Source organism: Corvus moneduloides, chromosome 5 (assembly GCF_009650955.1).
Source record: "Corvus moneduloides isolate bCorMon1 chromosome 5, bCorMon1.pri, whole genome shotgun sequence".
Lineage (NCBI taxonomy): Eukaryota > Metazoa > Chordata > Aves > Passeriformes > Corvidae > Corvus > Corvus moneduloides.
In genome coordinates this window covers 13,797,426-13,941,604 of record NC_045480.1, presented here as the reverse complement: position 1 = coordinate 13,941,604, position 144,179 = coordinate 13,797,426, and the positions used below count along the sequence as shown (strand labels likewise).

Here is a 144,179-nt window from a genome sequence, read left to right as displayed (position 1 = left end):
AGACTGAACTTAAGTGAAATAGAATGTAGAAATATGTTAATATGCTACTGTTGTATCAAGAAGTACAAAAAAAAGTGTATGAATAGGTGTGGTTGGAGAAGTAGATAAATGGAAATTGGAAGAAGATACCAAGAGAGCACATACAAAAAAGGAAAAGAACAGATGCTGGAACAAAATATTTTTTAAATTTTACTATTTGACAAATAATAAGGAGCAGGTAATTTAGCTGTTTATATCTGCCTATCTGTTTAATAGGGCTGTGTGAATAATTAATTCTGTAGTTCAACGGCCTAAATCAGTCTAGATGAAAACGCTTTTAAAACATGTTGACTTGCTTTACACCACAGCAAGAAAAGTCATGGAGCTCAACATGGCAGAACTGCTCCTTCTTCAGAATGTAGAGTCAAATAAAATGATGGGACAAGTGAAAAAAAACCAAGAGATGTTTCCCTGCTATCTTAGTGCTGAACCATGAGAACACTCACTCAAGAAAACTAGAATCTGTTATTTTGTTCCCTCCCTTCCCTGAGGGGTACTCCCTGCCAAGAGAGAAGACAGTCATATGCTTTTTCCAAGCTAAATATCCTGGAATTGAGGCAGATACTGCCGGTGCAACTGTCCCATTAAGCAAGAAGTAGTTATGTATTTGTTACCAGAAGCATCTTGACACTGTGTCACTGCAAGTCAGGCTGTTCAGCAAAGGCAGCCAGGCAGGAAGTTCTTATCCACCTTTGGTGACTCTTCCAACCACAAAGCTCTTCAACCTCACTTCTTTACTGACAATGTTTTATGCTTTATGCAAAGTGGAGCAAAGATGTCCAAATGTTTTAAAGGATCCCAAATGCTCTACAGCATGAAGTTCAGGCACATGACTGGAAAATGAATGTTGAAATGCTGGGCATTCAGGATACAGAACTGGGCACACATTTTTCATCTCCTCAGGAAACTCTACACCTGAGTATCTATAAGCGCTTCCAACAGTGATATCTGCATTTGAGATCAGAGAATAGCCTCTTGTTTGAATTCAGAGTTTCTCCCCCACCTGGCCCTACAAAACAATATATTATGAAGATTTCAGGCCATTTGAAACAAAACTAAAATTCAGGAAATTTATTGTTTTGCAAGAAAAAGACTATCATACAGATTTGTTAGTTACCTTCATCTTTCATCATCAGAAACACATCATGAACTGATTTTGCAAAAGAAGAAATCTGATGGGTAGAGGAGCACTCCATTTGAGATCACTTCAAAACTCAGCCTTTGGAATAGGTTGCTCTCATGGAAAGAAAGAAAAATTAGATTTTCTTATTATGTTGGCAGAGAAGAATCCGTCCTTACAAAACAGTGTTAGATGGATGCACCTTGCTGTTAAGGACAGGGAAATGCAGAGAAAAGAACAAGAATGTTAAAATGAAATGGATTTTCTGGAATAGTGTGTTTAGAATGAAGCATTTATTTATTAAGGATCACAATTCTTATTTAGTTTTTCTTTCAAGGTTTTTTCGCACATTTGTGGTGATGGAAACAATTTATAGATTTATTACATTTATAGGGCTAGCTTAATAGAGTTATTTACCATATGAAATAACAATATAAAAACAACTGTGGTAGTTTTCATCTGTTTAGTAATAAAGGGGACTGATTCAACTTTTTTTTTAAGCACTAATATTGGTTATTTTACATAGAAAGCTGAGTTTTGAGCTGTGAGGAACTGTTTCCCCAGGAGAAATGACTCTTCTGAGTGTGGATTTGCTCCATCCTGTTTCCACCACGTAAACAGACACTTGTCCATTCTCCTCAACAAGATACTGACCCAAAGGAGGAAGAGGTGAAGGAGCAGAGATTGTGAAGTTGCTGGTGTGCATCTCTGGGAAATCAATTATACCTTTGTTCACAGCTATGAGTACAAGCAAAAGCCAAGTTAAATTTCTATAAAAATTTTATTCTAGTTGTTCAAACTAGACAGATAAACATTTCTTACCTCTTAAATTACAACCTTTGGTAGCCTGTTAACCCACTGCTTTCGTGATGCCATGTTCCCCTTCCCACTCCCCCCCGCCCCTAGCCTTGGCCACCCCCTTGGGCTCTCCCTATTGCTTCCTGTACCCCAACCCCTGACAAAATCCCCCGGACCCAGACCACGTGGTCTCTCTGCCTCTGAGGGTCCCCGGCCCGAGATGTGATTAAAGTCATCTCTTACCCTCATGGGAGACCCTTCTTGCCTCCTCTGTCATCACTGGTTGTAGCTGACCAGAGCAAGGTCACGGGGCCGTCTGAAATGGACTGTGGGATGTGACCGGGTCGCAGTGCCCTGGGTAACCCCCGCTGAGCTCTCAGGAGCCACAGCCTGCTAAGCAAAACCTAGCAGCTACAGCAATAATCCTATTTTTTCTCAAATTTAATTTGATCATGTAACGAAGCAAGTTCCTAGGAAGACTCTGGAGTTTGTTATATGAAGAACTTCCAAACTTACCCCTACTTAACTAGAAAAGGAGATTCCTGCCAGGCAACTCAGTGTTTTTCTTCACCTTGCCCCTTCTTATTGTATCAGAGGAGCAAAGAGCTTTGTCCAGGGACCCATCATAATTTAGCTAGAAGTTCTGGTGCACTTGATGTTCTGTAGCTTTACAGCAAGGTAGATCTGATTCCACACAGTACTTAGTATCTTATCCTATGCTTTCTTTTGGCAGTGTTCTCACTTGCTTAATTCATTGGGTTTCTTTTTTTCAAATCAGGACCCTATTCAGTAAAATTTGGAGATACACATTTTTTGAATCTTTATGAAGGTGTTTCTACAGCAGCACCCCTAAACTACATTTACTCTGGCAAGTTTTACTATCAGCAGTGTCCTGTTGTAGATGCATTTTGTGACACTAGTACGGACCAGGTTTCTTGCTAATTTATTTTGCTTCTCCTATAGACTCATAGTGCACACAGAGGTCCAGCTGTTTCTACTCTCTACTACAGATGACCTACTACAGGTCCTTTAACAGGTTATTTTAAACCTGGCTCCAGTGTATCTGCAGAGTAGTGGCTACAATACATGTATTGCTAAGGATTTAAACTTCAGAAAGAAAAATGAAGTCTGTCATGCAGATCATTGATCCTGAAGGCTATGGAAAGGGTGGACAGTTTCCTTGCCCTGAGCATTGTTAACACTTCCAACCTTAGGAATTTCAGTAAGTATGTGAGCAGTTTCTAACTTGTCGCTTAACTTGAAGTTTACCAGATAAGATAAGATAAGATATATAAGTTAAGATTGACAGTTAATTTTAGCACTTCTTGATGACTACTTCTACGATATTCCTTTCACTGATATGCCTCTTTATTTTAGTTTCTATTGGCTACATTCAATACAATATTGATTATTAGAAATTTCACATATTCTTTCCCAATACATACATAAATATGATAAATATACAGCTGACAACAGGCTATAAAGCAATACTAAAGTGATATATTGCTCCTGAGTCAAACCTAGGGACTCCTGTGAAACATACTGCAAAGGCTGAACCCTCTGATGGATAGTATCACTAAACCATTTGAACAGAAATCTGTGCCTTAAGGAAGACTGGAGGAATTGTAGAATCAGCATAAAAGTTCATTCTGTATACCTCTCACCTTGAAAACAAACTCTAAAACCTAAAATTTAGGCCAGTTTCACACACTGTAAAAGCTGGTTTGAAGGGGTGATACTCTTGGTCTCTGCCTCATGTCACCTCCTCTCTCACTGCTGTCAGCTCAAGGCGTGCTGACACTGAAACCCAAAGGTGTGACTGTCACCTTGCAGCTGTACCCTGGGTAGCTGTCAGCTAGTTCAGACTGGTACCTGTGCAGCTGCTGGCAGTACAGAGTTCAACATGGAGCATGAAAAACCTGCCAGTGAACACTGAGGAAGCATTTAAGGCAGGTATATATGGAAATGTTGAGATGCACTGAACTCCTCTGGCTGTAAGAAGCAAGCTTTGAACTGAAAACTGGATGTCTGGATTAGTCATGTGGGGACAACACTAGCACAGGATTGATTGTGCACTAATTACAGTGCTGCTCCGGAGAGTTTAGGATTTAGGTACAGTACAGTGCTAAGAATGCCATAGTATTCAGCTCAAAGGTGACCAGTGTCCAGCTGGTCAGGAGAATGAGAGAGGGAGAATCGGCCTGCAGGATGGCTATTTGCATTCAAAGAGGTTCTCTGAAAGATGACCTGGGGACATGTAAGCTCACTGCAGTCACACATCTCACTGCAGAGTGGACACTTATCTTACATATAAATACTGAGGATCTGACTTCTGACTTAGAAGAAACATACTCTTTTGGAGCTCCAAAAATCTGGTAACAGTGGGGGGAAAATCTATGTCAATTAGTGTACTAGTTTGAAAACAAACCAGTGGGAGGCACTAAGTCAGAATAACAATTTAATGGCAATTAAAGAAAAGGGGAAAAAAAAAAAAAAAAAAAAAAAAAAAAAAAAAAGGTAAAAGAAAACACTGTCAAAGTGACAGAGTCAAGGTACAACCTGACACCCTGTTAGGCAAGGTGGTGGTAGCAGTCTGGTAGAATGGTGGCTGCAGTCCTCTGAAGCAGTGATCCTGTAGTAAAACAGTCTGCTCTTCCTCAGGAAGTCCAATGGTGGCTGTGTAGCTCCTGTCCTCTGGAAACCCAGTGGGAAGCCGGTGTCTCTGGTGTTCAGCCTCAGCTTATATCCACGCTGGGATGCTTGGTTCCTCCCTCTGGGTGGAGCATCTCACAATGGGGTAACAAGTCATGAGGCAGAGTGTTGATTAGGCTCATTAACAGAAGATAATCCGGAGGGAGTTATCTCTGAGTCAGGCGGCAGGACAATGATGGGCAATTAACAGAAAGATAGTCTGGGGGGAGGAGGCAAGGAAACACTGCCCCACCTGATTTTAACAGCTGATGGGGATGGTAATAGAATACACTGCAACCCAGGACATTATGATACACCAAGCAAGTGCAAGAAATGTGGTTATTGAAATAAACCCTCCAGATTTTAACAAGCCTGTATCAATGTGCTGGGTGGTATCTAGAGTTATTACTGAGCAGTTGTGTTGCTGCATCAGTCGGGGGCTGTGGCAAGGATTCCTGTCTTATTGTGGAAGAAGTTTGCTAAATAACCGAACCTCCGCTGCTGAAGAGAGTGCAAATTCAAGAAGTGTTTGAAAGAATTGTGATGTGGTTTGTGTTGGCATGACCTTCAGAGTGAAGCATGCACAACCCCTCTTTAACATAGATAGCAGTCACTGTTTCTTGTTGTGTTTGTTTTTCTTATTCTGGCTCCAGTGTATCTAAGTTTCAACCTGCAGGACAATGTTAAAGCTCACCTTAAAAAAGGAAAATCTGCCTGAAAATAGCAAGAACACAGAAACTAAAAAAAAATAAGTGTAATTCTGAGGCAGAAAAAATTGAAAAATTGAAAACAAAGAAAGAAAGAAAGAAAGAAACGAAGGAAGGAAGGAAGGGAAGGAAGGGAAGGAAGGGAAGGAAGGGAAGGCAGAGGTCAAAGGCTAGAAATGTGGAATAGAGGGAAAGAAAAAGGGCACCTGGCATCTTTGGAGCCATGGGGCACCTCCTGGGATGCTTTTTTTGGCAACCAGACATGACATGAAAGCAGAAATAGACTCCACAGCCTTCAGGACCTCCTTCCCCTTCCCATTAGAGCTATGTACATAGAAGGATTGTAAATTGTATCAGTGGGTATGACCTTGTTCCTCCTACAGCACAGAGGTTGCTTGTGGGAAAGAGGGAGAATTCAATAAGCAAGGTGACATAACAAGTTTATTTGTACAGAACTTATCTATTTTTTTATTCACATAAATGCATGCACACACTTGACCTCAATAAGATTGGAAAAGTAGCATTAATAATTTTGATAAAATAATTTAAAATACTTCTCTGGTTGCTAATGAGCTTGTGTTGTTCTAGTTATAAGTATCCATAAAAATGTGTGTAATGTTGTGTTAGGCAATAATTGAATATCTGTGAATTATTATTGTTTTCATTCTACTGCATTCTGCCTAGGTAGTACCTGCAATGTATTAATCTCTCCTCAGGCTACATACAAATGCAGGCATTTCCCACAACATGTGCTAATCAGTACAATCAAAATGTTCATGGCAAATATTGATCTGTGAACCTGATCTCCACTGAAAAAACAAAAAGTTTTGCTGTATGCGTGAGCATTGTGTGCAAACAACACTTTCCAGATGTTCTTCTTTGTTTGTTTTTGGAAAGTGAAGTTGATAGAAAAATGACTGTCAGATGCAGACCTGTGAGCAAATGGAATTAAACTGTCAGAAAAATCATCTTAATCTTATGCCCTCAAGTCAAATCTTCTGTTCAGCATGGCTTTAAAAACCTGCCTAACCCAGACTTTAAATCCTGCTGAAGTCAAGATTTTTTTATCTAAATAGTTAGGGGTGCTCCTGAACTGGTGCACAGATTGACAGCACTATACATGTCTTTTAATATATTTTTTGGTATATATATATTTACATATATTTGATATAGATATATTCAATAGATTTGCAAGCTCCTTTCCGTTAATCTGGAACAATATACCAAAGTAAATTTATGTGATACATAAATATAAAGCTTATCTCTGAAATAAAAAGATAAGCTTTCCCTCTTTTTTCAGTATGGATATTTGAGATTAACACATCCTTTACTTCAATTAAATGGTCCATAGTTCTGCTGTATCGATACTCAAATGTTTCCATTGTCAGATGAAATTGTGTGATACTAGTCAGTACTCCAGCCAATCAATGTCTACCTGTTAAGCACTAATGATACACAGCACAACTATTATATGTTTAGAAGTAACTGATCTAAATGAATCCCAAGTTCAGAGCTTGACCATTAGTATGAACTATGTTCTGTACTAAGAAAGAAATATTTTTTCAGACCTGTCTTGCAAAGCTCATCAGATATTTAAAATATCAAATAAGTTTTCTGGCTTTCACCATGCTAAGCATTTTATGCACTTTCATAGTAGATCAAAATGCATTAGTGCAATTATTATAGAGATTAAGACTAGAAACACTCTGAAATGTATGTTATGTTTCTTTAAAAGTAACCTTTCTCTCCTCATTAAAATGGTTATTGGTAAAACAATTTTTCTCCCTCTGGAACTTACAGAATAAAGCTAGTAAAAGAAACTAAGTACCATTCATTATTGCCAGCATCTGTAATTGTTTGTATTATACTTTATGGAAAAAATACATAAAATGCCACATTTGAACTCCAGACTATTAAAAGTGTCAGCTCTATTATATCATTTCTGAAGACCAATTTGCCTTTTTTTCAGGAGGTTGTAATGAGCCAAGTTCATTTTGCTTTCTACCATTTATCTTTTCAGCAGTAATGGAAAATTTCCCCCTCAGGCACAGCAAGCTATTCTTATCTTAGACAATTAGGCAGAAATGAAAGGGATCATAAAGGTGAGATTTCTTCACAAACAATGTGATGTACTTCATACCACTGAACACTGAGGAATGTCTGAAAAACAAATTCAGGTGGTATATGAATGCAGTGTGGCTAATAGTCAACTCTGAATAATATTTCCACTTGTTAACACATAAGAAAGAGGGTAGGCAACCAGGGTCACTCAGAGATATACTTAGTCTCTAGTTCTGTTGTTGACAATATTTAATTTTTAACAGAGCTTGGAAAACTTACACTGACATTGAAAATAAACAGAAACAAGCCTGTGCAAAGTGACTAATTAATTACAAGATAAGAGGAAAAACACACGTTTGGACAGCTTCCTTCACCTGTAAGTCTTACTTGGGAGGTTTGCAGACATCAAGGTTTTAGAAAAATATTTGCATTGTGCCCAACAAGCAGTGAGGTGTAGTAGCTGCATGTAGATTCCTTTGACGGATGCTTTTGCTGCCTGCATGTCCCTGTGTTGGTGATGGTGACTGAGGATGCCTCAAAACCCTTTCAGCTCTCCTATCCAGAAGTATTCTTTTAGTGTGTTTGAACTTCAAACTAGTTCTACTTCTGTCATTTAATTGATTATTTAGGTTCAGTTATGGATTTTCAGTGCTGATGTTTTGGGGGCTGATCCTCTGTCCCATCCTCTAAAGGGTCACTAAGCTATTTTAAAGCTAGAGACCTTTTGTATGGCCAGTATTCTGTTCAGGATAAAATGTTTCTCCATAGCTTATTTTAATCTTTATGAAGTGACATGACCATGTGATGTTACCAGGTGGTACCAGTGTAGCTGGGTGTAGCTAATTCCCAATTAATTTAGGTGTATACACCTACTATAATTAGCCTACCTCCTCAAATGCAGAGAATGACAATAATGATATGAGTCCATGAGAAAGTTCATAGAGAACCACTGTGCAATAGCTGCTTAGTGTTGCCTGAGAACAGTGTTATTCCTCAGGAAGCATAAGAATTTGAAAGAAGGAGAAAACTCGTATTTCCTGTGTATACCACAGGATTAACTTGATATGTATATAATAAGAACTAATTTAAATTTCTTACCTTTTTTCCTTTCTTTTTGGGCAGTAGCATTTTTAATTTAACTGTGACCTATAAATCCAACAAAGCTATTTCTTTCTCTGTAAGAGAGAATAGTTACTGCTGAAGTTTCTGCATTTCAGTGCAGAAAGTGGCAGGTAAAGCACTGCAAAATGTGCTGCTTAGCACAGTGTAACAGCACACCCATATAACAGTAATAGAGTAACACAATGCAGTAGTATTCTAGATACTACATATGCAAATAGTAGAGTGCATGATAGGTGTATAAAGACATATTGACACTGTTACACCAAGGAGAAGACTCAAATAAAGAGTAAAAAGTGGCAAAACTTCCATAGGAACTGAACTGTGCCCTAGTCCGTTTTAGCATTGCAGGAAAATGCTGAATCTTCTCTCAGGATGGAAAATTATTGCCACTGTACTTAGAGCAAATAGCTGCAATTAAATTCATTACTGAGACAAAATTTCTTCTCCTTTTATAGAGAAAATTCTAATTTTGAAATGTTCTAGCTGAAATAATGAAATTAGAAAAAAAAAATCATGCTGCTCAGTATTTACTAATACTCCTTACTGCCCTTCAGAATTTCTAGGGAAACTGCTTAGGTAAGCACTCTGTAACTTAGTTCCTTCACATCAAACTTAAATAGTTCAAATTGATATTTGATAATCCATCCCACATTCACCAAAAAAGAGCAGAAAGCGCCTATCTCAGCAGTGAACTTGAAGAACCTGAGAGGCAGCACTACCCTTTGTACTACCCAGCAAAGGGGTCAGGAAAGGTTACAGATAAGAGACCAGCTTTGGTGACAAGGTGATTTTTCAGCCATAGCAGCCACAGCCATGTGGCATTTTCTCCATACACATTCCACCCAGTTTTCCTTCTGGCTCCATGGTTTCCCCAGTCAATTTCAGTCTTACAAGTGAGAATGCACCAGGTCTCAGAGGTGATGGTGTGGGATGAGATTGTCTCAGAGGCTGTTCTAGACTGGGTCATGCAGCACAATCCATCTTACAGCACAGCTCATGTAGCAGCATGTAAATGCATTTATGCACCACTCTAGGCAACCTCCTGGACATCGTTTAGTAGCAGTTGCTAATTAGAAAATTACTGTTTGATGATGAACTCTGTTTCATGTATAGAGACATCATTTTTATTTCTGACAATTGCTGAACTGGGAGATGGTGTTAGTTTTACTCTAGACTCAATATTTTCTGAGTTATAAATTTTTTATATTGGTATATTTCTCACTTTTGTCAAGAGTACCAATTAAGAAATGGGAACTCATGACTCAGGTTTCTTGAAATAGAAATTCTTCCACTCTTAGATGAATCACAAGTCTACATGTACATTATTTGACATACCTAATTTACAGGATTATTGCTGTTGCCAGTCTGACATTTTACACTTCAAATAAATTCACCCATAGGCACAAAGTCACTTTATACAGATTTTCTTATTTAAACAAAATGTCATCATGAGAAAGAGACAAGCTTAGTAAAAAATACCACTCTCATGTAACAAAAGGGTGCTGAATTTTGAAATATAAAGAGTAAGTTTTGACATGAATAATACTGACTGTCATCTGTAGGAGTAAGTATATTTAGGAAAACTTATAGAGGAACAAACTTGTATAGGATGAAATATGTCCTCAACTTTTTCTGTATGCATCTGACATCCCTAATATTGCAATGAATTAATTGTAAAAACTGAAGTGAGAAAAAAAATAAAGAAAACATGTAAGAAGGAACTTCTTAATTATGCTGAAGAGTATTGTTGTAATGATTGTGTTCCCCATTCCTTCTAAAATTAAAATAATAAGCATATAATAGGTTTCTACTAACATATCTGCAACAATTTTTATACCTCTATACACATGGCCCACAGCTGGTTGATCACAGGATTATGATGACACTTAGGAAGCAGAGGATAACAGGAAAGGTGTTGAAGTTTGCAGAGGAAGGAGGAAGAAACCTGACGTGATCTAGTGTCACTAATAAGCCTTCTCTGTGCGAGATGCAGATGATGAAAGTGATTCAATGGAGACACCGTTTTGGGACAAAAATAATGGGATTGGAATGAGAAGATTATATCTGGTTAGCACCTGCTTCAGGTCCACACTGCAATGGTCCAGAAGTTGTTCTCTGGACGTGTGTCTGCTAATTATATGACAGGAAAATACAAGAATATGTTTAGAAAACATTCTGTGGGTTCTTGAAGAAGTCCTAACAAATGATCTTTGCATGTTCTCAGAAAACCTAAAGATCATCAGATATGCTGGCATCACGCTATATAATGATTTTGTGACAAAAAAAATTGTGAAGATAAACATTACCTGAGCTCATGTACAGAAATATTTCTTCCTATATAATTTCTTCAAGACTGCATCACAAAATATCCAGCAAGTAACCCTTCTAAAAAATTTCTTTTATTCCTGTAATTATTCATTGCCTATCAGAAGAAAGAAGGTGACTTACAAGACTTCTGTCATCATGAAAACCAATGTTATCCTATATCTCTCTCTAAAAATAACAAGCTATCATCAGGCAAGATAACGAAACTGATAAAATACCTTGGAAATAAAGTGAACCTTGCCTCATGATGTGATCTTTCCGATGTTCTTATTGAAGTTCTTGATCGATATCAATACTTTATGGCCAGACATCAATATGACTTTCAGAGACTTTGCATCACACAAGATTATCCTCTACATCAGTGAACAGTTTAAAATGTGTTAAGACTTGATCTTGTGTGTACTGTTCATATGGAAGATGTCTTCAGAGACACTCCAGGACACACCACACTCAGGGCATAGATGTTGAAAGTATAGGAAAGATATTCATAATATACCAAGTTACTACTAGCAGCTGGTAGCAAGCTCTTTTTTTACTAATTAACTGTTGCACCTAAGAACTTTTAATCACCAGAAATTATAGCAATCCTCTAAGAGTTAGTGAAAGTACTTTGGAAAAAATCCCTACAACAGTGGAAAAGGACAAGGACATTTTCAAACAGAAAAAAACCAGGATCTTAGTCATACTGGTACCCAGGCTTCTAGTGTGTATGAAACGATTTGGGGCATTGCAGCATTCATTAGCTTGGAAATCTTTAGAGTTTTCCACTTCATTTGGCAAATATGAGAATTTCTGCTAAACCTAAGCAACATGTTCACATATCACAGAATCTCCAAATAGTACAGAGGCCGTTTCATTTTTTTTTTTTTTTGAAAAAAGGATAAAGAAGGTTCTGTACGTGTGCAACATACACTGTACAGAATTATCTGAAATATTTACAGAGAATGAACACTGCATGTTCATACAACTGCATTAGCAGTGTCATGTTGCTGTTCATGCAGCCAGCGTAGAGCTGTTCCTACAGAATGGCTCATCTGGAAGGAGTTTCCTTCTCAAGTTGATGCAACAGCTGTGGTAGCCAACAGAAATTTTTTTCTGCAAGCCCACAACCCTTAGCACTATCATAACAAAATTAACAGAAAAAAGTGCCCAGAGATGTACAGACAGTTAAAGCACTTGCCAACTGGGATGCAGAAGAAGAGGATGAGAAGCTGCAGGTGACAGAAATGTGCCATTGTAGAAGTAAACAGCTTAGCTGATGAATGTAGAGGTTGAATATCAATACCCAAGAATGCACACACATAAATATGGGTCTGGAACATCTCAATGTCATAAAATTCATTTGTATGCGATAATTATTCCTTCAAAGTGCACTTCAGCTGAAGACCTTGTGGTATGCCTTAGAAGATTTAAGGTAAAATCCATATCAAGTGATGCATAAAACTGCACACAGAAAGAAAGTTTTGAGAGCAAACATTAAAAGTTTGTGGTGGTGATAAAGAGTTGTAGCAGTTATTGATTTTTTACATTGCTTTTCCAGTTAATGTGACAGTCATTTGAGTCAAGCCAGATGTAAACGAGATACTGCAGAGACTGTACAGAGTCCACTAAGAATAAAATTATATAAACTCTCAGCAACAAAGAAGCCCCAAGACTGATGTCCTTGCAACACTCTGAATCATTTAAATTAGCCCCACATCTCAAATCAATCAGGACACGAATGTCTATGACAACTTTTGTGCTTCTAACAGCAGTGTCACAGCTTTGACATATATTGACTTAAACATTGTTTCTGAACTAAAACAAACCTTTCCACAGCCAAATACAGATCAGAGCTACTCCAAAGTTATTCTTGGTTGTTCCAGAGGTCCAGTGTGCCCTAGTTGGTCTTAACCTTTAGAAAGCACATTAAAGGGAGAGTTTAGCAGAATCAGAAAGCTAACCTGTGATCCTGTGGATCTTTATTTGTTTCCTTTCAGGCAAAGCAGCGCCCACTATAGATTTTGTTTTCCTCTTTCTTTCCTTTGCAAATGTAGTGGTGAAATATCTCCTAAAGCATAATTTTCTTCATAGGGGCATAACTTCTTAAGGACAACTAACAATGCTATTATAATTAAAATGTAAGTAGCTAATTTGCCATATAGTTAAACTGAATTAGTTCCCTGTAAGTCAAAACAACAAATGGAATTATTAAATAGAAGTCAGTCTTCAATCAGCAGATGCAGGACTGCCGTGTAGGGTAAGTAGGACAATCCTTCCAGGGGCAGAAATTTTAGGGACTGTGGAAGCCTTCTGATCTTTTCTGGCTGGTCAGCAACTTTCCATATGGTGTTGTCAGAGCCGGAAGAGCAACCACTCAAGTCAGAGGAGGGGGTCCCTTGTTTGGAATTAAAACGTCATACAGAGTGGTCAAGCAACGATCAGTAATTGCTACTCTGCTTTCTCTGTTGCTTTGTGCTGTTTGATTTTACATGTTTGAACTATTCAAATTGTAAATTCATTCATGGCAGAAACTATTCCTTAATAAAATGCAGTTTCACTAAAGGATCCACACTGAATCACTAGCAATATATTTCTTTAATGAATATTATTGTAGAGATACTGTGGCTCCAGAGAAATAGTCATGGGTACCTGTGGTGAGATATATCTGAACACTTCTTACTTATAATGTTATTGCCTCTTATTGGTAAGTCTGCTATTTAGCAAGTGTTTAAATAGCTCAAGATGACCTTACTGCTTTGACACTAAATCACAGGAAAGAGCTTCTAGTGTCAAAATAGTAATAAGAAATGCCAAGAAGTCTATGGATATGTCACTGTAAAATAAAGCCGTCAGCTCCTGTTAGAGAAACATCAGATTTACATTTACTTCAACAAGTAGTAAACAGACCTGACAAGTGAAATGTTTCTTATGTTTCATCCCTTGGAGGATTTAGAGGAAGACAAATGCTTCTGTTTCTGAGGGGTTCAAATGCAGGTCACGGTGCCACTAGGAGGGCAGGTCTGTTCAGAGGAAGGGAGCACACTGCCCTACTGTGCTTCCCACTCTGCGGCAGGTCTCTATGGCTCTGCTCAGAAAAGCTGATTCTGGTCCCCTTCCTCTCCCACAGACAGCCCTTGGGACAGGTGCCCCTCAAATGCCTGGTGAAACTGATGAGGGTGTCACAGCTGCAGGCAGCCGCCGTCACTTGCTAGCCAACACACAACATGCCTTTGCTTGCTTGAAGTTGCCATCAGAGCATCTTTGTGTTCTATAGGATAAATAGTTTGTGACTCCTTAGAGCCTGTTTTCCCACAGAGCTGCAAACAGAATTTTGTACATGACACAAATATAAAAATCTTCTGTGCTTGTGTGGGGTTTTTTGTTTGTTTCTAGATACACATTCCAGTAATGCCTTTTTGTATTAATTTTGTTTAATCAAAATCAGATTTCAAGAGGGTGTGAAATCCTTGGAAGAAAATAAATATTTAAATAAAATATACATGAAAAATGCAATAAATAAATGAAAGCTTAACCTTTAAAAGGTACCATTAGGTTGGTTGGACCTACTTAGTTCAACAAGATGGTTGACCTTTAAAGGCTATTCATAGCTTAGTTTGGTACTTTGGTCAGTGGAACAGGGACCTGCTAAACGGCACTGAGGATGAGGTCACAGTTTACAACTCATATCGTGATTATTTATTTTGAAATTCAGAGTAGTAATGGTCCCAGCTTTTTAAGATCTATTTTACCACTTGATAGCATGATTGTAATTATATTGACAAGTTACTCTTTACAAGATATTCTATTATTCTTAGTTTAACTTCACAACTGTAGATAAATCATCCTAAATGCACCTGGCTAAAAACATTTGGACCTCTCTTGAAGGCAATGGTCTAAACGTAACATTACCACTGATGTGTAAGCAGCACAGGGAGTGCTGCTGTCTAAGCAAGAAAGATCCCTACAATTGTTCAGTCTTCTAGGACTCTCCCTCCTCTTTGAAGTACTTCTGACTTTGGGACTGGCCCAGTTACTTTTGGTTTTTATTTCCCTCAGGCTGTATTAACCAATTTTTTGTGGTTTTTTTCTTCAATTTAAGACATGCTCTTTGATTATAACTTCCATTTCTCTACGGTAAACCCAATATTTATAGTTGAAGATTATGAAGTACACAAGTCTAAATTTCATATAAACATGAACTACTCTTTCTGGTCAGACTTTATGCCCACTAGTGGTAAAAGTAGCTCTGGAAATTTTTGACAGTCAAAGGATGTTTGTGTAGGCAGGATGGCATGAACTGAAGTTATGTTCTCTTGTCAAATACAAACCCCCTGAGTCAGGTAGCTTTGACACTATCAAGAATCTTAATATTGTATAGAATTGCGGTATTCATAATAGCATTCTTTATAAAGAAAATTACTGTATGTTCAGCTTTCTAGGTATTTGCTTTTCTTAGTGAATAACATTAAAGGAACAGAGGTATCACTTGTACTGAGCTTTCACTGCAAATACTCAGGAATACATATTTTATTTTTCCTTCTTTGTTTACAAAATGCCTGCAGAAATGTAATAAAATGTTCAGATTTGCATAAGTGTACAGAACTTTTTTCTCCTTGTAGTAATGAAGTTTTCAAGGAGTGTTTTAACTGTAGCTCATGCCATGCTCTATTTAGTGAATTTTGACTGGTGCATATGTACAGACAAATCCCTAGAAGCTCCTTTTGTGTTTCTTGAAAACACAACGCATGGAACTACAGAGATTTGTATTGTTCCGTCTAAAAATCAAACTTGAAAAATACTGTCACAGAAAGCAAACCAATTTCGCTGAAAAGTTTATTCAGAAACTAGTCCAATTTTCCCAGTAGAAATTTGGAAAAAGGAACAGCTCTGTGCCCTAGACTGCATGTTTCAAACAGGTAAACATTTAATATAGATACAGACCATGAAGCCATGTAAGAGACAAGAATATGGATGTGTAATTATATAGTTTGCTCATTGACATGGCTGTCTATATAAGACCTCCTTAAAACATCATGTAATACCAGGGGAAAACTTAGAGATATAAAATATACCTGTGACAAATGAACTAAGTTTAAATCTCGATTTCTGGTAAAAATTTCGATGACAAGAAGTCCAATCATAACATTATCACTGAAATTTATAAGCCCTCCACAAAAGCATGGGAAGAAAACAGGGTTTCTGCTACAGAAATAAGTGGCCATTCTAGTTTTCATTAATATCCTTTGGCTGTACTTGAGTATCTGAGACTGTTTTAGAAAACAATTAATAAACCTTTTCTTTTTAAGCTAGTAAACTCGATGCTGCCTCTGGTTTGTAGTTTTTCCAGTTGCAGCCAACCCTGAACATGTTGATTAGCAGTGATGTTTGCAGGTGTCCCTTGCAGGTTTATTTGTTTGTCTCAACATTCTGCTATTAAGTTGTTAAAAGAAAAACCACCTAAGTTTCAGATGCACAGAAAATGTGTCTTCTTTCTACACAGCTGCCTGTCACTGACATGGTCCTGGCACTGTGAACTCAAATTATTTCTGTTAACTTATCCAGGAGAGCTGATGAATTTGGACCTAACTCATGGGGCAGTTATGGTTTTTAAGAATAGGGCTTCAGCTCTTAGAGCAAGCCATGAAACAGCACCATAGGAACAGCTGAGGAGGGAGGACACGTCTGGGAATCCTGTGGTCCAGTCCTTGGTTAAAAGCAAGATCACCAAGAGCTGGTTGCTCAGAACTGTTTCTAGTCATGTTTTGAATATCTCCTAGGACAGATACTCCACAATGTCTCAGCACAACCTGTTTGATCACCCTTACAATAAAAGGTGTTTTGTTATCTTTAAACAGAATTTCCTGTATTTCAGTCCTTGCCCTTTGCCTCTTGTCCTGTCGCTGGACAGCACCCAGAACCACCTCTCTCCTTTTTCTTTACTCTCCCCTTCAGTTGTTTTTATGCATGGACAAGGTCCCTCTAAGCATTCTTATTTCTGTGCTGAACAGTACCAGCTCTCTGAGGCTCTCCTTGTATGAACGGTGCTTCACTCCTTTAATCGTCTTTGTGGCCCTCCACTGGACTCACTCCAGAAAGTTCATTTTCTTTTACAAAGCTCCACACACCAGGTGTGGCCTCACCAGTGTGGACAGAGGAGAGTTGTCAACACCTTCAACCTGCGGTCAGCTCTACTCCTAACACAGCCCAAGATGCACTTGGCCATCTTTACTGCCAAGGCACATTGCTGGTGAACTATTTGCTCACCAGGATAGCCAAGTCCTTCTCTGCCAGCATTCCTGCCCCCCATGAAGGCTGGTGCCTGCGATTTTTCCTCCCCTGCTGAGTTTCCTGAGGTTCCTCTCTGCCCGTTCCTCCAACTTGTCAAGGTGCCTTTGGATGGCAGCACACCCAAGTAGTTTATCAGCCCCCACTCCTGTTTTGTACCATTAGCAAACCTGCTGGTGGAGCACTCTGTCCCAGAGTCCATGTCCTTTATGAAGATGCTAAACAGTATCAGCACCTGTACTGTCCCCCGGAGCCCAGCACTGGAGGCTGGCCTCCAGCTGGAAGTCACTCTGCTGGTCACAAACCACTGGGCTGGCTCTTCAGTCAGTTTTCAATCCACATCACAGTCCACTTAACTATTTAGTACTTCATTTACCTTTCATTTAACTTCATCAGCTTTTCAATAAAGTTATGATGTGAGAAAGTGTCCAAAGTCTTCCTTTTTATTTCATTTTTAAGTGGTCTTGCCAAGAAGCCCCTTAGACATAACCATGAAGTTTCTAATCTCTTTTTCTTATTGAGTAATTTTTCAAAGAGAATAATTTTGAGTTTTCTGAATATCTTCCTTATTTTAAGGAAACATATGACATTTTAAAGTTTGACATTTAGAGAAATATGGTGTGCTTAGATCAGCATGCTCTTTAATTTCAACATTTCAGTTAGTTTGTCAGTTATAAGAATTTTGAATTATTGTTTAAAAAATTATTCTGGCAGGCCTAGGGTTTTGGGGTTTTTTTCAAATATTTTATTCATGAGAATTTTTAAGATTTTTGACTCTCTTGATTTGTACCCTATTTTTCTAAAAATCAAGAAAATTGCAGAGATGGGAAAAGAATGTGTTCAGCTCCCATAGCTGTCTACAACAGCCTTTCTCTTACCAGAAACCCAGATATAATCTATCATGTGTATGATTACATAAAGGATTACCATTCTGCATTCATTCTTCTCATCTTCCTTGGAAGCTTTGCTGTGTACTCAGTTTATACAATCCAATTAAAATGCCTTCATACTTTAAAGTAGCAGTACTCATAATATTTGTAAGAGTAGTTCATTACTGAAAAATCATGTTCCAATATTTCTAAGTTAGCTGTAAATTCTTATTACAGTTGAGGAATTTTAATAAAAAACGATACAAGTCAGAAAGAAATCATTGAATTGTGTTGTTGATGAATATATTTGATGAAATCCTGAACCCACTGAAGTTTAAGAGACAAGTTCTCATTGACTTGAGCAGAGCCAGAATATTATCCAATACATCTGATACTGTCTTTCACATGCATTCTAAAGAGTCAATTACGTCCTTGCTTCATATTAGCATTTTGGTTGTGTCAGGAAGCCTCAGTGAAAACTGCATTCTGATAGGTATTCCTCTTTCATGTGTCTTATTAGTCTTACAAATGTCACTCCACAGGCTGCAGGAGGATCACAACTGCCTTGTAGAGTTATATATTAGGATAGAATCAGTGCCTTTCTTCTGTTTCGATTCTGAAATTCAGTTTAAGACTCAAGCTGTAAAGTAAACCCCTTTTTTAAAATTACATGCTGATTTTCTTCCTTTCAGGGCAGCTGCATCAGGTTCAAAAACTTCTTTCAAGAGATGTTCTAGCCTATTCTGAGGCTGCCAGTTTTCACACTGGATTTTGTTTCTGAATTGAGCACAGGTACACACACCCACCCATGCAGGTGAGAGATGTGCCAGCAAACAGAGGAAAGCAAATTTTTTTGCTTTAAAATTCTTACTAGCCATGAGCCCTTGCTATTTTCAAATTTGAGGGTTTAATATAAACTACAGTTTCTAAATAGCTTTAAAAAGATTACTTTGAGCAGATTTCTACATAGAAACTCCTTTCTCTCTCTAAAGAACCTAAAAAAATCCCCACTCCAGGTGGCTTCTTTCAGTGCCTGAAGATGTAAGATAAAGGCATGCAAAACTGAAGAATGCTTTCTGCTTCTGTATATGAGGAGCACGGAGCTCCCAGGTGAGTGACTGAAGCCACAGCCCGTTCCCATGACAAGTGCCACTGCAGCTGTTGGGGTGTGTGTCTATGAGCCTAGAACCAAATAACATGCAATCAGATTTCTCCAAGTACTGTGAAATTCTTGATCTGGAGATATGCAATCTCACCCTAAAATCTAACCTTGCTTTTATTAGACAGTTACATTGCTATATGCAACCAAAGAGAATTTGGCAATTTCACAGTGTAATAACAAAAAGAAGTCTCCCAAACCAGTATTGTGATTAACATCAGTTTTCTCAGCAAAATAGCTCCTTGTAAGCTTCTGAGTGAAACTCAGGTCTCAGAATACATGCCGAATTAGGTGTCCTGGACTTTCAGGTTCTTCATTTTGTTCACTGAATGGTCCCAATATAAAGAATACCAGCCTTTACTTGTTAGCCTTTAAATAAGGGCATGTCAACACCTCATATTTAAGCATGGTGAAATGGAAATTTTATACGGAATTGATATTCCTGAATAATCCTGTGCTCAGGCATGCTTTTTTCACAAGAATGGACTTCATGTCTTCTCAGGCTTTCACTTTGTTCCTAATCAATGTGATTGCAAGATTTGTGATCATTGGCCTGGAGTCTGGATTATTAGTTTTCAAATGCTAGCTAACATCCGACTCCTTATAAAACCCTGTGTTAAACTTGAGCAGGTGAGAACGTTAAATCATTGTTAACTTTCCCAAATCAAACCTAAGTGTGTACTATTCTATATGTAGGTAGTGATGCTCTCTCTTTGATTCAGCTCTGTGCTCTTTGCAGACTACTTCCAGCCAACTGCATCATGCATGTTGGAAAGATGATAAAGCAAAAGATGATCCAGCAACAGAGAACACAACATTTCTATTCTGAATTCTACTTAGTCTTATCCACATTAAAGACTCTCATTAAGCAGAAAAAATATAGCTTGTAATACATGAAGTCAGTATTCATGTCTTTTGTGTCCAAATCACACAGCAGGCCTATCACACCTGTGTCATTAATCATAGAATCTCAGAGTGGTTTGGGTAGGAAGGGACCTTAAAGATCATCGAGTTCCAAGCCCCCAGCCATGGGCAGGAACAGCTACCACTAGATCAGAAGCCCCATCCAGCCTGGCCTTGAATGCTTCCAGGGAGGGACACCCATGCATTATTTGGGCAACGTCTTCCAGTGCCTCACCACAGCCACAATAAAGAATTTCTTCCTAATATCTAACCTAAATCTCCTATTTCTCATTTTAAATCCACTTTCCCTCATGCTATCACCATTAACACCACGGGACAGACAGTCAGCATGCTATAAGATTTACCACTTGAGAGCTGGCTGTACCATGTTGGTCAGTGGGTGATGAGGAAGTGAAACATAACACTTAGGTGATCTGACCAGGGTATCTCACTGGTGCACCTCCTGAATCAGTGAGAGACCATGCTACCTTATACGCATGGAAGAAAACCAGAAAAGTTAGCATATTATTCAAAACACTTCGAGGTTATGCAAATTTACTCTACAAGTTCATCTCTATGGATAGCTACTTCTTGAAGGGAGTTGCTTGACACAGTTTTTATCATCTTAGATTTCAAGTCAGTACATGTAGGTGTGCCGAAATAGAAGATGAGTACCCCAAGCACCAAAAATTCTTGCAACTTAGTACACCAACAGTACAAAGTTGCTAGAACAGCAGAGCCCTATTCATTAACCTTAGACTGCATATGTAGTCTGCTGAATGTTAAATCAACTGCAGGCAGTCTGAAAGTAAACTGTGGTGTTATTCTTTAGATTGCAGCTCACCTTGCTTGGCTTTGGTGTATAAAACAGAATAAACAGGATAGGACTTTAAATGCTTCTGAGTGCTTTAGACAGGTTTGATAGACTCTTATGGACCTTTACTCACTTTCCATCATGGGTGTTTGTCAAAATTGAAAGAAACTACTTAGACAGCCAAGTTTTTTCCATACATCTCTAAATTACTCACCATGCCAAAGGTTTTTATTAAATTAATTAAAATTGCATAAAGGTCAAGATTTGCTCTTGACAGCATTGATTTGTGAAGCAGTGAAAACTATGTCAAGTCTTTCACAGCTTGCTCTGAACCCACAGTTGTGATCCATACGAACTACGAAATGTCACAACAGTCACTTGAGGAAATCTGCAGAAAGATTTTACCCAACATGATCAGCATAAGTATGCTGTTGAGCTGGTATATAGTAAAATGTGTAACTACTTAGTAAAAATGAAGAGTTATAAACGGGACCAGACTGAGATATAAATCATACGGCACATTATTTCATTAAATAGCAGAGCCAAGAAGGTTATTCTTTTTTTAAGAGCAACCTTTTCTCATTTACAGAGATTTATATTTTAAATTCAGGAGCTTTTTGCATAACCAGGGACTGTTGTCTAGTAGGTATACCATGGGCTACATTTTAGAGATTTGATTAGTAGCTTTTGCTTACCCTCTCTTTTCCCATCTGCATCAATTTTCAGAAATAGTGTGTATTATTCATTATTTTTACCTTCTTTGGGAGAGGCCAAAAGGTTTCGGTAGGTTTGAAGGAAAGGAAAACTGCTTAAAAATTTGCCTCCAGCTGATTTGTCATGAATATATAACCTAGGGAGTAGCATTATAAAATTTGAATATATGTAATATGACATATCAATTCCAAGCATTAGAAATTATTATATTCTTATATATATTATATATACTTTAGAGGAAAGTAGTATGAAGACCATGATAATAGTTTCTTACCCAAAGGCATGGAGAATTTACTTCAGATTACGGACAGTTATACAAACTGGTTTATAAATGAAGTAATCAGCTAAATTGCATGGTTGCCTTTAAGCATACATGTAATTCTGTTGAATTGGAGGGTATATAAGAAATCTGTGAAGACGCAAGAATTATTGACTAGTCCAAAGAGAAGTAGGGAGAGTGGTGCTACAGCCTCTTTAGCAGTAGAGTACCTGTCCTATGAGGAATGGGTAAGAGAATTGGGATTGTTCAGCCTGGAGAAGAGAAAGCTTCGGAGAGACCTGATTGTGGTCTTCCCGTACCTAAAGAGGGCTACAAGAAAGATGAAGAGAGACTTTTTACATTGTGTGTAGTGATAGAACAAGGGGCAATGGCTTCAGAATGAAAGGGTAGGTTAAGTTTAGATATTAGGAAGAAATTCTTTACTGTGAGAGTGGTGGGACAGGTTGCCCAGAGAAATTGTGGATGCTCCATCCCTTGAAGTGTTTAAGGCCAGGCTGGATGCAGCTTTGAGCAACCTGGTCTGGTGGAAGGTATCCCTGCCCACAGCAGGGGACTTGGGACCAGATGATCTTTATGGTCCCTTCCATCCCAATATTCTATTATTTTATGATTTTATTATGTTCCTGTGGAAGTAGAGGCTGGATTCTAGTCTGTGCTACCAGTGAGGTATAGCTCAAAGGACTGAGCTGAAACTTGAGTGATAGTTTCTCTTCTGTGATTTCTGTTCTTCATGGTTTGCATGGAGTGACTTAATCAGCTCGGGCCCAGTAGATGACAGCAAATGGTGCTTCACTTCCATCTGATCACATGCTATATAATATACATAGAAAAGGCTGAAGCCTCAAACCATACTTACTGGTGTAAGCCTCATGGACCCCTCAGGGGGCCTATAAAGATGTGATGCCCTCAGCCACATTTCTGGAGTGTTTGAAGTGTTATCGTTTTATAGCTAGGGGACTTGGTATGTGAAAGTGCTCTGTAAGGTATTACTTATGGGCAGTCTTGTATGAACTAAATTTGCAATCTGTTCTTTTAAGCCATCAAATTCATTTTGATGCAGTTTAAAAATTATGTAGTATTTCAGTCATGAAGAATTTTATTTCAATAAAAGTAATAAGGGAGCTTCAAGGGTTGCGATCATTACTGGATAACCACATCCTTAGGGAATTAGAACCATTTAGATCCTGTTTCTGTACAATTAAAATATGACACCATGGGATTAAATGTTAGAACATACACCACAAGTAATTATTTCATGCCTTATTAGGTGCAAATAAATGTTAACAGGACAAGAAAGACAAGAGGCCAAATTAACTCTTGGGGCACATGGGACAACAAGGATCTGTTGAATTCTGGACACTTTCTGTGGCTAATATGGCATGACAGGATTCAGCCAAGGATGCTTTTATGGCTCTGGTATTTATGGTGCATACTGATTATGTTCTAGATGTATATTGCACCATAATTCAAGAAGATTCAGCTCACAGACCAAAGATTCATCTGATGCTGACATTATCCTGCTTGGCCTTGTTTCCACAGGAGTCAGCTGAGCAACACAGTCAGGGCTAATGGTCCCTTTACTGTGGGTATGAGGCTCAGCATGAGAGACATCTCATGCACCTGTCTCTTAAAGGCCCAGTGGCAATGAGTTAAATCCACTATGATTAGCACTGCAGCATTTCATTTCAGTCACCTTACTTTCTAAGAGCAATCAGTCTTGCGACTCCTTCCAAGGAAAGCCAAGAACTAAAATTGCATCAAGTATTACTGAGTGTCAAACCACCTTATTACCAGGTAATAAAGGCTGAGGAGACACTCTGATCCTGCTGAGGCAGTTCAGCTCCAAAGTCTGGGCTGAGCTGGGGAGATACAATGAGCCATCAGCAGTCAGAAACTTGCCCCTAAAATCTGTAGTTGCCTGAACCTCACATTGATGGCAGTGGCTGCAGGGCTGCACTCTTCTCCTCCTCTGCTTTAACCAATGCAAAGAATATCCCCATGTGATAAGGGCAACAGGGATTATCCTTCTCTCCAGAAGGATTTAAACTCACAAAGGACCCTAAATGTTTCTTGGTTCATTCAGTGAATGAGTATATTCCAACACCTTTAGTTGACAGTTCAATTTTACATAGAAATGAAGCATCATTTGCCATCATCTATGGGGCCTGAGCTATTAAGTTACTCCATACAAACCACAAAGAATAGAAATTGCACAAGAGAAGCTATCACTCAAATTTCAACTTAACCCTTTGAGTTACACAGTCAAGGAAGGAGGTCAGGACTCATTTTCTGAATCGGCTGGTAAGAGGAAAGCACAGCTAAATGCACAGAGCTAAATCCTCTGCTCTCTAACCTGTACATGCTCAGACTGGGGAGGCCTAGTCCCTCCTGACTTGTGCTGCCTCCTTGATCCAGCCATGAGCAAGAGCATGCCAGTGCCTGGGCTATTCCTGCTTGCTGGGGTTGACATCCCTCACACAATGTGTGAGAGGGTACAGGGAGTTTTCTTGTCACTAGAAATGAAGTCAGCTCTGGTTTGAAGTCCACTTGTAAAACAAGGAAGAAAAACAAAACTTTCAAGAGTGAAGTCTGGCTGATATAATTGAAATTATTTAAGTAGATGGAAAATAATGAACTTTGCTAGAACATTTGAGGACATCAACAGTAACTCAAAATGGTCTCCTTGAAGTAAAAAAGAAACACCAGGAAACCTTTTAAGACCCCAGTGTTCTTGCTTTTCTATTTCAGTGAAGATGCTATGAGAGCATAATGCAAATGGAGCCCCAGAAGAGCCCAGCCAGCAGCAAGCCTCCCTTCTCCTCCGCCCACCCCCCACCTTCTGGCAGGCACATTGCCCCTCGGTGTTAGTTGCAGTGCACCAACTCCTGACAGCCTTTTAATAGGCAAGGCAGGAGGGAAGGAGGCATTTTGTTATAGGTCTTTACAAAGTACTAAAAGGCAAATTTAAAATGCTGATTACACTTGAGTAGTTCCACTCTACTTAAATATCGGCTCCAGGTTTTCTTCATTATCCTCTTACCAGTAATTAAGCTACCTAGAGACAATCAGCAAATAATAAAATTCTGTGGTGGAGGAAATTGGTTTAGACTACAAAGAACTGAATTAAATTATTGTACAAAATAGAGGTAAGCAACAGCATAAAAAAGATATTTAGCTATCTCTAGATAAATACATCCTGAGGGCCATAATATTTCCTCTACATGAAATATATAAACTGAGGATTTGGGGAAGTCCATACTTGTTTCTCCACAATGAAATTTATTGGTAAATATGGCTTTTCATTCCCCTAATGTCTGATCCATGGACTGGTAATTTTCCTAGATTTTCAGTGGTTCAAATCCAAAGGCTAAAGGCAATGGTTGAATGAAATCTTCTGCCCCTGTCTTCCATCCCATTGACTGAAGAATACAAAGACATAAATGCATGGAATAAGCAGGCTTCTCCTACCCTGAGCTGTAAACAAAGTGCTGAAATCAGGTCATCCTAGAACTGAGGTCAAGGGTTTAGCTAGGCAGTGTCTTCACTCTCTATTTTCCACCTCCTGATCTCACTTTAGCCCATGCAGGCTTTTTTTTCATATCCTAGAGAAACTTTCCTGACCCTGAGCTCTAGTCAGAGCAGGGAAGGACATGTTAACAACTGAAGAACTGAAATTATTTCATTTCTGCTGATTTTATAGCAAACACTTAAAAAAAGGAGTAAGGTATGACAAATTGAGAGAACAAAAAGTAGAAGTGGGGGAGATATTTTACTTTGTGCAGCATCAGTAAATCCTAGTTAAATGATCTCAGTTAATTTGTCTGAACTAGATTAGAAGACAAGTGACACACAAGGGACATAAAACCTAGCACTTGACTGCTCCTTCTCATCCACCCTGCAAACTCTGATGTAAAATCTGTGGGGGTTAATTGATTCCTACAGATGCGAGAGAAAAGTCTGCCAACAGAAAGCAGGTAAATTTCCAGGGGTAAAAGCTTTACACAGTATGGAGCTACATTAAAGGAACAACAACTTATTCCCTTTTAAAATTTTATGGGTGACAAACCACAAAAGAAACTGAGTACCTTCAGGGTGTATTTTAAAGAAAATCATGCCCTGGACCTCAAATGCCGTCAGGTATTTTCATCAATTCCTCAATTATAGAAAGAGGCTCTGCACCACTGGTGTTTGTAAACACAATGGACACCTTGATATCACTAGAGAAAAAGACAGACTCTCTTTTTTGTGTGACTCCTGAGCATTTAATATGTTAATAAAATGGGGTTTCTTCACAGAACACAGCTCCCCCTCAAAAAAGCTGCATTTGTTCAATTTCACACTGCAGTGGGCAAATTGAAGACAGCTGGCTTTATTACTCATCTCCGATGTTTTGGTTTTGATGGATTAGTTGCTTTGTTTCAGGTATTAGTGGAAGGAGAAACAAATAATTCAAATTGCAAACAGTATAATTAAGATTTTTTTATTGTGCCAGTACAATGTAACCTTAAATTTTGAGGACACAACTGAAGTGAGGGTTGGTGAAAACAAATATATCCATGACAGGGGATGAAGATCCACCTGAGCCTAGTAGCTCTTTGATCTGATATATTAGAGCTTTAAAATAGAATAGAGTGAAGTAGGAAGTCAGGTCATTCCTTGTATTTATATCCCTGTTTATGTTCTCTGCTGTCCTGATGGCATTCCCATCAATCCAATTACACTGCAAAGTAAAGATATTTGGTGTATTTCTAAAATCCAAGGCTCCTGAAGTCATGTGATTATAACTCCCTCTTTGTAGCTAGTAGCTAGTAAGTTTTCTGTCCTCAGAAGTACAGTGAAACTGTGGCTTCTAAAAGGTCAAAATCCAAAAGGCAAATGCAAAATCTGAAAATGTGTGTGGGTCTTTGAAATATATTTTTAGTCCTTCCTTATGACACTCACAGGGTCTGGCTCTATATTTTTAAGTATGCAGAGTAGGTAAGGCTGAATACTTAAGTTTCATTCACAGCCACAGGAAAAAGAAAATATGTCTATGACTGATATATATTCTCTTTGAAAAAGGTTTTTGTCCTACGAACACCAATGGACTTAATTGCAAACAAACTTTTCACAGGCTGTTTCTAGAATATAAACAGGTTCTTGCAAATTGTAGAAAAATTGACTTGAACACTACTTATCTCATTATCAGGACTTAAGAATAATGACAACCCATTTTAATGTATTCTGTTGGGCACTTTGCATAGTTTTCCTTACCTGTTTTATCAGAGCTATGTATGTATGAAAAAAAAAATCTAGCTGAATTTGTTTGTGGTTTGGTTTGGTGGGGTTTTTTTTAATTAATAGCATTCTGAAAGAAATGGATTTTGGTGATTTAAAGATTTGGTTTTTTTAATAAGAGGAAACTAATGCATTTTTCAATACTTGGTAAAAAACACTCTGAGGTACATATCATGTATGATAAACATTTTGGAATGTAAAAAGTAACTTTTAATGGGGTGTGTATGAATTGCTAAATAAATTTTAGTAATGGTGTGGTTATTTTTCTCTACTATTGTAAGTGGAAATTTAGTAAAAATTTTAAATACACTTTCAAAACTGATCTCTCATAAAACTGCTAGAAGGTTATAAGAAGACTCCTTATGGTTAGTTGTCAAATCCTTGTATTATACAAGCTGAAAGGCTGTTTCAAATAATGATGTAATAATAAATATTTTCTCTGAGAAAGCACAGTTAACAAATATGTTTTCAAGTAGAGGAGTTTAATTATCCCAAGAAATGAAGTGTACCATGAAAACTCACTACTTAGGAGCCATTCTCCAACTGACAATATAAACAAGACTTCTTTTCCTGGGAATGGAGGAAAGTAAAGTTTGAAATATATTCTTTTTCTAAGCTTGGGGTAACCTTTTCTGGGATAAAATATTAATATTGCTTTGTCCAATTAATACATCATAAATTATAATTCTATCAAAGTCTATTAGGTGACTTACTGAAAGTCTGCTATTCATAGCATGCAAAGTCACTTTTTTTTCAGGAAGAATATAATTCCTCCACAAAAGGGTTTGTTTCTTTTTCTTCCAGTGCACTGTATTTGAAATTCTTTTATATCGATTTATTTTTTAAATTTTTAATGTAAACAGAATGTGGAAAGCACAATGATAATCAAGCTCTATTATAGCACTATATTTCGTTTAGAAATAATCAAAAAGATAAATAATGAATAGGCAGCAAAGTCTTATCTTCCTCCCCAGCCTGCTCCATGTGGTGCTTTGTTCCAAAGTTATTGGCCATTTCTATAGATTGTATTAGTCTATTTAGTCAATTAAAACTTTACTGTGATTCAACAGCAAGGTTTATCCTACTTGTGGAGCTCATGGGAACTTGAAAACTTCATTAATCTTACAAACTCGCGTTTCCTTACTAGGCTTCACATTCATAAATATAAAGCACAGGGCTGGGGCTACCGTGTCAGGCCTTTCACTGCTGCCAGGCTGTAGCTGTGCCTTGACAGCAATGTTAATGGATTGCCCATTGAGAAGAACAGAACACGTGTGGCAGCCTTACAACCTGCGGCTGTTCGGGGAGACTGCTGGGTGCCACTGAGGCATGGAAGTAATCACACCAGGGCTTGAGCCCTAGGCCTTGATTTTCAGCCACTTGCATCAGCTCAAATACACAGTAGCACCATAGAAATTATCGTGTTAGTGTTAGTCGGAAGAAGTAAATCTAGTCCAAGCTGCTGCATCTCACTTGGAGATCAGAAAACCTAACAGCAGTGTGGTAACAGTGACATGGTTGAAAATAATGAAACTCTGTGCCCTCCATCTTTTCTGCATGTTGACTTACACCCCCACTGCACAGGGACACTCCCTCATGGAGATCCAGGTAATGCTGGGGGGCCTAAGCTGGGGAAAGCATAAGGAACGCACACAGGTCCCCCATATGCTAAATGTGAAGTGGGATGCCTGTTTGTGAGGAGTCAGCTACTTGGCATTGCCTCTGCAGAAGAGCCTGGACACAGCTGTCACGGCAGGACATGTGCATTCACATCCTCACCTGTTTTGCCAGGGGGGTTTTTGTCCCTTTCCCACCAGGCCCTGCAGAATAATGCAAATGACAGCCTGGTAGGGCTTGCGCTATGGCTAATTGCGCTCTGAAGACTCTTGGTCCCTTCTGTTGGCAACATTTTAAAGGAATTTCGAAAGGTCTCATTTTGGCAACTTCATCAAGAATATGCTGTATTAAAGGGAGCGGTTCCTCTGCTTGAACTATTTAGATGTATGTCTGCACAGTGGTTTGCTTGCCTAATTACTACTTAGGACATTGAAATTTGCTTTTAGGTGCATTTGACATCTTTAAAAATCTTGTTTATTTCCTACTTAAACTTGAAGATGCCCAATGGCTTTTTGAATCTGCATTTTTGCTCCAAGGTGCATGTGAAGCAGCAGAAGAATTGGCAACAATTTATACCTTGTATATACTTGTTAATTGGGACAGATACTCTTGGTAAGTCCCCCAAGGATTCATCCAGTAAGCATTCTCCAGACTCGTTTGTACCACGCATAAGGAAAGGTTACATTTGTGCCCATGATTTTTATCCTTCTCAGAGCATTCACCTGAATGTGTAATACCCCAGTTTCAAATATCTTTCTAATTTCTCCCTTCACTGCTGGGATTACTAAGCACCAATATACTCCTTGACTGGAAATATCTCTCCAGGTCGTTCTTGCATAAAGAAATGCAGACTTTAGTCCGGGTGCCACAAGAATAGCAGGGGCTGGAGCGATTGCTGCAGGGCTGAGGCTCCTGCTCCTGAGCTCATCACATCTCCTGGGTCACACAGCTGGTGCTGAGCTCCTGCTATCCCTGCAGAGAACAGCCTCACTGCAGTTGTTTTTGGCAGTTCTCTGACACAGATCTAATCATAGGGGCTGAAGTGGAGTGATTTTACACCTGACCCTCACACCCCTGTGGGACACAGAAATGTTAATGCCACACAGCAAAACACCCTTTATGTATACCAAGGTTACTTACATCAGTGTTTGTAACAGTGCCTTCCCAAAAATGCCTTTGTGCTTGCTGCTGGCAAATGAAAATGTATCTGGAAAAGTCTTAGGAGCAAGACACCTCTACATTTATTTTTCAGGCAGATACTACAGGAAAGCATTTATCTATGGGTGAAAGATCTCCATTCTAACCAAAGTGGCCCACTTATAAACAACCTCTCTCTTCCAATAAAGTCTCTGGAATATATATAAGTAATTCTTTTCTGAAGTCTCATCTGGATCAGAAAAAAATGAATTTTGTCTCTGACTTAAAAGCAGAAATAATACTTCCAACTAGTAGGTCTTGCAATAACTCACACTTTTCATAAACTGTAGTTGTCTTACATTCAACAAGGCTCAGATAAAAACCAGTTGGGATAAGAAAAAGAGTGAAAAAACAGTATTTAGAAACCAAAAGTCACTTTTTTTTCCCCTGAAGAATCAAGATCCTCCTAGATATTGCCTATTTATTCCTTATTTTGATATTTTTATACATTTGTTGTTGTCAACAATCTGACTCATGACAGTGTGCAGGGGCTTTCTCCACTAAATCTTACTTCTCTCTTGGCCATATAAATGTTTTTCTGCCTACTGGCAGTTTTTGATATTGCTGGTAGAAGAAAGTCATTCAAGGTGGAGGAACTTCTTTGGCTGAGTTTTATGAGGGACTCCAGCAGAGAGGATAATTAAATAGGAGCCTCATTGAATTGCTTCTTTCTTGCCTCAAAGATCTCTTGCTTCAGTGCCTACTTCCTCAGGGATGTAATTGAATTATTATTTATGTACAATGTAGATGTATAATGTTATGTATAAACAACTATACTACATATTTCCATGTAAGGAATTAAAAGTTGAAGGAACAAGAGGTTTTGCCTTCTGTTCTGAATATAGGAAGCCTCTGCACTTCAAAGTTGCTCTATCTCTTTGGTGATAATGTCACTCTTTATTTGTTTCCTTAAATTCAACTTCACCTTCATGAAAAAGAGATTGTTGCATTTCTTGCAGAGGTTCTGCAGTTGAAGAAGAAGGAATTGATTGTATTTTAAATCTTCCTATAGTGAGCATTAAAAAGCAAAGAAGATCTTGTAAAGTAGAGTGCATTGTATGCTGGTTCTCTGCTTTGTAGCTTGAGAGTAGTTTCATTACGTATTATTGAAACTTGCTGGAAATCTTCATCTGCTTTGGAGTGTATCTTCAGTGCCTGAGATTTCATCTGAAATTGAAACACTGCCAATTTCAAACAAATATTGGAACCATATGTGCAATGGAGGACTTTTTAGCACAGGTCCATGTGTCACAAGGCACATCTATATGGAGCCCTTACTGCAGTTATTTCAGCAAACATAACTGAGGTCTCCAATCTGATGTCATCAGATTTGTCTTGCTGAGGAGGATTCTCCTCCTCTTTTTTAATTCATAATACTACAGAACGTTGGTTGTTGCAAATTTAACTATTTGTAGGAGCAATGGAGACAAAAAAATACATGCACCTTCACACTACCCAGGTCTCCTTAAATCCTTGATTTCTTTTATTACTTTTTTTATTTTTTGAGAAGTTCTGGCAAAGCATTTATTCTGTTTGTTTCAATGGAACTAAAAAAAAAGAGATGTATTTTTTCTTCCCAAATATTCTTACTGATAATGAGCAGTGATAGGTATTGGGTGCCAGAGCAAGGGCACTGCTGTGATGAAGCTGGAGCCTGCAGGCAGGTGACAGGAAAGAGGGACTGAATGCAGTCAAGGATCCCCCGGGGCTGCTAGGATGCAACATGAGGGAAAGAGGATGGCAGAGGGCTGGTGTTGGCTTCCATGCAAACTACACTAGCACAGACCTGGCATTGTTAACTCTTCACTCAGCTCCATACCCTGATGTGCTTCAGACTGTTTTCCTGTGCTGCAGCTTCTGTCTGTCAGTTAAAAAGCTTTTAGCAGCTTCTAAGTACAGAGAAACAGAATCAGATCTCTAATTAAAATGTCAAAATTTGGGTCTGTGCCAAATTGTACTCTGGTTCTGTATTTAACAAGGAAAAGGCCTTTGACTTTATACGCAACTACTCACAGACCCTTTTTATTCTTCTATGATCTGTGCCAGTCTGTGCCCTCACTGGCAGAGGAGCACCACAGTTAATAGGAGACTGGTGTATGCCTGTCTGCGGTCTGAACTCAATTTGCACATCCCTAATAGTAAACTTATTCCCTTGGTGCTGCCTTTCTAAAACATCAATTGTTGCAGTGTGTGTGGCTGTAATCACAATGACCCTGTGTCCTGGTGGACACGCACCAAGGTATAGCACATTCCCAGGCTAGGGTGAGTTCCCACAGTCCCTTGTGTTCATAATCTACATTTTTGATACTGATTGGTTTGTGTATTCCCACCCAATTTTATGTATATACTTATACATATGTATTCCCCCTGTTTGACTATGCATTACTTCTAGAAAGTTCTTCCCAATTCAGTGCCCTATTGGTTTATTGTTATAAGTCCCTCCTCCAAGTTATCCCCATTGGATACTTCCCTGTTAGCCCATCCCATTTTTGCTATCCAATTGCTTGTGTCTCTTCTCTCTACGCCTAGGCCATGGAGTTTAAGAACCCCGGGCCCTACCCTCAAACTGTTCTTTGTCGCTGGACCCTTCATCTGCCTATGGAGCAAACCTCGCCTGTGGAACCTATACAAAGAACCTCTCCCTCTTCTTTGCCTCCCCTAACACTCCTGTCATCTTTACTTGGGGTTTGCTCCCAGAGCTGAGGAGCCAGCCTGCGAGAGCTGCAGCTGCCCACCCAGGGACATCTGTAGGAAGGACTCTGTGCCCCTTCCCCAGGCCAGTGTCAACCAATCAGGCAGCAGACTTCATTTTGTATTTCTCATTGTTCCTCTTGGGTCAAAAAGTAAAAAAATTACACTTTGCCAAGACTGCTATCTAGGAAAAAACACATCATTCACACTTCTTTCCATTATCTTACGTGCTTCATTACTGAGAATGGTATTCCATGGTCTCCATCTTGCTGATGACCATATTTCTATGGTGAAACAAATTTTACTGAGTAAATCAGAGGATTTTTTCTTGGAAATGTCTGTTGGGGACAATATGGCAAAGGAAAGATCTTGCTGTGAAGGCACATTTTCACTGCGCTGAAGAGGAGCAATGAGCTGTCCCCAAAATTCTGCCACCTCATAGTAAGAAAAATCCACTGAAACTTTGCTTAGCTACAGTCACTGGTGGCCTACACCATAAAATATGTGGAATATGCTGCTTGGAATTTTTTTCCTGGGGACTATTGACAGCAGCAGGAAAGGGCATTATATGCCACCCCAGTATTTTTTTCTCCTTCCCTATCCTGCTGCTGGGTAGTCACTAGATAGAAAAAAAATCAAACCTGTTTCCATGGAGTCTTAGAAGAGGAATAGCATTGAAAGTGTAGCCATAAACCTTTTCTGTGTTCGAACACAGCAACTGCTGTAGGAATGGTTTTGATCAGGTCTGGAAAGAGGAAAGTGCTATCACTGTTTCTAGAGGATGGCATGACTTACCACAGTGAAACAAAAATAATTTTAAATAACTTTAAAAGGAACTTTTGGGGGAATTAAGAATATAAAATGCCTGAGCATGGATTCCCTCAGTAGGCAAATTAAAAATTCTATTTTTTGTAAGTATGAAATCTTAAATCAGCTCAAACCACAACCAGAACTTAGGTACCAAGACTTAGTCTATCCCTCTCCTCTACTCATCACAAACCTTACAGTATTAGCATGTAACATCTTTGTGTTAAAAGTCTCTTAAAAATTTAAAATTATGAAAGAACAGAGGAGAGAGCAGAATTATTACAAATTTTCTCAAGAAATGAGACTATTCTCTTTTTCTATCATGGATGCTCTAAAAATTTACCATCACTAAGCATTGTCTCTAGGGTACGAAAATCTTCCTGGGTCCTTCTGGAGACCCATGGCTTGTTAGTCAGCTGGCAGTGATTTTGAAATGCATCTATGGAGCCTCCAGCCCTGTCTGAAGCCCCAGCAGACAATTCCTTTGACATTTTTTCTTGCCAGTTTCCATTTTTCTGTCTGTGTTTTTAAAGGAAGTTCTCAATTCTGGTATATTGCATTCTGAATAATACAGGATATGGGAGGCTGCTCCTTGATGCTCAGTTTGCCAGCTAATGAACTGAAAAAAGGTTGTATATGGATAAAAATTTGTTGCACAAAAAAGTCCTCTTGTTATGTTTCTTATGAAATTGTATTTAGGAAACTCAGAAGATTAAGATTTCTTCTTCCATCAGAGTAGAAAAGCTTTTCATAATCAGAATTCCCTACTTCCAAGCAGGACAATATTAGTCTTTAAAAAACATTAGTTTAATTTTGTATTATATACTAGGTATGTTTCAGGCAAGTATCCACATCAGTCTGGAATGCCTGTCAACACTGAACATGTAATAGCTCTCTTAAGTATTCTTCTGCCATGTAAGAAAAGATTGCCTGTTTCCAAGGGAGATTTCAGAATAGGAATACTGATTGATCTTGGGGAGACTTCCTCTGCTTCCCTGAAGGATCTTCTGCTCACCAAAGAAGCCAAAAAACAGGGAGATCCTCTGTGGCATAAAGATGCTGCATTATAAATAACTGGAAGGACTTTTAGGAAAACTCTGCAGTGCTGTTTGGTTTGGTGGATTTGAATGAGTCCTTTGTATGCTGACTTCACAGTCAAGTCCAAAGACCACAGCCAAAGCTTTGTAGTGTCCTGTAGATTCATCCTTAATTTTCTCAAGAAAGTAAAGGTGCACGCACAGATGGTCTCCTCCATTCTTGACCTCCATGAGCTGTTCCACCATAGTCCCCTCTCTGGCATTGTAACAGCTGCACTGGTTATATTAACAGGAGCTACTCATTGGTGCTGCACTGGCTTTTACAGAGGAAAAAGGTCTGGGACCCAATCAAAATCTTTTGAAGATCTTGAGAAGACCTTGGTTACCGAGCCACAGACTTTGGATCAGGCCCCACATTACAATGTGTGTCTCTAACAAATGAGCACCAGTTAATGCTGTTTTCAAGGGTGAGCTTGAAACAGATCATTAATGCAGTGACTGATGGAAGTGAATTGCTTTGAAAACAGAAGACTGAGATGATTATGGTGGGTCACAGAAAGATCAAGTAGCAAAGTTCTCAGCAACAATCTCCTTACTGGAAAGAGAAAAGAGACAGGAGAAAATAAGCATTGCCTGCTAATATTTAAGAGTTACTTATTTTGACAGAAAAGTGTGGCACATATCTGAAAGAATTTTAAAAATTGTATGATAAAATAGTAGAAAGGTATGGAAATTTCCATCAGTTACTTCTTTTTCTTCCATGTTATTTACTAAGATGCAGGAGTATCATGAAGAAATCCTGGCAGTCTGGGTGTATTGGGTAAGGTAATATTCATTATGCCATAATACTTATATGCAAATGTTCATGGAAAAATACATTTGAGTAATTTCCTCCAGAGGAAATTTTAATGATACAATATTTTGCTTTGTGCAAATTTCTTACCACAGGAGATAGGGTTCTTAAAACTGGTTTGTTTTTTTTTTTTGCCCAGAACAGGTGAGTGAATGACAGATTTCATTTTTGGTTTAGTGATAGTCCTGAAGTGCTGTCATTTGTAGCACATGACATTTGCTGAAGAGAAAAAGCATATGATTCAAATATTCCTGATTGGGCTGAAGCTATTCTTTATAATATTCCTGCAATCTGGAAGATGCACAAAGGCTTAGCTGATACTAGCAGTCATTTCAAGTGAATTCAAATTAGATATGCTTATTGCAGATCAAAGACACTGCTTAATAGCATCATGCTGTTATGGTTGAGAAAACAGAGAACTGTTTCAGAGAGCTCAAAGAATTTTGTTTTCAGCCCTCTGTATTTCAGTGACTTTCCCAGCCAGGATCCTTCATTTCCAAAGTCAAATCTGCAAGTAAAACTTGAATAAATTGAACTCCAAAGCCTTTTCAGTTAGCTGCCTACAATTCTCTTATGTAAAAACTACTGCATTTTAGACAGAACTCCTAGCCTGTACATGAAACCAAGACAGATTATCTAATTTTTAATGAATTCCTGAAATGGGCCAATCAAACTTAATTTTGTTACAAAACTTATTGCCAGGAAGTTCAAAGTGTAAGTATGTTCTCTTATTTGTTTATAAAGGAGATGAAAAATACCCCAATCAGTTATAAGGCATTGCTAGAGAAAAGTAGAAGTCAGCAAAGCAGGATATGAAGGGCGAATAAATCTAGTGCTCTTTCCTGATGATGTATTTTGTGACATACATTAAAATGTAAACTTTTTCTTCTTTTTAAAGTAAATCTAATATGTAGTGATCATATTCAAGCAATAAATATCCTATTTGAAAAGACTTTGATAAAAATCATAATTAAAACCATGAGCTAACTCAAAAATGAAATCTGTGGTTTACTCCCCATTTCATCTTGTAGGCACCCTTTTAGTTGCTGCTCACATTTTAATGATGAGGTACTACATATTACCTTTGAATCAGTGAGACTTGTTTTCAGCACTGCCATTGATTTCACATACTTCAAACCAAAATAATTATATATTGAAAAGTGTAGTTAAAATATTCTGAAGCGTAGTTACATTTCTTACAAACAGTAATGCACAGTGGAGACATCAAAGAAATTTCATGGCTGTTAAACCTGACTAGGTTATTTTGGATGAAATTCATTTGACTAACATGTTTTTGCTAAGCCTGAAACTGGAAAGCTTCCAGTCAGCCAAACACTAAGAGAGAAAAGAATAAGCCTGGGACAGCATCCTGTGTATTAGCTCTGTTCTTGGACATAGATAAAAAAGGTTTAAGTCCTTCACCTGCATGACCCCCAGCGACATTCACAGTAGAAATTCTTCCAGTGAAACAAAAACCTCAACATTTAAGGGCATACCTTGTTTTGAAGAAGAATTTTGCTTTGAAAACTTTCATCAGATCCTATGCTTTTTTGTTTTTAATCTAAACTTTTTCAAATGCCAGACGAAGCCTGCATGCATTCTTACTGGTGTGTCCTTGGCCAGAGTGAATCCATAAAGGGTGTCTATGAACCCTAGGTTTCATTTTCAGGTATTTGTGATCAGTTAACTTGACCAAGAGCACTCCATATGGGGAATGAATTAGTTCTCCATCACACGGCTCTGCACCTTGTACATTGGCACATACTGAAATGAGGAATCCTCACACCAGACATCTCAGCTCACTTCTGCTTTTGTGAAAACATTTTTAGAGCATTGCTCTTTGGTCCAACACAAAGCAAGAACCCAGACCTTAAATACCTGATGTTGCTGCCCAGATCTGTTATGCAATTTTTCATTGTGGATGTCATGACTCCTTGGACGTGTTTGGGAAAATCACGAATGAACAGTGCAATTGGCTTATACATTCAGTTATCCAAAGTGCTGGTGGCAGAACTCTCCACAACCAGCCCTCTCATAAACCAGCTCTACTGGCATGAGCTGAATGTGGAATCACTTATGGGCAGAAATGTCCTTGCCTGACCTGGCATGCCAGAGTGCCACTTGGACCGCCACCAAGACTAACACTCCTGAGAAGACAAGCTCTCTTCCCTGCTATCCTCTGGGCATCATGGGTGGTAGCACAGTTAAACCATTCATCCAGGCAATACCTGGATAAAAAGTAATTTACTAATAGTGCATGTATTTGTAAAAGTGCTTTTGCATCCCTCTGTGTCTCTGCTTAAGGACCCTTGTGGTTCTTAAGTACAGAAAAGCCAGCAGTGTTCTTCTGAAAAAGACAATCCATTTGTTTTTGGAAAGATTTTCCCTTGCTCCAGTTGCTAAGCATTTCTAAAAATAGCCATTCTGATTTCGCTAAAACTACTCACTGAATTATGAATGTCTCGGTTCAACCACATGTTTTACAAGTGCTTAAAGACCAGGAGGATCCTGAGATGATTAATGTTGTGAAGGGTTTTCTTCCTTTTTTCCTACTGGAGCTCTAACACAAAGTCTGGTACACAGAAAATTTGACTTGAGTTTTTATGGCAGTGAGTCAAATTCCAGTACTGTTTTTGAGCATCCTTCTGCTTAATTGATGAGCTTGATTTGTTCAGGACAGGATGGGAGCAGACAGAAGATCTAGTTGTGAAAGAGACAATATATGCTCAAAGTTTTTTCCTGTTTTACATTTCTCCTGTTTTGTTATGATATTGTTTGGTGTGATTTTGGGTTTTTTTTCATCATTCTCCAGAGACCAGCTGCAAAATAAAAAGGGCTGCAGCATGCCCAGCTACTGTGCAGCCAACAAAAGGTGCAAGAAGCTTAGCATCTTCCAAGATTTAGCCTTGCCAAGGCCTGGCCCTTCAAAGAGAGCACTTTGCATGTGTGCAGCATTCTTACTTTACACTGAATAAACTGCAGGAGAAAAGTAATAAGTCTTTCCCCTTTCCAATCCTCTCTCTCACTATCACCCATCCCATTCTGTCTTCCACAAGCAATTCTGAGGTCATCTGCAGGATGCTTTCCTTCTTCTGTGGAATAGTTCCTCTTACTATTTCCCAGGCATTAATGTTTCCTGCTCAGACTAATTGCTTTTATTTTACTTCTCAAAGTAAAATAAACTCTTTTTCAAAGAGATGTATGTGGTTTGTACTTTTATTCTATTCTTAAGCTAGGAAACATAGTGAATAAGAAATTAATTCAAGCCTGGCATTCCTTCAGTTCTTTCACAGCTCTCAAACATACTGCTCACCTTCTGCTCACCATTTACTTTCTTCATATTTTACTGTTGTTTGCATAGCTTACTCCAAAAATATTTTAATGTAAATAAGCTGTGTGTCTTTACAGCTTTCTCTGGTACAGCTCAGAGCTGAACCCTCACATGCCTCTGTTGATACCTCTTTCCCTGACAGCATGCAAGTGGCAATCTTGCAACCAAATGCAAGACATTTGGCTCACTTTGCAAGTATGGAAGTTAATAAGTCTTGCTCATAATGAGATTGCAATCAAAGTTTGCAATTCCCTAGCTCAGCATTTCTGGGGCTTCACACTTTCAGAGGTGATTACATTTCCTACCAGTGAAGGACTTTCTGACACTATTTCTGCAGACCTTGATAGATCTAGCTTTTAAATAACGCATGGTACTGCTCTAATATTATGGGGTTTGGGTAGACTCTGTATGTGCTTTGCAGACAGCTCACTGCATCTTAAAAGCACTATTATTTCCTGCTATAGAAAGCATCTAAAACTATACCAAGCAAATCTCTTCTTTCAAAGTTTTCAAGTTTAGTATGGAGCTAAAATGCACGTTGGAACAGGACTGAGATGAGAAGATTTTAATTCTATGTGAAATATTTCAGGAGGAATGTGTCAATGTCTGTGCTCCAGGCATCAACTTGTGTAATGAAAGTTAAACTTGTGGAGGTATTGATTATTACTTGCACATTTGCAGTGCACCAGTAGTGGAAATGACACACACACACACGCACACAAAAAACCCTACAAAAACTCAAAAACCAAACAAAATCTCAGGTTTTCTCACAGTCTATGAAGGGGAGCATCCCTGGAAAACTCTTTAAAGTGAGTGATATGTAACCCAGCTTGACTTCTGACACATATACATTAATCTGTGAATTTCTTCTAAATTTTGGACTTTTATTTATCTAAGGCACATTTTATCAACAGACCTATTTTTGATTTTTACAGAAAAGAGAATTTTTCTCTTTTTGACCTATGCCTGATACTCTGAAAACAGATACTTTTATAGTAACTCTTATCATGATAACTCTTACTTTTCAAACAGATCGAGAGTTCATGGAAACCTCTGCGAAACAGTAAATATCAAGAGTCATTATGTTCTCTTTTCAAAAAGGCTCACATTACACCTAACAAAAGAGTGACTGATAAACACACACCCCTAAAGGCCATTACAGAAAATTTCTCAGCTGAGTAGAAAGTCTATATACACGAACCTTTTCTGAAGCCATCAAGGCCTTTCTTGTGAAAGGTCCAGATCATCCATAGCCACATCATCTTTAAGAGGTAAGCTTTTCCTCACATTGTGGAATTACCATTTTAGTAGATCCCTGGGCTTGGGTCGTACATGCCAAGCCACACACTTTAAATTCTTCTGTCAAATGCTGTGGTTCTCAGAATGCCAACATAGGTACTGCACTGTCTGTGAAAGAGGCAAAGCCCATAGCCACCTCTGCCTAACAGCTCACTGTCAATAAAGTACCTGTGAGGCTGCTCACAAGCAGCTTCATCTGCCCATTCTGGGCATCTTGGCTCTCTCTAAAGCTCTTCAGGGGAAGCTGCTATCTCAGGGCTGTCCATGCAGGAGCACCCCAACCTCTGCTGCTGGCCGCCCCTCCATGACCCTGATGTCATGCAGGCAGACACAGACCTGGGTGTAATATTTTCCTCTGCTCCTGAGTGTGTCTCTTCAGGACATGACTCATTTCATGCCCAGACACCAGAAGAGGCATCCTAATATCTCAACTAGCTGCTGCTTGGGTGGAAAAGGAAAGAGAGGAACATAGCTCTAGACTCCTTTCACTGAAGTGTCTGTTTGACATTGAAATTCAGTGTTTAAATGAGAACTACATTTGGCCAGCAGCAGTAAGTTGGCCAGCAGTAAACGAGAACCATGTCCTAGTCCTTGTTCTGCTGGGTCTTTGTTTATCACAGTACATACATTCCTTACATAAAATCTGTAAATAGTCAGTGAGACAGAAGTCCACACTGGGATTCTTTTCTACCAAGGGCTTTGCCAAGAGTGGCTGAAGTGATTGTTTCAGGACAGGTTGTCCAATCAGATGGAGATGGCAAAGTGATTTGGGCGAAAACTCACAACAAGAGGGGCAAAGCATGCCAAAACCAAGGACTGAGGGGTAATGACATGCTCTGGTGAACATGCTGTGGTTATTAAATATATAGTATAGAACTGACATGCCTTTTTAGAGGGAACAGAGCAAAGAAAAAACCCATGGATTTTTCCCCAGGCAAAAGTTAAGAATTATTTTGTTATAATTTTTTTTTTAAAGTAATCAAGATTCATATTCAAGTCTTCAACTGATCTGAGCACTGTCTCTTGACTGAAGTGATGACAAAATAGCTAAGGAAAAGTTTGCATTGACCTTACTGGAATACAATGACTCTCGTGTGAGCTGTCACATTTCATGACACAATAAACAAAATACGACCATGGCTGAATACAGAATTCATTAATCACAAAGGGATTAAATCTTTTTTGTTAAAAGACACATCTGCTGTATGTCAGGCAAACACCTGCTGCTGCCATGCTATTCAATTCCAATCTAAACCCAACATGACTTTGTCAGCCCTGTTTGGACTTGGAACCATGGTATCCATCAATAAGTGATGCTTGGCCAGGTTCCAGCATGAGCAGAGTTTACCTGTTCCCTCTCTTGGATGACATGGTCACAGGAAACACCAGGCCAAGATAAAGTCTCACATCAGTAAGTGGTCATTCATCATATGAATTTCTCTGAGCAATTTTCTTCTTGTGGCTATTTAGGTTGTCCCATCTTTGACACATATTCCACATCATAGAGGGAGAGGAATGATAATTTCAGTGGTGCATGAGACATACAGATATGAGCAAAGTGGCCATCTAGTTCTGTACCTGAAAAAATGAAGCAATTAGTTGATAAAGGGTTCAGAAATCAACTGATGCTATCTAATAATGCTGATGATGGAAGTAGTGTGGTCACTTTCTTTTACGAATGAAACTTGGTCATACTTTCGGCTTGTTAAATCAGAGTGTGGTTTCATGCTCTTTTGGCTGTAAGTTAATTGAATCTGACTTACAAGGAAGTTTGTTACAGCTTGTCTCCACAGAAATATAGCCAATCTTATTGTTTACCTAATTAAAACTCTAATTAATGTTAAATTCCCTCAAACTACTCAGAAAAGTGTTGTTATTCCAGAATTTATTGCCATCAAACAAATGAGATTTCAGCTTTTTATAATTTTAAGTAGTTTTCAAAATTACATAATATATAAACAATAGGTAATGACTCTGAGAATAACTCTCATATTCTTATTGTAAATACTTGATTTATTCATATGTCTTGGGGTGACTTTATGATGTGTATCCCGTTGCCTGCAGAGAGCCAAGCTGAGCAGCCAGCTTCTACAAATCTGGTCACCTCCTACCCTAGTTCGAGTGCAGGATGGCTGAGGACTCATTTAGAGAGTCCTATTTATAAGAATAAATTCCATCCCTCGAGTGAGTACTACCTATTATCTGACACCACAAATTTTCCCATAGGAAATGCAGTAAATTTTAACTTTTATTTTTCATAGGCTTTATAAAACTTCTTAATGTATTCCCTTGACAAAACATTTTTCTCTTCAATATGTCCTAAAACTTGCATTGGTCTCTTAAAAAAACCCTCATCAGACACCAAAGGATGAACTTAAACCACACCAAAATGTGTTGGAGATTGTAGTTACTGTAACTTTGAAAATAAGGAACATGTATACTGGATGAAAACAAAACCAAGGGAAAGTGAGTTTCAATTTATAATATATTCCACACAATATGTGTTAGATTATATTATTTGCTTTGTGAAACCAGGAAAAATATAAAAAACCCCTTTTTTACTTTATCTGAACCATTCCAAACCATTTTTGATGCAGTGCCCACTCTACACTTTTAGATATTTTTCACTTTATTCAGTGAATAATTCACCCTTCTCCAGTCAAGTAAACCTTAGACAAGTAAATGTGAAAGCAAGAAGAAGTTTCTAAGTAAATATGCTCTTTGGGAATAAAAGGGAAAGGGAAAGGGAAAGGGAAAGGGAAAGGGAAAGGGAAAGGGAAAGGGAAAGGAAAGGGAAAGGGAAAGGGAAGGGAAAGGGAAAGGGGAAGGGAAAGGGAAAGGGAAAGGGAAAGGGAAAGGGAAGGGGAAAGGGAAAGGGAAAGGAAAGGGAGAGGAAAGGGAAAGGAAAGGGAGAGGAGAGGAGAGGAGAGAGGAGAGGAGAGGAGAGGAGAGGAGAGGAGAGGAGAGGAGAGGAGAGGAGAGGAGAGGAGAGGAGAGGAGAGGAGAGGAGAGGAGAGGAGAGGAGAGGAGAGGAGAAAGGAGAGGAGAGGAGAGGAGAAAGGAGAGGAGAGGAGAAAGGAGAGGAGAGGAGAAAGGAGAGGAGAGGAGAAAGGAGAGGAAAGGAGAAAGGAAAGGAAAGGAGAAAGGAAGAAAAGATCCACCCCCTGAAAATGTTGAAATGAAGTATTTTAAAAGTTCTGTAATTTTTTTCCCTGAATAATGTTAGTCTTTCCAAAATGCCAGCTTTTGGTAAATTGTCTCCTCATCAAAATACATTCAGTCAGCCTTGTTGTCAATAGAAAACACGGTGAAAATACACAAAATGTGCGAGCTTAGTAATGCGGGGCAAATCTGAACAAAACATCCTTTCAGTAAGCAAGGAAGCTGAGGTGTTCTTTCCACTGGAGGTGATGGAGGAGGCAGGACAGGCGAAGAACATCTCCGGTGTTCCCTTTTCCAAGCCGCCTCTCGGCCGGAGCCGGCGGCGCGCGGGTCCCGTCCCTGCGGGCTGTAGCGCCATCTAGCCCCGCGCCCGGGAACTGCACCGCGGCACCGCCGCCCGCCCGCGCCACGGCCTGGACCCAGAAACGCGGGCCCTGGCCCCGAGTTTACCCAAATACAGCCGTCAATGCTGCCAAATTACATGCTCCAGGATTTTATAATGCCAGGAGCTCTGGGGTAAACCAAGGTGGGATATCCTAAGCATGCTTGCACCACAGGGTGCCTGGCACTGCGCTGCTGACCTTCTGTAATGATCTGCAATACCAAGCCCCTTACTGGTGATCAAAGTGGTTTGGACCCTCCCAAAGACAAAACTCTTCAGTTGGTTATGAGGATTATTCTGAAAACAAAACAGCAACAAAACAAGCTAACAATAAAAACAACAACAAAACCAAAAGCAAACAAACAAAAGCCAACCAACCAGCCAACCAAAAAAAAAACCCCCAAAATCCCCCCAAAACCCCAAAACCGAAAACCAAAAACTTAAGCAAACCCCCCCAAAAGTGACAAAAATGAAGCATTCTGCTAGAATCAGACCTGGTCTGCTTAAATTTTCATTGGGAAAGGCTATTTTGGTTCCCAGGTGGATTTCCTTGAAAAAAGGAAAAAAAGATAGACCTTGATGAAGTCACATCCCTCAAGGCAAGAACTACTATGTCTAAATTACCTCTGAGAAGCAATAGTTCAAATTACACTAGACACCCTTCATTCCAATGCATCACTTTGACTGGGGTTTTTGTTTGTTTGTTTTTGTTAGTTTGGGTTTTTTCAGAAATCTTTTCTTTATTTCTGAACAGAACCTTGTTATATGTAATGTGATCCCATTATTTCTTGTCTATCGACCCTGGACACAGAGAGGTAGCTCTCTCCAGGGATGTCTTTATACCTAGAAAAGTTGCTATTGTGTCCTTTCTTCAATATTCTTTTCTTTAGGCTACAAGTCCCAATTCCTTCAATCTTTGCTCATAGGTTTTCAGACCCCTGATCACTCCTGACGTGCTCTTGTCACCTGGGGCTTAGGGCAGTCATGGAGAGCATGAGCCTTTGTTTTGCCAAAATCAGGTAGAATGAAAGCAAAAGTTTTAAGTGACAGCATTGCAAAGCAGTACCTCTGACCCAGGTTTTATAGGTAGTCTCATTAGTGAATGACTTTGAAAGTACACGGTGATGTTGCCCTAGTTTAAGTTCAGCATAGATGTCCAAATGTTTTAAGAGTTTTATTTTACATCACTTTATGTTCTGATAGGAAGCCATGAAATATGCATAACATTTTGATGTCTCTAACTTGCCTCTTCTTTAGCAATGCTTGCAGGGTACCAAAAAAATTCTCAGTCTGGGTTTGTTTAAAAAATAAATACAATTAACTCAAGGTTTTTAATGCATCCTGTTTGTAAATAAAAGAAAAAAGAAATCCATTTCTTCTGAGAAGATCTATGGTCTCCATGTCACGTTAAATAATTAACAGTTCTTACCCTGCCAGCAATTATTGGGAGACATTTTCTGGAGATGGCCTCCTGCCCTCAACAAACACACTGACTAATTTTGACAAATGTCATTGGTCTCAGAAAAATGCTTATTCCTGGTAGCACATTTAATGATCTGCAGAGCATGTCCCTTTCTAATACCTAGCAGTTATAAAAAAATACCTCCTACACCCTGCAATTAAAACAGTCTGAAAAATAATTAGTCACAGGGAAAGAATGTCAGACAGGAATAAGGGTTCCTAAGATCACAGCCATTTCAGTAATAATTGTTGAACAAACTAGAGAACTACTCAGAAAGCTGCTGAAAGACATAATTTCAATGCTAAGATTATTTTTAGGGAGAGTTTATGAGAAATATTCAAAATCAGTGGATTTCATAAAAATAAAATATGCTGTTTGGATATTTATCACAATTAAAAAAAAAAAGCAAACAAATATTGCTAAATTAGGGTTCCAGCCCTTTTCCAAAGTATCTCAGAATACTGTGAGAATCAGTTAGCTAATATGAATCTCATTATTATCATTCAATTTCACAGGCTATTTCAGCAACAACATTCCTGCATTCCTCCTAGGAGAAGATAGAAAGGAAGTATTTAGGAGAAAATAATCATCCATGGAACAACAATGTATTTCATTAGGAACAGAAATGATGTTGTGATCAGATCCTGTGACAGATTCTGGACACAAATTCAAGCCCTGAACCAAGCTCATGCCAGAGGCAGTGTCTATTCATTGCCTCTGTAAAGGGGAGCTGCTCATCAGAGCTGCCCAGAGTGGTGGTCTCATCCCTTCTTTGCACATCCCTGGCCACAGGCACTACCCAAACCGTGTTAACCCGTGGATCTGCTGGGCAGGGGCAGCTGTTTGGCTGCACTTTCATTCAGCAGTCAAGTTTTCTTTTTCCTGAGTCTCCCGTAGGTCATGTCTAACACTGACACTATAGTCCAGAGTTAGTTTCAGTGAGCTTTAGGGAAATTCTGCATGAAAGTGCAGCAAAGTTATCTCCAATAAGAATATATAACATATTCTATTTACAATGGGAATCAACCTTCTAGCAAGTCCATCTTTTATTACATACAGCTTCCTTTAACATTGGAGTCTTTGTTTGATGTAACGGGTTTTTCTGCGTCTTTTCAGTGTCTGATGTTTAAAATGGCATTCAACTTGTCTACCACACTAGCTTTTGGCTTAGAGTTCACAGATGATCATTGTTATTATAATCCTATTTTACTTTGACTAAGAGGGATTTCCCCATTTTCAGAAGTGTTTCATCTAATGGAAGGCAAGCAGCAGATGTTTCATACACATCCTCATTAGTCTCTCTGAAAGATTACTCTGTGGGTAGAAACATCCTCTGTTTTCAAAGTAATTGTAATATAGCAACTGTAATCTGGTGCACACATTATTCCAGGTTTTATATAATTGCCTTAGATAAGACTCAAGAAGAGAAACAGTGAGGTCTACAGGAATATTTTTGACATTAGGTATGTCACTTTTACTTCCTTTTTCCTTGCTGTTTCCATCTTACTTTATGGCACAAGTTCTTTGACACAGAGATTATCTTTCACATATGGTCATACAACAAGGTACAGGTGCCTTTGTGCAGTCAGGGCTTCTGTGCTCAGTGTAATAAAAATAAACAACAGTAACAAGAAATTAAGTACTGTAGGCCTTTATTCTGCTGTGGTAATAATGTGAACAAAAAGGAGTCTACGGGTGTCATCCAGGAGTACCTGAGCATCAAGCTGTGATTCATGAGAGGAGAGATTAAATTCAAGGCGTGAAGTCAGAGAAATTCCCACTGTAGTCACCACATACAGATAAGCAGTCTTTGACTTTATCCACTTCTGTTTGTCATAGAAAATTGAAGCAGAAGAGGACTGGGGAAACAATATCTAATGGCAGTAGTAGCATGAAACAAATTAACTATTCACAATTAGGAAATTTTCTGGCTTGTCTGAGCAGTTCATGCCAGTCTGAGATCCAGACTCCGAGTCCCTTTTGAATAACTCTCAGTCTGAAGACCATGGAAAGACAGAGCAGTGAAGATTTGCGCTGTGGAATATATTGTTACACTGCATCACTTACAGCAAGTACAGCCTTTCTCTTCTGTTTCCTTAATGGGCAACCTGTGTAAAAAAAATTAAATTAGAACCATAAATTAGAAATGGAGCTTTCAAATTAACTATTCAAAAATGTTCTACATATTGGGCTGTAAAATTTTCCTGTTCTGGGTATTGATACTAGGTCAAACACTTCAGTATTCATGAAAAGAGGACTTGAGAGGATCACAACCAACCAAATAAAATACATTTTCTCCCACTACTACTTCAGTTCCAATTATGAACTTGCCTGTATAATCACAGCCATACTGAGATGGTGGCTGTAAAGGCTGGCCTGGTGCAACCATACCTGTACAATCACACTTAGTGCAGCAACACTCTGCATTTCCCGTGTTTAGGCACTGCTTTTTTTGCCATTGTTACTGACAGATAGTACAAAAGCTGTCTGTTTCTTTGTGCAAAAAAATCTTCTCTTTCCAGGAGAACTGTTTTCTGTGACTCCTGAGGTTAGTTTAGAGTAGTTCTAATAAAGATCAAATTGATTCTGAGTTGTAATACATGTATAGTGTGGTTTTCCAGTAATATTTTCAGTATGTCAGGAAACCAGAATGTTCTTTCTGATTCATTCTAATTTGCTTTCTTCTAGAAAGAAAGCTGAATACATTTAGGCTGCAGAGTCAAAACCTATAAAAAATATAATCATTTGCAGAAATTATCTCTGTAAACCTGCATGTAAACAAGAACCAAATGCCCTTATCTTTGGTAGATGAAGGGAGATAAGTAGCTGCCATCAGCCTGGTGTGCAGGCTGCTTAAATGGGTAGAACACGTTCACAAGAGGGACTGGGCAGGCACACAATATATTACTGGCTGTGCAGGCTGTTAGTGCCTCTATATTTATCATTTACTAAATAAACTTGCATGGAAAGGGAAAAGGATGGAAAAATATTAATATGTCCACATTTAATTGCATATTATTTCTAAACAGCACTTGATGACCTGTCAATGTTATTTCTAATAGGTAGTTTTATGACCTATTATGAGTATGAGGATATTCCTTCTGCACGTTTTTTTACTAACGCTGCTTAATGGCCAGCCAAATATATTTTCTAGTGAGTTGTATGGATGGGAGTGAAAAATGTATATTAAAACAGTCCAAAATTTTATAATGAAAACAAAAAAAAATTTTACTGTGTAGTAGTATGAAAAAGTTAAAATTTGTCAAGAGATAATGTTAATTTCAGTGTAAATTTTAATGAAAAATCTTCCAGTCAAATTACTATCTGGATCTAGGACTCAGGATTTTTATTCTGCCCACTACACATTTAGAAATATCAGATCCCTGGTGTCTGACATCCTGAGATGGGATTTCATTTAGCCATTTTCTGCCCTTCTCCACCAGAGAGCCACACCATTACCTGTCTCATTCTGGGCCAGACACAACCAGCTGGCCATATCTTGGTGACAGAGTTTTCTTCCCTTGGGAAGATTTTCACATCCCAGAAGAGAACTGATCACCATTATGCCAGGGGTTTTTATCCTGTAACAGGGAAACTTCAAGCAACTTGAGTGGAAAGGTTAGTGCTAGAGCATTGTGTTAAATCCAAGAAATTTTATTTTTGGTCAAAATATCTAAAGATAACATTGTTTCTCGTCTGACCTCCATGTTCATCTTAGCCTGTGAGTCTTCAGCACAGAAATCTGGGATGAATTATCCTCTTGTGCCTGTATATTTTTTTTTTTTTTTTGTTAACAGCTGAAGTTTACTAAAAGGCTTTGACTTAAGGAGCAAAAGAGCATAATGTTAAGTCTACATACTAGAAATTTAATTTTGATGCTACTCAATACTTTGGAACAGTCTGTTACTCCTTTCTCAGCCAGGCAAAATCTATTTACTTGTGCATTTTCAGCAGTAACGTGTTTTGAAGGAAAGCTGCTATTGTTTGGTGCCTTATATCCTAACAAACCTTAACTCTTTTATATATGTTCCACACTGGACACTTACAGGTATTAGTTTCATTGCTAGTTCACCTAAGGTTTTTCAGCAACGTCTACAAATTATATAAAAAACTCCTATATGGATAAAGCTCAAAAGTTCAAAGCAATCAAGGCTGATGAAAAATATTTATTAGAGAACAATATTAAAGTAAAATAAATTTAAAAAAGCCCTTCCACTAAACCAAACCAAAACAAAAAGCCCCCACCATTCATCCATTTTAGTTTTCAGCACAAGAAATAACTGTGAGGAAAAGAACAGTCTAGGTATTAACATGCAGGTAAGATATGGAGCTTTCTGCATTGTCTGATTGTATCCACAGTCATTACAATGAGAAGTAACACTCTAAATTAAAATAGTCTAGGCCAGTGTGGACAGCCTCATATTTGCTGTACTCAGATAAAAATTTATAATAAAATAACTGGTATAAGGATGAATTCTGAGTGTGTTAAAGCTTCCTGATTGACAAGACAGATAGCCAAAAATGTCTAATAACAGGAGATATTCAGGCTTATCTTTGGACTTCGCAAAGTATAAAACGCAGATAACAGTTACAGACAGAAACCCTTTATCCCCCACCAAATAATTGTTGTTTGCCTTCTCACAATATTATCCAGGACTTGGACTGATGTCATGATGATTTTTTGCCTTTTCTTTTATACCCCTTTTTTACCTTTTTACAACTTCTGTATTCTCAGTGCTTTTTGCCTACATTCTTGTCTTGTTTGTCAAGCTAGGAGTCTAAACATTTTAGAAGCTTGTAGTTAGGGATCAGTGTGCCTCAGATCCCAAGGTCCTCTCCAGAACACATTTTGTAAACTAAGATAGAACCATCCAGGGGAAGGTTCCTTGGGGAGAGGGGCTCATTCGAGCCTCTCATTGGGGAATTTTTGATAGATATGCTAATTAGTAAGACCTATAATGAAATACCAGATCTTTTGGGGGTGTGCATTGCAGTGTGTATTTCAGTGCATTCGACCTGGACGTGTGCACCTAAGGATCCTTAAAATAAATACCAAGCTAAAATCCCTTTTCCCCTTCTAACCATGTTTGACTCTTGATTTGAAGACCAGGAAAAGGCATCATGACCACAAGCACTTAAATTTTTTAGGAAATTGAACCCTGGCTTCCTAAAAAATTTGAAGTGGAGAATTTTAAACTAGTACTTCAAAATTTTCATGATTTCACATTTCAGAGTAGGATTAAAGGTGACAAAATTCATGTAGAATTTAAGAAAAATTTGGAAATTAATTGTAATCCAAATGAGAAAGTTGGTGTCTTCCACTGCTGCATCTCAAAGCAGCTCATCAGCTCCAAGGCACTATAACGTATTGACTGACAAACTGAAGTTCTTCAGCTTGCTCATTCCCTAGGAAAAGAAAGGAGCTTGTTTTTTCTCCTAGCACATCAAATATTTAATCAGCCTCTGCAACACGATGCACTGTGGATTATATTGTCCCTCACAGTCTGCTGTTCTGCAGAAGGGCCATGGCTCTGGGTCACAGCAGGGGCTTACAGCAAGCCTCTGCCTCCCTTCCCATCCACTCACCTCCCTTTTCTTCCTTTCAACTGAAATCACAGACCCATTTTAGGTAACACCAAAGCTTGTGATGAATGCGGATGAGCCAATATCTTATTCTTTGTTTTAATGCTCTTAAAAAAAAAAATCAAATGAACCTTTTGATTTTTCTGGGGGAGAATACATCATTAATATCGTGGTGGTAAAATACACAATAAGCATATTTAGAGGTTCTCCACTCATAGTAGCATTTCAGATGTCCAATATTTCATCTCCTTTGGATAAACAAACATGTGGTAAAATAGAATACTTATATAATGAAATGTCATTTTTCATTCAGTATTACAGATGATAGAGAAAATGCCAAGTACAGAAATCTGTGTACTGAAAGCAACATTCATCTTCAAAAAATCAATATGCTAAGTAATAACAGCTAACCTGAAAGAAAATGTATTTGCAGAAGCTCAGCTATGCATGAAGAAAATGGATGTGACTAAAGAACAAATGCTCAGCAAGAAATAATAGAGCAATTTTTTATCTGCTTAAGATTTATCTACAGAAAATTTTAGCACTTTTTTCCCCAAATCATGTAAGTTATGCAAAATTCACACAAGATGTGTTTTACATCCCAGAGGATCTTCATTTTAGAAGCTCAAAAGTTCACTTTTCTGTTAAAAGAAGACTATAAGGATCCCATGAGGATATAAACAAAGAGAATCCCTCAAATTAGGTAGTACACCAAAATAAAAGAAAGAATGGTTAAAGCAGTCACATAGTCCATCTGCTGGAGTAGGCTAAGTTAAATAAGACCTCGTCCAGCAGTATATTATTCAGTATTCAGATTTTAACAGACAATAAAAAGAGGAGGCAAAGCCTTCACACTTTCAACTGTTAAAAACCCTTCATTCATATTTGCATCTAAAGTGAAACAGAATATGGTAGAATATTTTAAATAACATGAGTTAGGGTATTTACTCCAACAACCTTAGAAGAACTTCATTGCTCAAGGCAGTGCTCTGAACTAATGCTTGTGTGCAAGGGGAGACTGAATGCCTTGTAGTATTCACACAGTTATCAAAATCCCAGCAAACTGAAAAGAAAAACAACTCTTCACTCATGAAAAAGTCCAGAAGTAGATAACCCACTACTGTGGGTGAAGTTGGGTTCAAGGAAACTCCCATAATTAATTACAATACCAAAGCACTGAGCCAGAAGAATTATCCAAGACCTCCCGATATTGTTTTGCAGAATATATAAATTAATTCCTATTATAAGGACCTGACACTTAGCTGTATTTTGTCCATGGGGAAGACTGCATCATACAGCAGAGATGTCATACATGGAGAGACCTCAACTTACTGCTCCTATAATGAACTTGAATTCATGCAGATCTATATGTACCAGACTTAAACAATATGCTTAATTTGGCCATCCCAGTGGGTAAGTAAAATACAAAGCAGAGTGTGTATTTTATCTGTATGCTTAATTCCTAGCCTGACTTCACAGTTTGACTGTTAAAATGCTGGGGAAACATAGATGTTACCAAAACATGGACCAGTGCAAAGTCCTCAACACAATGAACATAATGGTTTTGTCATTATCTCAGACATTCATAGTGATGAAGATACAACCAAAAAACCAAAATCATGTTTGAGCCAAAACCAGTTTGAGGCATTATACCACAGTGGTATTTTGCAGTATCTGGCATCTGTTTAGAGCTCAGGGCAGCATGTATAAGTGTCTGGTGGAGTATTGAGACACTTTGTTGCAAAACATCTCACCTCAAAAAACACACAGCAGCCTCATTATAGAGGAGCTTTGAGATGAGTTATAGCTGAATCTAGTAAGAGATATAAACCATTATTATAATGTCTTTCCAATTTATTTACCGAATAACTGAATATCTTCACTTCTGGAGTAGGAGCCATGAACTATGGATCTCAAGGGCTGTTGCTATTACTTAAATGGTTTATAAAACGGGATACTTTTTTTGCTATCTTAAATTATTTACAGCTAACAAGCTCAGGAAGAAGTCCTTTCCCACATAGAACATAACTTCCCTGAAATGAGTAGACAATGCTTTTCTGATGAAAAGTTTGCATCCCACTATATGAATAACAACTCCGCTCCTAAATTGTTTTAATTACAAATCCATTCAAGAATGCCTCTCATTCTCTTCTAATGTAGTTCAGATTACAGAAAGTTAGAACATAAAAAAATATTTTCCTTCGCCCCCAAGACATTTTCAAAAGCAAGTTGTTCTTTTTTACTTCATTCCAATCATTGTGTTGTTCCTTCCATACAACAATGCATAACTCCCTTAAATAAAGGGGTTTTCTCTGTTGATATCCAAGATGAAAGCTGCTTTCTAGTTTCATTTTATGACAAATTATCCTTTCATCCCCAGCATGGGTTTCAGTGTCTATCCACATATGTGACCATGACTTCTCTATGCAAAGTCAGAAACCAATTTGGACACACAGTGCTGATATCTAAATGAGGTCCACGGAGAATTACCACATCTTAAGAGAAATCAACAATCAACATGCTTCAGAAATGCAGCCTAAGCACCATGTCGATGATGATTCTCTCTATGAAAATAACACTATTTGTAACCCTTGATGTAAGCAAGCTTGAAATTGGAGGCAGTCTTGAAAGAATAAATCCACAGTGCTGTAAATAGAAGTACTTCATTCTAGGAAATGGACTTTAATTAGAACATCACTGGTGTCAAATTTCTAATAAAATGTTTAAAGACAAATGGAGATAGCAGAACCTTGGGAGCTCTGCTAATGTAGAAACAGCTGTTAATTGCTGGGGATTTACATTTTTACATTAGCGCAAAGTCTGAGGCACAGAACTGATAAAGAGACACAAAGGCTTTGTATTCATCTAAGCTCTTTTCAGATTGCCAATAAAAGGCGTGTTCAGCTGGTGTGCAGCACCCACAAGCTCACAGAGCCCTCAGCAGAACCTCCTTTGCTGATGCAGCCTGTGGGAATTAACTCCCACCTATGCTCCCAGTCACGTTCTACTAGTACCTGCACAGATTACCATGGACTGGCTGCATTTAGAATAAACCCAGTTTTATTCAGTCTTTCCTAAGGAGGCTGAAAGACAGAGAATGATTGCCATTTTGATAGCTTCATTGCCTGCTTTCTTACATCTCTCCCACCATCACTGGAGCACAACATAACTATCCTCGGAAGCATAATATTCTGCTGAGCCCCACATGCATTTTCAATACGAAATTTGACAACAGATATCTTCAGTGAATGACCCAAATTTCGAAGGACCAGACCATTAAAAAAAAGGTGGTAAATTTAAAGCTACAGACATTAAGGCATGGAAAAACTTGGGGAAAATTAATCAAAGTTACTTTTGTCTCTCCTGAAGCTGTCAGGTGCAGTTGGCCAATGAAAGCAATATGGAAAACTCATCTAATAATCTGGACAAAAATGCAACAATCAAACCCCCAAAGAATTCCCCCATCAAAAAACCCAAAAAACAACAACAAAAAAAACCCAAAAAAACAAACAAACAAAAAAAAAAAAAGCAAGCCAAAAACTCCTCAGAAATACCAAACATGTTGTTTCTGACTACTCAAAATCAAAAAGTGATATTAAGAAGGATTAATTTTCATAAATTGCATAGTTTAAAGCTTGTATAATTTAAAACATCTCTACATATTTTCAAAGTTATTAAACAAAATCACAGACTTAGAAATAGTCATTTGGGAGCTGTGGAGTGGAAAGAATCCGATGAGAGAAAGAGGCAGACATAACACACACAAATTAAATCTATTCTTGCACCTCAATACAGGGAATGGCAGTGAAAAAACCCAGAGGGAAGCAGTGATATATATGTGGATATGTATTTGTGCAAATATATTTCAGCAGATAATCATAAAATCATAGAATATCCTGAGTTGGAAGGAACTAACAAGAATTATCAAAGTCTCACTCCAGGCCCTGCACAGGACCATCCCCAAGAGTCACACCATGTGCCTGAGAGCATTGTCCAAATGCTTCTTGAACTCTCTCAGGCTTGGTGCTTTGACCAGTTTCCTAGGGATACTGTTCCAGTGCCCAGCCACACTCTGGGTGAAGAACCTTTTTGTAATATCCAACCTAAACCTCCCCTGAAAAGCTTTAATGCCATTCCTTTGAGTCCTGTCAGTGGTCACAAGAGACAACAGATTGGCATCAGCTTCTCCACTTTACCTCATGAGGAAGCTGTAGATTGTGATGAGGTCTTCCCTCAATCTTGTCTTCAGGCTGAACAAGCTCCTTTCATGGCTTCACCATTTTTGTGGTCCTTCCTTGTATGGTCTCTAAGAGCTTTATGTTCTTACTTTGTGGCACCCAAGACTGCACTCAGTAGGTGCATAGGTGCATAAATGTCTCTAATTTCTGGGTAGGATACCAGGGCATTGGGGCAACGGTGTCAAGGGAAATGAGCTAATTGAAAAACTGACACAGCTCAGAGACTTAAGGGGGTGAGCTCAGAGAGGAGGATGTGGAGGCTATTCCTGAGCATCTCTGTGCTGTCATCACTCTCTGCAGACACACATTCACACCAGAGGCAGGTTCTCTTCACAAGCGTTTGTACACCTCTCTCGGCCATTTCACCCTGCTCCAGCAATCCTCAGGCTCCAGCTGTCACTTTTGCAGGGGAAATGCAGTGAATGACTGTGAGAAATAGAAATACAGTCTAAGAAGCAGACTAGTAGTGGTGTAATTGGCCTTAGGCTGGCTCTGTTTAGGAGGAGATCCATAGAGATACTGAGGACTTGAATATACAAAGTTCTGAGCAACTGAATTCTGTCTGCCCCTGTTTGGGGTTGGGTTGAAACAGGTCATTGAAGTCTTGGACTATGTCTCAGTGGTACCACAGGGAGGTTCATCCTGCATATCACCCACCACCCTACACCTCCTTACTCATTAAGGACAGTAATAACACCAGGGGTCTAAGCACTGGATTTGTACCTGCTGAAAAAAACAACCAACACAACAAACAAAACCGCAAACAATTCCTGGTTTTCATACAGTCATTGATAGTAATTGTTTTACAAAACATTCAGGATGTTTACATTTACAGAGAGGAAAACTGAAGTGCTGCTAGAGGAGGAGTGACTGTGTAAGCCACATTTTTCTTTTGCCAGAACTGCATGAGGAGAACATTTTTATATGAGGAAGATACAGTGGGGCTGGAGGTTTTCTTATCAGATGAGGTGATTTTTCACTTTTGTTGGCTAGGGAAGATCTGCTGTTCTAAATAGCAAAGCATTCACTACTGTGTTAAAACATCTGTAAGGGACTAATAGTTGCAAAGCATCTTCAGTTAATCCAGGAAAGGACTATATATAATATATAATCATATAGCAAAAGGCTGTAGTACCAAGCTGAATGTGCTTGAGAGTGTCCAGACACTCCACTCTGTTCTAAATAACAATCAAACATTTTTAACAAGTTCCACTAATTCAGAATTAAATAATTAAAATTTACACATTAAAGTGCAAGAAACACTTTTGAGATGAAGTTCATTTTATTAAGCTATTTTAAATACTAAAGTTTATTACAACATAGAATTTGTGCTCCTTTTGTTGAATTTCTGGCACTAAATGCTTGGTAATTTGAGTATCTAAATGATCTGGAAGGGGATAAGTGGAGTTATATATATTTTTAAGCAATCAGTTATGTCACACATCTATGGGATGGATTTGGCATTATCTCAGGCCTAACATAAAGAGACTCATTTAGGGATTCTGTCCCAGAAGAAGCCAGGACTAAACTGGGGTTCATTGAGTTGTACTTCCATCTCTGGCAGTGCTTGTTGCAGGGGCACAGGGAATGGGGGCAGCTTTAGCCCTGATGCACAGTTCCTGAGTTATTCCTGCCTGACATCTGTGCCCACAGGAATCCTTTCCCACCATCTGTTCCATGTAAGGGTTGGCCGCTATTGCCCCAGGAACATAACCCTTGATGTAGATGGCCTAGCCAGGGAAGCAAAATCTTTGCAGTTAGTCACATGATTCAGCAAGGGCAGAGGAGTTGTTTTAATCCTTAAAATCATTAAAAATAAATTGGAATCACTTTCAAATCATATATAAATACAGACCATGTTCTTGTTATCATACATTATCTGCAAAGTCAATACTTGAGCAAAACTGTAAGGACATATTTTCATGCAACCTTTTATTAAGTAAATGAGAAAGAGCTTTCTTGTTCTGAGTATTCTTCGCTGAATGTATTATTAGGTATTACATAAATACTGAGATTAACCCCTCTGTACTTTGTTTATACAGTATTAAAACCTACTGCATTGACAGATACGGTGATCGTGCTGTAATGGACTGGAAAGATAAAAGCCAATTCAACTATGTTTGCTATGCAAGAGCAGTCAACAGTCAAGTTAATAACTTTTTTTACAATAAACCTTTTTAGGTGTGAACTAAATGTAGGGAGAGCAGGATGGTTCTTCTTTTCTATGCAGGTTACTGTTTGATAAGAAAACATTTACAGATTTAATGGTTACTGAGAAAGAAGTAACCTAAATACCAAAATCTGGGGTTCTAAAAGAGCTCAATCACTTAAGAGAGATTTTCTGCATTAAGGACTGCAGGATTTGGTTCTGTGCTTTTAAATGAACACACTAATAAATAGTTTTGAAGACGCAAAGCCAAGAAAATAGTAAATAAAGGTCTTTGAAGGATTGATTAACTGTAGAAAAATTCAGCTAATCACTGCTTATGGAAGGGTGACCTTCAACATAAATAGAGCTATTTTGTCAAACCAAAGTTGATTTGATGGAAACAGAACTAACAGGGAATAAAATCACAAATTGTCTGCAGTCAAAATGCTTTGTGCAAGGTTATAAAAACATTCAGTACATCTATCAGTGGTAGGGCACTCACATATTTTAGGTCTATGATTGTGAAGAGTGTGATATAATAGACTCATAAAGGCTGAGGCCAAAAGGACCCTTAGATCATTTATCTGACCAACATCATAAGACTTCAGATCTTCCCTATGCACTAGCACACTGAGGCCAACAGATCCTCTGGGCTAGACCATGGCTTTGATATAAACTCTAGAAAATGCATATTCTTGCATGTTCTGTGGAATGAGGTTATAGATGCAGAAAATGATCAAGCCACCTGCATTGCCATGTGGGTTGTGGGCCACTGCAAGGCAGTGGTTTGGCTCTTCCCTGTACTGAGGAGGCAGGATGTGAAGGCCATCTACCCTCCCCTCTACCCAAGAGCCCAGCTAACTTTACTGCTAAACAGGAGCTTGGGATACGTGGTGGTTAATCCTGAAGAGTGGAGAGAACCCCTTGCAGCCTCAGCTATGGACCTTATCCATGAGAAAGAGAAATTCTTGGCCTAGCTTCATCACTTCTCTTCAGATTTTTCCTCAGTCTTTCTCCGTTCTGTAACAGGAATGAAACCTTCAGTCCCTGCCGTGGGGGAGAGGGATAAGTGAAATTCTGTTGACCTGTACTGAAGAGAAGCTTTGGGAGGGCCCCAGGGTCTGACTAGCCTGTGCATGGAGAACTGCCTGGTGCATTGAGAAAAGAAGGGATGGTGCAATCCAAATTCAAAGAGAAGTTCATGGGCAATCTAAAATTACTACAGGGCCTGGGGCAATTTGTAGAGGGATCAGGAGCACAAGTAGTGATTTCTTGATTATTTTGATAGCAAAAAATTATATTGACAGGAATAGGCAGATCCATCAGGTCAATGCATGGCTCTGAAGTTGGTGCCAGCAGAAAAAAATGCTTTGTCAGCCATGGGAGGATCTACTCAATACCTGGTCTACTGACACCTGACAGGATGCACTGACTCAGAGGGGCAAAAAGGTTCTAGTGGAGGAGATAGCAGGAGTTGTTTACAGAGCTTTAAACTGGCTTGGAAGCGGGGAAGGCCAAACCCAGGCTCACCAGTGATGAGGGATGGGATGGTGTGACAAAACTGGAGGAAATGAACCTTAACTGGATCCCTCAGTCAGCTTCAGCGGTGTTGACTACAATGTACCACTCCTGAAATATTTCTACATTAATGCACTCAGCATGAGGAACAAATGCAGCAAGCTCAAAGCTTTGTCCTAGTCCCAGAGATGTGACATCATTGGCATAAGTGAAACCTGGTGGGATGAGCCCTGTGACTGGAGTGCCCTGTTGGATGGTTACAGGCTCTTCAGGAGGGACAGGCAGGGCAGAAGAGGCAGAAGGGTGGCACTGTGTGTAATAGAAGGGTTAGAACATACAGAGGCCACAGTTGGCAATGGCACAGTTGAGAGTCTTTGGGTAAGGATCAAGGGGCAAACAAATAATGCAAATTTCGTCATGGGAGTCTACTACAGACCTCCCAGCCAGGACGATGATGCCAATGAATTATTCTTTGAGGAACTAAGGGATGCTTCCAAGCCAGCTGCCCTTGTCCTTCTGGGCAAATTCAACTTCACAGAAATAACTGGAAACATCACAGAGGTGTTGCAATCCAGGACAGAAGATTACTAAAACACCTGGATGACAACTTTATGGAACAGGTTGTAAGGGACACAACTCAGAAAGATGCCCTCCTTGATCTACTGCTTATCAACAGAGAGGACCTTGTGAGTGGAGACTGGTGGCCGTCTTGGCCACAATGACCACAAAGTGATCAAGTTTAAAATCTGTTGACAGAAGGAAAAGTGCCAGCAAAACCTCAGCTCTGGACATGAGGAGAGCTGATTTCAGGCTGCTCAGGGACTTAGTAAAGAAGGACGATTGGGAAAAGTGTTTTTGCAGGTGCTGGGGTGCTTCAACCATATGAAGCTCAACAGGGAAAAGTGCCGGATTCTGCACCTGGGATGGGGCAGCCCTGGATATAGGGACAGACTGGGGAATGAGATGCTGGAAAGCAGTGCCACGGTAAGGGACTTGGGGGTCCTGGTCAGCAGAAAGTTGAATATGAGTCAGCAGTGCCCTGGCAGCCCAGGAGTTGGACTTGATGATCCTTGTGGGCCCCTTCCAACTCAGCATACTCTGTGATTCTGCAAATACTAGAGCCTCTTCTGAACAGGGATCAGTACCTTACAGCTAATCACTTGGCACTACAGCTGCCTTTCCTTATAAAGACTGTTGGAGATGCTTGAAGTCTGCAGTCTTCAATTCAGCCATCAGACAACCTGCTTGCACAGTGGTTTTATTCTAGCTGCCTTTTTTTCCCAGGGTGATTCCTTTTGATTGATTGTTTGTTTTTTTTTATTGGCAAATGCCTGAATGGTCTCGTACACTACTTAAAGGGAAGGTGCTTGTTGTTAGCAATTTAACTGTAAAGCTGATGAAGCATAAAGAACACAAAGCCAGTTGAGAAAAAAAGGAGACAGCTGAAAAGGAAACACAGTATATAGGCCACAACCCCTGTATGTTTTGAGTTGCAAATGAATTAATCTATCAGTAGTTAAGACCAATTTTCTTCCTTTCCCTACTTCAAAAGGAAGAAGAATGAGAGATGTTTATATCACTTAAACTTAGACTTTACTGAGGTTTGGATCAAACTTTAGTGAGCTAGGAACGTGAAAGTGATGAGTAGGAGGAACCTGATTGCAATAGCCAGACTAGAGGATACAGTTCCCTATGGTGAGGAAAACAGCAGAGAAAAAAAAAATGTTTCTTAGTTGTGACTTGAGTAAAGACCACCTCAAATGATAATATACCAAGGCTTCCACATGCATTATCACAAAAAGGAGGAAAACATTAGGAAATCCTGTTTGGAATGGGTAATAAATGTCTTACTGGATACCAGAGCATGAGCATACTAAAGCATGTTTATCCAAGTGTTCAAGAAATCTGATCATAAAGTGGATTATTAAACATTAAGACTCAAAATAGAAATGAGACACTGTTAGATCCGCTGGAAAGTAAAGAGGAACTACTCATGCCCAACTGGGAGGGTGGAATTTCTATAATTTTTGTATCTTTGAATGTAGTGAGAGGCATTATCCTGTAGTGGGAAGAAGAAAACTAACACAGTGACAACCCAAAACCTACAACCTGTTGACTCATTATTGCAAAGTACCAGTTATTTTTGCCCCACAAATTAAAGTATTAGAGGTGACAGGATATGGGAAAAGACAAAGAAAGTTTAATAGTTTTGACTGGAGAAAAGAAAGAAATGGAGCAAGTAGTTATGGAAATAACAGTTCTTTTGGATAAATAAAGACCTTTTAAGTCAAAATCTGAAATATGGTCTTTCTATACAGAGTTTTTACCAACTCATAATCAAATCTGTCAGTATGGTGAGTATTGCTGAAATAATTTCTACCTTTAAATGAGTACTCTACCAAATTTCTATATTCATTCAGAAGTTCTTTTTTTGACATATTCTCCCATTTATCACTGTTACATGTTGTTCCCTATGAAGCACCCAGAGATACAAATTTCCTTAATGCTTTTTTTCTTTCCTGGCAACTCCATGGTTGTAACACAGAATTGGCTTATTCAACCCAAATATTACCTATTTATCTGAAACAGATAAAAATGCAATTCATTCAGCTGCTTGTGCTCCCTGAGAGACTTACTTTACATATCAAGCAAGTGCATGTCATAGCCAAATTGTGGAGTAAGTGGACATCTTGTAAATGGGAGCTTGTAAGGCTTTTCATTTAATTTTCCTTTGACATTTCAAAGGAAATGGGGCAGATCTCCTCAAATTAATGGAAGGGCAGAGAAACCTTTACAAAGAATATTGTTAGCCCTGTGAACGATAAGTGTTACTTTTCATACCCAGTGAGCAGGAAATTTTTATGTCTCAAAATGGGAGAAAAAAAAAAAGCAGTAATTAGACTCTTTAATGGTGAAATACAGGTATATGAATAGTTTGAGAGAATTGTATGTCCACAAGGTCAGTTCAACATTCCTACCAATTTAGACCTGAGATTGTTTCCATTATGCACATCTAATACTGCCTTTCCAGACTCTCCTGAGTTGTAAATAAAGTGACACTTTTATGTCAGTAATTGGGTGGTATTGAGTTATTGAGAAGTGGGCTCAAGGGGCATGATAATGTTAATGAAAGCTCTTGCACAATACATGTACTTGAAAGGAGTACAGAGGTATAACTTGTCTAGGATGGCCTATTTTGGTAGTCGGTAGGAAGATTAATATGATGGTGTCAAACAGAGATAATTGATACCAATTTTATGTATTTAAGTTTCTATCAAGGAAGTGCACTGAAATCCATCATTCCATTTACAGTGACAAGTTGGTGTAATAGCAGCAGAATTTTTAGGTTTAATTCTTTCATAACTTGTGATAAGTTGTTATTCTGAATTACCAAGATTATGAACTGGCAGATTTAAAGATCACACATGGGGCCCAGTAATGCATTCCATATGAAAAAAGTATTAAAAGAGATGGGAAAATATTTCCTAAGAACTGAGATGCCAGGAGGCACTGAAACTATATAAAAGCTTTTCAGGTGTAAGGCCACCACATAACTCTCTTCTTTCTGATAGGTTTCACTGTTCAGGTAGTCATCCAGCACCACTTTGTATTTTTTTTTTGCACCTTCTGCAGCAGTATCAAAGCTTTCATCAGCACCCCCCATATACCCAGTAAATCCTCACTGTCCCCAGTGTGTCACCAAGAACTTGGGGCATTTGGCCAAACAAGCGCTGTGTGCTGAATTGCTGCGTACACAATCAGCATAACAGCTTGAAGTTATCAGTTGGATGAGTAGCACATTCTTCATGTGCACAGATAATCCATCTCTTCCAAGGAACATCATCTTCTTGGGAAAGCTGGAGGTCCATTGAAGGACTCTAAAAAGGCTTGTGCACAGACAACGATCATGGAAAGGGAAAACCTAGTGAAAAGGGCACTACCTTGATCACAGGCAGAAGCAGCTGGGATCACCGATGCTTCCTTATAGTCCGTCATGGTGCCACAACCCTATAACCTCTTGTCCTGAGGGTTACTGATGTAGAACTGTTACTGTGTGCTAAGGACTGTCCTGAGCCTGTCTCACCAATATAAAGGTATTACATTCTTCAGTAGCTGATTTGTTAGGTGTGCAATAAAGTTCCAACAACATTTCTTCTTCCTTCAGATGTGTGTCAGTAGAACATTTAATTTCCATTCAGATTGAGAGAAAGCACTGCATTATCATTTTAGTTACAGCTTTCTTACAGTTCGTTTAGCCACAACCAGCTTCGTACATACATGAAAATTTAAAAAATAAGCAAACATTTAATATAAACACAAAATACCCTGCCTTCCTGCAGATGGATGTTTAAATAAATACTTTGGCAGTTGTTTAGTTTTTCAGCATTTTTATTTTCTTTTCCATACTGCTGCACAAAAAAAGGTATATAAATAAATCACCAATCTCCATATGGTTTCAATATTTAATTGACTGGAAATTTATTAAAAGATTTTACAAAAACATTTTCTAAATTAAAGCATATATATGTCACTGTTGCAAATTTAATGTTTTGTTTGCTTATAAATGAAACTGAGTATGCTACATGGCAATTTCAACTTTGCAATGATTTGCGTCTGTTTTGTCTTAATTTTTCAAAGTTGACAATGCATTTACAGGGTCTATGTGATAGCAGTGAATTTTTATTTACTCTGTGATGTTCTGACATACAAAGGCACGTGGTTTTTTATCCAAGCAGATGAGTAATAACCCCTTATGTTTCCATATTCTTGGAAACTTACACCTGTGTTTGGTTGAGATAGAGGACTCTTATTTTCTTGTTGTTGATGATGTTTCCTCACTGGTAGTTTAAAGAAGAGATATTTAACACTCATTATCTTTCTCACATACTTAGGGTGGACATGGGGCTTTTGACAACAGTTACTCATCCAAAAGACCCACATGGAGAAACACTTCAAGTAAGAGCCTTTTCATAACACAACTGATATTCCTCAAGATGCTTTACAGATACCCAGTTGAACATGGAAAGTTCTCCTCCTTCTTCTGTTCTCTGTGTGTTCCACAACTAATTACAGACTGGAAGACCAAAAACACAGAGTCGTTCCCTTCCAGCAAGCCTGCGCCACCCCATATGCTCTGATCCTTTAAGAACACTATGCAATTTGTCATTTGAACTGATTTGCAGAGGGAAGTCTGAAATGCTGTTAAGCTTCATCCAACAGTATCCTATTTATCACAGAAAAGAGTGTGTGTTGGAAATGACCTGGAAAAAAAAATCTCCAGATAAAATGTTTGCTTAGAAAATGAAAATATTTCAATTCCGATCAGCTGCTGCTGTTTATCACTGGAGTCGTATTCTGACTGTGTTTCATCTCTGTTCCCTGAGGGCCTCTCTCCTTGTCTGAATTTTTCTTAACTCAAAAATATTTTTATGAAGAAAAAGTCTGATTTTCTAATCAGTAAATAGATTTATATTTGCCTGCTTTGCACAGAGAATATATGCATATTGTTTATTTCCTACTAATACTATAGATTAATATTAATAATATAATTAATGTTCAAATTTAGATGATGGATTTCATAATATAACAGATAAAACACGTATGTTTATTTTTATATTTTTTACATATTACAACTGTAATGTGTAACGTGCAATAGTGCATTATTTTTATATTACTGCAATTAATATGCATATTATGAATTTATGCAGCTGAACCTGCAATTTGGCCTTCTTCTGAGAGAACTGGAGACCATTAGTCTTTTATAAACTGGGATATAATTTTCAGAAAATTAATGGAAGCAAAGAGAGGTTTCTTTTTACTATCTTTCTTCTGTAGATGTCTATTAGCTATCTAAAAAAGCAAACGTGCAAAAAAATTTCATCAACCAATTTAAATATTTGATATTATAAGTCATAAAAATTACATCCATTTAAAAAACACTTATTTGTTAAAAATCCCCAAAGACAAATAAACTGCTTGTTGATGTTTGCATAGTTCCAGAGTTATTTACAATGCATGAACACAGTTCTCTTGTATAAAAAACAGACCATAACCAGACTGGCACAGTCCTCCAAGGATGACAGCTTTTGTTGGACTGATTTTGTATGAAAGCTCACAAGACCTTCACAGAGGAGCAGGTTATTGTTGACTACATTTTCCAGTGCTCCTTTCCTCTTTCCCCTGAAGCAGACCTGGAGGAAGGGACTGGTGCTTCAGGCTCCAGTGCCATTCTCACCAGAAGCCACTCTGGAAAACTCCCCCAAAACCCATGCTCTAGCTCGCAGCTGTGGTGACTGGGCGTTGTGAGGTAAGAGTACATTAAGCTCACCTGGTGGTCAAGGTCCCTGGGCTCCTTTTGAGCACATGTTTAAAAGATGCTTTTGGTGAACCTGCAGAAAACCTACACATAAACTTCCTTTGAGGCTTCCTTCCATGACTAAGAAGGTATGTTTCTCCCTGTGCAATTCAGAGGTTCTGTCAGAAGTTTTCTTGGGCCATTCTTTGAACTTTTCAGAGGATATTCTTTTGAAGATGCATTTGACATGGCAATCTCACAGGTGCTAAAACAGTGCTGCTGCAGCAGGGCTGTGTTTAGCCAAATCTCCTGCCTCAGCTGCCTGAATGGGTGCCTGCAGGAGCACTGCTGCCAGAACCAGATCACCATGAATGAGGCTGGGCTATGGCAGTCCTCGTTTAGATCAGAATATGCTGATCTGTTAATCATCAACCATATTGACCAAGGTTTTAATTTTTACTATGCCAGATGTCATTTCTATGAGAATTACCTCAGTTACAATGAAGTGCAAGCAGCTCTACGTGGGTTTTTTTTCTGGTTATACTTATGCTAAGGCTGAAAATCAAAACTAGGGAATCTTAGAATATGTTAGCATATTCATTATCACTCTAAAGCTAGTTAAAAATAAGCCCCAACTGGATAACTATATTTCTAGTCACAGGTTCTCATGAAATAAATATAAAAATGGCCAAAAGCCAGTGCTTGAAATAACATGGAATTAATTTGTCACTCTGTAAAACAAACCAAGGCATGATTAGATATAATTAGGTAAAGAACAAGACTGAAAGAACTTTCATTTTGTTTCTTTTATGACTATGTGTTTCCCTTTCCTGCCCAGATACAGGCTGTATTTGTACTTCAGGCTGTTTGTTTCACATTTTTTATTAGCAAGCCTGCTTAGCTACACTCTCAGTTCTTTGCCACCATACATCTGGGCTTTTTCTCCCTACTTTTATCTACTACAAAAATACAATTGGGTGGAATATTTACATTTAAATATTCACCTACACTGGGTGGAATGTTTACATTTACTGAGAAAAGAATGTACAGTAAAGATATGAAGCTGAAAAGCTGAAGCAGGTTTAAATCTTAAACATCTGACCTATAAATTTCAACCAAATGGACAATGGGGAATCAGTGTTGACTAGGTTCCTACAGGACCCAGTACAAGTGCTTGCTTTGGTGAATTGTAAAGCAAAACAGAACAACCCACATCATGCTAACTGGAATATATATCAATTAGATGACATTAATATGAGACATAGAATCCCTGGGTATCTTCACTACACCTGATCCTTTCTTCTTCTGCCACTAAATTCCAAAAAAAGTACATTTCAAGTCTTTCACACACATTAAATATTCAAGTTCCCAAATTTGTACAAGAAAAGAAGTTGCTGATTAATAGGAACATTTTTTCCTACTCATCCAAAAAAGCTGAGGCTAAAATCCTGCATGTCAAAGACTATGGAGGTTCTATGCTTCAGACTAGGGAAGAGCCCTACCTAACGCATCCTTGCTCCTATCAGCCTTTCATTCCAGACCTCTTTGTTAGAAGACAAACCTGTCTGCTTTCAGACTACTGAGATTTAGATCCAAACTTGTAATACTGTTTAGAATTGGCGAAGTGTTGACAATTTCTGAAAAGTTATTCTTAGAAGGTAACCATAAATATAAATATAAATTAGAGGTTGACAGTTGTCCATCCTGGACATTAGCAAGGGTTGAAAGTACAGTCATTTACTCTAAAATGAAATAAAATAGAACTAAGCTAAGACCCGAAACCTTACTTTTTTGCAGTGTGATCTGATTCACTGTCAGTGTTATCCTTCTGCCAGATGATCCTGCTTGTCCTGAACCTTGAAAACATGTGTGTGTGTTTAAATTATTAAAATCTTTGATAAAATAGTTAGGGAATGAAATACCACTGATATCAGCTGCCCTAATTAATGCAAAAGCCAGATACTACCCTCAGAGGGGTGGTCTTCTTTGCATTGCAATTACGTTTGTATTAGAGACAGAACTAGACCAGAAATCTTAGTGCAATCAGGCTTAAAGAGATGGCATTTAGAACAGGGAGGCAAAAAGATATGTGCTCCGACATTACCTATGGAATATAAATGAGAGCACTTAAAGACAGAAATGGATCAATTCTGATCCAATTCCTTGCAAGTAAAACGCCACATCAGCATAGCCCATTGGCTTTAGTGAGACTCTGTGAAGATGTACGTGTCAGTCTATGTATCTTGGATTTTAAAATAAAAGAAGGAAATGGCTAAAGGTGAATCCTGTCTGGCTATGAAATACCATTTGAATTTGAAAAGAAGGAAAACATTTAAGTTCTCCATGGGGGTGAGCATCAGCAAAGCTTTCAGACTCTTGACAGCTACAGGGATCTTCAAATGTTTAAGTTGAAAGTACTTACAGAAATCCTGAATAATCAGGAAAGCAATTTTAATGAGGCTAACCTCAGGGAGCACAAGGAGTTTTTTCCTCCCTAACTGGTTGGGCATTCTCCTTTAGGAGGACAATTGTAACTGTTAGGGTAATTCATTGAGATGATGTTTTGCCACCTTTTCTTTCTTCAGTTATATCCAGAGGTGAGTTAATATGGAAAATAATCATAAATTGCCACCAAATTTTGCTCCTGCTTTTGTTATTCAAAGAAAGTCAGGAACCTGGCTGCACCAATTAAAAAGATTTGTTTAAAAAAATGAACTACACCATGATACAAAAGCTAGATTTGTAATGATTAAGCTATTTATTTTTTTTTTTCCCCTGGAGGTAAGCATGTTTAAAGAAAAACTAAAAAAGAGAGAATATTTTTGGAAAGGAAGAAGATCATTGTGCTCATGTTTTAATCAGAATAGAAGAAATGTGTGAAATGTTGATAAACTGTCAAAAGTATTTGTAAAGCTACCACAGTGTTTGACAATGCAAGAAAAACAAGCAAAACTGGTTAGATAATGTAAGTTTCTTACATTATAAAGTAAGGTGAAGAGAATGAACTCTTTTCACAGAATCACAGAATCATTTAGATCGGAAAAGACCTTCAAGATCATCGAGTCCAGCCTTAGACCAATCAATACCCTGCTGAGAGATCTGAGGACTGTGGAACACAGTTCCTCTATGGAATATGTGGCAATTAACTGAACAGGTGATTTAGGACAGTGGGCAACAGTGCCTCCTTCATTTGGCATTACAAAGTAGCAACTCCAAAGGGTAATTTGAACCCTATGTAGGATGAACTACTTTCCTCTGTCTTTACTGAAGTTTGAGAAAGGGTGTAAACCATTGCAAGTTGGATCTTGTGAGCCTAGCAGTACATGAGTTGCAGAGAGCTGTGTACATTAGAAGCAGCCACAAAAACACTTGGAATAGTCCAGCCAAACAGCTGGTGCAGCAAGATGCTGGGAAAGTATGATGACTATCATTGAAGAAAAAACTCCTGCCCTGACTGGTTATTTTGCTCTTGCAAATCTACCATTGCCATATTTCGAGATACAACACACTGTGATAAGGTAATAAACCAAACTACAATTCCCCTCTCTAAAAAACCAGAGCTGAAAGAAGACCTGATCCAAAGCCAACCAATGTTTTTCTACTGATTTCAGTGGACTTTAGATTATACCCATAAAATCAATTCTCAATTCTCATCTAACGAGCAATGCGGCACAGCAAAGACATGACTGATTTTATTGCACTCATAAATGTGAGCAGGAACTCTTCTCCCCCAGAATTCAACTTGTTTACCTGATCAGTGTTAAATACCAGGCCTTGCTCATGTGCTGTTTAATGTTACCCAGCTATAAAATCATGACTGACATTTTTCTGCAAGAAAAGTGTTAGGTCTGGTATCTCAGCTGGCTCCAAATTTGGGTAATTACCTTCTGCCCCTGCAGTTTAAACAAGATACACCATTTGTCTTCATTACCTGCCCTAAAATTGCTGTTCCAATTTGCTGTGCTTTACTGCAATAGCTGCTGCATTTCACTGCAGAATTGGCTGCTTTAAGTGGTAGGTAAGCTGATTTCAGAAAGATAGATAGTTTGTATAAAATATTTTGTGATCCTTTGAAGTGAGCAGTGCTCAGAATTATTTTTGATTTTTACAGACCTTATGAGTATGCCAGGATAGTCGCATTAAATATGCTGCTTGGCAGGTTTTATTTTTAAAGACTACCATATGGTATATGTTCATCTCCCAAGCTATTTCATAGAACAATTCCATATGAGTGTTTGATGTTAATTTTATTTGGGACTGTACTGAGATCATCATGCCAGGTTAATGAAAACATGGCAAAGAATTCTCACAATGAACTGATGCTAAAACAGAAGGAAGTGTCAGTTTTCAGTGAATAAAATAGCAATGCTAGAAGGTAATTGTTTCCTGTTGTTAGCAGAAAGAAAATAAGAACATTGCAGAGCTCTAGTTAAAAAAACCAAAGAAAAAAAAAAGAAAAACCCACCAACAAAAAGTTGTCCAAAACTTATAGTAAAGATTAACGACTTGAGTGAATTTATTCCTTACTTGGCAGCACTGAATGTAATATTCAGAACATTGTCATATAACATGTCATAAGGAACAGAGTACGTGAGTCAATAGGGATGGAAGTATATTTCAGTCTGGGTCTTTAATTTATGAGTGTTGCCATTGATAACTTGAAAGGTAAAGTGCTTTATCCTCTGTGGGTGTGACACCCTCAATTCAAATAAGGCACTTATTTGATGAAGACTATCTTTCCTTTGAATGTGTTTCTGCCAGCATTCCTGAACAAAAGTCCTTTCCAGAGTCCTAGATTTGGCTTTCATTGTAATTCAGTGGGTTTAATTAACCACTAGAGTGATTCAGTTTTATACCTGTGCAATTCCATAAATTTGAATTCAGGCACTTCCATGCTAGCTGTAGTTATGCAGTGGTGAATAAAATGTCATGCCAGAAGAGCATCAAAGCTGCAGGACTACAGGAAACATTTTTTTGTTGCCTCATATTTTCCTTAAAGTGAAATAGACTTTGTTGTGAATCAAAAATAAACATAATATCTTAACATGTTAAAACCAAAAGAATATTCTAACAAGGCAAAATCTTTTAAAATCAGAAGCACACAAAATCAGAGCAAGCAACTATGAATCAGTATACTGGCATTTTTCATTTAGTAAAAGACTAATCTTCTACAGGTGCTGACATCTGTGTCATGCTTCCACCCTGAGTATTGTGCTGCTGCTCTGTTGCATTTGTTACAATTGAAAAGCACAAAATTCTAGAAAACTGAAACCCCCATCTCTCAGGAGAACAGGGCTAACAGCAAAGGCAGTGTAATTAACCTGCACTGTGACGTTTCGTGTTGCTTGTGGAAGAGCCAACCTTCCCTGCAGGAGAAGGTGGAACTCACCAAATACTGTCTACTGCTATAGCATCCCCTGTCCTGGAGGGGCCAGTTTCTAACCTTGAGAGTACCACTAGAAGAGGAAATTTGGGGAGCAATTGGCTCTTTTCCTCTCATTCTTCAATTAGCAATTTTGATGATTTGGACCACAGAGTTCACATCACACACTGATCTACACTATAAAGCAATATCACCCCTATGCAATACTTCATAGTCTGGGCAGTCCTCTGTCTTCCATAGCATGTCAAAAGTTTCCAGGCACAGGCAGAAGCAGTGCTATCACATGTGGAGACGCCACACAGCAAGCCAAGCCTGCCAAGAGGCCTGATCCTGCCTTAAATCCTTGGTGGCATCCAGGGCATCAGGATAGGGCTGCAGACATCAGGGAAGAATGAAATGAGTCGTTCTCTGTGGCACCTTGAAGCCCCATGACCTAGAGTATTCCCAAACAGACATTATCCATAGGGAAAATATCTTCATCCTCAAGTTTCCAGACAACAGAGTACACTGCTGTGTACTTTTACACCTTGATTTTCAGGCAGCTCAGGAGATCCAGCTAAAAAGTGGCCAGTCTGACATGGCCATGTGAAGGCACACATTCAACAAAAGGAAAATACTTTCTTTTTCTCTAAGCACTAGTTCCTTTATGATGTGGGATAGATTGAAAAAAGTATGTTACAGCAAGACAGTGATATTTTGTAGTATTGCTTTCCAAAACCCATTTCTTTTCAGGTGGCTGGAAAGTGTTTCTCTTGCTTTCCTTATCAATTCAGTATGTTCTTGCTAACAGTATGTATGGGGCACAAGCACTCTTATCAAACCCAGATGAGGTTTGTGATTCTGAGAATTTGATCTTAAATTTTTAATGTTAATAAAGATATTTTATATTAATGAAAGAGACAGGCAGCTGATGCTTTTTGAAGCTAAGCCTGACCTTTTCTGTAATGCAAAACAATCACCTTTAGTGTGTACAATGTTCATTCTTGGCCTTAAAAGATTAGTATAATTGTATTTAACTTTGTTCTCTCAAGAGCATTTTCAATTTAATTTAACTTTGTCTTTACTGTTAAATAAAGGTTTAAATGTGCTACAAACAACACAGAAAACTGTGAATGATATTTCCTGGGAAGTTTTCTAATCTCACACTATGGTCTGTTCATACAAATGCTTACAGAAATTAATGTCAAGTCATCAGATTCTTTCCACTTTTTAATTTGTCATTTTAGATCCTTTCAAAATTACATCTAGATATTCACTCTGTAAGAGCACTCCCATGAAAAATTCATCAACCAAAGAGAAAGAACTGCCTCTATCATAACACAGTCACAACCCTCAGCTGAATAGTGTCATTCATAGTCTGGATGGAGGTCTGCTTAATAGTTTCTGCAGTGATTTAGACCTGTGTGTGCTGCAAGCCTGGGGCTCAGTGTGGAACTATACATTCAGTGTCAGATGGCATGTTTATTTTGTGCCCATATTGGGCCACATCATTATGTGCTTACTTAGCACCAGACTTGGCAGGCATTGTCTGCAGAGGTCTAACACTGTTCCCACTGGCTTCTCTAGGCATGTTATGTGCTACTGGTCAAGGCTGCTGGTTTGAACGTACAATGCAGAGTATGTAATGCAGCCAGCCACACAAATATTCCACCTAAACTTCTGCCTTTACATTACTGGGATGCCTCACATCAAATCAAAACAATGCATCAATGCGTCATTGCATCAAAATAAATTAATGCACCAACCAATCACACCAATGGCATGAAATTTAGCCAGATCAAATGCCAAATTCTGTATCTGGAATGGACAGAAGAACACCAAGCACAAGAATAAATGGGGAGAGGAGCAGCTGGAGAGCAGCCCTGCAGGAAGGGTCAGGGGGTGCTGGCCAACAGCATCTCAGTGTGAGCCAGCAGTGGCCATGGCAGCACCAAGGACAAACCCTGTCCTGGGGTGCACCAAACACAGCACAACCAGCTGGTCAAAACAGGCGACTGTCCTGCCGTGCTCAGTGCTGGGGTGGCCTCACCTGGAGTGCTGCGTGCTGTGCTGGGCACCACTGTTCAAGAGGGGTGTTCGGGTCTCTGAATGCATCCAGAGGAGGGTAACAAAGCTGGTGAAAGGGCTGGAAGGAATGTCCTGGGAGGAGTGGCTGAGGACTCTGGGCTTGTCTAGTTTGGAGAAAAGGAGGCTGAGGGGTGACCTCGTTGCTCTCTGCCGCTTTCTGAGGAGGAGAGGTGGAGAGGGAGACGCTGACCTCTTCTCCCTGGGATCCAGTGATTCCCATATGAGAGTGGTTCAAAGCTGTTCCAGAGGATGTTTAGGCTGGACATCAGGAAGCATTTCTTTACCAAAAGGGTGGTCAAACACTGGGACAGGCCTCCTCTAGAGGTAGTCAATGCCTGAAGTCTGTCTGTGTTTGAGAGGCATTTGGACAAAGTCCTTGATTACAGGCTTTAACTTTTGCTCAGCCTTGAAGGGGTCAAGCAGTTGGACTAGAAGATCTTCGTAGGCCCTTCCATCTGAAATATTCTATCCTAGTTTAGTCTAGTCTATGCAAAAGGGATAAAGAGATGAAGTGAAGCGCCATGTTACTATGATGACTCCACTGCCAAAAGCCAAACAACTTACTCAGCTACCTCTTGCATGCCACTAGTATATTTTGAAAGCACAGTATCTTATTTCACTCAAGGATACTTCTAATAATTAGCAAATGTGTACTCTTGTGTTTAGCATGGAGTACTTCATGTGCCCTATTGTAAATTCTTCTTGCCTTTGAATAGCCACCTACACACATACCTGAGCTTCTGGAATGTCTGAAAAATGACAGAACATAATTTAATACAAATATTTAAATACATACATTATTCTTCATACTCTTACTTGCTTTCTTTTGAGTGGCGGGTATCCACTCACTGTTTTGCTTATAGCTTCTCTGACTCTGAAGGAGAACAAGGAGAACAGTATGAATTGTACTTTTTTTCTATCATCTTCCAAAGAGTCATGAACTATTAAAAAACAGCTATTATATATTTTCATGATTGTCTGTTCAATCACAAAGCTTATTACAGCAAACTATGTATAATAATTGAAGGCTGTATAAGTAGTATCAGCTTGCTTGGTCAGAGAAAGGCATGAGTGAACACAGTGACAGAACTGGCTGAATATATCTTCTGTGTCTTGGGAATTGGCTGTCATTCATGTCTACTAATTAACTAGGACAAAGAATTTTAATTAATACTCTGACTACAATCTTGCTCAATAAAAATCTTATCCTTGAAAAAATTAGTGTCAAATGTCGTTGCTCTTCACTGATATATCCTCATCACTACAACTTCAGTCTAGCAGACTTCTCTGATCTCAGCAACCAGTTTTTCTCCAACCCCTCACTTCTTAAATGCATTTTGTTGTGGCTGTGTATATGACACATTAATTGACGTGAAAATATTGATAGATAGTTTTACACATTGAGGGCTGAAGACTATAGATTTTTATAGCACCTGTACATAAAACCACCAGAAGTTAACATTTACTTATTTGATAACTCTTTATTTTAGGATGAAGTTAAAAAATATAAGAAAAAATTCCAACTGTAAGTCAATGGCAGAAAATCAGCCACAGTGTTGACAAAATGGAAAACGAGGTCTATTTTCTTAAAGAAGGCTTTCATTCAAGCTCAGCTGGTGGGTACTGAAGCAGGAAAATCCCATTTTACAAACCAGAAATTGTTTTGATGGTAAGATTTTGTAATTTCCCTACCTTTTTATAGCATCTTTTATACACACATCAGCAGAAGTTCTGTTTTCTCTTAGCATCAGCAAGTTTGCCAAAAGTCTTTGTTAGACTGCAACTAGGTTTTGTTTCTTTTGAAAATCCTAGTTCCAATAAGCTAATTTGGATAACATTCATCAGACAGCTTCAGGCACAAACCACTCCTGACACATTTCATTTTGAAGCATTGATACCTTTTACCTCAAAGCAGTTAAAGTTTTCAGAGACTTTAACTAATTTTATCTCGAAGGAGTAAAACCAGCCCAAAAATAATATATTAAATAAATTGTATTCAATCAGAAAATGAAACAAATAATTTGAACTCTAAATTAATGATTTTTCTTCTACTTTGATCTGTTGTTGAAAATGCTTCAGCTACATGTATACTTGTGTTTGTGTGAATCATCAAATTTTCCACATATTCATGTATACATTTACTGATGAGTAGCTGTGTTGCTGCCAAGACTGTCTAAGTGCATAAATGAAGCTATATTTGTAGGGAACTGCAATAATCTTTATTAGACCAACTGATACAGCTGCTAGGAAACAAACAAGCTTTCAGGCTTACAAGGCCTACTCCAGATCTGGAACAGATGCAACCACCTCGGGCTAAATACTCACGCAGACAACTGCTCCAAGTTTCTCTTGATTATGTTAAATTTGAGGCAATATGAGACAATTTCAGAAAAAAAAATGTGATGGGCACGAGAAGAGAAGAAAGGCAGGTTAGCAAAAGGGGAGATGATAGGGTTGCTTACCCCCACAGGACAAACAGAAATTGAGAGAGGGAATAATTATCAGCTTGAACTGCGAGATACAAGTGCCACTTTTTGCTTCAATTGAATAATGAGGGAATTAAATATCTTTTAGTTTTGTGATAGATAAAACAATGGAACGCACTGCTAAAGGCAGTAATCAGCACGGAAAAACCTAGTGTGGATCTGAGGAATAAGTTGATACATATTCTTTGGGGAAAATTTTCTCATAATCAGTTTCTGATTTCCTTTGTCTTGAGACCCAAATCCCAGTGCCTCACTTGTGCCAACTACTATCTGCAGGGATTTCATGGAAGCACTAGAATATATTAGGCTTGTTCAGCAGGCTGGTTTGCTTTTGTCCTGGTCCAATTTATTGATCTCTTTCATGGTATTTTCCCCTGCCTCCACAGTTTTACTGCACCACTGCAGGTACAGCATGTATGGTGACATATATAACAATAACTTTAATGAAGAAATATTTAATTTCAAGTTTTTTAGCACTTGAAGAGATTTAACTTGTAATATAGCTAGATTATGTAAAAAGAATGGCCTTTTTTTTCCACTGGAAGCACTCTGAGAGATTTCACCATTAGAATCTAGAGATGATTTCATCCTCTGAAGGACAAGGTGCGAACATGTTCAATAACTTAATTATTGACTGCTGCATCAGGCAGTAGATCTATTTGCTTCAGAAAATGTAGTCACCAGTAATTCACTCACTCTTGGCTGTGTAAAAAATACTAGGTAGAGAATGAAATGAGAATAGTGCTTCTTGCATAATACAGAAACAGTTTAGACATAATTTTGAAACACTATCCCAAGGAAACATTTCTTTCTTCCAACCTACTTAAGTTAAAATATTTAATACTAAACTACCATGAAGTTAAAATTGGATAAGGAAACATGTTGTGTTCCAGAAAGTGCCTTCTTTCAAGTCTGTGCACAGAAATGGTAGTGGTCCCTTAATGGAGTGTGTGCTGCAATGGAGAGGGCAGTGCCTGTGTACTGTCAAGCAGCCCGCAGGAGGTTACAAGGAAATGTCTGTGGAAATGGAGATGAGGAAGAGACACAGGATGAAAAGAGTTCAGTTCCCTCCCTTCCTTCATGTGTGAGCTCACTTAGGACTCATTCATAAACATCACAGTAACACTCACATTTTAGATACGATTCTGCTCATTTCAGGAGTAATTCTAGTTCAAGCCTCCCTGTACCATGGCAAGCAAGAATTATTCACCTAAATCAACAAGATTCAATGATGCCAGAATGCTAGGCAAAGAGCTTAAAAATATGCAGTCATACCCTGTACCCCTGAGGTTGATATAGCAAAGTATGGTCAATGACGCTATGAAGTCTAAAGGAATAGGAACAGGTAAGATAAATCATCATCAAACTCAGTATTAATTATTCTTGTTCCTCTCACTTCTGCTGAGTAGAAGGTGTAAGGGTGTCAGAGCATAAGGAGAACACGGCATCAGTCAGGTGACTGACATTCATCTACTTCCTTGTGAAATAGATATTAGACAATACACATATATATACACTGATACATATATGTGTGTATATATATATATAGAGAGAGAGAGAGAGAGAGAGAGAGAAGACTTTGCCATGGAATTCAGTTGTGGGGTGAATGTGATCTCCAAAACACAACTTGATCCAAAGATGGTTCCTCCACTCAGTCATCACACCAATACAAGTTCAATAAAAATTAAATGCTTGATTCAGAAAGAGCTTTTGACTGTAAACATAAGCCCCTTCCCTGTTCCAGTGCTATTCTTATTTTTAAACCCAGAGAAAGGGCTACTTTTATTGTGGATATGCCAGCCAAAAATCAGGATTTAAAAAAGCAAAACAAAAAAACCTTATATTTTCTTCATCTTTTCACAGTTTTCTTTAACATAAATGTTTCCTATCCATGACTTTTTCCATTGAAAAGATGATTTTTGCCCAGTAGTCCCATATACATTTTAAAACATAATAGGATAACAAAAAAGATGCATTTTTCCTGAAGACTTCTGCTTATTCTATATAGTTGTTTTTATTTTCCTTAACTTGTTTTTCTTATTCATCCCTTAACTCCATATACTCATCTGTACTGTTCTGCCCCTTTTATGCTTATTTTCATGGCTTAGATTTTCATCAGCAAACCTGAAAAGATTTGTTTTGTGTCTTGATTTAACTTACCATTTCAGTAAATTTTTTCTGACAATGTTCATACTGTAGTTAGTGTGTGTACAGATTATAGGAGTTGCATTGATTACTTTACTGACAATAATAAAAGGAAGGAAACTAACTGCAATGGCTTCTCAAGGAATGAGAATTTTTTTTCTGTATTATAAAGGGAAAGGCAAAATGATATAAGCTGTACCAATAAAGAGGAAAATTAATTCCAAGCTTTTACAGATGGCTGCAGCTGTATTGCTTAGTATGCATGTCAGCTGGAGGAGAATGTTTAAGAAAGGAGATTCAGCTCTACAGTAACAAACCACAAAGCTTCTTAAATGGGCCAAATTCAGCAGTAGAGTAAAACACTGAAGTCAGATGAATTACAAAGCAGGTAAATTTAGCACCCGATGTTCTGCATCTTTTAATACTTAAAATTAGAAGGGAAATACTTGGTCTCTACTAAGTTGCTGTTACGGACAGGTTATCAGTACCATATTAAAGAGAATTGTAAAGCAAGATAAAGTGATTTCCTTTCATTTTTTATGTATTTCTCTAGATAAAAGAGTATTGTATGACCTTTCACACTAGAATTAATAGACTTTGATAGTGATATTTATTGCCATACTTCTTTATTTCCATCTATAGGGAATGCAGATTATGGTATTAGATTGAGGAGAAGTTTAAAAATAGAAGCACAATCTTTATTAAAACAGAAGTCACCATTACAGTCTTCACCTCACCAAAAAGCCCACTGAAAAGCCACAGTGTGCTCCGATGGGTAAAGACAGAACTAAATGAGAGTTAAGTGCATTACCCTGCTATGAGTACAGGTAGCATAAAAAAGCATCTGTGAGCTGCAGTAACAATTAATCTCCAGTTTTATAATAGTTACAGTATTTCTCAAAATATATTCTTTCATACCTGATACAGCATATTTCTGATTTTCTTTGCCAACAAGTAAGTTTAAACACTTTAAAGGCATAATAAATGAATACATTTTTCTTATAAAATTGATTGCTATTACATTTCACATTGATTGTTTTTTACTTGTTTAAATTCTAAATGCAAAAGAGCATTCAAAACCTTACCGACAAAATCACGATGGAGTTTTACTTTGAATCTTTTACTTTACAAGAAAAGCAGAAAGAGAGAAGAGTGGTTTACTAGCATGTTCCTAAATCTATGATGACATTTTTTGAAAATTCTAGGTGATTTGGGCTTTAAAGTCCTCTTCTCTAAGAAGACTTGCAATTCCAGACAGGCACTTTACAGAGTGTATGTTTCAAGAGTTGCATCTGTACTGCAAGATAACTGTTCTCTGTGGAACTGAGAATCTCAGCAATGAGATTCTTTGATCACCAAGCCCAGGGTGCTGCTGGATGATCTGTGTGGACTCCTGCTGGGTTTCCATCAAAGAAAAACAGCCTGCAGGAAGGTTAGTGACAAAGCAGGTTTCATCCTCAAATTACTGTCATGAGGAAGGCGTATTGTAACAGAATAAGGGGTGAATGGAGATGGCATTTCATTTGCCAGAAATTTTATTTTAGTTTGAATTTTCATCAACCTCACTGGGACTATTAATATATTGAAGTTAAGCCTGTCACTCAGTTTTTGAGGATTGGAACCTAAAGTGAGCAGTAGTGGGAATACCTGTAGTGCAGAACTGAAGTTAGGGTGGTCTCCTCCCCAAATCCACTTGCTCTGGAGGGTGCCTCCTGATTTAGGGGACGCTGACCAAGCTGGTCTCCTCTCTTGTTAAAAAGTATCAGGCAAGAGCAGAGGAGTTTCTCCATTACTAATACCCAAGTGCAACTGCTTGGGTGCTTCCTGGATAGACTCTGGCCTTGGCAACTGCGTGCAGCTCTATCTCTCACATGTGATCCAGCACTTACACATTCATCTCAGTAAATTCTGGAATGTTGCCACCTTACTACAGAATCACAGAATCAATTAGGTTGGAAAAGACCTCTGAGATCATCGAGTCCAACCCATGACCAAACACCACTCTGTCAACTAGGCCATGGCACTGAGTACCATGTCCAGGCTTTCCTTTAAACCTCCAGGGGTGGTGACTCCACCACCTCCCTGGGCAGCTCATTTTAATGTCTAATCACCGTTTCTGTGAAGAAATTCTTCCAAATATCCAACATAACCTCCCCTGGATTATGATGTCTTATCCCAGCTCTAGCTAGCTGGAAGAACAGACCGACTGCCACCTGGCTGCAACCTCCTTTCCTTTCATGTAGTTGTAGAGAGTGATAGGATCTCTTCCCAGCCTCCTTTCCTCCAGGCTAAACACTCCCAGTTTTTTCAGGCACTCCACATCAAACTTGTGTTCCAGACCCTTCACCGGCTTCATTGCCCTTCTCTGGATGCGCTCCAGCACCACAATGTCTTTCTTGCAGTGAGGGGCCAAAAACTGGACACAGTAGTCAAGGTGTGGCCTCACCTGTGCTGAGAGAAGGGGACAGGGGACATTCACTGCTCTGGTCCTGCTGGCCACATTATTGCTGATACAGGCCAGGTGCCATTGGCCTTCTTGGCCACCTGGGCACACACTGGCTTATATTTAGCTTCTATCGACCAGCTTCTATCGACCAGCACCCCCAAGTCCTTTTCCACCAGGCAGCTTTCCAGCCACTCTGCCCCTGTAGTGCTGCCTGGGGTTGTTGTGTCCCAAGCGCAGGACCCAGGACTTGGCCTTGTTGAACCTCAAACAGTTCCACAGACCTGGCCCCAGTACTGAGCCCTGGGGACACCACTGGTGAGACTGGCTGCCAGCTGGATGTAGTACCACTCACCACTCTCTGGACCTGGTCATCAGCCACTTTGTGACCCAGAGATGAGCATGCCCACCTAAGCCATGAGCAGCCAGTTGCGGTTTACAGCCTAGCAAACTCCTGAAAAACATAGCCATGCTGACCTTTCTAACTGCTGCGGAAGGGAATCAGCAGAAAGGGAGCACACAAATGTATAAAAAAGGGAATTGTGCCACTAGTATTTATTATTTCCACCTCTTCAGCAGAACTTCACAGTTCAAAACACTGGGCTGTCAGTGCAGGATATGTGTTGATTTTAATAATTAAGCACTGCTGGGCTGCTGACACTATTAGTCAGGGGTCAGTAGACATTTTCATTACAGTTGCCATTTTCCAAGTCTTCATAAATGTCATTTTGATTCACGCTGGGTTGAGACTTAGAGTGTAGGTTATCAACTTCCTGGCACTTTTGCCTCACCATAATAATCTACGTTTAAAGTTTTTGAACCACAGCAATTAAGATTTTTTTTTCCAATCTGCTTCCATTAGTACTCTGTAAGCAGTGGGAACTGAAAAAGCAGGGATTTTGAAACCTCATTTCTTCTCACTCTGTAACAAACACTGAAGCCTTGGGTCTGGAGATGGAGTAGCAGAGAACAGTATAAATCAGTGGAGGACTGTGGGAGCTGTGGAGACAGGGTTTTTAAGGTCTTGTGAGTGAAGTCTGAGATATGGGTAACTTTTCTTTGAAGGTAGTACCACTCTCTGAGACACAGGTGTTAGAAAAGGAAACGTCCTCCAGAGCTCATAAAGTAGATGGAGAACATCTACTTTATAGCTGAGCCGATACATGGCATGAGGAAGTTGGAAAACCTTCACTTCTGCCCTGCTATTCCCTCTCCTCCTCTCCTGCCACACAGCAAAATATGCTATTTACTGAGCTCTGTTTCACTGTCAGCTAATGGGTGTTCTATGTGCATCTATGCTATAAGAAAGTACACATAAACAGTTTGTCAACTAGACCTCCCTTCACACTAATCTCAAATTTAACACAGTTTTCCCTCAGGAAGAATGGTAAGTGTATTTGTTGTGACAGAAAAAGGATGCAGTCCTTGCCACTATATATAGATGTCCTTGCAACACATAATAGTTCTGTTTTGACTATCCAGATGAGTTTGTCTGTTTGGACTTCAGATGCTTGTTTTGTTTTGTGATATTTAGGAAACCTGCAGCAATTTGCTTTTTATAGTGACTTTTTTTTTTTTTTTCCTTTCTTTTCCAGCTTTGCATTGGGTGGACATGGAATCTCAGGGACAGTAGAAAGCCCTTCCATATAGGCTCAAGTCCTGAAGCTAATAAATACATTTGCCTGTTAGGAATAGGTAACACAGGCTGTAACACAGTGCTCAGGTCATGGACAGACCTTCTCTGCTTGAACCCAGGAGAGATGACACTCAAAGGGGAGGGCCAGTACAGTGAAACAAACTCTTATGATTCTGTAGTCTGTATTCTTGCTTATCCAGTCCTTAACAATCAGAAATGCCAAACAAAACTTCAGCAGGGCAAGCTTTAAAGAAACCTGCTGTTGTGTCTTAGATAAATTATATGACACATTAGATAAAAACAGAATAAAGAATACACAATTCTCTTGCTATTCTCTCTATCAAATTCCAATGAACAGTATTTGAAATGGATCCCACTATCCCATAATTCTCCTATTTATTAGTAATTTCTACGATATGATTAAAATGATAGTATTCTACAGGCTAACATGGGGAATTTTGATTCAGTGACCATTGGGGATCTGTTGATGTTCTTGAATAGTATTAGGCTGAAGCACATAATTCCCAAAGAAAAATGTATGCTTGTGCTCACCTGAAGAATTCCAATTATTTGGAAAATCATTTTCACCCATTCCAAAAAGAAGCTTCAGTGTTGACTATAGCCTAAATTCTGAGACAAGCTGGTAAAATATTTTTCATGTCTGTTAACTGCTTAAAAAACACTACCTTGAGCAAAGAGTCGATAGACACCAGAAGATTAAATAATTATTTCAAATGTATGGCCTGAAAGCATAAATATTGGAGAAATTCTATTGTTTGTTGAATTTTGATTAGTTTTAAAATGTAATGAATTTGCATGACACAAAAGAGATTTTTTATGTAGTCATTTACCTTAGTTACTACTCTTCAAGTTTAGTCCTATACAGCTATTATCAAGAAAGGGAACATCAAAATCAGGGGAATTTAAATTGCAACAGAAATATTTCTTTATGGTATGTGAACCAGTAAATAACCTACCAATTTCACTCTCTGAGTTTCAGGTTTAAACAAAATGTCATCAAAGCAGTAAAGACATATGTATTCATGTATACATGAAAAGAAAGACAAAGTCAATAGATTCAAACCCACAAAAGTAAATTTTTATGTCTTAAATATGTAGTAAACCAAGTCATCAGAATTCAATTTTGCTCATATTTCTTAGTATTCTCTTTGTAGTATTGAAAAAAAAAGCAAAATACAGAAAAATTTTCAGTTTTCATTTGATGAAATTGTTTTGATTCACCTTGAAAAAGATCAGAAGTAAATATATATATATATACACACACACACATATATATATATATATAAAAGTAGAAACTACAGCTTCCAAATACCTATTTACCTTTGGTTGTGTTACTGTATTGCAGATTTGTCTATAGGGGCTTTGAAACTGCACTGAAAAATCATGTTTAAAGAGAAAAAACATCCCTCTACAGTTATTACAACCACAAAGGAGTCGTAGGTGAGAAGCAGTTCATAACTATATTACCCACTCTATAATTATAAGTGTGGCAATTAACTGAAAGCCAGAGTCAGCATTCCAGTTCATGACTCACAGCAAAGCTACCTGCAAAGTTTTATAGAAATTCACTCATTGAAAAAGCTCATATCAACTGTTATAAAAAAAATAATTCTATCAAAAAATATTTAGATCCAGAATTTTCTGTGTAATTACCCTGAGATAAAAATACACGTGGGTTTATCAGGAGTTTGGTAGAGAGCAAACAAAAAACAGCCAAACACAAAACCCCACACCAAAAGAATACCCATCTTGACTATGAAAGAAAATTCAATATCTTGAAAAAGTTAATTAAAAATTCAAAACATAAAATTCAGCTAAGTATATCAAACAAATGGTCTTCTTTAATTTTTCATGTCTAAACATGGTTTTACATTTTTCAGCTGCATGTTCAATTATATTTCAAAAGAATAGTCATTTCAGTCAAAGATGGAAGCATTTTTTATCTCTCAGCTGTCTTGAGAACACCAACAAGCTCCAATTGCCCTGATCAGCTGTAACCATCATTATCTGCAATGAGCTTCTTCAACAGTGTCCTCACCAAGGGCTTTATCTGCTGGTGCTGGAGGTCAGCTCTGACCTGTGTGTGACCTTGGATCAGGCTGCTGTGAAGGGACAGTGAGAGGGCTCCTCCTGGTCTCCACCCACCCTTGGGGCTGAGCACAAGCTCAGGACCTGCACCTTGCTGTAGAGAAGGGTTGTAGGGACTTTTCTTGCACCAGTCTCACGCTGACCTTGACCTTGTTTTTACATCCATTCTTGTCCTTGGTCCTGAACTGACATGGAATCATAGAATGGTTTGGGTTGTAAAGGACATTAAAGATCATCTCATTCCAACCCTCTGACATGGGCCGGGGCACCTTCCACTAGACCAGCTTGTCCAGGGCTCCGTCCATCTTGGCCTTGAACACTTCCAGGGATGGGGCTTATCTGGGCAGCTTGTCCCAGTACCTCACCACCCTCACAGTAAATTTCTTTCTAATAGCAAACCTAAACTCTTTTAGTCATCACCTGTATTGCTCGTGCCTTGTCCTGCTGGATGACCCTAGTTTCCATCACTGGATCTTCTCTGCATCCATGCCAATGAGGACCCTGCCTGGCCCCTCAGCTGTGACCCACAGCTCCTGGCTCCCATGGGCCTCAGGATCACCTTATGTTTGCAATGTCCTGGCAATAATGAGCCAAAGTGGATCATGCCAGCAATTTCGAAATGTGTAGGTATGAAAAAATGAAATAGGAACTTGTCATGATGAACACTTTTGAATCCTAGCAGTTAACATTTTCTCATTAAAAAAAGACACTGGAGGAGAAAGAAAAATCCTAAATCCCAAACTGTTCTTGTGTTGCTTTGCATTTGCCCTACTTGACTGTTTACATCTGGTACCTGGGAGGAACTGTGAGATGAACTTGAATGATGTTTCTAAAAAACAAATTTGTGAAACCTGTGATGAAGACCTTCCCATAGAGAAGTGCAAGTAATTTAGCCATCATGAATGTTAAACATTCTCCTAAAAGACCACGAATTTAGCAAATTCTCTTTAACTGCTTTCCGTCTCATGTTTTAATTGCTCTAAATCAAGTATGAATATCTGGACAACTGAATAATTTCTTTCCTTAAGCAATATTTTGATGAACTGCAGATTTTAGAGTGCGACATTTGGTTGAATTAAATGTAAACTTTATAAAGTAACTTCTTGTGAGGAATTGCATTAAATCCATGTTACAGTTTGAGCATGGAGGTATCATCTATTTCATCTTGCTCCATTCAATAAACTTTTTTCAGATACTGGCACTGATTAACTATATGTAATTAGAAACGAAAATGGGACTATAGAGATAGGTAAACAGTAACAGATTTTCTTAGTGATCGGTGCTTTCTTCCTCTTTAATTTCAAGGCAGTAAACAATGGAAGCAGCAGGTTCATTAAGGGAATTAGTACTTTTATGGACAGTTAAATACAAATTGTAAAGGTTGCTGCATTCAAGTGAATTGTATCTTCTTTTTTTTTTTCTTTTTTTAATTAGAAGAAAAGCTAAGGATGTCAAGAGGAACCACATCCTTCAGATAGGAACATCAATTTTAGAGGAACTACCAAGTTTTATATAATCAGATATTTAAGACCCAGGACCCTTGCCATACTAACATTGCTTACATGTAAAAAAAACATAAGTAAAACCTCATTTTCTTTTATAGTGTTGCTTTATTTGTTGTTTGCAGTTTCTAGCTATGTTTCTTCCTCTGTATTGTTTGAATGTAAAGCTTCATTTTAATTATGTGTCTGTAAGACAAAGAAAGAAACGAGGCTCCTAATTTTTCATGGCAAAGCTGTATATTCATAAAGAAAAAAAAAGTGTCTGTTGTGGGCGAACTGATGCTTATTGCTCTCCTCACCCATGTTCTAAATCTCAACATTAAGAAAATGACCCATTTATCACTTTGGTTTTTGAGATTTTTCCTCATTATTTCTAACTTTCTCTCCGTACAAATAAGCTTAAGGCAAAGGACTTGAGAAATATTAGTGCTGAAAAGAGCAAGTGAATTACATAACCAATATTTTTTGGTTACTAAAGATGAATGAAAATTACAATTTCAACCCCATCACACATTCTAGTATTTCTTCATTTTTTTCCAGACAGGAATAAATGGCAAATACGTTCAGATTTTCACAGAATGGAAATTTTTTAAATATGTGCTTTTACTTGTTAAAATTCCTCTGATTAGGGAAAAAAGTGTCAAAAGTTCCCACAGGAGCTAAAGTCCATCAAAAGTTTGATCCTTTTTTCCAAAAACCAAAATATTTTTTCTTCAGTGTGCTTACTCCAATACAAACATAGTGTAGTACAGTCAATAAAATAAAATAAATTAACTAACTAAAAACAAAGTCAAAACAAAGCACTGCATGTACAGTTCTTTCCTTGAGGAAAAAATTACAGAGAGAATGGATAAGACATGACTGAAATTACTTAGAGTGTTCAATGCGTTTCTGAAATCTGCTCTCACATGATAACAGTGGGGGCACTGCAAGAACCTATAAAGCAAAGAAGTTGTTGCTTTGTATTCTTGCACCAAATTGAAACATCGTGTTTGGTTTTCATTTGTTATTGAGATTTCCCTATGGCTATGTCTGTATAAGCAAGTATCTTGATGCAGAAAGAAGAGATCAATAGATCAAAGCAGTTGGTACTCAGGGCCTCACACCCACACTGCATATGGCTGGAGAGTTTTACTGAATTTCACCAGGCCCCCCACATCCCAAATCTCTCCACTGCACATTTTGTTATGCTGTCTAAAGAAGAGAAGGGTGGCAGTGCACATCTCTGCATACCTGGAACAGAGCTCTGACCTCTGGAAGGAGTCTTCCTTCTGTGCACTGAAACCTTTTCCTGACCCAAACCAATGTGTAGTAAGTGGATACAACAGGGAGATTAACTTCAAAACTTCACTTCTGTTCTCCACCAAAACACCAGTTCAAACACAGCAAGTGTCAGATGAAGCTGCCTTCAGGTTGTTAGCTGGAGTACATGTCCTCATGATCTCACTTTTAGCAATGCACCACAAGCCTAAGAGTTATGCACGACAGCATTTTGAGCAGGGGAGGCCCACAGTGAATCATGGGGGATACATCCTAATCTGGAGAGCACTGCTAGGTAACACAGGAGCTGTTTGATCACATGGAAACCACTAAGCTTCAGCAAATTGTAATGTTTCAGATGGCATCTATCATGAAATAATTTTGTTTGATTTCTTTATGGGAAATTAAGGACCTCAAAAATTAACACTTTCAGAAGTTTTAGGAGAACTAGTAGGCATAAGTTCTAAAATGATTTCCTTTAAATTAGCTATTAATATTTTTGAAAAAGATGTTGGCTCTCAGTAACAGTAAGTAGGATGGTAGAGGAACAACAGATGTTTATCTTAGGTCAGATACTAACATTTTAGTTGCCAAAGTGTGCTATGATTAAAGCTATTTGTGATAAAATGCACAAAACTGAAATCCAGAAGTTTGCCCAGCTATTAAATAGACCTGCATTACTTAAATAGGTGTTGGTTTTAACCAGAAAATTTGCCAGGCTTGCATTTATTGTGCTAAGTTATGGTCATGAGCCATATAGAACTATTGGAAAGGAAATGAAGGTTACAAAGTGTAGCGGTGCAAGTGGCTGCAGCCACCCTGACCCCTGAAGATCCAACAGACACCAAGCTGTGGTGGTCAGGCACCAAAGCTTAATGCCTCACTCCGTGGTTAGGGTGAGAGCCCATAATCCCCCAGTTCCACAGTTTACATATTTTTATGTGATAGGTTCATATTTTCCTCTCCCAGTTTTATGTATAAGTTTGTTAATATTAATTTCCCCTAAGTTAATATGTATTAATTCTAGAAAGTTCTGTAGTACTCGACACCCCATTGGTTCCTTCCCTAAATCCCTCCTTGGTGTTATTTCCATTGGTTCCCTTGCCCTCAACCCTGCCTCCTGTCAAGTATTCCATTTGCTGTATCCCTTATCCCCGCCTTTCCCCACTATAAAATCCCTGGACCCGTGTCCAATCTTTAGCTCTCCCTCTCCTCCCCGTCATTGTTTCACCTCAATAAACCTTCTGTGTGGAGCTTATACGGAGAGTTCCCCCTCTCTCCCTTCTTTGCCTCTGCCTGTGTGCCTTCACATCAGCTCAGGGACAGCTCCCTCGGGTGAGGAGCACCCCCGTCTGCCTGTGCTTTTGTGTGTGTGTGTGCCCCCATAGTGCAGTCAGGTTGCAGCTTGACCTTCAGGCTCTCTTTGAACTAGCATGCAGAAACCTGACAACAAAGAGGGTCTAGAAGGGAAGCCATATGAGGAGTGGTTCAGGTCTCTTGGTCTGTTCCAACTGGAGGAGAAAGGACTGAGGGGAGATCTCATTGCAGTCTGCAGCTTCCTCGTGAGGTGAAGCAGAAGAGAAGACACTGATCCCTTCTCTATGTGACCAGTGACAGAACCTGAGAGAATGGCAGGAAACTGTGTCTGGGGAGGTTTAGGTTGAATATTAGGAACACTGGAACAGGCTCCCCAGGGAAGTGGTCACAGCACCAAGCCTGACAGAGTTCAAGAAGTGTTTGGACAACATTCTCAGGCACACGGTGTCATTCTTGGGGCTGTCCTGTGCAGGACCAGGAGCTGGACTTTGACGATCCTTGTGGGTCCTTTCCATCTCTGGATATTCTATGATTCTATGCTATGATTGTTTTTTAAAACATGAAGAAAGGATCATTATACTAACAGTACAACTTGTACAGCTGCCTAACAATTAGGGCAATCACCTATGAAATGGGAGACCCAAAATATATGTCCAGCTAGCTCAGAAGGGTTTCCAGTGGCCATCTCTTCTCAGAAGGATAGATTAGCCTAGGAAAGAAGCATCCTACACCAAGTCTGTGAAAAGTCACAGCAAAGAATGCAGCAGAGAGAAGGAACAACACATCCAAAATACAAGGAAAAGGTAGTATTTTGCAGCTTAGTGCTATGAAGATACTTAGCTGGAAAAGTGGGATTCAGGATTCCTTGTGTTATATGAAACAAGTACAGCAGAAATTTGACAAGATATAAGGAAAAACTCAATTCTTCGAAAAAATAGTTGGAAAATGAAATTCCAGACCCAGATTCAGAGTGGACAGAGCTGCTGTTGCCATGAGTAACATGGCTCATCTGAGAGACATGGATTTAATTTGTATCCCTGTGTGTCCTGGTAACTAAGCAGCTCTCCCAGTGGAGAGAAAAGATTGCTGGACAGATATTCACTTGACCAAATATAGTCACCTATAATCTTCCCAAAAGAGATTAGATCAGTTGCATGCCACAACAATCTTGACTACAGATGGACACTAGATCAGATAAATGTATCTCAAATAAGATGAGAGAAGTTGCTTTGGTAACTAGCTGTCCTCAGGAAATTGCGATGGCAGTAGGAGCTTAAGTCTGGGACTTATAATTGTCATTTGGGTACTTAGATAAGATACTCTACTACATTAGGCACCTCAGACATTTATTAGATGTTGGTCTTACTGATGACACAGGCAAGAGCTAAATCCAATTTCTCTGTATAATTTTCTTCCTTGGTTAGCAACAGCCCAGACTACCAGGGACACTTGTAGCACTTAGAAGCACAACAAAGGAAATAAAACATAGTTTAAGTGCAGAGATACTTTTAAATGTTAAGTGATACAATGCTGTGAGTTGTACAATTATTAGAACTTAGCCACTTAACAAGGCAGCAATTCTGATTACATGCATCAGCTACCTCTGAGTATTTCAAATCTGGAAATAGGTTAGAAATGACAATTTATTTTAAAGGTGTTTCTATTTAAGTTAACGGTAAGGAAAAATCTAAAATTTTTTTCCATCAAAAGAATCATCTTAGTTTGATAGCTACGAGAAACTTTTATTACAATATAGTTTTAGATATATTTATGCTTATAGCAGCTGATTCATAGGTAGAAAACAGAATATTGTAAAGTTTTATTCATCTTACACTTTCAGATTTACTAAATAGAGATAAACAGAATGGGCATGCTAAGATTTTTTTTTTCTGATTAATTTTATGGTAATTCGAAGTGTTTCAGTTTTAAATTAATTGTTTGAATACTAAATTATGCAGCTTTATGATCCAGGAGATAAGCAGAGCTCTAAAGATGCCTCTGAGACTTGAAAGAGACAGCATTAGAAGCTCATTATTGCCGGCACATTTAACATGGTTAAAGTAGGGGAAAATAGCCATTAAGTTAATGTAATAGTTAAACTGCATTAATTTGAAAAACTGCCCAGCAAACTGCTTACAGGGAGCATGCTGGGGTTTTGTTTGGCTTTTTGGTTGGTTTGTTGTTTTTATTTATTCTGTAGCATCTTCAAATATTAAAGAGTCAAAAGCATTTGAAACTAGTCCTTTTCAAGCAACTTAACATAATGTTTAGACTTCAAGAAACATTCAGTTTATCACTCAACTATGTGTCAGAGTATCAACATTTTCTAAAGAGAGAAGAGCAGATGTTAATATGCATAAAAGATGAATGAATTCAGGACTACTGGGTGATAACAAACAAACAAAATAAGCTTCAACTCAGAAGTCCCTTTGTCCTCTGGGTCCTTGCTTCCAAACTTTGAAAAGTAGTAGTACTTACTGAAAGTAACAGTACCTGCCTCCTAATTGCTTAAAAACACCAAAGTAAACATTACAAGCTGTCGAAAAGGAGAGCAAAAAAGTCCTAGAAAAGTCCACATAGAAGAAACATGGCAATTGATATCATAGGATTAGAATTAATATACTTCATGTTTCCAAATATGAAGTAATCAACCCCACAGGGTTGATGCAGGGTAATCCCCAAGGCATATATATGGCTTACCACTTGCTTCAGAGTGGTTGCAGAGTGTAGTGCTATGTTTAATGTCCTCTTCAAAATTTTTTCATTGTACAATACATTCTATCCAACTTCAGATTTTTTTTTATTGTTGTTGCAATTTTACAACTTTTTTGTTATCTTGTCACATTTTCAGTCTCAATAATTTCCTCAGTAACAGTAACAGTAACACTGTTCAACCACTTTCGAAAAAAATAAAGATGTTATTCCCTAGATATTCACTTCAAATTACTTCTTGTGCTTTCGATTTGAGACAATGATCTACTGAGGTTCTATACTCAAACTTCATAAGGATCAATATAGATCTCATAAACACCCAGTGGTTCTGGCTGCAGGTGGTGGCATTAGATAAAAGTGAGGCAATACCTTTCAGACCATCAGGCTGAGAAATGCAATGTGAAGTCCAACTGTCTCAAGAGACAACATACAGAAACAGTAGCATTCACAGAATTTCATTCTCAGGGTGTATCCTTAAATGGGAACACTAACTGGGTAATACAAAGTTTGGAGCTACTTCCATCACACCTGACTTCACATCTGGTGAAACCTGGACAGTTGATGTCACTTTCTGGTTTTAGTGGCCAGGGTGTGTGGGGCAGATGGGCTGAGACTGAGCAAACAAGAACTGGAGGAAGAGACTTGGGCTTTTCAAGAAGCTCATCACTGATGCTTCCTCAAAATAGAACTTCCCAAATCTCTTACCAAAGCAAGGAGTAAGCTGCTCTGGGCCAGGTGAAAAAGAAAAAAACAAAGTGGGGGGAAGTTTGGCACCTGCCTTGCCCCCCATTGTGTATGCTCCTTCTGCCTAATTGACTCTTAAGATGCTTTTGGTGGCAGAAGAGGACAAGAAAATACAAAGGACTGATCTCTGTTCTTAATCTCAGACATGGAATTAGCATGTAGCACAAAAGTGATGGGCCAAAATAGTGCTTGTGGGAACAAAAAGCTGATGCAAATCTAGAAGAGAGCAGCAGAGCCAGTACCACTCATTACATCACTGCTGAGCAGCTTTCTGGCAGCTCAGACATACCTAATTTACTCATTGTAACCACAAAGAATGTGACTGTGATGAAGCTCCTTCTTTGTGGTTCCACACCATGGTGCCTGAGGAAGGAGGACTTCAGGGAAACTACTCTTCATTCTTCTTTAGTCGTTTTTCCTTCCCATTAGCCATGACTATGGCATTACAGAGCTCATTGTTCCTCCACCCTCTCCCTCGGCAGTGGTGGAAGGCTCAAGAGCTGCAAATATTACCTCTTTGCAAAAATAATTAGAAGTCTGGGCTGTGTACGGGGATCGAGTATCTACCTTAGGAAGAGGCTGCAGCTCTGTTCAGGCTTTGGTAGCACTGGAAATGGGTGCCAAAACCCAACTTAGACAAATTCAAATTTGACATGGAGATGTAGAAGCAAAAGATGAAGAAAGACAGCAGAAGTATTTTCCACCCTTACTTTTTAAAGTAAAAGAAGCCTTAGACTTCCTGAATCCCAGAGGAATTATGTTATGATTTAGCTCCAAACCCACACCTGTAAAATAAACTCAATGGGAATTTTTTCTAAAGCCAGTGTAGTTACCTCAACTATAACTTGTGATCATAAGTGATTCGAAAATAAAGTGAAATTAAGAACTCAGTACCTTTAGATTCCATTTGAAGGATAACTTTTCTACTACTAAATCAGGTGAAAATCGATTGAGATAAGAGCATCCTATAATTTACTGTTCCAATATCTGCACTGTAAATTGTCTTTCTTCTTGTCTTGGCTACCTTAAACTCTACTGAATTTTCCTGACTTTAACTAAGACTTTCTTAAAAAAAAAGTTAAGGAAGAAACAAACAAAAAAGGTCTTAAATTATTTTGTGTGTATTTTCCACTGATACTCCAATAAGCTCAAATATTTGCTTAAACATTATTAACAAGTGTTGTGATATCTTATTTCCTTTAAAGAAATGTCCAGGCTACACCAAAAACACTTTTGGTGAATATATATCTTTGGAAGATACTTTTGAGACTGATATAACAATTTTCCAAAATGAAGAAACTGTTACCCACTATTCCATGTCAGTGAAGTGAACGTATGAACAAAGGAAAATATCCTCTTCCTTCCCGCTGTATTTCCTCCTCTCTTCTGAATTTGCTACACTGGTTATATGACTATATGACCTTCACTGACATGAAATTTGGTCAAATTTAAAAAGAGGGAGGAATTACATGAGAAAGACTAGCAAACAGCTTTTCATTTGTTGGCAAATTCACTTTGTTATCTCCAAAAGAAATTTTAACTAGAGGATTCTCTGACAGTCTTTCAATGAAATCTGATCAAAGTTTATGCCCTCCAAACAGCAGCAGAGCACTATTCCTATGTAAAATGTGTGCTCCAAAGCCATTATACTTAGACACAGCATAAAAGTTTCATGTTCACGTACACGTAATGAATGTGCGTGCCTTGAAGGAACTTGTTTTTCCAGTGTAGCCTTGAATATTTGGATGCAAAAAGGGCCCAAACGTTTCTTTTAGGTTTAATTCTCTTTAGACACAGATACATAAGAGATGTCTTTTGGTATTCTGTGTCACTATAATAACACTGTGTATACCTACTGCAACTGCAAATTCTTCTAGTATATTCCAGTACTACTGATTTGTATTGGAATTAGTTTGCCTGGTTTTGCTCTGACATTTTTTATTCACCTTTCTTATTTTCTTTTCTGTTCATTGTCTTGAATATTGCTTGAAAAATGCCTACCATGCAACTTACCATAGAGCAAAATAGCTGTAAAACCAGGCATTATGATTATTATGATCACCAGGCCTGCCATGAGTTTATTCCATTAAATATAAGCAACCTTCCATTTAATACAAAAATAGAGCTTCAATTTCAGTTACAGCCTCAAGGGACCTTAGACTGGAATTTTGGGTTGTGAAATTCAGATTATTGGTTTCCATACTTTGTTCCATACTTCCATACTACTTCCATACTAATTAATTCTCCACAAACTGTGGAGTAACCATGTAAACTAAAGAAAATGCTCTTTTGTAGTTTGCTCTGCAAGAATTTATTTTGTTAACTCCCTCTTTCCCCAAAGTGATGCCCTAACCATTCTCTTTATTAATGGCTAGCAACACTGAAATGATGTCATTATGTGAAAACATATTCCATATCTTCAAATCTCACAGCATGCATAGTTTCAGCTTGCAAGATGTTACAGACCAGATGACATACTATCAAAGAAGATGGCAGACCTTTTGAAGCAGGCTCGTAAGTATAAATTGCAATTAAGGATGAGAATTAAAAATCCATTACATAATTTAAACACAGTGATGATTGCTTCTTACCTTACAAAAAGTTATATTCTCTCTCCAATTAATGCAATTTTTATTAGTGGAGAATATAAGGGTCCCAAAGAGTTGAGCAGAGCAAAACAAATGTGGATCTCTTTAAACTTAAGTACCTGCAAAATGCCATTAACTGATGTAAATTTGATAGTCAATTAGCCTTTCTGACATTATAAGTGCTTTTAATATTTGGAAGGAAAATATCTCAGCCATTAATTTTGAATTGAAAATAGGCTTATGTTAGTTGATTCTAAACTTTTTTTGCCAGAGTAGAAAGCTTTTTATAATGAACAATAGGGATTCTGAGAACAGTTACCATAAGTCAGACTGGGACTATGTCACATTTTCTTAAGTATGCTTAACACTTCCCAGTTATGCAAAACTTATTTTTCACTTTCATGTAATTTGGCCAAATTTCAACTATTTTTCATGAAAGATTTTACTCTAGGTGTATGTCTATGGCTCATCATTTCCTTATCCCCAAAAAAGTCAGTGAAGTAGTTCAATATATGGCTTTAAAGTGTTAAAAATGCAATTCAACTTAGAATTATAGAGCGTTTCATGTGTCCACAGAACAGCTTTCATTGACTTCACTTACAGCTGTGTGTACTCTGCACCTGTGCAAATCTGACTCCAGAGTGTGCCCAGAAAATTGAGGAAAACATGCAATTCAACCACCTGTGAAAAATTTAACATCTTGATCCCCAAATAAAAGTCAAAAATATGTAGCATTTTCTATGCCTTCTTGTTGAAGTGTGTCTTTTAATGTAAATTAGAAGTGAGAGATGGGCATGTGTACTCTCAATAATTTGAGTGTTATTCTGGGGGGACATATGGGGTCTGTGACTGGAACAAGGAATGAGTTAATTCTTCTACATTTACACTGATTTTGAAAGTGACTTATTTCCTCTGTGATATATCTCTATTTCCACCACAGCTATCTTGGAAGAACACCTCACTGGGATACAGCAGATATGTTTATTCAATGCTACAAAACCTGAGTTACATGAAACTAGCAGCATTTTCAGATGAAGGCTTAATGCAGGGAAGACAAATCAGTCTGCCACCACAAACCTCACTGCTAAAGGAATTCTATTTGCCATGACTGCCTCTTTCTGAGACTTTACAGGCATTGCTGCATTGGGATATCTGACTCATTATGAACAAAGTTGTGCCAATAGAACTTTGTAACAGAGACAAAGCCTTTGAAGAACTTGGTCTCACTCATGCAGTCATTTAAATGAGACTTGTTTTCTTCAAGGATGCAAGCTTTTCCTTTTGTGATATACAATTTCAAGGGATCAATGAAGTGCTGGCTTTATAAAGAGAGGCACCTCCTTTCTTTCTCATATTTCAGTTTAAACTATTTCATCCCTTGCTGTGAGTACTCCTTATAAGGCAACAGAACAAAACAGATTTTTGCATGTCTTGTAAACAACTTTCAGTTTGCATCACTCTTTTGTCACAAGAATACATTAATTTGATGCACTTTTCCACTTTTTTTGAATTTATTATTTTGACCCAGATAGTAACAAGAACACATGATTACCTATTGAAATTGCAAGACATTGATGATGATAATGCACATCATTTGCAGAGAACTCCCAATAATGTATTTGCAAAATAGTAACCCTCAACTTCTTTTTCTAGCATTTTTTTTTCTTTTTCTCCAAGACACCCAGTGCTACAAGGTTTCACCACTGTACCATAGGGGCCTGTACTATGTACAGGCAAAACACTGTATAGTCTTGCAGAAAGATATTTTTCTGTTTCTTGATAGAGCAGGCTTTGTTCCTTGGTGGGAAATGCATTGCTAATGTGCCAATTTATCAGGATAATTCATATATTCTATCTCAGTGGGACAGTATAATACACTCTTTTATTTTGATATTGTTTTTCTTTTTTTCCAGAACTATCTTAATTAGACTTGGCTAATACCCACACAGAGTAATCTGTGATGATCCCAGAGACAATGAAGCTTTTAACAGTAAAGCTCTTTTTTAGTTGCTTGTCAAATTAAAACATTCAAACTTGTGAAATCCAGTAACCCTACAGTAACAGAGCTGCTGTACCCGTGTCCCCATGTGCAGCCACAGTGAGGCTGAGCACGTACATATACACATGTGGGCACACTTGCATGGAATACGTGTGCATGTGCACACAACCAGCCACACAGGACAACAGAGAAAGATCTGCGCTCATGTGAATGCCAACAGCACCAGAATATAGAGTCCCTCACCCAGTAAAATAGTTAGAAATGGAGTTTGATGAGAACACAGGACAGACTGCAGTGATCAGGCATAGGGCATGATCAGACAAGGGCATGGTCAGTAGACAGCTAATATGCCACTAGCCCCTTTTATCCCTATCCCTCTGTTTCCATGCTTGTTCCTCTGCAAAGCATGATGATTTCTCCATTTCTGTGCCTTTGGTTCCTTCCCTAAACACCTCATAATGAGGTCTCGTATAATCTCAGGATGCTCTTCCACAGCATCCCACAATGACACCCAAACCTGGTAGGCATTAACCTCCTCACCTCACCTCCTCACTACAACCTGTGAAGTGATCATCCCCAGAGCACTGATGGCTGTCCTCTGACAGCCCTGGGAGGAGCCAGGGCAGGGGCTCATTTCTCTAGTGAGTTTTTTGGGATTCCCTCACTTGCCAGTGTGACTCTGCATCTTAGTGGAGATGAGGCTTTAATAATATAAGCTAACACACACTGGTACTTTCTTCAGAAAAAGTGGATGACTTCTGGGCAATGATCTGTTTGGAAGTTCAAAGTGGCTTAAATGCAATTTTGACAATAATGACATGTTATAATGCATTTGTGTTCAGCCACCTCTTTGATGACTGGAAGTATTATATTCCTAACACTGAATTGGAATTTATCCTATTCAGACAAGATATATAGCAATATCTGAACAGTCTCAGTTTACATTGTACCATGTTAAAATACATTTTTTTTGCTTGATATAGCAGTGTCTAAGCCCAATATAAGAGAACGTATTTATGTCCCATTTCCTTGCCCATGCCAAAAGGGCACAAAGCCTTGGAAGGGAAAAGACCAGACATTTGAAAGTATTAAACATTTTACCCCTCCCAGTCTGATTTGCTATGAAATAGGATTCAATGTACTTAAATCTGCAACAGATTCCTCTGCACGTGTGTGTGTGTGTGTGTGTGTGTGTGTGTGTGTGTGTATAATAGTATTTCTCATAATTCCATTGTCTTCACTTACTTGAACGTAACCAAACAGCATTGCTGTGTCATTGGAGGAAGAATCTGTGGCAAGTGGGAAGAGCTTTCAGCCTGGCATTAGGACTTCAGAGGATCACCAGCAGAAGGTGCTGGTGATGCTTGTCCCAGTAGCTGCATGTCCCAGCTACTGGACCATCAAGACTGGTGTCCCTTTTCTCAGTGTTCTTGATAATGTGTCAGGTTCAGCTTCTTTCCTCACTGTACTGCCATGCTTGACATCTGTCAGAAAGATGTATTCCTGAGGCTGACCCCTTTGATTGATAAGCATGGGATCGATCATAAGAGGCAAATGTCAAATCTTCAGGGTCAGTCCTCATCACCATGCACAGAGGGGGAATGCAGCCTCTCTGAAATAATTCAACAACACGTAAAAAATAAGATGAAAAAACAAAACCAGAATTCTTTAACGGGTTCCTGACTATATTTGGAAACAGGTACAGATAAACCAACTAAAATGTGTCATGATTTTATATCATCATCCTGGGATCTTCTGGTTAGTGACAGTCATGTTAAGTTATCTTCTGTCATGCTTTCTCTAAGTGCACCCCGGTCATTGACATATCCTGTCCTTGGCTTCCCCTCTCTGAAGTAAATACAGACTGAAATGACTGTATTGATTTTACATTTTCTTTCTTAGTTAGAATTAATCTGGTAAGTGCATGCTCTCCCCCAAAGTTTTCTACAATCTTCAGTCCTGATGACTGATTTAATTAAGCCAACTGCTCATTTCTTACCTACAGAAATATAGTTTTGTTTCACAGAAATTGCCTTTTCTCATTCCATTTAAAGATGTCTTTGAAATTTTCCATTCTACCAGTAAACTTCGTGAGTCTGAATGTGTTTTTGATTGTAAATCTGCCTAGTTACAGATGCAGTGCAGCATATCCTGGCAGATAAATGGGTCTTTCCAGATTGCATCTTCTCATCACAGATTTAAGCACCTAAGTTTTTCAGAAAGCTGCATGTTTATCATGCAAATCCACAAATGAGGACAAAGAATATGTCTCTTTACCAGGCCTTGCCAGAAAGTAGATGTGATATTATAGAAAAAAATCATTTGGGGTGTTTGATTTAGCTGACCCTTGGAGACAGCCTACTGAGATTTGGAGAAATATTGGCAACAGTCTGAGTTATCCTGTAATGTGAAAACTAGTTCTGGTACTCCAACCTGTCTGTACAACTGTTGGGCTGTTCATTGCTGGATCCTTGCTGACTTTAGAAATGTAATGCAGAAACTTGCTGGAGAAATCAGGCACACGGATGAAGCCTGGTTAGATATCTTACATCTTTTAATCCTTAATAAGATTAGAATGCATTACAATTTTAGAATACTGTGCATTCCTTTAAAAAGCAGGTTTGTATGTCAGGGCCAAAGTAATTTAAAAAAGGAATTAATTTAGAAGTGTTTATGCTGGGTCATGTATTTCAGTTATGGAGAAGGATGTCCCGGAGGGAATATAGTATTGTCTACCAGCAAAAGGATTTCACTATTTTATTCCAGAACTGGTTTTGCAGAGGATCCCTATTGCACTGGTCAGTACCAGAGTCAGTGTGGGTCAGTAATGATCCCCTAAAGCAACATTTTTGATGTTCCAACATGGGTGAGAATGATGCAAATTTGCTCCCTGCAGCTGAAACAAGGAAGAAGTGTGGAAGAAGAAATGTTTCTGTACTGCTTCTGCCAGGTGACTTCTGCCCTGTTTTGTTGGCAAGGCCAGCAGTTTGCTTGTGTGATAGTTTCTGTTTGGTGTGCAGTGGAGGTCCCTGTCTAATCAGGACCGAAATGAAAACATCAGTTCCTTCCATGCAGAATGCTGCATTACCTTCAGGGATAGCCTGGGAGGGCCAAGGATGCACTTTGTAATCCTTTGCCTCTAGTCTAGCATTAGGTATTATTATAGTAATCTTTCAACTGCCTTGACAAAGGAAGAAGGTGCGTTCCACACAAATCTTACAACCTTTTCTGTGGAGAGAAAGTCTCCTTTTCTACTAATATCAGAAAATATGATCCATCTATCAAATTTTCAAACACTACCTACATGGCAGATTAACAGATTTTGTTCAAATGAATTTTAGGGAAGCTGGATAAATCCCTTTAAAAAAAGATAGTGACACCTGCCCACAGTACCATTTGGTCCAGTTCCAAATCTGATACAGCTACTTGAAGTTCTTCCTAAGTTGTCTGGAGCAATATGGAGAGTTGAATTTGGCCCTATCTATAGAAAATCACTTGCTACTTTACTATGACAATTTGGGGATAGTGCATATTGATCCTCCTACTGCAAGTGATACGGGCTCCATTTTAACTAGATGACTCTGGTAGTAATTATTGGATTATTGCCTTAATAAATGCTGAAGGTACAATAAAACTGTGATTAAAGGTGCATTATGGAAAGAAAATTATAGCATCTTTTAAGTTCTGTTGTTTACTTCTAGGCAATAATATTACTGTGCTGTGACACACTTACAGCATTTTCAACCCTCAGCATTAAGTTACCACTTAGCCACTTACCAGTCTGTTTTGAGATAGTTTTCTGTTGTTAAGCAGAAAACAGAATCAATGTGCAGAATGTAATGCTTTGTAGGTGGGAAAGCTTTGGGCTTGAGCTTCTCAAATATCATAACATAATTTGAGCTTCTCAAATATCATAACCAATATCAAATATCAGGAATGTTTCTTGGAGCTGATATAATAGTCAAAAAAATGAACAAGAGGAATGATTCTTCCACAGGTGAAGACAGAGATCTGATGTCAGAGGATTCTGCCCCAAGATGAAGAGTGCCAAGGTGATGTACAGCATTGGATGAAGTATTCCTACTTTAACGGTAGCAGTATTGAAGGAAATACACAAGCTTTTAGTACACTACTTAACTAGAGCTCCCCACTATAAGAAGAGTCTACAAGACATTTTTTTGAGGGTCGTTGCCTAGTATGTTTTCATCACATATATTCCTGGTTAAATTAAAGTGAGGAGAGAAGTTCTATTGGAACACAATGGTGAGTCCAATTGCCAGTGTAACTGAGCTAGTATAACTCTGGTAATTAGATTTGCAGCATCTTCTAAATTTTTTTGCAAATTTTGTTTTGTTTGTGAAAGAAATAAAAGACCTTCCATGTCCACACAAAAGCCAATAAAGCTTGCAATTTAGTCTTCACTTCATTAACCTTCAATCTTAATATATCAGCTCTGATGCTTATCCGATTCCTGACAATTCTGTTAATCAGTGATAAAAGAGATTTAAACATCATGTTTGCTGTTTGTTGAAAGTTCATAATTTTGAGAAAAAAATTATTACAGTTCCACTAGTGTTTTTTATGAACAGGATATTCACATTTGACCTGACAATGCAGAACACAGTGTACTGCATGGAGGCTTCTGTCAGCTCTCAGCAAGATAAAACAACCCTGTGAAGTGAGCAGTCCAACTCTGTTACCTTAGAGCTCTAAACAGCAATTAACCCTGAGATTTAGCTCATATTTCTTCCTTTTATGTCGTAGTTTATATTGCAGTTACAAACTTAATTAGATAATCTATCTGGATGTTTCATGTTTCTATTTAAAATGAGAGCTTCTCTTAGATAAGGTGATAAAAAAGTCATATATGTGGGAACTGTAATGACAATGATGTGGAATTTCTTTTAGCTTTGAGTGATGGTGAGAATTTATAATTTAAGAGACAGATATAGTTTTCTAGCCACAGTTTGTTTTCTATGTTGCACATCAACATTTGCAGCTGTCCTGCATTTGTCTTCACCATATGCCAAGTATAAGGTCCTTTTGCATCAACATGTCACACTTTTTCAGTATATTTAAAATTGGTTGAGAATTAATGAGCTTGATGTATGTTGCCACATTTTGTCTTTTCTATTTCTAACATTTCTTGAATGCATAAAGTAGACAGGTTTGATGGGAGTTAGGAAGTTACTCTAGGTTAGGGTGGAAACAATGCCTCCCAACCAAGATAAGAAAAAGAACAAATGTAGAGGAATTGCAGTCGTGTCTTACATGCACAGAAAGTACAAGGGAGGTCAGGTAGTTGATTTACATAGCTGACATTACACTGCAGAACTTTTTCTTACTTTCCCCAAATGTATCCTCTCCACCAAGGAAGCACCCACTGTTACCTTATGGTCTGGAGAATGCTCTTGTCACCTGAAGATCTTCACTGAAATTGCTCAAAATGTTTGATTTATCCTCCCAGTGGACTCAATACCAATCCAGAAAGAAACACGTCCTCTAACACAGACAAGGAGAGATAGTGTCACAAGAATAATAAATCATACAGATAAACTGACATAACTTGAATCTAGACTCAGTTCTCATTTGCAATAAAACCTGGAAACGAGCTAATGCTTTCATCCATATGTCCTGAGTTAGAATCATAGAATATCCTGGGCTGGAAGGGACCCACAAGGATCATCGAATCCAACTCCTGGTGCTGCACAGGGCAGCCCCAAGAATAACACCATGTTCCTGGGAGCAGTGTCCAAAGGCTTCTTGAACTATGAGTTAACTGTCAAATGTTTCACACACACCTCACTTACATGCTGTTCACAAGAAGAAAAGTACACAGTAAGCCAGTAACAATACCATATATTTTCATTTCTTGACACCTAGTCTACAAATATGTATTTAGTCAGATTCCTTTTAGACAGAGCTGTCCTTGAACACAAGCATTTAGGAAATGATGAAATTTTAATTATTAAAATCCCAAATACACCAATTATCTGTAAGATATGAAATTTCATACTGATACCAAATTACCAAAGCAGTGCTGGAAAACCCTTCCCCTTCCCCTCCCCTCCTAAACTAGGTTTCTTTTCATAGCCCAGACCCTCTGCTGGGGGTGAGGATAATAAAAGGTCAATTGCTGCATGGAGTACAAATTTTTTGCTTGTTGCACATAACTTGCAGGTGCACAGACATATATAGAAGGAGAAATCAGCCAAATATATTTTTATTATGCTGAATTTAGCCAAATTTGTCTGAGTGCAAGCCTGTTACTGGGTTGCTCAGATGCTTCCAGCTTCAGAAGGATCAAAAATCACCAGGATTTCTCTTTTGTTACATGCCACCATAGCTCAGACTTAGCTGAACCATCAGGACCTTTCTAACAAAATGAAAATATACCAACATATTCATTAGAGCCAAAATAATAACCTATAACCACAGTTAGGACAATAGTCAGAGCAAGGCAACAAAAGCAAAGGCTTATTCTGCCTTCTCCATAGAAATGCTGGATCAAAATTTAAAGAATTAAACACAACAGATGGCTTCTATGACTAAGGCCAGCTCTCTAAGCAACATGGGTTATAAATACACTTATTAAACAGAATTACTTGCATTTTGGAGCCAAAGCCAGATACTTTGATATATTTCTCTTCCTATGTAAGTGTCTGAAAGGTTTTATTTTTGTTCCAGAACAGAACAAAAATACAATTCTAAAGTTCTTTTGATACAAAATTTTCATCCTCCACAGTCTAGTGCCAGATACTTCCTGAGAATATGTGCTTTTAAGCTCTCTACATCAGTTGCATTAACTTTGACACATAACAATCTGTGGCTTTCAGAAATAACACCTAAAGAATAAATCTTTTACACTGGTCCAAATGTTTAGGAGTTTAGAAGGAAGTAATTGCCTAGGCAATTTCACTAAGCAACCAAAGAGACTGAAGTGCAGAAATTTCCTCTGCACATCCTCAGAGCACAGTCAAGGTATACAGAATGTGAAGAAACACCTCTCCTGTTCTTACTGCTGCATAAAATGAAGATGCAGTTGAAAGGAGTAATTTTAGTAAATCCTGAAAGATTAAATGAAGGCAATCATAGAACGAGTAGTGCTCCTTTGTATATAAAACACTAACAACAATCTGCTATCAGAGATGTAAAGTTTTCTTATGAACATACTTCTTTGTCTCTAAGAGCTGAATAGTTTATTATAAGCCTGCAGATCAGCATCTCTGTAGTCCAGCAACAGCTGTATCATTGAAATATGTCTGTAAAAGGGATCAGATGTAAATAATGGAACAGGACTTACCCATGACCTTCCACAGCTATTGAAAAGTGTAAGGAAATATTACTTTAAGCCATAAATGTACAGTAGAGATAATGCCAAGAGAATTAAACAACCATCTGGTGTAATTATTCATGTTCTCTAAAAATAGTTTGCATGTGAATGTGGCACCATATTTTCCTATATAATTTAGAGGTTTGAATCTAAAGGAAAATTACAGAAAATCACAGGAGATAAAGACTACTCTTTTTTTCTTTTCTTTTCTTTTTTTTTTTTAAATGAAGATTAACACATTCTCTTCTAAATAAGAAGGCACAGGGAAAAATTCAGGGAGTGGGGGTGAATGGAAAGAGAGGAATGTAGTATTGGTACTTCTAAAGCAGATACACATGTGACAACCCGTCTGAATTCATAATAATCTTTCCTTCATGTGCTGGTGTTTTCATGATACTTTGTCATACAGATATTTTCAGATTGTTCAGTTATCAGGTGAGGAATTGCATGAAGACTTTGGTTGTTGTTATTCTAAATATATGGTGTAAAAATGGGTTTGAAGTAAATACAAGTATTAATACAAGAGCTTTTCATCATAGAAATAAATTACTCATCTCTGGGGAGGGGTAATTTGTGCATAAAAGACCATTTCCTGTCCCTGCTTCAAGAACCTACCAATGTTTCTAGGAGCATCAGGTAGTTATAGAGAGCTTCAGCAGCCTCCAAACACTGCCCAAAATTCTTTAGCAAGCCACAGACTGAGCTGCAGCTGAGTACTGTATTCCAAAAACTCAAAACCAAATTAAATTAGTAGAACCTGTCCAAGGACAAACTGCAGAAATTGTTCTCCCCACTCTTAATTGCACACTTGTATTCTGTTACAACAGGAAATAAAATATCCATTTATAACACAGACACTGCTATGAAATTGTAAATTCTGCTGGGCAACTTGAGAAAAATTCAGCAGAAATAGTTTTCCAGTGATGATATGTGACTAATGCACATCACTAATGAATTTACAAAGAACATGAAATTATTCCTCTTCACTCAGGTAAGATGACCAGAATTACCACAAACGAGGATACAAAAATGTGTGGCAAAAACTAATGGATGCTGACTGCAAAATAAATACCTGCAGTAGGTGTTTGATGCGTCATTTCCCAAGACTGCATATGTGGAGGAGATCATACATACCATTGTGTACTTTGGGGCCAAGTTTCCTATACAAATATGGGCAACAGAGATGTGAGCTTAGCTATACCTCCCCCATATCAGGTGGAGGTACCACCTCTGTGTGTAAAAAACCCAGTAAAATATTATTTCAGGCGAAAATTTTTGTAATGAAAACTGCCACAGGAGCCAAGAGTGGATAGGAAAACCACAAGCAGACATTCATTCGCTGCATTTTAGTGTATGAAAGCACCGTTTGCTTCAGCTAGGCTTCAGCAGACACAAGTGCACTTGATGTCAATTCTCAATTCCATCTTCTAACTTTCAGTGATCATCTAAAGTTTAGCAGTTTGGTCTCAATACTCTCAGAATCCTATTTAACAGAGAAACAGTGTATTCCTTCTCAAATCAACTAAGTAGAAATTAAGAGCAGGTAGGCAGCAGGATAGCAGAGTTAGAAGAAGAGCTTAGCTTGTCTAAGTCATGCTCCTAGGAATTTGTTTAGCTGTCAGCACAGATTTTACACAGTTCTAGAAAGAGGAGGAGAATAAAGATTGACACAAAAATGGATAGTAACAGTATTTATATGATTTATTCTCAGAAAGTCAAGTTGCTATAAATGCATCTCCACACCTACTTATTTCAAAATAATATTTCTGTATCTCTTGGTTTTCTCTGGTTTTTTGTTTTTTTTTACAGAGGAATGAATTCAAACTAATTGAAGAAATTTCATCAGGCTTTTGTTTTCTGTCAGGTGCTTGGCTAAGACCAGTGCCCAGGAGATAGCCTTTCTGTGGGTTAATACAAAGGCTATACACACATGTAAAATGAGTAAAAGGAGTAATTTCTAGCTTGTCTTCACTTCTTACAGTGTTTTGTATTATGTTCTTTTAAATACATTCATTAGCTGCTAAGAGTCTTTTTAACATATGCAGTGTGTATGGTAGAAATCTCTAGATAAAAAGTAGAAGACTATTACAAAAGGCTTGTATAGATTTCACCAACATTTAAAACAGCTTCTTTTGTCAATAGCATTCCTTCCTCTAGTACCAAACATTTGCTTTTAGGACATGATTGCTACCACAGAAAAAAAAGGTTTGAAAGCAACGTTTGTCTTACAAAGATAGGGCACTGTATCAAAAGTAATGTGAGGGCATTATGTCTGAAAAGCAAAGAGAAATGCAGGGGTTTATTAACAGGACAGGAAAATAAAGCAGTAAATATCGTCCTGCACACATCCTTTTTTTCAAGGCAAAATCTCCACACATTCTTAGGTTAATGCTATGAAAAAATAATTATATACTAAACATTTATATATACCAGTTCTCTAGAATTCTCTAGAGACTTGGAGGAAATCAGGAATGGTGGGAAAATATTTTACATACATAACCTGGTGCTTGCTTTCATCCAACTCCTGTTTCAATTCAACACATTAATCATGTGTTCCTCTTGAGATGCTTAAGATGACAAATCCCTTTTCAGAACTGTGTTTGCCAATATTCCTTATATTATTAATCTAGAAATAACAACCTCCAGATAACCATATTGAATGGCTAGTAAAATGTTTCATGTATCCAAAAAATCAAACAACTTCAGTGGTTTCCATACTGGGAACAAAAGCCATTTGAGCATATGCTATTTATGTTAATTGGGGAAGTTGTTATCTGACAATACTTATACCATGTCTGTGCCAAATTCAGAAAGACAAAAGTTGTCTCTCCAAGAGCTATTAATACATTGCTGTGCCTTTTGGGATGGCTGTTTAAATTTAAAGACTCTTTTAAAAATAAGTTATGTTTAGAGAGGCTATTTTGAAAACAGAGAAGCTTCATAATAAGTAAGATTTAAAACAGAACAGAAATTCTTGTTGTTTTCTGAAACCAAAGAAATGTGCCTTAAGGTAGGTCAAGCAGAGGACAGTTTAAAACTTGTATGTCGAGAACTTTTTACCACAAAGGCAGTATAATCACCAAGTTGACAAAAATTACAACACTGAATGTGTAATACCAGGCCCCTTTCATGATGCAAAACTGCTAACAAGAGAAAGATGAACTCATGAAGGAATAACAGCAGCTAATTTTGAGTCCAGCCAAGCCTGAAGGAAGCATATTATCCTCTTTCCATGAAACTCTTGAAATGGTGGGGTGCTGTAAAACCTCTCTGTAGTGAACAGGCAATAACAGATGCCACTTCCTTCCTGGACTCTACGGAGCTCATCAGAGCTTCTCACTACAGAAAAGCCACCTACAAACACAACATGCAGAAGTACAAAATTCAGCTTGGAAGCAACTGCCCATGTCACTGAGTATCTGCACTATGGTGACTCCATGGGGATTATTTTAATATTGATGAGATAATTCAAAATTATTAATTATTACAGAAGTGTACATTTTACTTTCTGTTGAAATACTTTAAACAGATATTAAAATAACACCAAAATTCAAAATTATGATAAGTTCTTCTGTAAAAAATTTGAATACTTAATACTAAAAATCTAGAATAAATATTGGAAGTAACAATTGTAAACAAAAGGGATATAAGTGAAATAGAAGAATTCTCTATATGCATAGATTTTTCCATTGCTAAGATATTACCCATGAACTATTTTCCTGAAAGGTCATATCAAGGTCATATCAAGAACTTAGGAAACCATTCTTCTCAATATCTGGCACATAAACTGGAAAGCACCCTCTCACTGGTATGTAGGCTCACTGTACTCTATGCCTGATCTGTTAGGAGTGCAATAAACTCAAAATGGTATCTAAAAGATACAATATGCTAATAAATGCTTCATTCTGTCCAGATAGTAAGGACACAGAGGTCTTCATTCCCCATCTTAATTGCCCCAATGTTGCTTCCCATAGTCATTTCTTTGAGTATTTTTTTTGGTGGTCACATCATTACGGGTCTTTGAAACAATTATTGGGGGAGCAGGAGGTTTGAAATGTTTAGGAGTCAAAATTCGAACCTAGCCCTGCCATTGACTAATGAAACTAATAATTCAGTTAATTATTACTTACTTGTAGCATGGGCCACAGTTTCATGATTTGGATAGATTTTTAATGAACTTTACCTCCTTATTTTTTGGAGTTGATTAAAATTACAACTCATTTCAGAGCTCAGGGGTGTTTAGCTGTACTTCACCACAGAAATGCACCTCTGAAGTCAAGAATGAAGTTCTCATTCTTCTTGAACAGACACCTTCTTCTGTGGTCGCATAAACCATTTTGAAGGCTGCTTTTTTTCTGAAAAAAGGGATGTACCATACCAGGAGAACCCCAAGCTCCCTGCCTTATGGATAACATTGTGTCAGCCCAGAAGGTGCACTCAGAGAATTTGCTGAGGCTGTGATGAGCTGCATTCTCGATGACAGCAATCCAGTAGCATGCTTTATTATACATAAGCCACCAAAATAATGTCAATTATTGAAGACTAACACGTCAGACATGCTTTAATTATAATTTTGTATAGAAAGCTCATGTTCTTTAGTTTGCCATGGGCATGTCTCCTCAAATACAAAAAATACAAGAGCTATAGTACTAATGGTTTTTTCTATGAGATCATAGTAAATCACAATTTTGCTGCATTGAAAGAATCTTATGTTAAATTATACCTTATCCCTTAATTTCAAAAGCTCATTGAGTGTTTACTTGCATAACGTTGTCTGTGCAAGATTACAGATGCAATCTTTCAAACCAACAATACTGTCAATTATGTTACCTAAACAGCTGAAAATATATTATGGAGGAAATCCACAGACATCCATAAAAGCCCAAAAGAGAACCACCATCATATTTTAAATATTGTAACCTTTGTGGGCAGATGAATTAGATAACTCAACTACATGTCACCAGGCTAGTAACTGAGACATTGTTAACAACTACTTGGTGGATAGCAGGAGTGATTAACTGCTCATCTAATTAATTGAAAATTCACTTGGACCTAGATTCATCCATTGTAACTTTAGTCACTTAAATGAGACATTCAAGTTAGGAAATTAGATGCAAGAAGTAATCTCAACAGTTCATGGAAAGACCTCAGCCTTCTGACCTTTATGTGTTTTTTTAACCATTAAGAGGTGTCAATCTTCTTCCATCACCTCTTAAGGAGAAGAAACTCACTCAGGTGACTAAGATGCAGATGTGGGGACTATGTGGAATCGAAACACCTCTGTCACAGTGAGTGATAACTAAAAACCCTATTAAATCTGCTGGGCACCTAATTAAACAATGCTGAGATGTTGATCACATAGAGAGACATCACTGTGTCAACTGAAATGAAATCATTTTACACTTAAAATAATTTGGGTGGGAAACTCTGAGAGTTCAAGCATTTAATATGTTTGATACCCACATCAAACATTTGCTGCAACTACACTAACCTCAGCAATGACATAGTTGAAGAGAAAGCATCTGAGGTGGTTTGTGCAGTGAGTGTAGTGTCCTTGTTATTAACTGCAATGGTTATTCTGATCTCACTTTGCAGAGCAAGCAGTGATGTGATGACCAATAGTGCAATCTGTAGACAGATTTTAGGGCTAGTTAGCCAGAGAAGACTGCTGTTCCTCGGGTGTCCTTGTTACTAATTTGTTATTGTGAGGTATGGACGACCTGTTTCTGATTTATCGGATTGGCACTTTTGTCACTGCCTCAGTGGTCTCTGCGGTGAATACGTAACATTGGAAAGCAAGATATTGCCCTCTGGTGTTGCAAATTGCTGGCCCAGAAGACATAATGGTCACATAGTTCATATACACTATAAGGAAGTTCTCAAGGATTATGCCAATCTCTGAATAGAAACTTATCCAAGAAGCGTTTGGATTATAAAGACAATTTTATGTTACTTCTAATTCTTTACAGCTTTGACTTAACACTAGAAGCATATTGCTCAACAGGATTTTGATATGACAGGTGGTCCTTGGGCTCTGAAAACTTTGGAGAAACAAGTAATGCTTAAGTCAAGCAGAAGCCAGAGTATATCTTAGTATGTACTGATGGCAAGAAGTAAATTAGCCCATGAGCACACTGCATCTTTTGTTTGGCTCATGCTGTATTCAGGCCATTATTGGTTTCAGCACACAGAGTACCATGTAGATGTAAGAGCTGTAGAAAAGCACAAGGCTCAGAAGCACAGAAAGAGTAAGAAAAGGGAACACAAAGAGGTTCTTCAGTGATCTGATGTGGTCCCTCCCCCAGGCTCTGCTGCCAGCCCCAAGGATTATTTAGGCATTTTGGCATTGAAAAATCCACAAATAAAATACAGAAGCGGTATCTGAGCTGGCCTCTTCCTGGGCCAGGCTGCGTGTTATGGGGCTGTGAGTTACACTCCCAGTTGTTTACTCTCTTCTCCTTTCTGGCCCTCTCAGTCTTGTTTTTCTTGCTGCACAGTGGTACAACTTCAACAGAAAAGCAGTGAATAAACTTCTGTAATTCTTGTCTTAAACCACACAGCTTCATTCAATATATGCAAGATATTTTGAGCTTCCTCTGAAAGTCCTCTCTTAAAGAAAAGGTGGACAGAAACTGACACCGTCCTTTTCAGCTGAATTTTCAAAGAGAACAAGAAGACAGCATCTAAACACAGAGTGGCAGCTAAGGCACTGAAGCCCTTTAGGCTGTAAATGCCAGTCTTTCACAAACACGAGCTTTAGAAGTTTTCTGAACTGCTGAAAGCTGGAACAGAAGTACGAATTTCTCTCTGCCTCCAGCCTTTCCTCCTAGCTCTCTGGCTGGCTAAGGCATCCTCAGTTCAGATGAAATTTCACAAGGCCAGCTCATAGTTGTAAATCCCAGCCAGCAGTCTAACTCTTTCCACTTGTGATGCCCAGAACAGGCAGTTTCTGGAATATGTCAAACCTAGTCATAGCTGATTAAAACCTCGATGTGAGTTGTCTGCTCTCCCTTTTCTCTAAAATTCTGTTATTCCTGCATCAGCATGACAGAATCACAGCTCTAGTCCACTGTGTTAGTGTAGTTTTTTGGGGGTTTCTGTAGCTGCTCATCAGTGGCTTAATCTAACACAATGAGATATGACCTGGAGCAGTGAGGTGCAAATCTAAGCTCTGTCCTACTGCCTCTACTCTTGAGGGCAGTAACTATAACAGAGAGGAAGGACAGCCAGTTGCAGAAAGAAGTATTTTAATTTACTACAGCTATACTTACCTTTACTCTTGATGACTACATACCCTGGCTTGTGCACAGTCTCTGCTGCCATCACAATCAAAAATTCAGCTTGCTACAGTGAATCTATGGCTTAGAGGACTTTCCTTTAGCTGATTTTAAGTAAAAGAAACAGGTATCATCCACTAGCAAAATGTTCAGGAGTTTGCCAAATGTCAGATGTTAGATGGCAAAATTTGTTATCGTAAAGAAGTATTTTGTTTCTCTGATGGTATAGTTAGCACATTCAGAGAGTGTCACCAGAAGTGACCATTCTCTGCCATTTTCACAGCTTTTTTCCTGAGCTGCTGCTGCCAGTCAGGGAAGGAAAATTCCACAACATGATATAAAGCAGAGCTCTCTTACAGAATAAGAAAATAACAGCTTTGAATGCTTTTATTGAGGATAAATTGTAGAGCTGGAATACCCTGCTGCTTTCCACAGAATAAGATTAAAAGAAAGATCATCTGGCAAAAAAGTACTAGACTGGCAACTCTTGAGGAGATGGTGTTGATTTAATGCTGTTAAAGTCAGTCAAGAGAATAGAAACTTCAGATAAGACCAAAGAGCGACAAGTGCTTGTAATGAATTGCTACTTCATTTCTGAGTGGTTTGGAGCTTAGAAGTCACAAAATAGTAAACTTCCAGGTGCTTCAAAGACAACTTCTTTCCCCAAAATTTAGCATAAATTGAGGAAGAAAAGGAGTTCTCAGTGATATGTATGTGAAGACAATAAATGGATTATGCTGAACTTATATACATAAGGACTATTAAAAATATAACAGACTGCTCTTAAAAGGAAAAGCATATCCTTCTTATTTACAACATATAACCTCTCCACTGGCTTTGTATCTTATTCTTCCCAATGTAACTTTGCTTTAGAAGGCTTATTCAGGAAATAATGGCACTGAAAAAAGAAAGTGATGTATGGGTCTGTGAGTCACATAAAATGTAATTTTGGCTTCAACATCTGAAGCTTTTAGAGACTTTAAAAACCTCTGAAGCTTTATGGTGGCATTAGACCTAGCATAGAAACATGAACAGCGACTTTCTGTGATACTATTTCTCTAAACATGCTAAAGATTTTGTGATTAAGGAAATACTAATAATGGCTCAAATCTTCAGCGGTATTTAGGTGTCGAATCCCCATTAAATAAGACTTGAGTAAAAGACCTAAGTACCTTTAAAGATCTGAGATCATATTTTTATACAGTGAACCCCAACTCACGCTATCTGCTTCTACTGCAATTTTGAACCGTAGTTCAATGTTCTTCTCTGCATGAGAATGCATTTCACAATCACTTTGGTCCCCTTAGCATGACACCACCTTTGCCATTTATTTACGTGTGTGCTTGCAGGGTTTTTTTAATCCATGCCAAATACCAGAGCTGTTACAGATGTGTTGGTCTGAAAGAGAAAACCATAAAGCCTTGGTCCATGTTTCCCAGTTCAGCAGTTTGGCATGTCCCATAGCCAGGGATGGAGTTCCTTTTGCATTTTCTCGGTCCTGGGCTGGGCTGGTCCTGCAGTGCCTCTCTGTGTGTCTGTGGCACCCAGGGCAGTGCAGGGCAACTGCTCCCTCAGCTCCACTGCCACTGAGCAAACGCTGGAGTGCATTGTATTTGTGAGTGCATTGCACCATTGAACCAAACATTAAACTACTAGTTTTAATTCAGTAATCTACTGCTTCTGTCACTAACAGGGATAATTTTAATTAATTGTAATATTTTAATCCTGTGATATTAACTCAGACGTAAGAAACCATGTGGGAACAGAGCAGACAGAATACAGAAAAAGGAAGAAAGGAAAACCCCAGTGTTGCATAAAACTTACGGGAGAAGTAGAATAATGCTCTGAAGCTGATTCAGCAGGTATTCTGACTTCAGAACAAGTTTTGGCAGGCAGATTGGGCACCTAATAACCCTAAAACAATATGTCCTGCTCTATTAAGGAGGGCTTCATGCCATCAGAGGCAAGGAAGTTAAAAAACTGAGCGCTGAAGGAACTGAATTTTCTCTGGAGAAACTGAACTGCACATGGCCTGAAAAGTAGAAATTTTACTTCTAAGTTATACAAAGCCACAGAACCAGTTCCTGCAGATCTGGGCTACAAATTATTGCTTACTCAGGAAACATCTCATCCTGCTTGGTATATTCACCCAGAAACTCATGAAATATTATTTCCTTTTCTAAGTCTTTGGAACAGCCAACAAACATAATCACCAGCTCTTTTCACCCTTATCTCAGAACATGAACAATAGCTTTTCAACAATAAAATGTTAGCGGAAGTGGGAACTGAAAATAATACTCAAAACCATGTTCAGTTAAATTTTAACTTTAAACCACATGACATTTTTCTTTCTGATTTAGTCACAGATGTGAATACCTCTGCTAGTAAAAGAAAAGTTTTGTTTCCCTGTGATTCAATACAAAATGTCAGTTGTCATTTTTTGGCGATATTATATCTGCTCCCTTTACCATTTTTCTTTGAATTCCCAGGTACTTAATTATATATATTTTTGTAAAAGCCAGTAGGAAAGTATGCACTCTTGTCAATAAGAATTGTTTATAAAAAATGTCAGTAAAAAATTCTGAGAAGGCAGAAAATACCAGGGCAAAAATTTCCACTATAAGTTTACGAAAATTGAAAGTGTTGGCAATTTTGAAGTGTTTTGGGATCTTGTAAAGGTTTGCTTTTTAATGGATAACAATCGAGTGCACAATGTCTGACCATCTTCACAGTGTTTCTAATGATACAGCTATATGTTGATCTGACATTCTCAAAGAAGTATTTTGTGTGCCACAAAGCATTTGCAGGCAATTTACCCCCAAATGAAACAAAACACCTGTTGGCACAGCAACAGTGAGATGGGATGAGTTCAGTAAGTCTGCAAGTTTCTTAATGAACACGAAAATAGCATTATGTCTGTATAGAACATCTTTAAATTAAAAGTTTTTGAGGGATGTATAATATCATTTATTCAACTAATTGAGAAAAAAATGGCAATGGCTCATGTGCCCTTCATCAAGTCTGCCTAAGAACTCAGAAAATCCTCAGTTAAGTATAGTCCTGAAGAATGCCTGTCTTTTTTCTCTAAAAGTATATCCATTTGCCAAACCTCAGTCAAAGCTTCTTAAACTCATGCAGCATCACACTTGTATAAAAAGAAAAGCATTACTGCTGAAAATCCTGTACTATAATAACACAAAAAACCCAAGAGAATACATACTATTTTGACATAAATGAAAATAGAGTGGTGCTAGTTATAAGCAAAAATTGCACCAGATGACCTCTGTTCCCAGCTCACTTCCACTGTTACCTAACTTGAGTCAGTCAAAAGTAGCTTGATGGTTGCTCTACTCTAGCAGTTCAACAGCACAGGCAGAAAGAGGGCTCACAGTGCAGGTGTGAATCTCCAGGCAGAAGAATGAGGAGAACACCTTAGTGTAGGAACCAGGAGGGAGACATGCATAATTCACTGGCCAGAAGAAACACCAAGATCATGAAATGCAAAAAATAGGTATGTGTATTTTGCTGCAGTAACTGTATAACAACCAAATTAGTAACTGAAAATGTTTTTATAGACATAGGGATGGTGAGGGAGGGAAAGAAGGGAAGATCTAGGAGACACTGGGCAGTGGAGGATGCTGTAAGACTCTGTGTGTACACTTGTGTAACTGTTTTACCCAGGTGATGTTTTAAAAGCATTGGTTTAGTCATAGCCCCCCACTGCCTCTGTGATGCCCTGCCTCAATACCATGCTGCTTTCTGGACATGAAATGTACCCATTGGCTTCTGGTCCTCTGGTATTTGGTGGATTTATTTGATTTATTTGATGTTTATTTTATTTATTTGATATTCTGTGGTATTATTTAGTTTTCCTTTTCTTCTCCTGGCTTCATATTTGGAAAAAAAAAACCAAGCTCCTTTTCACCAAATTCTCTAATTATTTATGGAATGAACACACCAGGACATTTCTTTTCCAGTGTTACAAGGAGAACAAATAACATGAAAAGAAGAATCTAAAGTCTCTGTTTTTCAAGGGATACAAAAGCAATGAGAACAGGACCTAAGTCACACTATCATCTGGAGGAGAATAATAAATATATTCATAAAGTCTCCACACTAAGTGACTGAACACATAGCTCAATCTTAACAACAGAATTACAAAACACAATGAAAGTAAAACCTATCCTCATAACACACCAAAGGAGAAGACCAAAGAGACAGAACAAGCAGATGCATCTTTGTTACTAGATGTTGAGGACCTTGAGTATGATGTTTAGAGAAACATATTTGGAGAAAGAGATTTGAATAGGGAAACATTTCTTACACAATGAAAACATTACAATTTGAATTCAGTAACAGCAAACAGAACAACCAGACAGTCTGGGCAGGATTTGAAATGTGAACTATGTTAATGTTAGAAACATATTATTTCTTTGATGTTTTATTCCTGAATATTTTGGAAACCAAGAAACTAATCATGACTATTTTTCAGGCCAAGGAGACCACTTTTACTCATAATATTCTCTTTACCTGAACAAATAGAAGTGTTTTCATTTGTCTGTCCATGTTTTCAGCAGTGCTTATTTTATACAAAGAAACAAAAATACTAAGTTACTGTCTTCTGGACTACCTTTGACCTGCCACATAGAGGCTCAGTAGTTCAGAGGAGAATTTTTCAAAGAACAGTAACATTTGAAAGCAGATAGTTCATATAATTTCTAATCAAAAATAGATTATATCATCAGAAGCATTAAAGCATATTACTGAATAATGAAACTTAAAAAAACCCAACAACCCAACCCAACCCAAACCAAACTAAATCACACCACTTTATTAATTTTCCATTTATTCATGTAATAATTGCAGCTATCACTGCTGAGTAGATTGTTGTTGTCTATTTTTTACTTGGCGAATTCAGTTAGCTGTTCAAATAAGCCAGCACCACATTTCACAGCCCTATATTCTCTCTTCCTCTCCAGTCTACTACTTAATTTTTCTTACAATTCTCTATCTTTGTTGCACATATTTGTCTTTGTAGTTCCAATGATGGAAATTCTTACTGATTCTTCAAATGCTTAAATAAAAACAAAACTCTTCACTAGACAAATACAACAATATTTTCATTCTGTAGAAACATCCTCTATGATCACAAGAAATCATATGATATGGGTATGATAAAGAAGGTCTGGTTAAAGTATTATAAATTTCCTTGTGTAAATTCTGTACAGAGGTCATTGGTACAAAATGTTGTTGTTCTGTCATATAACACTGCCTAGGATTTCTTCACTCATCAAATAGATACTGTTACATTATGCTTTCACTAAATTCTTACATTATAAATAATGTGAATGACATTGAGGCCTATTTAGCTATTAATTCCCCGAACAAATCTGCCCCCATTTCTTTCCATCAAGGCTTTGTAGCATACTGCAGTGGCATCCATAATTTTTTATGTTTTCAGTTTCTTAAAAATGGAACCAATATTTTGTAAAGCATTTATTGATCTTTACAGGGGCTTACTGACCTTCAGAGGATCTTGGTGACTTAGGAGGGAAAATGACATTGAAAGAAAACAAAGATAAAAACAGGTGACCCCAAATGAAACAGAGTAAAGAGAAAGAGAAATGCATAACCTCAGTGATTACAGATGTCGGCAATAAGACTCTCCATTCCTTTGCACTTGGGATTGGCTCCTCCTTCTCACTGAGTAAAGAGGCAGAAGATCTTTGATTTAAGATAAATCAGTTTTATCATCCACCTAAAAACAAGAAACAGAAAAAAATAGCAGAAAAATGAAAACCAAAATAACAAAAATAAAACTAGTGCTAGTGGTTCTAACACTGCAGCATGACTTTTGTTTCCAGACAAAAAAAGGAAAGTGTTTATGTAAACCTTCCTCTTATCTTTGCCTTTGCACATGGAGATCCTCTGGGGCAAGTGGGCACAAAGAGCCAGGGAAAGCAGCACGGAGTCATATACAGGAGCCTGCTTATGTCAGCACAGATCACCCCATCATCAATTCATCCTCCTCATCCTGAGACATGAGAAAAGGTGCTGCACTTGCCTTCCAGCATCTCTTTGGAGAGATGATCGAAACAGAAATGGACAGAGATATATCTGAGAGAGAAAAATAAATACACTTCTTCCTCTTGTAAGGAAAAAAAAATCTAAAGTACAAGCTAGATAAAATCAGCTGTTAACACAGAAAGTCAAATCTACATAACCTTGTAAACAAGAAATCCAAAACCTGAAAATTAAAACCAATGGTAGCAATGCACTGAGTGAATGCTGGATTTCTCTGTTGATAAAATTCTTACACATTTTTCTTTTCCTTGTCATTATAGAACACTGGATGAAACCACTAGGGAAGAGCTCCAGTACGATGAAAAATGGCATAGAAAACAAAGGATAAAACAAAAATGCAGGTTATGGGGTTAATACCCTACTGATCATCTACAAAATTCAATGGATTAGAGAGGTGGGCAATCACCAAGCCTACGAAGTTTAATAAGGGCAAGTGCCAGATTCTGAACCTGGGATGGGGCAACCCTGGTTGTGTGTAAAGACTGGGGAATGAGAGGATGGAGAGCAGCACTGAGGAAAGGGATGTGGGGGTCCTGGTTGATGGCAAGTTGAACATGAGCCAGAAGTGCCCTGGCAGCCAGCAGGGCCAGCTGTCTTGGGGGGCATCAGGCCCAGCATGGCCAGCCAGGCAAGGGATAGGATTGTCCCACTCTGCTCTACACTGGGGCGGCCTCACAAGTGGTGGGGGCGGTTCTGTGCACTACAATATAAAAAAGACCTTATACTATTAAAGAGCACCCAAATGTGGGCCACGAGGATGGTGAAGGGTCTGGAGGGGAAGGTGTATGAGGAGTTGCTGAGAGCACTTGGTCTGTTCAGCCTGGAGGAGACTGAGGGGAGACCTCATCACAATCTGCAACTTCCTCGTGAGGGGAAGAGGAGGGGCAGACATTGATCTCTTCTCCCTAGTGACGAGTGACAGGACAAAAGGGAATGGCCTGAAGTTCTGTCAGGGGAGGTTCAGGTTGGATATTAGCATAAGGTTCTACAGTCAGAGGATGGGTGGGCACTGGAACAGGCTCTCCAGGGCAGTGGTCACAGCACCAAGCTGACAGAGTTTAGGAAGTGCCTGGACAACTCTCTCAGGCACATGGTGGGACTCCTGGGGATGGTGCTGTGCAGGGCCAGGTGCTGAACTTGATGTTCTTTGTGGATCCTCCAGCTCAGGATATTCTGTGATTTTATGATTCTGTGATTACAGTTGCTAGCAATTGTTCTCAGTCTGTTACCCGGAATAATTGTTTTTATGCAAGAGTATTTATTTCCATAACATTACATCATGTTGCAAACACCACGCTTCCCATACAACAAACTGTAAAAGATGAGAACTGAGTCACAAGCCTTTTCTCCAGAGGGCAAAACTTGCATTACCAATGTGGAGATCATATTTTCACACTGCTGACCTATGAGCAAATTAAATTTTAAAAGCTTCAACACTCGGATTTTAAGTGACCATTAGGGCTAAGACAGTCTTATATCAGAAAAAAGTGTTCCTCCTGAATTTGGTCTCTACATCACACAATCCTCAGTTGCTTGATCATTTTATCCTGTGGAAGAAATATTTCTAATCCTGTGGAACTGGGGAAAATTTGACGTATAATTACCAAATAATCATGAAAACCAAAAGCAAATGAAATATTGCCTTCCTAAATAAGAGGTACTCAAATATGACTTGTACATCATCTCAAGACACTGTTTACTGTCAGGAGAGATAATCAGATTCTTTAACCTTTAATGCTGAGATATATACCCTCTTTTGATTAAGATTTGAATAAAGACATGAGAATATAAAACAGGATTTAGGAGGACACTAGGAATTCTAAATCCAAAATGATGACCTAAAAGGTTTGATGACACGAATGGTGACAGGCTGTCCTCAGGGCAGGGACAGGTGACTGAGGGACAGAAATGCAGCGCAAACTGAGAGCAGAGAGACCTGAGAAATCTGCTTTCTGGGTGTCCAAAGTCTTATAGAAACCAAAAAGGGAAATTTGAGCTCACCAGCTACAGAACTCCTGGCCTTCGCTCCCTCTGTCTCTGGTGTGGATGAAAGCTTACTACACACCCAGATGACAGAATTGCAGCCAAGAAAATTCCTTGCCTAAAGAGCTGCTTAGCCTGATTCTTCCTGCCCTGTCCTTGGAGAGAGTATCAGAGAAGCCTGGAGAGGTGCCAGTGCTCAATGGATTCTTCCTGAGGAATCATCTGCAGGCTCAGAGACCTCAGAAACAGTTATTTTTTGGCACAAAACCTATAAAATGGGTGTTGTTGCTGAATCTATCTCTGACTTAATGTCAAGTTAGAGAAGAGTAAACAAGAATCAGGGCTGCCTGGAGCCCACAGGAGCTGTTCAAACCCACAGTTCTCATCTCTGAATAGCAGCAAAATACTTCTCTTCAAAAACATTTCTCCGTATACATAAAGAAAGATCCAGGAGGTGAAGAAGCAGGAGCAGAGTGGTTAAAGTATCCTTGTACATGCAGAATCCTGAGATTCCTGCCTTCAGCACTAAAGCAGCTCTGCCACAGAAATATCTTTCAAATTTATGGGAAAGGTGCTTTGGAAATCATGTAACATCAATCAATACCATCTCCATTTTCACTTCTTCATTTTTTGAAATTCTACAAGATCACACTGAAAGAAGTTACAAATGTGGGAGTGTGTCTCTGCATCAGGATCTTACTTCAAGTACCTCCAGGTATGACTAACCCCAGGAAAATGCACAGTTTTAATGAAGTCAGGATCATGTTGCAGCTCTTTTAAATTAGAGACTTCATTTCTGGTACATTTACCAGGTATGGCCAGATCATCTAAAAGCCTGTATTAAACATAACACCACAGTACTTACTAGCACTATCTACAGTAATTTTTTTTTGTTTCACTGATTTCTCATCAAATGTGGTGTTCGCAGTAGTTCCTGGTATTTTCTGACACTTGTCATATGTTGTACACTGACACAGGTCAGCAGATTTTCTTGTAATCCAGATGAAGCTTCAGCCAAAGCCCGGGGTTTCTGGTGCACTCTGGGCACACAAACAGCTTCAGAACTGGAGGACTTCAGAAACTACACAGCACAAAGCTCGATTTCGATCAGCAATAATAGTAGTATATTTTCACTTATTTCACTCTTTGATATACAAAGGCAGGTCCTCCAGCTCATCAAATGCTGGCAAAGCTAATTTATAACACACACAGCAAAAGTGTCATAACTTAGTGGTGAAATGAGACCAGTTCCACAAATTCCATGTTGGGAAGATGTAACAGTGAAGTTTAAGCTGCAGAAACAATATACCAGGAGATAATATAGTGATAAGAAAGCAATATCCTGGGATCTTGAGTGCTGGCTAAGCATATTAAAAGAATTTTTTAAAAAGCCACAAAAACCCCAAAAATTTTTAACCTGCATCACTGCCATCAGATTAATTTGTAATTTGGCTTTCTGGGTATAAGTTTGAACTATGTTTTTTGATGAGTCTACATCTATTCTAATAGAAAAGATTAGTTCTTTTGTTTTTTAATGCTGGCTTCTTTTGATGACTAAAGGCTTTATTTCTTTCCTGAAATCAAGCTTTTCTTCACTATCCTGCTGGAAAAAGAGCTGAAACCAGCCACAAGGGACCAGCAGAGATCAGTCCCCTGCTCTAAGAACTGTTGGTCCGGGCTTGGAGCTTACTCCTTTTAAATTCCTTTAGAGAACCAGCTGGAAATTTACAAGAGCCAAGAACATTAAGGACATCACTCTGAGACAAAATTTAGGATGACCAAAGCACAAAGTGCCTTCCCTATCTTTGCTGAGGATCAGAGCTAGCATGCAAAGAGGTCAGTACTCAGATTCTACCTGGATCAATAAGCAACAATAAACTCAATGGCACCATGTGTTCCCAGTAGCAGCCAAGCTTGCTAAGATCACTGCAAAGGACAGGAAAGGTTTGGGGCCTTTTATAAATGTTCAGCTTTATGTTCACATCCTCTAAATCACTCAGAATTCTGAAGGACTTTCCATGTAGAAACTCAGTTAAAGTTTCAAATATTCTGGTTTCATTCTCATAAGTACCAATATCATCTGGACTGTAAGCTGTAAGACCTCAAGCTTTTCTGTATCTAGGGTGAAATGAAGACTTTTGCTGGTGCTTCAGAGTGACTTGTTATCCCATGCTTGCTATATGAATGCCTGAATTTTCAGATTCTTAGAAAAAATTACAACTAAAACTCCATAAGCTGTCTTAAAAAAAAAAATCTGGTTGTTCCACCCTAACTGAAGCATTTTGGCTTCAGTAACTTATAAAGAAAAATCTATAAACATTGAGATAGACACGCATACATATATACCTATATATATAGTTTTAGAGTGTGATTCAAACAAAAAATCAAAATATCTAGTTTATAAACTGTCAAAATTGAAACTATTTCCTATTAGAAAATGGTATTTATGGTGGGGTGGGAGCTATTTGCCAGATTGGCATAACATCACCAATAGATGCAGTCAATCAAAAAATGTGGTTTTGGATAAATGAGGTATTTGTGGTTTTATAAAAATTACCCACTGATGTTCTCTACTGATTGCTTAAACCTAAGGTTTATATATTTATTTCATTTGGTTTTTTGTGATATTGTTCCAGTGCTCTTGGAATTGCTTTGAAATCTGAAGATCTCTATTGTGGGCAAGTTTGGCTTGAGCTTTGTACCCTATTTGTACTTCAGAAAGCAACAATAAAGGCAAGTCTAAATGAAGGATTATTATTTTCCAAATATTTTTTTTTAAGTTTAAACACAAAGATTAATAGCTTTAGATATGATTTTATACACTATATTTATTCTCAGAGAGCACATTTCCCATCTTATATGAATTACGGATACCTGTTTCTCATTCAAACCGGCTTTTGCTCCCCTCAGGGTTCAAGACCCTGTATCCTGTGTGGCTGCTGCCCACAAACTCACATGTATTATAATTACTGTAGATGGGATGAACCCAAATAACCCCCCTTTAAGCAGATCAACTATTAATGACTTCCTGGAGATTCCAAACTCACTCCCATTAAATATTAATTGTAAAACAACCTATCACCCTACTGAGAGCAAGAATAATACCTCCTTAGTGACCTCATGCATTCCGACGATAGCTAATTCAAGACTGATGGAAAACAGTGGAGCTCAAAGGAACAAAGGTGCACAGTGAGACTTTATGATGCCAGTGGCACCACAAAGAAACCTGTATGGCTGCAGTTTACTTTGCTGTTATCAGCTGAAATCGCTTTTCACCTCTACATGCAAAGTCACCTGTATGCAAAGTCAGGTCTATATGTAAAGTTAAAGACCCAAACATCTCCAAAGAGCTGAACACAGAACTCCTGGACACTCAGTTAGTTATTAAGTGTTAAACTGTCTCCTCTTTCTCTGTTCCACAACTTCTACCAAGACTGGGTCCTTTATTTTTCATATAAAGGAGACAAATGCAACCTCATGCATCTCATGAGGTACAGCTGGATTTTGCTGTGAAATTCACTTCTTTATGGAGAGGTAGAAAAGGAATCAACTGCCCACAAAATGGCAGTCTAAAATTTTGGCCTGCTCCCTGTCCTGGTGGCCGAAGGCACAACCTCACACATCAGCTCATCATCCCCAGGTGGGGATGTAGCCCTGAGCCCATGTGCAGGGCCAGTCAGCCCTCCATCCTATCACATCTGCTTCTCTTCCTCCTGGGGCTCCAGTCAAGCCTACCACAGCATCAGTGAGTTTGATATTGCAAGAATCTCAGACTGTGATTGACATCTAGATGCCCCATTGCTTTTGTTTAATGCACTGTTGATGCCTCTGGTATGTGTCTCCTAGAGAGAGCACAGGGTTCTGTAAGGTTATGTTTGCCATGCTGAGGAAAAGCTTCCATCCGGGTGGGAGACCATGGTGCTGTGATCTCTGCTTGGCAAAAAAACAGACAAAGAGAAAACAAAAAATAGAGGATAGGTGATAAATAAGCTCTAAGCCTGAAAGCCATTTGTTATTGAAAGAAAATAACAAAGCACAGCATCACCTACACATAGAGATAGTCCTGAAGTTTCTTCATGCCTTCAGTGAATATATAAAGGGTGAAGGTAAGGGTTTGAGGAGGGCAAAAGTCGGCCAGCAACAGAAAAGTGATCTGCTATGACAAAAATACCTCTTCTCTATACTAGCAAAATTAACCTCATAATAAGTCCACTGTGATGAGCTCAATGGATGCAGCGCTACAGCTGAGAAACAGTGCACTTGGATATTTTAAGTTAATAAACTGTTTGAGGCACCCTGGAGGTTGACTCCTAAGAGTGATGCCAAATGCAGCAGCACTTAACAGTGGGTGCTTCTTGACCCACTGGCACCAAGAGCTTTATGGTTAAAAATTTTATTGTGTGTTTTTCCAAGCATGCTATTTGATTAATGCATTGGCCTTGCCAGTATTGAATGAAACTTTTAAGTGAATTTAAGATACACTATGTCAAAGGACAATGGAGTCAAGCTACTTTCAAAGCTCATTTCATATAAATAAATAAATAAACCAAACACGTTCTTCATGTTTGAAAATCTCAAGACCAAGTTTTCCTTATAGATTCTGAACAAAAGTAGCTCCTTTTTTTAATCTGTCACTCAAATTAGACCTAAAATTAGCAATTTCCCAAATATTAGCTGTAAAGGTTTACGTAGGTTCTGAGGAATGAAGGATTGACCACTAGAATATGTATTTAGAAGACTTTAAAAAAGGCAGTCTCAAGCACTGCCAATTTAATGGATAGTAAACTAAGACGTTGTTTTTAAACAAGAAATTTATAGTTGTTGGGGAAGATGAAACAGGAAAGCCTTATAAATATGATTGCCTGACAAAAGATTTTGGGAATATGAAAACTATAAGTGACATCGAAATGAAAGCCACCTTTGAATTACCAAGTCTTAGTTACTGAACAACTGGAAAACAATGGTATGGCCAACTGAAGGTAATCCCCTCTTGATGGAAACAATACCCTCTGCTTGCAGGCAGTCCAAGGGTCAGAGCAGACCCTACTAGCTCAGCAGAAGGGGTCCAAAGAGTAGTTTCTTAGAAGTTAAGATGTAACACTCTATGGTAATATAAGAACTCTTATAGGCTGTATGTAAATGCTATAGGATTTGTATCTTGTATTAGATTGGTTAGTGACAATTAGAATATTCAGTACAGAAGATGATTATTGTATTGTAACCAAGACTTCACGATTCCTCTTCCACTCTTACACACTCTCCACTCTCACTCTCTCTCTTACTCTCACTCTCTCTCTTACTCTTACACACTCTTACTCTCTCTTTCACACCACACTTCTCACTCTCATTCCTCTCCGCTCTCTCTCTTACCCGCTTACTGGTCTTGCTCTCTTGGGCCTGCTCAGAGCTGCCAGCTGCAGCTCTGAGCAGTGCCCCTATACCCACGCCCTTTGCAATAAACCGCATGTTCCAAGATCTGACTTCAGAGATCTCTCGTCCCCGTCCGTCCCGACCGTCTACGCCCAGTCCAGACTGAACTCCAAAGCTCCTACAATAGTGATTTGGTTGCATAATCAACAGAAACTAGTAAAAAGTTGTACTGACAAAAAGGCATTCCAACTATGTCTGGATAGGAGGATCAGGTTTGTCACAGATTCCCTGAGATGCCAGCACCTCTTCTGGTGTAACATATTCCCAGGCATATCAACCTGCAATGGTTTTTTCAGGTAACTATGCTCAAATAAAGAAAAATAATCTAGCCTAATATTTAAAAAAAACCATATAGAAGCAGTAATATAATATCATCTAAGTTTAAAGTCCACATAAGGAGCAAACTAGATAACGAGGATTAAAGTAACAAATTAAGAAACCTCAGTTAGGAAATGGAGAATATGGCAGAGGGCTTCGGTGGATCGATGCCGCGTTTGTCCCTGCTGGGTCCCTCGTGGACCTCTTAGGCGGTGCTCTGCCAGCACCCACGCGTGCACACAGTCTCACCTTGGCAGTGGTTGTGAACAGCCGCTCACACACACAGGCTGTGCACAGACCGGAGACAGAGAGGCGAGAGGGGTTCTCTGCGTGCAATTCCAAGGTGTTTAATGGCAACACACCCGGAGAGAGGCAAGAAAGAACAACCACCAAAAGCCCACGCCCATTTTATCCCAAGAGCTCCCAAAGGCGGGCAGAGCATCCAAAACCAATAGTCTGAGGGCTAGGGAGCAGAGGCAAGGTTGAATGACATAACAGGGGCCAATGGGAAAAGGGATGGGAGGGGGGAGAGGGCCAGTGACCAGCAGGATCTAGACAAAGGGAAAACTTTCTAGCACGGTGTTGTAAGGAGAGACCACTTTTAAGGCAACTTGGGGAGTGTACTGTGGACTTAGCCACCACAGCAGGAGAAGAGTAGCGATGGTTGGTAAATTTTCTTAATAATAAGAAAGGAAAATCTATCCCTTACTCAGCTGTGAAGGGCACAAAGCATTCAACTCCATTTACAATGAAAAAAATGGAAGACGTCTGCAGAAAAATGAAAGATTTGCCAATCTAACAGCAGGAGAGAATAAACAAAATGCAATTGTTTTAGAGAAAGCTGCTGAAATACTTTCTCTCTGAGCATATCTATTACTTTTCATAATTAACAGACACTTGAAACTTATAGAAATTTAAAAGGAATGGAGGAGTGCCACAATTAAAAAACTGAATAAAAGCAGACGCTGTGGGAATTTGAGAGCACTTAGATAGCAATTCCTGGGAAAAAAAATTGAACCAATTTGAGACTGCCAATTAAATTTAGAGACTATGGAACTGTTTGCCATCAGTCATCATGAATATGTGGAAAGCAGGTTTTTTCAAATCAACTATTCCTTTCTTAGGTCAGGATTTCAGGTCTAAGGGATATAATCAAGGTATGTTTTTATATATTTGGGATTGTCTTAGAATTATGACAATTCTGTTTCTGATTTTGATCTCAAGATCTTGGAATAAAAAGACAGGAAAATTAATCAAAACTTGGTCCCCTGATGGATCTCAAAATGCAAATCACAATGAGAAAGTAGTCAGGAATGGAGCTTTAACCGTAAGGCCAAAGGGAATTTATTCTTGTTCCCTATTTTTATCAGACCTACAGCTACAAAAATTTTACTAGCATAATAAGTGATAAGATCAAAGAGTACACTTAATAGTCCTGTTATTGTTACAGGGAGACCTGAATCACTTGGTAGATGATCGCAAAGTAATAGAAGTACATTTTGTATGGTCAAATATAACACAAGATAGCTAGGAACCTAGAGTACAGGTTGTACAAATTTCTGTCTTGGAAATGAGTAATTCAGAAAGGGACACAGAGGTCATCATGGGTAATTGTCTCAACATGAATTCACAGCACAAAACTGTGGCAAGAAGTTCTTGTACACTTAAAAAAACTAACTTCAAGGGGATGACAGAAACATGGGGTTTTTTTATCTTTCTGCACAGCACAGGTCATGAATTTCCTGCTGTGATCATGTGGGCACATCTCTCCTAATCAATTCCCTGCCATTGCAGAGGCCTCAAGCTCACATCTTGGTCTCTCCTGTCTCTTTGCCAGTGGCACACAACACCTGACTCTCCTGGTGACTGAACTTCCCATTATTTAGGCCAACCATCCAGCAGCTTTGGAGTCAGTATTGAAGTTCCTAGATGAAAATGTAAAGAAATAGTGGTATGGTGTGGCGGTGCAGGTGGCTCCAGCCACTCTGTCTCCTGAGAAGGACTCAGCCAGCCAGCTGTGGAGGTCAGCAACTCAAGTTTAGTACATAACTTTGCAGTCACAGTGAAAATCTGTAATTCCTTTGTTCTGCCGTTTGCATGTTTTTCCCTGATTGGTTAAGGTTTTCCCCGCCCTGTTTTATGTATGAAGTTATGTATATTCAGTTCCCTTGTTTAATATGTATCAGTTCTAGAAAGTTCTTTGTTCCTCGACGCCCCATTGGATCCTTCCCTGAGTCCCTCCTATGTGTTGTTCCCATTGGTCCCCTTGCTGTCAACCCCGCCTACTTGTCCCTATCCTGTTGGCTGAGATCCCTTTCCCCACCTATTCTGTACCCAGTACAAGATCCCTGGACCCTCGCCCCAGTTGGGCTCTTCGTCCCTGTCTTTTCACGGGAATAACCCTGTGTGGAGCACATATGGAGAGACCCCTCTCTTTCTTCTTTACCTTTGCCTGCGTGCCTGCTTAACAGCGACAGGAAGATACAGCCCCTTTTGGGTGAGGAGCCCTACCCTGTTTTCATTGTGTGTTGGGCACTGAGTGCCGCCTTCCAGAGGGATTTCAGCGTTGATCTCCGGGCTTCTTTGTGTCGGCACGCGAGGGGTAAACCCCTTCTGCCAGCTCACTGCTGCTGCAAAACCCCTCAGTATAGGTAAGGGGATCAAGCTTCATCGGCAGAAGCCAACCCTTCCACTTTCCCAAGCTGAGTGATAAGACTTCACGAGGCCAACTGTGCTAATACACACAGAATTTCTCTTACCAAGGGCAGAAAGGGCTCCTGGATAAATTTTCCCTATGATGGGGGACAGCCTACATGGAGCTTCAGAATGTTTGTACCTCAGAGTCTTGCTGCGGGATGTTCTCCTCCCAGGGAAGCCAAATCCAAACTGCATAAGGGTTGGATGCAGTAAAACGGCTACAGATTGGCACTCCTTCAGTCAGATGAATCTTGTCAGCTTTAAACTCTAGAATTTAGTGATACATATTGTGCCAGTATTTATTTTATAAAATTATCTTGCCAGAGACAGAAAACATCAGGCTGGCAGCTCTACACTCAGCTTTACAAAATGGGTGCATGGATTTTTATACTTGACTATAAATGGAAATATGTGGGCAAACTCTTCAGACCGTGTTCCTTCTTTGTGGTACCCTAGTTTTTAGTCACATTAACAATTAACAGATTACTGTTCACGTCCCTAGGAGCTTTCATTCAGAAGCTGGTGTTTCACATATTTGAAAGGCATAGAAACATCTTTTTCAGAACAGTACTTTATTTAGTTATCTCTTCTCTCAGGTATTTGAAAAGGTGTGTTAATAGAACAAAAGACACAGACTCACAGTTTTGTGACCAAATATGAATTAAGTTAATGCCTACTACTCTTTCTGGGAGAGGATGTCACCTGTCTTGCTCAGAGCATATCACTACTGCTCTGCATTTCTGATGACTAAGAACCCATTCCACCCCTTCCTGGAGACTCATCCTAAAACTTGGGAAGAGTAAACTTCCAGCCTGATGGAGATAGAGACTACTTCCCCACAGGGAGACTTCCTGTCTTTCTAGACTTGTGTCTATTCCCTACCTGTTTGGTTTATCCTTTAGCAGATTATTTTATACAACTCCTAAAGGTCAGATAGTATAACAAAGAGAATTTAAAAGCATGTAATTTAAGAAAATAATTCCTGCAGTTCTTTTATTCTTTCACTTTCCTTTAAAGGATTGCATAAAGTGTTTAATACTTGACATTTGTAGAAAGATCACAAGGTCACTTTTTTTCTTTTAATAAATCAGAAATTGAGAGAACACAGGGAGATAAGAGAGATAACCTGGTTAAATCATTAGCACAGTCCTCTAAAAATGTGGTTCAATACATAATCAATCATTTTTGTCTGATCTTTATTACTCTCCTAGGGCCTGAGTAAAGCAGAGATGATAAAACACCTGGAGTATTATTAGGAGGAATTAATTGATCTTCATGAAGGTCTTATGCACTACAGAGACGAGGGTCTCAAAAGTCATGACAGATGGACATTGCTTGAGCTGGTGTAAAAGAATCACCGTCATGATTCTTCCCTATTTCACAGAAAAGGAGACCACTTGCTTCTTGCAGATTACATAGACTAATTTTGTTGGAGGACAGAACCATTCAGGAAATCTGAACTATTCAAGAATTTAGTTCTAGTGCCTGGACATGGGGCTGTGAAGAGAAGAATCTGGCTTCACTTAACCACAGGAAATATCTCCAAGATGATATTCTTCGGGTTGTTTTGAAAACAAAAAGAACACTTGTTCTTTCAAAAATTTCTCTTCCGGGATGTTAGCTCTTGACTAGTTGAGTTTCAAGGCATAAATATTTATGTTTATTGAATGTGAAATACTCAGTTCAGTTTCTTAGCAGCAAGATCAATGCCTCTGTTGTAGACTGTGAAGCAGGAATCACAATGGATTTAGGGGGATATTGCCTACTTTATGAAAAATACTTTGGGAGCAATAACTCAGTATTTGATAAAGAAAGTCTCCTGCTGATCCCTCTTCACTGTGCGAAGCCCTTGCTTCTGTGCATGGGTATTTTGGTAAAGGTCCATAGACTTTGCCTGAACAGACTTCACCATATCTAGAGTCACAAATAAACATCAACAAGAATTGATGTTTATTTAATATTCCATAGATAAAACTGCCATCCACTTCAAACGGGCCAGTCCAGAAACTAAGCGTGGTGGTTTGACCTGGGCTGGAGGCCAAGTGCCTACCAAAGCCACTCTATCGTTCCCTTTCTCAGCTGCACAGGGCAGAGAAAATACAACAAAAGATTCTTGAGATAAGGGCAGGGAGAGGTTACTCACTGGTTACTGTCATGGACAAACTGACTCCACTTGAGGAAATTAGTTAAATCTGCTACCTATCAAAATCAGAGTAGGATAATTAGAAACAAGACCACCTTCCGCTAACCCCTCCCTCCTTCATGGGCTTAGCTTTATTCCCAATTGACAACCTCCTCCCCTCAGTGGCACAGGGAGATGAGGAATAGGGGTTGCAGTCAGTTCATCACACATTTCTGTCACTGCTTCCTCTTAAGGAGAGAACTCCTCACACCCTTCACTCACTCCACTGTGTGGTACCTCCCATGGGAGACAGTCCTCCAGAAGCTTATCCAGTGTGATATCCCACAGTTCCCTGCAGTTCTTCACGGCCTGCTCCAGCATGGGTCCCTCTCATGGAAAGCAGTCCTTCAGGAACAGGCTGCTCTAGTATGGGCTCTCCATGAAGTCACAAGTCCTGCCAGCAAACATGCTCCAGCATGGGCTCCTCTCTCCAAGGGTTCACGTTCCTGTCAGGAGGCTGCTCCAGCGTGCGCTTCCCACAGGCCACAGCCTCCTTCAGGCCCCAGCATGATCTGGTGGGGGTCTTCCATGGGCTGCCGGTGGTACTCTGCTCCTCCACGGACCTCCATGGACTGCAGCGGGACAGCCTTCAGCATGGGCTGCAGGGGTATTTCTGATCCAATGCCTGGAGCACCTCCTCCCCCCACTCCTCACCGATTTTGGGGCCTGCAGGGCTGTTCCTCTCATATATTCTCACTCCTCTCTTCTCTGGCCACAATTACTTCTGCACAATATTTTTTTCCACCTTCTTAACTGTCTTATCCCTGAAGTGCTACCACTGTTGCTGATGGGCTCAGCCTTGGGCAGTGGTGGGTTCATCTTGGAGTTGGCTGGCACTGGGTTGGTTGGACACAGGGAAACTTCTCACAGATGCCAGTCCTGTATTTCTCCCACTACCAAAACCTTGCCACCCAAGCCCAATACACTAAGCAATCTATTTCTCATCCACAGAGTATTTTGAGCCAGGAAATGCTAGAGACTGTTCTTCCCGTTTCTTCTATGTTCTCTGTTTTTGGTGCAGCTCTGCGCTGTCTTTTGGGAAATACTATTAGTCACAACCATGAAAGCATCTCTGTTTAGACTGTGAAGACTTAGGAAACTGACAATATTAAGCAATATTAAGGTCCACAGGACTTCAAGCAGGGCTACTTCAGAAACTATGACAAATTTGAAGACTACAGCCTATTGATAAATTAGCAAGATGACTCAGAATGAGCAATAAAAATAGATATTAATTCAAATCATGATGACCGTAAGTTTGAAGACAGAATAATGCATGGAAGTTTAGAAAATTATAGTATTCTATAACATATACAAGCTGAAAGAAGGCAATTATATTCCATGATTTTATTAAATTGCACAGCAATTTAAAAATACAATTACGTTTTAAATGAACAATTGAAAAGAATAATTATATTTCATTATGTCAGCTGGGTTGCTCAGATGAACACTGTGTACTCCTGGATAAACGCAGTGGCATAATGTGATCAGCTTAAGAAAATCATGATTATCAGCCCCATATTCTGGAAGATAATTTATTATTGCTGCTGGCAACTGACATATTTAAACCTCATTAGTTGCAAATGAGATAGAAATTGGGGAGAAAAATAGATGAAAAGGTAACACTCATACTTCAAAACACCTTTTTTCAACTTCAATCCACCAAGAAATTGAACTTTTTTAGTATTTGATTATATAGCTGAAGGTAAGCAGAGCTCCTTTAGAGTACCACGTTTTGCCAAAGCACCCATTCTGCAGCCCTTTGATAATCTCCGTGGGCCTCCTTTGGATCCTCTTCCATCTCCCTGAGTCTTTCTCAAATTATGGGGACACGGTTAGAATCATAGAATCATAGAATATCCTGAGTTGGCAGGGACCCACAAGGATCATCAGGATCAACTCCTGGCCCTGCACAGCACCATCCCTAGGAGTCACACCAGTGCCTGAGAATATTGTCTGCAAGTTGCTTGGACTCTGTCAGGTTTGGAGCTGTGACTGCTGCCCTGGGGAGCCTGTTCCAGTGCCCAACCACCCTCTGGCTGAAGAACTTTTTTCTTATATCCAACCTAAACCTCCCCTGACACAGCTCCATACCATCCTTTTGGGTCCTGTCACTGGTCCCACAGGGAAGACATCAGTGCCTGTCCCTCCATTCCCCCTCTTGAGAAAGTTGTAGACAGTTATGAGGTCTCAGCCTGACAAGGGCTGAATAGAGTAGGATGATAATTTATCTAGGTCTGACAGTAATGTCCCTGTGGATAAAGCCCAGGATCTGATTTGCTTTTGTTGTCACGTAGGTGCACTTCTGACTCATGAAGCTTCTTGTCACCTGGACCCCCATGTTCCTTTCAGCCACACATCCTAATCTGTACTGTTCTCTTTGGTTATGCAGGAGCAGGACTTTGAATTTGGCCTTACTAAACTTTGTCTGTACCTTCCTCTCTGTACCTGAGAGTGTGAGCACACTCTTCCAGCCTGTCCAGGTCTCTGGACTCTCTGTAAGATGTCCCATCTGACATGTTCACCTCACCACTCTTTTTGACTCATCAGCAAACTTCACCAAGGTGATTCCAATACCATGATTTAGAGCTTTTATCACAGAATCACAGAGTATTCTGAATTGGAAGGATCATAGGATCATTGAGTGAATGCCCCATACGGGGATCTAACCCATGATCTTGGTGTTAATTAGCACCATGCTTTAACCAGCTAAGCTAATCTCAAGGTTAATGAAGATGTCGAACACCATGTGTCCCAGTATTTGTCCCTGGGGTATCCTATTTGTGACTGGCTGCCAGCATGAGTAGAAACTTTTGATTACCACTCTCTGAATGCAGCATGTGAGCCAATTCCCTACCCACCTTGCAGACCACCTGCCCATTCTGTATCATACCAGTTTCTCCAGGAAAAGGTTGTGGGAAACCCTGTTGAATGCTTTGCTGAAATCCAGACACACAATATCTACTGATTTCCCTATGTCAACAAAAAATGTTACTTTGCTGTAGAAGGTGGTCAGATTGGTCTGGTGATTTCTTGATTTCAATTCTATTCAAAACCAAGAAAGGCTTCACAGAGTACCAATACACTGGAAATCAGAGTTCCAAATAATATTTAATACTTTGGAAGTTTTAAAGATTATAAGTCAGCACTAGCCTGAAGATGGAAACTCAGACTTAGACAAGCAAGCCAGAACGATGTGGGAAATCAGGTCCCCTGAACCTGTTTTTCAGGATATTTTCTAACCTCTCATGGTGAGGTCTCTCAATCTGACTTTATCAAGAGGCAGCTACTATTCTTCTGTTTGTTAAAGGTTTTGTATGAAATCAGAACTGTCTGCTTAATAAAGGACACCAAGACTTTTGGTTTACATGTGATCTATTTAGTCAGTGGTTTATGACACTTCATTATCATGTTCCATCCCATTTTCCAGGCTAAGAAGCTATACTACAGTTTATAATTTTTCTGTCAGTGCAGACTTCACCGTATTACTTCTCCTGCCACTCCTTAGCACCAGAATAGCACAGGATGCATGGTTGGAAGGAAGCAGGAAAGGTTATGACATTTCTCCATCCTGTACAGGATTTCTAGCCTGCTGTTTCAATTCCATGATCTAAATAGCAGCCAGCAAAAAACAGGCATAGCTCATGCTGGTATGTAGAGAACAAGAAAAAAAGAAAAGGCACATAGCTTGCACAGTCTCCTAAGTCATGCCTCAGTCTTAGTTTGGATTTGGGAAACTGTTGGAATCCTGGGTTCAGAGAATTTCAGTCTTTCAGTGCTGTCAGGTAATGATCCTCAAAAGTACACTGCAGTTGACCTGAGGCCTTGGGAAAGGCCTCCCTTTTTATGTGATAGCACTGAGATTGTTGCTGTATAAATAAAAAGAAATTTGTTATGTCACTGGGTGGAATATGTAGAGATGTAGAAAAATTAGGTTTAGGGGATATAGTAACAATATGGAGGATTTTTGGGTGTGGATTAGTTCTTCTTCTTTCCTCCTTTTTCTTCATAAATTGGGGTGTTCTGGTATTGGTTCAAAAAACCCGTAGTGCAGAAAATGAATGATTAGTTATTGGATTATAAGTAAAAATAAATTAGTTGGCATTCCATAATTGGGTAGATTGGGCTTTAAAAGACCTTGGAAGTTAGAACTTGGGGGCCATTTCCACCGTGTTAACTTAAGAGGCATATTCCGTACAGCTGTGCCATAGGTAAGAAATAATAAACATCAATTAGAAGAAGAACCCTGCGTCTCCTGCATTTTAATCCAAACCTCTGAATTCAAGAACTTGTGAGTCAGAGGCAAAATGAAAATAGAAAATAGAACAGGAAACATCTTCTCCAGTAAATTTAATAGCTATATGTAACAGCCGTGTGTGCTGGCTCAAAGAGAAGCCCGGAGGTCTAGCCACGCAGCCTCTGATTTAGGGCGGCACACACAAAAGGATCAGAGGGGAGGTGCTCCTCACCCCAAGGAGCCGTCCCTTGAGCAGAGTGTGAGAGCACGCAGGTGGAGGCAAAGAAGCAGAGAGAGGGGACTCTCCGTATAGATTTCACACAGAACACTTATTCACATGAAGAGATGGGGATGAAGAACTGAGGATCTGAGGGTTTCCAGGGGTTTTAGACTGGGGAAAGGAAAGGAGCGGATAAGGGATACAGCCAATGGGATTTGTGACAGGAGGCGGGGTTAAGGTCGAGGGAACCAATGGGAACAGTACTTAGGAGGGACTTAGGGAAGGAACCAATGGGGTGTCGAGTTTGACAGAAGCTTCTAGAACTTATACATATTAATTTAGGGGACATTAATATTAACATACATAAAATAGGGAGGGAAAAACATTAACCTATCGCATAAAAATATGTAAACTGCGGAACTGGGGTATTATGGGCTCTCATCCTAACTAGAGTGAGTCATTAAACTTCAGGGCCTGACCACCACAGCTTGGTTTTAGTTGTGTCCTTAGGGGTCAGGGTGGCTGCAGCCAGTTGCACCGCCACAGCTATAGTAATCATGTCTTAGTTATGCGAGGCAAAGCTATCTGCAACTTCACTAAGTTAGAAGGAAATTGCATGAAGTAAAAATTGTGAGTCTTTAAAAATGTTTGTAAATTCCATAAGTGCTGCCAGGAACTGGATATATTTCTTCTTGGAATTATTCCTCCTTCAAAGTTATATTAATTTACATCCATCATGTATCATAGTGTTCTGGGATATTTTGTGTTTAAATGCCCATTGTTCTTAAAATTCAGTCTTAAATCTCTGTGATGTCTTGTTTAGGCAAGGATATTTTATTAATCAGAACACACACCATTGGTTAGAAAGTATGACCTATTAACCAGGCAATTGTGCCATCACATTTATGTCATACTCATTAATTTTAGGGTTCATGTTTTCTGTGGAACTTCCAGACACCATTTGATTTAACGAGTTAGACTTTCGGTCTGCCCAATCTTCAAGAATTGCAAGTAGCATTAAAAATTCAAGCTGCCTTCTGTCAAAAGAATAACTTTTTATAAAAATAATAAAACCTTATATTTGATGTAATACTCATGGAAAGACCTTCAAATGTGTTCTATAGAGGTGACCCAGTTGTTATAAGACGGTAGAAATTTTACATTACCGCTCTGCACACTTTAAAAAAAATCTCAAGAAAGAGGAATTGAGCAAACAGATTGGAAATTCATGTTGTAATATTTCAGATATGCTCCAATTTAGCCTCTAAATCACCACTTGTTGAATCCTTCACACTCCCATAAATATCCACTTTGTTGAAAACAGACTGTGCAATGAAAGAAGAAAATTTCACTCCCAAACATGCAATTAGAACTAATGTCAACCTGCAGGTATTTGAATCTCATTAATGGACAAAAAAATATAGAAGTTATTTTTTAGCTTCTTCACTGCGTTAATAGAACTTAGAGAAAGATCTTTTGGTTGTGTAAATATCTGCATTTGCCACATGTGACAAAACATGGATGAGCCTAGCTGTACCTTACAAGTCTGAATAATACCTGTCTCTCTCCTTCTGACCCATCTCCTCATGGTCTCTTCTGCCTGATTGATTTGCTTTTCAGCCTGCCAGTGATTTTTCGTTCTGGGAAGAAACGGAGACAGTGGCCTTGCCCAGGACAAAGTTTTAAGGACAATGTTTCTGATAAGTAACACTCCCCTTTATGGAAATGCTGGTAGTCATTAAAAGTTTTGAATAACTTTTTAAGACTTCTGAGTGGCCTTTAGAGTAAATACTGTTTATTCACCATCCTAGAAGTTCTGAAACAGGAGGAAACTTTTCCTGGAGACATTTTTCAAACTTGAAGTGTTGGGCCCAGATCTGTTCTCAGTAATCCAAGGAAAAGTCCAAGGCTAACAGACTTCAAGTTTGCCCCATTACAAAAACAGATTTGTTTTTTGTAAAGAAACCTGTCATCCATTCTATGAAGTCACACTAGAGGCAATTCAGAGCACACTTGATCCATAGAGCTACAGACCAATTGTGTGTGTCATGATAAAGCCAGCGTCCACTGAAATAAACTCATTCTTTGTGGCATTTAATTTACGCCATCTGGATGTTGGTTCAAAATTCTCTCTCACAGTGAGTACATTTTCAAGTGGTTTTTCTAGGAGCTCCAGGAAGAGACTGTTCCCAATGTCAGTATAGGTTTTTGTTCAGATTTTTGTTCAGAATTTCACTTAGGCTGAATTTTCATTCTAATGTATTGTTACTACTTACATGTCATTTTAACATTGTATATACTTCATAATCCTTGATTTTAATGCATTTGTAGTTGAATTCTCACTTCTATGTTATTAAAATTCGTAGACATAAATTTGCAATCATAAGCAAAAAAAAATTTCTTGTCGCAGATCAGATTTTTTCTTACAGTGGACAGTAGCTTGTAGAAGAATAAAGTACATATAGTTATGACTCTTTTCTTGACCGATGACAGTAATCAGTAGTTTAGGGACTCCTCAAGATGGAGGTTACCTCTGGGCCACTGTATTTCATACCATTCTTATTCATGAATTTGCCTAATACCTTTTTGAACTAATTTGTAATTTTGACCTCCTTGCAAATGGAGAGTCATCATTTAAATTACATATAGAGGGAAAAAAGTGCTTCATGTTTTTTAAGTGCTGCGTTTATTATTTCACTAAGTCTCCTTTTTCCTGACTGTGGCACAGAAAAACCACTTCTTTACAGTATTAATGTGTTACTGACCTTTATCATGTACATTGACTTTTTTTCAAAATTAGAAAGTTCCCTACAACTGTAGGGAAGATTTTCATACTTTGATATTTTTCTTGTCTTTCTCTGAATATTTTTAACATGGAAGGACCAGGACACATATAGTCAGTAAATCAGTTCTGTTTTCCAAACTCTTTCCCAGTTCTAATGAATTTGTTTTCTCAGAGTTTCAATTTTGACTGTAACAATGCATTATCTGTTACACATCCTGGAATTAAAATGCATCATGCAAGTGACAGACAAGGAAACTTCAAGCTGGAGAAAACACAGGAAAGTTGTCAAAACATTGAAAGCCTCTCAGTGCCAGGGACAGGAAAGTGACAACAGCATGAAAATTACAATTATTCAGGGCCAGAGATCCCCTCAGCAGCATTAAGGATGTGTTACAGCTGTGAAGAGATGTGGATATTGTTTCTCAAGAACAGAGGGACGGAGGAAAGAAATAAACAAAGAGTTTTCACTCTCAGCTGGAATAGAAGTGTTGCAAGTAAACATTGAAAACCACAGATCATGTGAGTTTGCAAAAATTACTAAGCTCCTAAGCCCACAAGACTAAGGAAACTCATTATTCTCAGTGCTGTTAGAATGACATTCTACAATTCTACATTTTTTTTTAAATAATCTCATAATCTCAGCAAAATCTTAGAAATCCTAATTTGTGTTCCATAAGAAAGCAAATAAATTCCTTTTTTCTGATCTTTTCTGTCCCAAATACTTTTAAATCTGATCCTATATTTGCAAGGTGCAGCAGGGCCAGGCAGGGAGAGAAATAAAAGGAAACCAGCACCTATTTCTTTTAGTGATATTTTTAAGCTCCCTTCTTCCCAATTCTTTTTTCTCCATATTCCTTGCCTTGTGACATTTGGCAAGGCAAAGCCTGAAAACTCTATTATTAGTTAGTGAGAAAATGCAGCAAATGGCTTAGATGGCTTAGCTTCCACATTCCCCTTCTCTTACACACAGTGTTATCCTGCAGCTCCCCTCCCTTGAAAGGTGGAGGAAGAAATTCTGTGGTTTGAAACCCTGGTGAGATTGCAGTCAGTGAGGCAGGGAAGGAGTGCAAGTCCATGTGAGGAAGGACAGAAAAAAGTAGAGCAATATAAAGGGTGCTCTGGAAGAAGCCTAATGTACCTGAATTGGTTGGACTGAGGGTTTGCAAGCATCACAAGGAGATTTCTGAGCAGTAGTATCTAATGTATGCTTGGGGACCTCCTACTAAAATTGCCTTTCTAATGCTACTTTTGTCTCTGATTTGCTTCTGAAAGGGCAGTTGTGTTTTTTTCTGACGTGCCACTACCAGTGAGCCCTTCAGGGCTCACAGACTGGCAGCTAGAGGAAAGATAAAAGCAGAAATACCTCTTTCTCAACAGTATTTCAATAATCCTTATTTGTCTATTTCTCATCAGACAATCTCTCTTTTTTTCTCTTTCATTCATATTTGCTGATGTAGGTTTTAGAGGTTAAAAATGAAACTGTGACAGGGAATCCACCCTGTTAGAGAAAATGCAGTGTAACCTAAAGTACTATAAGAGAGAAGAGGAAAAGTGGCAGTTGTTTGAAGAAAATATTACTACATAGTAGAAAAACATTTCTATGAGTAGTACACAAAAAGAAAGAATATTTCTACAAGAGCAGCCAAGTAATAGGACATTTTCATTCAAAACCATTGTGGTTTATTGGAGAGACGCATAAGCGCCCCCCAAAAAAACCCCAAAACAACCAACACCCAGAAAACAGATTCTTTTTAGCTGTTACACTAGAATGTATCAGAAAGTCCTGTGGCAAAGCTCTGTCTCCTCTGGAATAAATGAAGAAATTGCTGTTGTCCCAGTGGAATTTAATTTTTCATATTTATTATTTTCTGTGAATGCTGAGAAAACCTTGGTGTTATTGTTTTGCTCCATAGAATTGAGATGTATGAGAAGATCTTGCCCTCTGCCAGTTCCTCACTTTGTCCAGGTGAACACAACCTTTCCTACATCAGGTTGCCCAGAGTTGTGGCTGACACACCTTTGGAAGTGTTTAAGGCCAGGTTGGATAGGGGGTTGAGCAGCCTGTTCTAGTGGAAGGTGTCCCTGCCCATAGCAAGGGGTTGTAACTAGATGAGCATTAAGGTTCCTTTCCAAGCCAGACCATTCTAAGATTTTATGATTTGATATTATTCATGTGAGTAATCACGTTGTATCAAACAGGGTACTTTCTTGTGTACCAGGTGGGCACTGATATCAGTGTTTGCTGGTTTAGAGGCCATTTTCACAGCAGACTTGAATATGAAAAATTTAATATTAGATGAAAATTCTGTCCATTCAGGAACCATTTTCATCCTGCTTTTTAATGGGAAATTTCATTTCAGAATTATAAATTAGCCATCTCTTTATGCAAAGACTTTGGTTTTCATGATACAGAAACACAATGTCCAGTTACATATTTGACTTTAAAAATTTTCCTTTAAAAGAAGTCTCAAATATTGGACCTTCTCTCTGCGTTGAATTTCTACTGAATGTCTACAAGTTTAGCCCCTTACTGATAATTCTCTTAAGGAATTTTCTGATTGTCATTATTCCACAAGAGGAAGACAGGTAATTGTAGGTGCCATACCTGTCAAAGGAATTATATTTAAGCTACAGGGTTTTCTTCTACAGGAAATCATTGTTATGATTACTGCCACTTTCAGATTTAAATGAAAGAGTCACCCTTGACTTTCCTTTAGTTCATCAGAAACAAAGGCAAACAAATAAAAATCCCATAAACCTCTTTGCCTCAAATTAGGAAAGAAGAGTCCCATTATTTCTATTCTAATTAGTTAAAGTACATTAAGACCCTATTCACCTGAGACCTTTTTACTAAAACATATTTGTGGGAGGTGGAATAAAAGGATGTGTTTTACAAAAACATGAGTGAAAGTTTAATGGGTCTTTTTTGTCCTTTTTGAATCCAAGTATTGGTTTTAAAATCAAGCTCAAAACCATTATACCCTTCAATTTCCTCTCACCCCCCTCTCTAAACCATACCAACCTCACAACCAATCAAGAAAACAAACAAACAAACAAAAAAGCAAACAAAAAACAAAAAAAGCCGTAACCAAAACAAAAACAACGACAACCAAAAAAAAAAAAAAAAAAAAAAAAAAAAAAAACAAACCAAAAACAAAAAAAAAAAAAAAACCCCACAAAACCCAAAAACCCAGAAGAGGCAAATGCTTTTCTGTTTGCCTGGGCATAAGCTAACATGAGAATTTATGATTTTTCTGTTATTTTCAAGCAACTTCTTTTGTCATAGTTTCCTGTCCTTCCTGTTTTTCTTGGCAAAAGCTATTAACAGCTCATAACATTTCCAAAATACTCTGAAATATTGCTCAGGAATATTACTTTTTTCAGTTCCTTGTTCATTGCTAGTGATTATTTATCTCAAAGGAAAAATATTTTGAAAAATATTGTCCTTTGAAAACTTATTTGCCAGACAGAAGACTGTGTTGAACAACAAATTCCTTTCTCTGAATTTTGCAGATTTAGAACTGTTAATGTTCAGAAGGAGTATTGAATTAAATTATTATTACTCATCACTGCTTCATTAGTAGAATAAGGAATGATATGCACAACATTGCTGTTTTTTCAATCGCTGCTGTTTTAAATTTTGAATTCCAAAAGCAAAGCAAAGCAAATAAAATTTCAGTGCCAGTTTAAAGCTGAGTGTGTCAAAACTACTCCTGTAGAACTAGTCAGACCAAATAGGTATTACTACAGATAAAAGAATCATCCTAAAGATGAGGTTGCAGAAGGCAATAAAATGGAAACAGGACATGATACTATCTTTGAATTAGCCGTGATTCACTAACATTTTACATAGCGGATATCCTTACAAACTTAATTTTCCTTCATACTACTTCAACAGCAACTGCTGTGCATACACTGTTCATAAATCACAGGGAAAATGCATTGCAAGAGCAAGCAAGACTCTGCATTGTAAAGATAATTCTGCAATAGGAATCTCTGTTCAGACTTGTTTCCTTTTATTTTCGTAAACACCACTGCATTTTCAAGTGGCTACTACAGAGCATGCATATGGAAGTAAACTGAAAATAATGAAAAAGCATCAACATTGGGGTAAAAGCAAACAAAAGATAATGAAGTCAAGATATTGAATACATTTTAGCATTAACTTTATACAGAAGAAAGGAAACCTTAACTGAATTCTCAGTAAAGAAAGTTAATTTCAATAGATTTTGGAGGAGTACTTTCATCTTGTAAATGTTAGTTTTCTCCAGTTCACTGATATATTGACATTTCAATGTTTTTGTTCTTCATTCAGAAGAAAAACACAGATAAATAATTTCTCCCAAAATGTAAATTTTAGATACCTCTTTTTGAAAATGTATGTATGCTAAATATGGTATGAGAACTTTCTTTGGAAACCTTTTTCTCCAAATGGGAAAAGTCCCACATGGAAATGTCATGAACATCTTAGCCAAGCTCCAAAATATTTTTAATTTTGTCAAAACAGAATTTTCTGTACCAAATGGCACCTTCTGCACTTGTAGAGTTTTCATTTCTATTACAGCATGGCTTAGGACCTTCATTTACTCAAGGTCAATGCAGGATACACGCATGCAAGTGTCCTTCACTGAAAGTGTTTATAAACTGAAGAATGTTTTAGAGGAAATTGTCTCATCCCAGTTTTACTGTTAAAAACAAAGACTAAGTTTTCAAAGATAATACAGGAAATCTGAGGCAGGATCAGGACTGAAACACACATTTCCTAAGTGTCAATGCAGTTCTTCTTATCACAAGGATGAATTTCTGCCCCACAGACATACAGTCAGGGATTCTTACCTTGATGCACAAGCTTTGTTTATAAATTCAACCATTCTTTAATATGGAATTGGGTTTGCAATATAGAACTAACAATCGTTTACTGCTTAAAGTGTCACATTAAAGAGAGCCTATCACAAGCCTGTATTTTATTTAATACAAATTTAGATTTTAGTTTCAACAAAAATAATTTCCCATAAGGATGACACTGTGTTTGTAGCTGAATGACCTTTCTCCACGAATGTGAAGAAAGATTCGTACCACACTTCAGCACCTGCATGCTATTCCATCTTTAACTCTCCTTCATGCCCCACACAGAAAGTACAGAGTTTTGTCTTATCTGTGATATGCTGACATTTCCAACCCAATGAAACCGTAGGTGTTGTTTTCACACTGCGTTCTTCCAAACCTTCAAATTTCACTACAGGCAAACCTGTTTCAAGATGTTGCCTGCAGCACTATGTGAACTTGCTGTCAGATTGATTTATTTATGGATGATTGCTGAGTTTTATTCTCTTGAGGTCAATATTTGCTACATGTACATGTAGGGATAAAGAGCTGACATATTACCAACATTTCACATAACTTTTATACTTCTGACAATCATTTTCTTCAGAATTACAAAGCAAATCAGTTATTGACTTTTAAAAATATACACTTGAAAATGGGAAGGAATAGTAGCAATTAAATCATAGAATAATAGAATATCAGAGAATACCTGGAAGGTACTCACTAGGACCATTGAGTCCACCTCCTGCACAGAACAAATACAAAAATCACATCATGTTCCTTAGAGTATTGTACAAACACTTCTTGAACGCTGTCAGGATTGGTGCTGGGACCACTTGCGTGGGGAACGTGTTCCAGTGCCCAACTACCTTCTGGGTGAAGAAACTTTTCCTAATATCCAACCTAAATCTCTCCTGACATAATTTTAGGCCATTCCCTTGGATCCTCTCATTGGTCACTAGATAGAAGAGATCAGTGTGTTGCTTCTCGCAGGGAGTTGTAGATTGTGAGGAGGTCTCCTCTCAGTCTCCTCCAAGCTGAACAAGCCAAGTGACCTCAGACTCTCCTTATACAAATTCCTCTCCAGACCCTTCACCATCTTAGTAGCCCTCCTTTGGACACTCTCCAAAAGCTTTATATCCTTCTTGGCTTGTGGCACACAGGACTGGAGGTGAAGCAACTGGAGTGCAGAGTAGAGGGGGACTGTACCCTTCCTCAGATGGCTGGCTATGCTGCGCCTGATGCTCCCCAGGACACAGTGCCCCCTGATGCACCCCAGCCCTCCTGGCTGCCAGGGCACTGTTGACTCATATTCAACTTGCCAGTAACCAGCAACTTCCAGGTCACTTCTCTCCAGCCACTCATTCTCCAGACTGTCTGTACATCCAGGGTTGCCCCATCCCAGCTGCAGAATCCAGTCCCTGCTGCCCAGTCCTCTGATTTGTCGAGGTCTCTCTCTAGGGCCTTTCTGCCTTCAGAGGAGTCACCAGCTCCAATTTTGTATGATTGGCAAACATTCTTTGTATACATTCAATTCCTGTGTCCAAGTCATTTATGGAGCTGTTGAAGAGCACTGAGCCGAGGATGGAGCCCTGTGGAATCCCGCAAGTGACAGGTGTCCAGTCTGATGCCACCCTAGTCACTGTAACCCTTTGTGCCCAACCCATGAGTCAGCTGCTCACCCATCACATGAGTTCAGCCAGCTGTGAGCTGGACATTTTGTCCAGAAGTATCCTATGAGAGTCAGTATCGAAAAACTTGACTTAAAGGTTACATCAACTAGCTGCCCTTGAGCAAGTAGCTGGATAATGGTGTCATAAAAGGAGATTAAGTTTGTCATAAGCAGGACTTTCTCCTCATGAACTCATGCTGGCTGTGGCCAATGACAGAGACTGACAGGCCTGTAATTACCTACAGGTACAGAAGACCATCCTTCTATCCCTTATGGAAAACTGGGAAAACATTTGCCACCCTAAATGCTGACTCAGCACAAAAGCTGCGCAGCCCCCACAGGGACTTTACAAGAATATCCCAGTTCCACATAGCTGAGTAATAAGTGACCAGAAGGTCACATGATGGAGAACTAAATGACATCACTTTGCAGAATGCAGCATTCTGACCTCCAGTATGCGTCACAGCAATTTAGGCAGTTTGTGCTAATGGAAGAAGCTATGAAAGCAATAATGGGTGCAGACACAGCCACAGCCTAAGTGGCAGTGCCCTGCCATGCCTTTCTTTCTGGCCATGCTGGCACCTGTCAGCCTGTTTCAAGTGCTTGCATCTTCCTGTACCAGTCTGCAAGGTTTGAAGAAGCTGGTCATTTTGCTTTGCTATTGCTTTGCTATTCTTTGCTACGCTTATTTTTTTTCACCCTGGTTTTCAATTGAGGTTTAGTCATAAACTGTGTTACCAGGAGGGTAGTCACAGTTGTATGAGTCACCACAGTTATTTTAGTGACAACTTCTTCCCTGCAAAACCTGAACTAGAGGCTGACCCCCTACCGTGGGAAATAATGTCAAATTCCAGAAGATCATGTTTGTTCACATTCGTTACATAAAACATTTCTAAGCCTCAACCATAGGACAATATTCCATGTACAGACCCTTATGCATGACCAGTGGGTGTTCTCACTTTGATTTTGTGGGATTAGCAGGCTTACAAGTATACATCACCTACTCAGAGGGATTACAATGCAATCACCATCTTTGGCAGAAGTCAAAAGATCCTGACAAAATAGCTAGGGTACTTAATACAAAATTATCAAGAAGATGCTGAGATTTTATAGTGTGTTGTATATTCTTTGTAGATATCAGAGCTAAAAAAATTTTTACATGTAACCAGTATGTCAATTTGAAGCACTGGATTAATTCATCTACTGTATTCTTCACAGCAGTTTGCATGCCTTCAGACTTCTTTAATACCATGTGTAAGCCTGGAACAAAGCAACAGTCCTGTTGAATGCCATGGTGCTTTAAATTTTTCACTGCTTGGGCTTCAAAAATGAAGCATCTATGAAATAAATCCTGGTGGGATTAGTGGATGTAGGGCAATGTTCCCTATAAATTTGAAACCTATAACAAGCTTAAATTTTCAATACTTGCAGATAAATTAACAAAGTGCTATTCAAAGAAAACCTGTAACTTATTTGAACACTACAGTTGAGCACTACTAATGACAGAAAATACTGTATATGTGTCCCGGTTTGAGACACCCCGGGACAGTATGTTATAGTAGTAGTCTTTTATTCTACAATTCTGCAATCTGATAAAGAAGTCATAAATTTTGCCAAATAGAAATATTAATCAATAAGGAGATGTGAAACTAAGCCTTTGTATAGTATCACATACACTTATGTAAGAGTCTGTTTCTATATTCTTCAATCATTAGGGCTAAACAGATCCCAGAAACTCAGTGTTCCACAGGGCTATAGACTAGTTACAATTACGTTTTCATTTTCCCATTTAGAGAAATGTTTCAATATTTCAAAAAAATATATAAATCTTTCTTTTTAAGGCTTTAGGACAAATTGAAAGTCTTCAGACCTAGAAGAAAACTCCTGAAAAAAAAAAAAAAACCAAAACAAAACCAAAACCCAAACAAACTAAAGAAATGAAAAAAAGAGATACATAATCCAAAATGATCTGGCACAGG

The 144,179-nt window shown here is 38.6% G+C and overlaps 1 long non-coding RNA gene across 1 annotated transcript; it reads right to left on the bottom strand.

Annotated features, from left to right (window-relative positions):
- Nucleotides 1-46,637: 46,637 nt before the first annotated feature.
- On the bottom strand, nt 46,638-123,932 carry LOC116444634. The gene is made up of 4 exons (XR_004240417.1): nt 123,833-123,932; nt 115,402-115,526; nt 100,549-100,660; nt 46,638-47,092 (listed from the first exon to the last, which is right to left on the bottom strand). It is a non-coding gene; the product is annotated as an uncharacterized LOC116444634 (long non-coding RNA).
- Nucleotides 123,933-144,179: the final 20,247 nt, after the last annotated feature.